The sequence below is a fragment of the Canis lupus genome, chromosome 34, assembly GCF_011100685.1.
Source record: "Canis lupus familiaris isolate Mischka breed German Shepherd chromosome 34, alternate assembly UU_Cfam_GSD_1.0, whole genome shotgun sequence".
In the NCBI taxonomy this organism is placed as follows: Eukaryota; Metazoa; Chordata; class Mammalia; order Carnivora; family Canidae; genus Canis; species Canis lupus.
This window is the reverse complement of record NC_049255.1, coordinates 10,981,456-11,120,904: the sequence shown is the minus strand read 5'-3', so window position 1 is coordinate 11,120,904 and position 139,449 is coordinate 10,981,456. Positions and strand designations below refer to the sequence as shown.

General features: G+C 55.5%; 2 protein-coding genes and 5 long non-coding RNA genes across 24 annotated transcripts; 2 read left to right on the top strand and 5 right to left on the bottom strand.

The window, feature by feature from the left end:
• Positions 1 to 10,856: 10,856 nt before the first annotated feature.
• Positions 10,857 to 15,825, bottom strand: LOC111093868. The gene is made up of 4 exons (XR_005383527.1): positions 15,601 to 15,825; positions 14,336 to 14,678; positions 11,758 to 12,994; positions 10,857 to 11,641 (listed from the first exon to the last, which is right to left on the bottom strand). It is a non-coding gene; the product is annotated as an uncharacterized LOC111093868 (long non-coding RNA).
• Positions 15,826 to 37,659: 21,834 nt separating this feature from the next.
• LOC119867476 lies at positions 37,660 to 44,301 on the bottom strand. The gene is made up of 3 exons (XR_005383715.1): positions 44,083 to 44,301; positions 43,795 to 43,861; positions 37,660 to 39,765 (listed from the first exon to the last, which is right to left on the bottom strand). It is a non-coding gene; the product is annotated as an uncharacterized LOC119867476 (long non-coding RNA).
• A 3,746-nt stretch (positions 44,302 to 48,047) lies between these two features.
• IRX4 (iroquois homeobox 4) lies at positions 48,048 to 52,834 on the bottom strand. Of its 2 annotated transcripts, none has more exons than XM_038583258.1 (5): positions 52,744 to 52,834; positions 51,955 to 52,206; positions 51,191 to 51,321; positions 49,935 to 50,263; positions 48,048 to 49,476 (listed from the first exon to the last, which is right to left on the bottom strand). In XM_038583258.1, exons 1-5 carry the CDS (start codon positions 52,786 to 52,788, stop codon positions 48,653 to 48,655), a joined length of 1,581 nt encoding a protein of 526 aa, XP_038439186.1. In that variant the 5' UTR covers positions 52,789 to 52,834; the 3' UTR covers positions 48,048 to 48,652. The 2 variants fall into 2 exon arrangements, with proteins under 2 accessions (XP_038439186.1, XP_038439187.1); XM_038583259.1 differs by having other exon boundaries at positions 51,191 to 51,303.
• Positions 52,835 to 52,861: 27 nt separating this feature from the next.
• LOC111093855 lies at positions 52,862 to 56,949 on the bottom strand. 4 transcript variants are annotated; one of them, XR_005383523.1, is made up of 4 exons: positions 56,887 to 56,949; positions 55,518 to 55,797; positions 54,469 to 54,711; positions 52,862 to 52,894 (listed from the first exon to the last, which is right to left on the bottom strand). It is a non-coding gene; the product is annotated as an uncharacterized LOC111093855 (long non-coding RNA). The 4 variants fall into 4 exon arrangements; XR_005383526.1 differs by lacking the exons at positions 52,862 to 52,894; positions 56,887 to 56,949 and adding an exon at positions 56,280 to 56,387 and having other exon boundaries at positions 54,560 to 54,711; XR_005383525.1 differs by lacking the exons at positions 52,862 to 52,894; positions 56,887 to 56,949 and adding an exon at positions 56,266 to 56,384 and having other exon boundaries at positions 54,560 to 54,711.
• A 486-nt stretch (positions 56,950 to 57,435) lies between these two features.
• On the top strand, positions 57,436 to 64,355 carry LOC100682563. 3 transcript variants are annotated; one of them, XR_005383712.1, is made up of 5 exons: positions 57,436 to 57,765; positions 58,317 to 58,434; positions 58,792 to 58,984; positions 59,969 to 61,567; positions 62,491 to 62,505. It is a non-coding gene; the product is annotated as an uncharacterized LOC100682563 (long non-coding RNA). The 3 variants fall into 3 exon arrangements; XR_005383714.1 differs by having other exon boundaries at positions 57,441 to 57,765; positions 59,969 to 60,941; positions 61,431 to 64,354; XR_005383713.1 differs by having other exon boundaries at positions 57,451 to 57,765; positions 59,969 to 60,424; positions 60,798 to 64,355.
• A 12,981-nt stretch (positions 64,356 to 77,336) lies between these two features.
• On the bottom strand, positions 77,337 to 89,476 carry LOC111093879. Of its 12 annotated transcripts, XR_005383706.1 has the most exons (7): positions 89,254 to 89,476; positions 81,939 to 82,745; positions 80,987 to 81,119; positions 80,311 to 80,405; positions 78,942 to 79,066; positions 78,180 to 78,525; positions 77,359 to 77,897 (listed from the first exon to the last, which is right to left on the bottom strand). XR_005383706.1 is itself a non-coding variant. In XM_038583351.1 (5 exons), the coding sequence occupies exons 2-5, from the start codon at positions 82,014 to 82,016 to the stop codon at positions 77,673 to 77,675; spliced, it is 711 nt and encodes a 236-aa protein (XP_038439279.1). In that variant the 5' UTR covers positions 82,017 to 82,745; positions 89,254 to 89,476; the 3' UTR covers positions 77,337 to 77,672. The 12 variants fall into 12 exon arrangements, 2 of the variants coding, with proteins under 2 accessions (XP_038439279.1, XP_038439278.1); XR_005383703.1 differs by having other exon boundaries at positions 80,987 to 82,745; XR_005383708.1 differs by lacking the exon at positions 80,987 to 81,119.
• Positions 89,477 to 89,509: 33 nt separating this feature from the next.
• On the top strand, positions 89,510 to 94,185 carry LOC111093880. The gene is made up of 4 exons (XR_005383522.1): positions 89,510 to 91,927; positions 92,672 to 92,849; positions 93,098 to 93,243; positions 94,056 to 94,185. It is a non-coding gene; the product is annotated as an uncharacterized LOC111093880 (long non-coding RNA).
• Positions 94,186 to 139,449: the final 45,264 nt, after the last annotated feature.

The following is a 139,449-nucleotide window of genomic DNA, read 5'->3' as shown; positions in this document are numbered from 1 at the left end:
TCTGCCCCAGGAAGGGGAGGGATGTTTGTGAGATCCGTCCTGGGGGCGGGGGGGGGGGGGGTCCTAGCTCCACTTGGTGGACAGGACGCCTGAAGGCCACTGTCCCACAGGAGGCCTCTTGTGAGTGTCCTTGAGCTGGGACACCTGGTCAGGAGGCCGTGTAGCTGGACCTCTGGTATCCCGAGCCAGCGAGCTCGTGGGCAAGTCTGCAGACCCGTTCTCCACACAGACCCGGCGGTGCTGCAGCTCCCTGCCCAGCGCAGGGCTGTGTGGCCACGAGGGGGTGGGCCTGCAGGTGGGCACGGCCCCCTGCCCCGGGGTGATTGGCCAGGAGCCCCCGAGTGAGGGTGGATGCTCCTGCTGGGTGGGCCTGGCCGGCAGGGTGTCTGCACCCAGGGGGAGCTCCGGGCGTGACTGCCGACCGCCCCAGCTGTGGGCCACCCCTCTGCACTGAGCGGCCGCGCGGGTCCTCAGAGCCCAGGGTCAGCATCACGGTACTGATTTATTAGACACGGGGAGATTTTAAATTCCGTTTTCATGCAATTACTTATAATTTAAATGATGGTGTGTGACCCACTTACCTTCCAGTTGGCCTGCTCTCCAAGCACACCGAGTCGTATAAAATATGGATTAGGAGCCTTTTAACAACTTAATCTGTATGTAGATGATCTGCTTTGGGGACTGGACTGTCCTGTTGCACGAGGCAGGAGGGGTGGACGCCAGCTGTCCAGCATGGAAAGGCGCCGCGGCCGGCCAACTGCGAGTTCCAGAACCGTCTCCCACACAGTGAACTCTTCCTGTTTCATAATATTTGCGTTTTTTCCTGTTGGACGTTTCTCTTTGGGGATTTCTGGCACCCCTAATCTAGGAGCTCCAGCAGAGAGAGCCAGTGTTCACCCTCGCAGGGACATCACACAGACACGCAAGGGCAGCAAGCCCACGGCCTCGTGTGTCGTCCTCGCTGGCCTTGTGCACATGGACCTGACCACTGGCCCAGGAGCGGCAGGGTGTTCCCCTGTCCAGGAACCCTCAGGGCATACCTGGCTCGAGGCTCTGGGGGCTGAACATCCACAGCCTGCTAGATGTCCACCCCCCATCTGACAAGGCGGGGGTCCCGAGCCGGGCCTTAGGGAGACACAACCCCATTAGAGCGCCACCCTCGCGGTGGGGCAGAGCTGGACTCCAGCCTGGCTTGCTAGTGGCTGGTGGTGAAAGTGGCCCCGTTCCTCATCCGTAGCGTGCAGGCGACAAAGACCTTCCACTGGGGGAGCTGTGGGCATGCGGGTGCGTCTGGGGCTCAGGGCCCAGTGCCTGGCGGCGTGCCAGCGGAGGGGCAGCACGTGGTTCCCCTGTGCACCACGTCTGCAGGCAGCGCGGCCCGCCTGGAGCTGGATGTGGCGGCCACTGAGGTGAGCTGATCTGACGGGGCAGCGGGAACCATCCCAACTCTGGGACTATGGCATCAGGGTGGGAAGTACTGACCTCTGTGTCGCCAGCGATTTGATGGGAACACTCAGGGGACGCGTGGGATCAAGGAGAGGTTTGGGACGTGAGTGACATCAGGAGCAGAGCCACCCTGGGAAGCCACGGGGGGCCGGGGGCGGGGGGCCGGGCAAGCAGTGGCCCTGCCTGAGTTCTGGGGGGCAGCCTCTGCCCTGGATGGCTGCACTCGTGGGGTGTGTGAGAATCAGACGGTCCCCAGTGTGGGCGCCATTGCCATCTTGTTGGACTGTGATGCCGTGTGTCCCTCTGGTTTGACGGGCGGTCAGCGAGAAGCCGTGGTCCAGGAGCGGCTGGGGCACTACTGGGATCGGTGTGGGGGGAGTGCTGGGAGCTCCCCTCAGGACGGCTGTGGCCTGAGGCCCAGTGCAGGTTCTTTCGCTTCTGGACATCACCCCGCGTGGCGCAGCCCGGCAGGTGCAGGTGTGCCACCGCACGGCCCGGAGCATGGCCTCCTGCCTTTGCTGGAAGCCCCTCTTCTGGACCCTTCCAAACCCACCGGCCCCTGATCCTGGCTGCTAGGAAGGCCCCCCACATACCTCCAGCGTGCTCTTGCACCCAGGCCCCCTCCCTCCTGAACACCCTGGCAGCCCTGCCCCTTCCGGGCCTTCCTGGTGCTTTGGTGACCATGTGCTGCCAGCCAGCGGGGACGCAGGTCAGGCCTGAGGATAAAGTAGTCTGACTGGGAGCGATGACTAATGGGACCATGTGTGACTTTGGCCCCAGATAGCATCGTAGCCTCTGGGTGTGCAGAGGGGCAGGGGCATGGAGGCCTTCCAAGGGGTGGCCAGTGGGAAGGGAAGCCGGGGGTGGGCTCTGGGCCAGCGCCCATTCTAACCATGCTCCATTGTCTACAGGTTGGGCCAGACCGGCCCCAGGGACGGATGTGCTGGGGTCACCCCCCAGGCGGTATCCGGGTGCACCCAGCCCTGGTCTCTGGCCCTGGGCTCAGCCTGACCAGCCGTCCATCGTGTGGACATGCGTTGGTGAACAGTGTTCTCCGACTGCTGGGCCTTGACATCACCGGACGTCCACTCACACACTTGTCCACTGGCGTCTGGCTCCCCTTTGCATGGCGCCCCTTCGTGATGCCTTCCGAGCTGGTTTCACCACCTGCTGCTGGTTCCTGTTGGGTTTACCTGGTCTCTGTGCCGCGACTCCCCTTTGCCTGCCTGCCTGGCATAAATCATGTAGTTTAGGGATAATTTTATTCTCCTCTGCCATTGTTTTGAGTCTTTTTCGTGGCTACGCAGGGAGCTCTGGCTCCCGCATCCTGCTGGGACTGTGGGATAGGACTTGCCCGCGGATCGTGGCGTCCGGGAACGTGGGGGGAAGCGCAAGGACGCTGGTGCCTCTGCTCTGGGGATTCCTAGGGGACCCTCCTGTGGGTAGACATGAGCTTTTACCTGCCGCCTGGACGGCGCTGGGCATTGTCATTCTCTGTGGCCTTCTCTAATCTGGCTGGGAACATGGAAGACCTTGTTTCTGGAGTCAGAGGATGAGCTTTCAGCATCTGCGGTCCCTGTGGTTCAGAGGATGTAGTGTGTGCAGAGACACTGGTTCCCGCTGGAAGTGTGTCACCCGGCGGGGTCAGGAGGCTGGCGAGAGGCAGAGGTGTGTGGAAGAAGGAGATGTGGCGCCCTGAGGCTCGTCCCGTGTCCCCACCCCCGCATGGCTCAGGCTCGGCTTCACTCCCCCGAAGCCCTAGACCCACCCCCCCACCCTGGGATCTCTGCTCCCCCCACCCCCACTGAGCTGATTGAACAGGCCTGGAGGCAGGTTTTCCATTTGAGGGGAAGGGGAGGTGTGGGAGGTGTCCCGTGGGCTTTGGGATCAGGGTGGACCCCACCGACTGCACCTCCTAGCTTCTGCTGTCGCCCATCCCAGGCCCACCCAGAAAGGGGGGACAAGATTTTAGCTCCCGGGTCAGGAGATAGACGGACAGCAGGGCCCTTCTTTCCTCACTGGACCAAGCGGATGCTGAGAGCATCTCTGAAATCTCCTGGGCAAATTCCTGTCTCACCGTGGGATCTTCCAGCCCAGCATCTTGGTTTATAGCTGGTTTTCCTGATCCATCTGTGTTCCCTGTTAAATAAAGCTCCAATCATGATGTCCTTATCATTTGTCAGAAACCTTTGTAAAAACGGTCCCTGGGTACTTTCATTTCGGTGGGCACCTGTGTCCGAGGTCAAGTCCTGCTTCCGAGTGTCGGCATCACCCCTCTGGCGCCCTCCCAGTATTAAATGTGGCAGGACGCACTCTCTCATCCAGGTCCTGGTCCTTGACGCCCCAGGACCACAGACTGTGACCTTCGCTTGGAAGGGCAGTCCTGCAGAACTCAAGGGAAGTTCTTCATATGGAGAATGTTTGTGCTTGGGGCTGAACCCCGCGGCTCTGCTGTGGGGCTGTGGGCGAGGGAAGGGGCCCCTGCCCTGGCCAGACGCGTGCCGCTCCCTGACCTCAGGTGTGGTCCTCACGTTCACAGAATGTACATCATGGCCACAGCGTTTAAGCAGAAGATCTGAGGAGGTTGTAGCTTTTAATGTTGCTTGAGTTCCAGAAAAAGCAAAAGAAAGAAACGCTCTCCATCATAGCCACTGACCTTTTAAAAACCCAAATGGTGTCCTCTCTTGTTTTTATTATCTGTGTTTTTCTCAGGTTCCCATGCAAGCGTGACTTTTATAAAGATCTTGCATCAACAGTGAAACCACCCAGTTAAATATCTTAATTTCACGAAGGAGGACACTGCGTCTTGAGGAATCTTTGCTGTGTCCTGAGTTAGAGTCAGATTTCAGACACCCGTCAGGCCCCGCGTCCCTGAGCCATCGAGTGAAGGCCTCGCACCCTGGCCAGTCTCAGCCACGTCCCTCCTACAGGTGAGTGGCGGCAGCCACACCCCACCGCCCACCCGCCCCACACTGTGCAACCCCCGGGAGCTGAGCAAGGCCTGGCTTGCCCAAGTGTGCAGGGCTCACGCATGAATAGCCAGGCTGTAAATATGGTAAATATTTTATTTAGAGGAGTACTCACTGGCTTGAGCGCTGATTTAAATTTCTTTCTCTGTGTCATTCTGTCTCTGTCCTTCTCTGTCTCTGGCACCACGCAGCCACATGCACACACAGGGATGTGCACATACACACCACACAGCCACATGTACATGCATGTGTGCATACAGAAGCCATGTGCACACACAGCCACACGTTCACACAGCCACGTGCACACGCAGCCACATGCACACACACACATGTACACACATAGCCACACGTACACGCAGGTGCACACACACCACACAGGCACACACATGCATATGCGCTCATGAGGTGGCCGCCTTTGAAGCCACTGCCTGGTACGTTTGCACTTTCTTACTGTGGCTTAGAGAGTGATGCAGGGTTTTGAAATTCAGCCTGCTGTAGCATTCAGACTGGGAGAAAATAAAATCACTTGAGATCAGAAGAAAAAGATGTGTTTGAGAGATGACTTTACATTAGTTTAAATTGGCATTAAAATCCTAAGTAAACGGAAAAAAGCAAAACCTGCTGTCAATTCTTAATGCCTTTCACTTGGTTCACTTAGTTCTTGGGTTCTGCTCCTCCCTCAACACCCTGGGCCAGGTGTGGGGTCCTAGTGGGGAAACCTGTGTGAGGAGGGCACAGGACCCCATGCAGAGGGGTGGGGTGTGAGTGTGAGCACAAGAATAAACACCAATGTGGGCTTCAGCATGAGTGTGAATGTGAGTGTGGGTGCGAGCATGAATGTAAACATGAGCAGATGACTGAATGCGAGCATGTGTGTATTAGCAGAAATGTGACCATATGATAGTGTGAGCACAAGTGTGAGTGTGAGCATGAGTGTGAGCACAAACATGAGTGTATGACTGAGTGTGAGCACATGGGTGAGTGTGAGCACAAACGGATATATGACTGAGCATGAGTGTGACTGTGGCTGAGTATGAGTGTGAGCACAAGTGTGAGTGTGAATGTGAGCATGAATGACTATATGACTGTGAGTGCGAGTATAAGCATGAGCACAAACAAGTAAACATGAATGTGAGCATGAATGTGTATGTAAGTATGAGCACGAGTACAAAGGTAAGTGTATGAGTGTGAGCATGAGTGTGAGTATATAACTGAGCACAAAGGTGACTATATGACTGTCAGCATCGGCCTGCTTTGGGGGCTGGATGACACCCCATTGCATGCACGCCCCAGTGTCTTCACCTGTTCCCCTGTTCGCTGACACCTGGGCTGCATCAGCCCTGTCTGCTGTGACCGTGTTTCCACACATGGGAGCAGAAAGCTGTCCTCGAGAGCCTGCTGTCCGTGCTCTCAGGTGCACACCAGAAGTAGAATTGGGTACCTCTGCGTCTCGCCATTCTATTTGTTATGTAATATCCCACTCCCTTGAGTGTGGGGACATCCAGCAGTGAGTGCGGATCCCTTCAGGGGCCCATCCTGCAGCTCACGCTGGGAGACACAGGTGACCCTCCCAACCCCTCACCCAGCCCCTGGTCAGGAGGGGCTCAGCTGGGACCCCACGGAGGGGCAGAAAGGTCCGTAAGCTCTGTGTCTCCTGTGGCCCATTCCTTCCCTCCACCCCTGTCCCTCCGCTGGCCCTCATCTGGTCTCCCCTCCTGTCCCTGCAGCCCACCCTAGATGGAGCAGCCAGCGAAGCCTCTCAAGCCCGGACACGGCGACTAGGAGGGGACCCATTCTCCTGGAGGGACCTGGCCTGGGCTCTCCAGAGGGTCCCCCCCCCCATGGTCCCTCACCTGCTCCTGTGGGCAGTTGCTGGCAGAGGAAGTGTCTCAGCCCCAGGCCCTGCTGTCTGAGGCCCTTGTCCTCTCTGAGGCCTGCTTCTGCACATGCTCACTTCCTACCTCTTCCCAACGAAGTAAGCCCCTCGTGGGTGTGGGTGTGCACAGCGGGGGCTGACCAGGAGGATGTTCCAGGCAAGGTGGGCCCACCACCTTCTGGGGATCAGAGGCCTGGGGGAGGGTCAGCTCTCTGGCCCAAGAAGCTTGGACTGGCACCAGGCTGGAGAGATGGGAAAGGCAGGCAGTTCTCCCCAAGAGGGCCTGGGAAGCAGTGCGAGGTGGGGCCCCACTGGGTCCAGGCACCCTTCCCAGGCCTCAGGGGTGCCCAGAGGCAGGGGCCGCGATGCCCGGTGTCAGGCAGGAGTGGTTTCCATGGGTGGAGGAGGTGAAAGCAGCGAACATGAAGGTGTTCCTGTGTCCTGTCTTGAGGCATCACTTTCAAATGCTGCCAACTGTTCAGAGAATAAGTTCCCCTTAAGGTTCCTGGATGCAGGAGGGAGAACATGTGTCCCTCTTTACCTGCATGAAAGGACAATTTAAGGGTGAAGTGGAGTTTTATTCGAGAAACATGGGCATTGCAGGGATTTCTCTCTTGAGCTCATGAGTTCTAAAGGGAGATGGCCGTTCTTCTGGTTGCCTGGAGTTTCCATACATAGGCCGAGGTGGTGGGAACACACAGCACACTCTACAGCATGCAGTTGAAGCACTAGATTTCAACATGGGACACCCCCCCCCCACTCCCACCCCAGGAGGAGAGTCATCTGAGTCCAGTGGCTCTGAACAGCTGTGACTTACTGGTCAGAAAACAAAACCTGAAAGCTGAGCCTGTGACCACTCCTACTCCCGGGGCAGCGTGCACCTTTTCTGATCAGGAGCCATCCCACAGGTGTGCCAACAACAGCACGTAGGCAGAGAAGCGAGGAGCCTGTTCAGGAGATTCTGTGAGAAGTGAGGGCGATTCTCTCCCATCTTCTCGTTGGGTCTGAATTAGCCTAAATTTCCAACTAAATTCAACAGTTGGGGATGGGAAACCAAAACACAGAAAGCTAAAGAATTAAGTTGGCCAGCACTCAGATGTGCTTGTGAAGTGACTGACTGCTCATGGGGTAGGCACTGCATTTGTTTGGTGGCCAAGGCCTTGAAACTCAAGGAACAGGCCATCTGTAGGCACATAGCCAGGCCCTGCAGAGCAGGGGGATGACTCATCTGGGGACCTTGCACTGTCAGTTGCCAGAGCAGCAGACATCCATGGCTTAGAAGTCCCTCTTCTGACTACAGTCTGGTAGATCCACCCCATGGATGGACAGTTGATGGTTGATGATAGATAGGTGGATGGATGGATGGATGGATGGATGGATGGATGGATGGATGGATGGATGGATGGGTAGATGATGGATGGATAATGTGGATAGATGGATGGATAGATAAATAGATGATAGATGATGGATGGAGGATGATAGATGGATGCATAGATGGATGCATGGATGGATGGATGGGTGGATAGAAGGATGAATAGATGGGTAGATGATGGATGGATAACATGGATGGATGGATGGATGATGGATGGATGGATAGATGGAGGGATGGAGGGATGGATGGATGGATAAATGGATGGATGGATAGTTGGCTGGCTGGCTGGCTGGCTGGATAGATGGATTGATAGAGGAAATGAGAGGTCTGTTTCAAAAGACACTTTAGAAAGACAGAGAGAAATAAATCAGGTTAGGATTTTGGTAGACAGCCAATTTAAATAATGCAGACTTGGAGGTTCTCAGCCTGTTCCGAGGCTCAGAGTTTTCCATGTGCCCTGGGCTGCGGTTGGGTCTGCACATGGCTGGCTGCGGAGACGAGTGTTCGTCAGAGCACCTTTGTGTGAAGCCAGCCTTGTAACTGGGGAGAGGGGTTCTCCTCTGGCCCCTCTCAGGAGGAAGTGCTGCCCTGACTGGACCAGTCGGTCTGAGCCTCGCCTGTCCCTCACTCCCCTGGTGCTGGCGCATGAGGCAGCCAAGGGTGAAGGGCACCTGGAGGACTGGGCTTTCTCGGTGACTGGGAGTCTGATGAGGCCTCAGCGTGGGTGCCACAGCCTCAGAGGGAAGCTAGGGGTTCCTGGGGTGGCTTCTCCTTCTGTGAGGCTGGGCAGTGCGGCCACTGGGAGGGTCATCACAAGAAATGGGGCACGTGCGGGGTCAGCACAGAGCGTTCGGTGAGGGTCACGTCCCACCACACACAGCTCGTGCAGGAGCTGGGAGCTCGGGGTGGGGGTGTCATTAACAGGCTCCTCCAGGGGAGGTGAGCTCGGAAGGAAGGGCAGTCATTCACCTTGCTGCGTGTGTTTTTGCACATGACACACGGTACTTGTAATTTTGTGACATGAAACATTCCTCGAGGAATTACTTCCAGGGCCTCTTCACCACGATCGCTTCCCCTAAGGGGCCTCAGGGGTGGACGCGGCCTCTGTCCAGTCCCACGAGACAGTGCCAGGGGCTACCCAGGGCAGCAGGAGTGCGGCGGAATCACGCAGGCATTTTAATGCTACACTCCCTCTCCTCCCACTTCTGTTGCCAGATGTCCTGTGACTTACTGTCACCTGTTGGTCTTCTGCCAGCATGCACCTCACTGCCATTCTCTGCACCTGGAGCAGGGCATCGTACCTGCCCCTGGGGTGGGTGGGAGACTGAACAAGTGATTCCCCGTGACCTGGGGTGTGCCTCTATGGTGGCACTAAGCCCTGTCGCACTTCATCGGGGGAGGAGGGAAAGCCCTGAGCAGGATACATGAGAGACCGTGAAGCTCCTCAAATGCTACCCTGTCCCCGGCCCCTGCGGCAGAGAATCAGATGTTGGTGCTCGTCGGAGATGCCCGGCAAGGCCCTTCGTAAGGATTCTCCCTGGAGCCACACGGGCTGTTGTCAACGTGATGGAAACATATCAGGCCCCATGTTCACCCCGTGTGGGCGACGAGGACTTAGAACACCTCCTCTAAGGAGCGACCCCATAGACGACAGGGCGCATCCGTGGCAGCGGTCCTCTGAGCATGGTGCCCATGCTCCTGGGACTGTCGCAGTAATTCTTACGTGTTCCCTGAGTTCCCTGTGGCTGCCATAACACATAACACGGCCACAGCCCGGGTGCCGTGGGGCCGCGGGAGTTCATTCTGTCCCAGGTCCTGAGGCTAGGGCTCATAGGTAGAGGGGTCAGCAGGTGGTCCTTCTGGAGCCCCTGAGGGAGGCTGTGCCCCGGCCTCTTGCGGCGTCCCGTGTTGGCCCCTGATAATCCTTGGTGTGCCTGGTGTATGGGGCCTCGTCTTCCCACACACATTGTTGTGTGTCTGCACATTGGGGACCCCTTCTCCTTGCGGGACGTGGTCACTGTATTTGGGGTCCATCTTAGCCTGATCGCATCTACAAACACCTTATTTCCAAACGAGGTCCCAGGATTCCAGGGGGGGCACTGTCGCCCAGCTTGGGCATCATTTGCTTTCTCATAGTGCCGGCGTCCACCCTGACAGAGAAGTCACGGCCGTCAACCTGCTGACAATTGGGAGGATGCCAAGCTCCCTGGCGCGCATAGCCCCTGTGCCACCCAGAGGCACTGGGTGACGCGCAACCACGCTGACCGTGGGCCTGCTGGGACGGGAGCACATGGGGGCCCCATGCCGGGGTGTCGTCCTGAGCACGAGCCAGGCCCGGAGCTGGGCTCAGCGCTCCTCTCACGCAGCACCGCCTCCCGGGGAGAAACGCTGAATGTTGGTGCCGATGGGTCAGGAAACCAGAGGAAGTTGGATGAGCCCTTCGAGGAGCGTGGTGGACGGGGCTCTTGTCAAAACCCTGCGCTTCCAAACAAATAGCAGAACTTGAAAAGCCCTGACAGCGGTGGCGGTTTCCCTGCGCTCAGACTCCGTGGAGGACGCCGAAGGGCATGTGGAAGATGTGATTCGCTCATGTTGTAAAACAGAACATATAGACGCCTGGAAGGTCTGTTTAGCTGAATAAACCGATAATTTGCTAACGACCAATGCAGGTGGTTACAAGATTACGCATGGATGAAGGACACACTTAAAGTTCAAGCTAGACCAGGGGATTCTAACACAATACAGAAGTACTAATGGGGTTTCAGATTTCTATTTTATGATGAAGCTTTAGGAAACTCTAACTTGTTGAGTTTGGGTATGATATCAAAGAATAACCCACATTATCTGAAAATACCGTGAGCGTGCACCTTTCTTCTCCAACCGCGTATCTGCGTGGGGCTCGGTTTTCTTGGTGTACCTCACCCAACGCTGCACTTGTGCACAGACCACACGAGCCCTGGGCTGTCGGCTACTGAGCCAGACATTATAGAGATGCGAGAAATGTAAAACAGTGCCACTCCTTTCACTCTTTTTCTTGAAAAATAATTCCAATAAAACGTATGCTACTTACGTAAACATGTAATGGATTTGTTTTTATTTTTGAATGAATTAATAAACATTTTTATGTGACCTGTCTTAACTTCCCATACAGCGACCAGCCATGGACAGAAGCCACAAAGGGAAGTGTGTTGGCATCTGGGATCGAGGTGTGGGGGCTGCGCCTGTGAGGGCCGCCTTCCTCCCCCCGAGTCTCCACTTTGTCCACATCTGGATGAGGGAGCACCTGGGTGTGGGGAGCAGCACGTGGCCACCGCGCAGAAGACCAGGTGCTCCCCAGGGTGGCCGGGCACTCTCCGAGCGTGGGGGCCACCGCACCACACAGCCTCCTCGCAGAAGGGGAGTGCTGGCCGCTGGGCTCTGGGCAGCAGTCAGATTTCACCACGTCCAGTAGGAAGCACCTTTCTCCTACGCCAACTTGCCTAACAGCGGACACAAGAGGCACAGTAACCAAAGGGGCCCCTCGCCACGTGTTCGCCAGGGGCCGGGGCTGCTGTGCCCACGCCACAGGATTCTCTGATGTGCTCCTAAGTTTGCACACACACACCCCCCGTTGCACTTATCTGGCCAACAATGAGCAATGCATTAATTTATTTGGCATAAATGTCATTAAAATAAAGGTTATATGATTTATTTCCCCAAAAGCACTTTGACCTTGACCTCATGGGTCTGGTACAAAGGTCGGGGTCACTCCACCCAGGTCAGAACGCTCTACTTGCTGTGGTGATGTCTGCCTTGCAGGACGACCGTGATGCAGATTTAACGCAGGAAGAGCAGCTGAAGCTCTAGCGGAGGACCAAGCCGGGTGGGGACGTCAGGGTCACCTCCCTGGGCGTCCTGGCTCGGGGCGCTGCTGGCGGGTTCCTTCCTCACACAGAGAATCCTCTTCCCCACAGGTGTACGAGCACGGAGCTGTGTTCTCTGCAGTAAAGGAAGGGAAGACTCCTTTGGGCGGGCGTCAGCTTTCACTTCCCACGGGGACACCCTATGAAAAACCACCCCCATTGGTGGCCGGGGCGTTGAAGCCTCTGACTTACTGGAGTTGGGCTGGGCTGGGTCTGTGGGTCTTGGGTGCACCGGCTGGCTGTGGGCCCCTGTAGGTGGGTTTCTGAGGGTGACCCAGCACCTGGCCCTGTGCCCCGGCTTCCTGCCCCCAGGCTAGTCTGCCTACATCCATCTCTGGTCCTTTCCTGTGGACAGTGCTCCTCCTGTACCAGCAGGTGAGCCGCCGACTGACAGCAGGAGGCCATGAACACTGTTCCAGGGTGGGGCCCATCCTGAATTTCCAGAGGCAGAGGAGCAAGCTGAGGGCTGGATCACCCCAGTGCGGGGCCTCCGTGGGGATGGGTGTGCGGAGCCCAGGCCTGTCCACTGGAAGTAGCTGGCACCTGCAGGAGGTGGTGCTCAGGCAGAACAGACGGGGGACAGGGACAGATGGGGGACAAAGCCGCTTCTCCAGGGGGAAAACCCCACCCTGGGCTCTGAGGAGCTGGCTGGTGAGCTGATGGGAGCCTGGCCCCCCGACCTTGAGCCAACGGCGCTTCCTGGGCACAGCGGACAGGCCAGGACGGGGGTCCACTGCCCATGGGGCCCAAAGCAAAGTCCCCTCTGTGTGCTGCAGATGGCCTACCTCTTACCCGTCCCCAGTCCCGACCCCTCTCCAGTGTGGCCTGTGTTCAGGGGGCCAACGGGGAGGCCGGGTGGTCACGCAGAGCAGCAGGGACCGTGGCCTCTCCCTGCGCCTTCGCCAGCTTGGGAGTCGCGTGCCTTTGGTGACAGCCCCTTGTCCCTGACACCCTCCCAGCCCACCTGCTCTTCTTCCGCCAGAGCTTTTACTTTGGAGGCAGTGAACTTTCCGGCCACGGTCCTGGGCCCCGGCCTCCACCTGGAGAAAAGCTCCTCACTCTCCGGGGGGCTGGCGGCTGGCAGGGGCTGCTGGTTTCAATCACTCTGGGCCTCTCCCCCAGGTGGCAGGCGGCGGGCAGTGGGTGGCAGGCAGCGGCGGGAGGCGCTTTATTACCCTCAGGGATATTGCTGACGCTCCTGCTAATTGAGTTTTATCTTCCCCGTGGGTAGGCCTCTTCCCTTTGCATACACATCTGCATACTCAGAGTGAGTTACGGCGCCTGTGCTAATCAGTGCGGCTTGTTTTGTGGCTGGAATGGCCATCGTGTGCCCTAGAGGCAGCCCTGGCTGCGAGGGGAGTGGTTTCCAGAAGTTTGCTGGCGTCAGGACTTTGCCACTCGGTGTGGACACTCTGATAGGGAAAGTTTCCTGCAGGAAGAGACGCAGTTGAGGCATGAGCCGTGCTGGTCGGTGACCTCACGTGACACCCAAGAAAACCTACTTCCCATTCCAGCTGGAAGGTGCAGCTAAGTGCCTCCCCTGCTGCCGCCCTGGCTGTGGCCTCAGTGCCCGGTGCGTTCTCCATTCCCCCAAATGCGGGAGGAAAGGCAGGGGCTGGACCACTGTCAGAAACCCTGCTGTGTTGATGGTCCAGATTCACGGGAGGGGGGGCACCTCTGGACAGTCAAAAGGCCCCGGCCCCTGCCTGCTCAGCCTGCCTCTGGAGGGTGCCCTCTGTCCCCTGTGCAGCACTCAGTGGGGGAGGCAACCTGAGGGTGCAGGCAGGTTGGCCCAGGCGTGCAGCTCACTCGATGAGCCCGCAGCCCCTCCTGGTTTCTGGGTTCCACTTCTGCTCCCAAAGGAGCCCTCCCTGCAGGCCTTCTCCCAAACAGCGGGGAAGGGGATGTGGGGGCAGCTCGAAGGGAGCCTGAGCACTCTGCTCTGACCCAAGCCCACCACTCCTGCCCCTACCCCACCACACGGCCACACAGCCACACTGGTCGCCATGGTTCCTGCTGCACATGCAGAGCATGGCTTTCCTTTCCCCCTGCGGATGGTAAGTGGTTGTCTCCATCCGTGTCGTGAGTGTTAGGAGTTGTCACTACGAGGGCCATCTGGCTGTGGGTCCCTGTCCTGACGGCACGGGGTCTCAGACACCGACCTGTCCTCCAGCCATCAGAGGGTGGGAACGAAGGGCATCCTGACTGCGGGGCGACGGGCCTCCGAGCCGGACGGATACCCACTCACAGCGGGAGCCTCGCAATCACACGCTCACAAAAGGTCACATTTGCAATAAGTAAAAGGGAAATGTAGGTAATTGGTTCTGGAGCCCGTTAATACCTCTGCCGGCATGAGAGGCGATCTGATGGACTTGAAACGTTTTTGTTCAGGTAATTAAAAATGAGATTTCATTATGTCATTAAAAATGAGGGCCAGCGAGCTGTTTCCTCGGCTACTGGAACGTTATCGCAAGAGGGAGGTCGATCCAGCAGGTACCGCGCACATGCAGGGTCCCCCGGGCCCTGGGTTGGGGTGCGGGAAGGCCTGCAGGGTGTGGGGATTCGGGGCCACCGTGAGGTCTGGGGGCAGCGGCGGAGACTGCAGGGTAATGGGCAGGAGATGGGGAGGGCCCCGGGCACTGTGCGCGGGGGCCGGGGTGCGGGAGACGCTGCTGCTGCCCGATGGGCCTGGGATGATGTCACAGGCGCCTCATCCTTTCGGCAGGTCCTCAGAGAGGCCAGACAAAAACCGCGACCTGCGAATTCTCACCGTTTGTGCGCTCCAAGGTGAAATGTCACGTCTGAAACAAAATACGGACGTGTTTATGTGTCATCTCTTTCTCAGTCCCAACTGTGAACTCTGCTGGCACTTTCTTCAAACCCTGACACGGCTTCTCAGACACGCAGAATGTCACCGCGTGGGAATCACTGTTCAGAGTTCGGATGGCTTTCCTGTTTCTGTGATCGCGGTGAAATCCGCCCGACGCGGGGTGGCTACCGCGGGAGGCCGTGCGTGGGTGGTGCGGGCCATGCGTCCTGGGCTGGTGCTCCGATCGCCTGCGCCCCCTGCGAGCCGTGGTGGGTGGGACCTGCAAACTCAGCCCTCAGCAATCCTGTGAAGAAGGATCGTGAGATAACATGTCTTTATTTTTTTAAGGCACATTCTCTGGGTAAACATGATGCTTCATGAGACCCTTCTTTTAGTCTGTAAATAGAACAAACAGTTTCCACCCAGATTTTAGGGTTAAAAAAATATATATACTGAAGTAGATGTTTTGTGGCTGGAAGATAAACCTTTATCAACGAAATCCCAATTTTATGTAAAAAATAAAACTATGTGATGGAGAAATTGTGGTTTATTTCCTGGTTTATTTAGTGCCTTTCATCATTTGGATTCCCAGCATTCAATCTTATTTTTAGCTAAAAGAAATTCACGATTTAAAGTCTTCTGCTTTTCTTTGCAGATTTTCTTCACTCCGTGAGTGAACTTGGCTGAGGAAGATGATTTTCCCTAAACGTTTTCTTATGGTTAGAAACCCGGCACCCAGGGCTGTGGTTTCCCAGTGACCCCCGGCCTGCAGGGGCAAGTGCAACTGCCCTGGGCCTGGACTCCGGCCTTGGCACCATGGTCCTAACTGGTCCTGGGTAAGGGTGGTCCGTGCACCCCTGAGCCCCCACGTGTGGGCATGCCTCTCCTACCCACACGGGCCGATTCCTCTGAGGATCCGCTGCTTCTCCCCTGCCCACCCTGGCGCTAGTGTCTTAGTCTTTCCTGCTTCCCTTGGGGCAGCAGGTGGCAGCTGATGTCCAGGGCAGTGGCTGCCGTGGCAGTGCCTGTCCCCTTTGCCCCCGTGGGACCCCCTGCGCTCCCGGGGAGGGGTGCCCTGTCCCTCTTCACTCCCCTGCTGTCCTCCACCAGGGCCCCTGTGCACACATCCTGCTGCCACGGGCATGACACAGGAGCCACAGCAGACGCCTGGCAGTCGTCCCGTGGGACTCAGCTCAGGCCTCAGAACCCGAAGTAACAGTTCTCACCTGGATCAGCTGAGCCAGCCTCCATCACCCTGGGTAACCGTCATGGGCAGGAAGGGGGAAATGGAACTCTTCATCTATACTCACAAGTCACACCAAATCCAAGGTAATTCAGGGGTTAGCGGGTGCCCCTTGCCCAGGCTGTAGTCATACTGGGGGAGTGGGCATGCTCCTTCTGGAGCCAGGACAGCCACCTGCAAGCAGCCCCCCTGAGGTGACACCTCTGGTAGCAAGGCCCCCTCCCAACAAAGCCTGGTGACTGCTGCTCCCTGCTCTGCGGGCCTCACAATGCAACAGTCACCCCGTGTGTACTGCACGGGCCGTGATCCCCGTGACACCCGCTTGCCACCCCACACTTGGGTGTGGCCAGCAGGCATGGCCCATCCACACACCCTCCTGGGTGCTCAGACCCCTGGAGGAAAGGGCTGTCCTTTCAAATCCTCCCCCAGGACCCAGGCAGCAGGCGGCCACCCCTACCTGCCTCTGTTTGCACCTGGCCTGCCTTCCATGGGGCCCTCAGGTTGCCCAGGGCCAGGAGGCTGAGGGGAGGGCAGGTGGTGCCAGGCCTGGACATCCACCCCCTGCCCAGTGTCCTCCTCCAGCCCCTGGAAGCTGGGCTCTGGCTGGGGCTCTGGCTGGGACCGACTGGGTGCCAATGCCTGCTTCTGACCCCCCGGCGTGTGCTGACCCGGCCGGAGGTTTGCTGGCACCGCACGTGAATGGTGAGCATGCCTTCCAGTGCCCACGTTTCTGCAGGGCGATCTGACGTGCTCAGGGCTTGGACACAGTCTTAAGAGTCTCTGCAACAAATGCATTTCAGCCATTTTAATAAGGAAAATGCTGCTTTTAGCCTCATCTTGAATTCTGCAGTGCAAAAAAGGAAAGATATGTCCGTGAATGGCCATATCTACTTGGCAGATTCTGCCCACGTGGTGGCTTTAGAAACTTGATTTAAGATCGGCCACCACTGGAAGTCTCAGTTTAAAGGAGAACCAAACTAGTAGAGCATAATATAAAAAATAACTCTGTTTCCTTAAAAATATTTTATTGATCATTTCAAAATGCGAAATAGTCTTTGTACTAATAAGACAGAAATTTTAATGTATGAGGATCAAGTGAATTTACTACTCACATGAGAATAATACAGGGTATGAATCACAGCACGCCCCCTCCCCCTCAACACGGTGCCGTCTGCAGAGGCCTGACGGGACTCAGGGCTGATGCTTCCCCGCAACACAGCCAAGCTTCCATATCAGCTCAATTGTCACAAAATTTAAAGAAAATCTGTATCATTTCTTTTCTTTTTTTAAAACCAGGGATATTATTTTTATATTACTATGAATAAAAAAAAAATGTGTTAAAGACAGTCTTCGGGATTCACGTCCCTGTCACTTTTACCAGGAACACCAGGAACGCTTTGAGGACAGGCCACATGAAATAAGGGAGGCTTCTCGTGCCTGGAGACAGAGCTTCTGCAGGGAGGGGAGGCCTGACGCGGGGGCCAGGGGCCTGGCAGTTCCGCAGGAGCACGAGGCTCCTGTTGTAGGGGGACTGTCGGCGTCCTGCTCGACGTGGGTCAAACCAAATTTGTTTGGATGTGACCTGGGTTGCCTTTTACCTGCGTGTGCCTGCTGGCGCTGTTCCCAGCAGAGCAGGTGAAATGGAAGACACAGGCCCTGGACCGGCAAGCAAACCCCCGACACCGGTGGAAGCGTGGATAGGCCATCCCGGCGTCGCCGGAGGGTTTCAGGTCTCCCTCACGTGGGCCCTTCCTCTCCCGTTCGGAAGGAGGGTTTGGGGCAGTGACTTAAATTATCTCTCCGACAGGAAAGATCTGATCATCTGCGGCCAGTGAAGCGTGGAGACCCCCGCTCGAAGAGGCCCAGTCCGTGAGGGGCGCCCACGTCGGGGCAGCTGCTGGCTTCCGAGGGCACCCGCCAGCGAGCAGGGAGGCCGGCCGTCGGTCCCGTGTGTGCCACTGGCACAGTAACAAGCCTTTTTTCAGGTGGTGACTTATTTGTAAAGGCTCGGGTGTTCTCCAGTGTCTAATTAGTACAGACGCTCATTCTTCCTGTTTTCGAATGAAATAGATTTTGAGGAAGATTTTAGCTCACCTGGGTCTGGGTCTGCGAACCCTGTGGCCCATGAAGTCATTTGTTATTTTATTGTGACCGTGCACACGATGCAAGGGTGAGAGAAAGGTCAGCAATAACTCTGCTGTTGCATTTTAGCCTGGAAAAAATGTAATATTGATCGATAAGAAAATGGGAGAGCACAACTATGAGCGCCTTACGTGATCTTCTCCGACCTTTACCCGCCATGTTGATTCTGTTCTTAAATGTTATGTCTCCTGTTCAAAAGGTTTGTCCTGTTTAGTCTCCTATTTAATTAATACATGATCTTCTTCACTCTCTCTAATGTTGCAACAAGACATTTCCTTGATTTCCTTGTTGAACCATTGTCCTTACTCCATATTCTCTCTGCCACTCTGACCAGTTCACGCGGCAATCGGTTTGTTTGGAGCCGCCACAGAAGCCCATCAACGGGCATTTAATACCTCTGTCTTCCCGCAGGTCTTTGGAACAAAGCGCTGTTTCAGATGACAAAGCCCTGCGTGGGTGAGCACTCTGCTAGGAGGCTGCCCCGGTGTGTGCATGTGTGTGTGCGCATGTGCATATATGTCTGCCTGGGTCTTGCATACATGTGTGGACGTGTGTCTGTGTGCACGTGTCCATGTGCATGTGTCTCCATGTGCATACAGGCATCTATATGTGTCTCTCTGTACATGTGTGCACGCATGTCTGTGTGCATGTGCATATGTCTGCATGTGTGTGTGTATGTGCACATATCTGTGTGTGCATATATCTGGGTGCATGTGTGCATATGTTTGTGTGTGTCTGTGTGTACATGTGTGCATGTGTTTGTGTGCACGTGTTCATGTACATGTGCATGTATCTGTATGTGTGCACATGTCTGAGTGCATGTGTTTGCATGTGCACGTGTATGCGCATGTGTGTGCATGCTGTGTCTGTGCATGTTTGCATGCATGTGTGTATACATGTGTGCATGTGTGTGTGCACGTGTTCATGTACATGTGCATGTATCTGTATGTGTGCACATGTCTGAGTGCATGTGTTTGCATGCGCACGTGTATGCGCATGTGTGTGCATGCTGTGTCTGTGCATGTTTGCATGCGTGTATACATGTGTGCATGTGTGTGTGTGCACATGTGTCTGCATATGCGTGTGTGTGCGCCAGGATGTGACCCCCCTCCAGGGCACATGAGCCGGGAGTGTCTTCCCTGGTGGGGGGGCCAGAGTGCAGGGCGGGTCCAGGAAGACAGAGGTGTGCCGGCGGGGGCTGTGCAGAGAGGCGCCGGGGGCAGGAAGGTGGGCTCAGCCCAGGGTTCAAGGGCTTGTCCACATGGCCAACAAGTTGGTCGCACCTGACCTGGGTTGGATACTGTCCCTCCAAATTCCTGCCCACCTGGAACCAGCAGATGTGACCTTGTTTGGGAGCAATGTCTTTGCAGATACGATGGTGTTGAGAGGTCACGTGACTTGAATCCATATGACCGGTGTCCTCAGGAGAAGGAAGTACAGACTTGGAGGTGGAGCTGGAATGAGGTGTCCACAGCCACCACGGCAGGCAGAGGCCTGGGTTGAGTCACCAGGAGCCTGCAGCAGGAACTTCCCCAACCGCGTCTCCATCGTGGACATTGGCCTCTGCCCCATGAGACCACATGCTGCAGTCTGTGCAAAGTGAGGTCAGGCCCCAGGGGCAGAGGGCTTCCCTGGGTTGCCTCCCACGCACAGTGCCATCAGCTCCCTGGGGTCACAGGTCACACACAGGAGCTGGAGTTGGGCTGTCCCCAGGGTTACCAGGCGGGACGTGTGCCCCAGGCCTGGCAGGGTGGCTGCAGGAGACCAGTCCACATTGGCATTTCCCATGGGCAGGCGAGGCAGGGGACAGAGTTGGGGGTCCAGCACAGGGGTCACAGAGGAGCCACGGGGTCCCCGAGAGTGCTCCCTGCTCCCCATGTGGGACAGTCCTGCCCCGTGGAGGCTGGGCACCTGTACCGGGTCGCTGGCCATTCCCGGGGAGGCTGCCGCTTGTACTGGTGCTTCTGTGAGATTCAAGACCTGTGCCCTGGTGCGGGTTAACCACGCGGGGGCTGTGCTGGGGTGGGAGGGGGGCTGGCGAGGCCGAGGACCCTGGGGCCCTGCCACTCCCCACCGTCTCTGCGCTCCTTCAGGGGCTCCTCCGTGTCCTGTCCCTTCTCAGGGGACAGCAGGGGAGGAAGGATGAAGATAAGGCCTCTCGGGGCGAGGTTATCTAGCTGACCTCTGGAGAGGCTGAAAGGGGAGTGTTGTCACCCAGAGGGCACACAGGGGTCGCTGGGCGGGGAACAGGCACCGGCTGCCAGCCCGGTCAGAGGCAGGCCCGTGAAAGCAGCCCAACGGCCTGACCCTCTGTCAGCGCCGTCAGCGCCACCGTGGCTCCCAGACGCCCAGACACGCCTGCCGGCACGCATGAGTGCACGCGCGAGTCCCCTCGGAGGGGCCCAGGCCTGGGGGGGCGGGGGAGGCCTGCGGGGGGCCTGGCGGGCCTGCGGGGAGCAGGTAATAAGCTATTTATTGAGACGTGGCCGTTAGAATAATGACCGCGCTAGGAACCGTCTGGGAGCCTTCTCCTTAGTTTGGTTAAATCCCTGGTCCCGTTTTCTCCAGGCCACACCCGGACTATCAGGTGGGGACAGGCAGCTTCTTTGTTTTCGAGAAAATAGGCATTTCACTCTGTGGGTTCTGCATTCATTTGTGAATAAACAGCCTCCTGCATATGAAAGACTGTAGAATAATCTCCATTTATTCAGACCCAACACAGCCTCGCCCAGTCCTGGAAGCATCATGTGATGGTTCATTCCATGGGGAGAGGAGACTCAGAAAATAGGCTTCCCCCCCAAATAATCATTGTTTTGCAGTTCCCTGGGATTTTTTTAAAAAGATTTTATTTATTTATTCATGAGACACACACACACACAGAGAGAGAGAGAGAGAGAGAGAGGCAGAGACACAGGCAGAGGGAGAAGCAGGCTCCATGCAGGGAGCCCGACGTGGGTCTCCAGGACCACGCCCTGGGCCAAAGGCAGGTGCTAAACCTCTGAGCCACCCAGGGATCCCAAGTTCCCCGGGATTGATTTGAGAGTGGCGAGGACGCCGTGGTAGGGTGCTAAGCAGAGCTTTCCAAAGCGAGCCCAGGGCACAGGTTAATGTCCTCACTTAACAGAGCGCAGGGGGCTGCAGGTGGGATGGGGAGGGCCCCCCACCCTGCCCAGAACTCAAGACACTTTCGAAGCTCTCTGGAAGGTGCAGTATTCGATATACACCCACATGTGGGTGGCAGGACTGATTCTTGAATTCCCTTCACAGGAAAGATGACTTGGTGTTGCTCTTTGGAATTACAACTGATTTTTATATCATCATAAAGATACCTTGACCCTGTTTCTTAATAAGGTATGTGTTATTAATCATATGTTACACACGTGTTGCCAAAGCGAAAATAATTTTTCAGGGCAGAAGAGGTGTGTGTTACAATGTTTTAAAGAGAAGCTTTCTAGTTTATAAATTCTGTTCTATCAATAAAAAGTGATCAAAAGAATAAGCCCCCCTCCCTGATACCCTAATATGCAAGTGAGAGGGGAAAAGGTATTTTTAACCAACATAAATCTTTTTTTTTTTGATATTTTATTTATTCGAGAGAGAAGGAGAGAGCAAGCAAGGGAGAGAACAAGCAGGGGGAGCGGCAGAGGCAGAGGGAGAAGCAGGCTCCCTATGGGGAACCCAATGCGGGACTCGATCTCAGGACCCCAGGATCATGATCTGAGCCGAAGGCAGACCCTTCACCGGTGGAGTCACCCAGGTGCCCATAACGAAGATAAATCCTTAATTTATATTCTGTAAACTCTGCTCAAAAAAAATAACTGGACATTTTGTGTGCCTAGGAGTGGTTGGGTCAGCCGGGCTGTCCGAGGATGTGGAAGCCTTTGTGTGAACGCTTCATCCCAGGAATGTGAGAAATCTAGAACACGGGAGCTGCAGGTGCGGTAGGTGTGAGGGACCGGGGTGTGCGGAGGGGTGTGTGAATGAGTAACAAAGGCACCACGGGCTGGTGCTCTGGGTGCTGAGTCCCGCAGGCTGCGTGGGATCCTGGGCACCCTGTGACCGTTCTCGGGGGGCCACACGGGACAATTCAGTGCACATTCTCAGCACACAAAGGAGACATTAGGGAAGCTGTGTGGAAACGTTAGCTGTTTGGGAGTGGCCTCTGGGTTTCCTGTGGACCTGCTTGTCGCCCGCCTTCTGTCCCAGAGGGGCTCCCGGGCTTCACTTGCAGACACCGCGCGAGTCCCTGGGGACTCAAGCACATGAAACCATGTGGGGAGACGTGGTGAATTCACCTCCCAGCTGTGGGCGCATGTGCATAGACCTCGGAGTCCCATGCTGGGTCACACGCTGGTCCCCATGAGGACCCCAAAGGCTTTGGGCTTGGCAACAGACACTCCTTCCCCCACCGAGACTGCGGTGGCCAAGCACACTCTGGAAATGCGAGCAGTGTGTGATCAGGGCAGTGGCTTCCCTCGTGTTGCCCGTTTGCTCCACGCCAGCACCGGGAGAGCCGTGGCAGGGGCGGGGCGGGGGGGGGTTGCTAACTCAGGTGAGACGATTGCACAGAGACGGCTTCCTTGGCAGAACCCCGGACAGGCTCTGGCTTTTTCATAGTTACCCAAAATCTGAATCAATTGGGCACTTTCCACTTTTCATACACAGAAAATCCCTCCTTTCCAACCAAGCCTTTTGCAGTGGCGTCTGTCCTAGTGCCTGCCACCCCACCTGCCCCAGAACCTGCCACACCACCCGCCCTAGCACCTGCCCAGCACCTGCCACCGCACCTGCCACCACACCTGCCCCAGCGCCTGCCCCAGAACCTGCCACACCACTCGCTCCAGCACAGCAGGAAGCTGATTCAGGACATACGGAGCCTCTTCCATCAGGGATCCCCATGCTCTGAAATCAAGGCCCTGAGGGCTCCTGTCCCCGAAAACGGGGCCCAGTGATGGGTGCATGTGTGGTGTTCAGGCTGTCCTCCAAACGTAGTGGTCAGGAATTGCTCTGTCTTCCAGCACCGGTTGCTGTTTTTTTTAAAGATGTTATTTATTTATTCATGAGAGACACGAATTCACACACACACACACACACACACACACACACAGAGAGAGAGAGGCAGAGACACAGGCAGAGGGAGAAGCAGGCTCCATGCAGGGAGCCCGACGCGGGACTCAGTCCTGGGTCTCCAGGATCAGGCCCTGGGCTGAAGGCAGCACTAAACTTCTGAGGCACCCGGGCTGCCCCCAACGCCAGTTGTGACACAAAGTGAGTCTTCAAGAAGAGGTCCAGTCAGACCCTCCACGTTCCCAGGGTTTCTGTGTTCCCACTTGGGCCCAGGTGGGTACCCATCTGGCCTCCATGACCCACACCTGCTCTTCAGCTCGCCAGCATTCTCACGAAGGCCCTGTTCTGTGTAATTTGGTCAGAGGTGTGATGTGCTGTGTGACTCAGGGTCCTGGCTTCGGGGCACCCTGGGCGGGGGCGCTGGGTGGGGGCCATTCCCAGTGTGGATGTCACCATGCTGTCCACGGACAGAGGGCGGGCCCCTGGCTCAGCCACACCTGGGCCAGAGCTGCCACAGGAGGAGAGCCCAGGATTTGGGTCTCTGCCTCCCTCCTCTCCCCCAAACCTATCCTCCACGTGGTAGCAAGTGAATGAGACACAGCCACGCTCCAGCAGAGTGGCCACGCTGGCTACGTGGCACAGGCCCACAGCCAGGTAAGCAGAACACGGCTCCTGTATCCACAGGTATGCTCGGGGCGTGTCCTCCCCATGTCTCATGCTGGAAGTCCTCACTCTGTGCTCAGCTGGGGAGAGACAAGTGTTTGCCGGGGACAGAGATGAGCTGAAGGCCATGAGCCCTGGTCCAGATCCCCCCGATGTGACCCCTCAGTGCCCTCCTGGGTGCGGGCTTCCTAGTCTGTGTGGTGCTGCAGGGTGTTCCTGTGACCTGTGAAGCACATTCACTTTATTATTTCCATGTGCCTGGCCTTTTCCTACCAAGGACCCTGGATGGCCACACGACAGCTGAACGCCTGTGACAACTGTTTACAAAGAGAGTGGAGTGGGGAGGACCATCCTCAAGACAAGGTAATCACGTGTTTACAAAGACTCACCACGTGGTTCCTTAGAGAGCTGCCCCCTACCGTGCAGTCACACACATGCACACATGCGTGAGCACATGCATCACACATACATGTATAGATATATGCACACATGTGAGCACACATGTGAACACATGAGCACATAGGTACACATACACACGCAAGCATGTATAGGCACACATACACATCTATGCAAGGCCCACATACACAGATACTTACACACATGAGCACACAGGCACATATACGTGTATACACATAGATACACGTGTGAGCAGACACACATGAGCACACAGGCACACATATGAGTACATGCAGGTACACATACACACGTGCAAGCACATGCAGGCACACATGCATGTGCACAGCCCACTTGCTCATACGTGAACATACATACATACACATGTTTGCACATGTGCGAGCAAACACTCATACATGGGAGCATGCACACACGTGTGAGCACATACGCACACAACATCCACATTTTCAGTGGCCTGGGTTTTCAACGTCTCGGTTCTCCTGGAACTTTCCGGAGCTACACGGAAGGTATGACATGACATTCTCTGGAAGCTCTGGGTTGCCCAGGGACGCTCTGTCCGTCTGGACCTGCGTTTCCCTCCTTGCTCGCCCTCGGCCCCCGAAGCGCCGGCAGTGACAGCTGGAAGGCCGGAAAGTGTCGGCGAGCTGCCCTTTCCTCACCTCTGCCTGTCACGTCGGACCCTCTGCCGCCGTGGTATTTGGAAGCGCTCCCTGCTCTAGGACGTGAGCCAGCGGCTGCCAGATGACACCCGTCAGCCGGCCGGAGCGGCGCTTGACCTCACAGGCATGTGCTGGGGAGAATCCACAAGTGGGGGGCGGCACTCAGCGGCCATCTGGCACATTCCAGAGGCTCTGGTGACCTGGGGATGACAGGCGCCCCCTTGCCCCTTCTGAAGGCCGTCCCTCCCTCCAAGAGCAGGAGAAACAGGCCCAGCGGCCTGGAATATTCATTCATCAACCAGACCGCGGGATCTTGGAAAAGCCGAACACTTCTCCGTGTGCTTCTCCACCTGGGGGCAGGAATGTGGGGCGGGCGGCCTGTCCCTGTCGGGGCCTGCCTGCGGCCTCTCTCCTCTGCACCTGGCTCAGGTGCCTCTGCCTGGGAACTTAACCCTTCGTGTCCTGACCACGGCCCCGAGGTGGGTCCCAGGGTGCGGGCACAGGGTGGATGTGGGGGCGCAGGCGACAGCTGGGATGTGGCTGGCAGGTGAGGCGGGGAGTGTGGCCGGCTGCCCGCGGGCCTTGTCAGGGCCATCTAGGACTCACACTGCCTCCGTCCTGCGTTTCGTAGCTTTCTAGGCAACAAACATACTTCTTAACAATATTATATTAATATTATATTAATATAATAATATACTATATTAATATTGTATTAACAAAACAATAAAAATTCTGAAAAAGAATTAAAAATAATTACAAGATTGCTTTATTATGGGAAGAATGAGACTATGGGTTTCATCAGGTGACTTTACTGTATTTCTGATTTCTTATTTTTTTTCTAATTAATAGACTTTTTTTAGGAGCAGTTTTAGGTCCATGGGAAACTTGATGGGAAGCACAGACGTCCCATGTCTGCCCCCCAGGCTCTCCTTTTGCTGGCTTGGCGCGCTGGTGGGGAGCACCTGTCACACTGGTGAGCCAGCACTGAGACACCATGGTTCAGTCTATACAGCTCATCTCGGTGCTATAGCTTTCACGAGTGCGGACATGTGTTACACAGAAGCGCTCTGCTGCCCACACATCCTCTGTGCCCCACCTGTCCATCTGTCCCCACTGCCACCCCCAGAAACCGCTGATCCTTTTACTGCCTCCATGGCTTTGTCCTGGACACACATGACGTGTGACCTTCTAGTGGCTTCTTCCACTTAGCAACATGTTCCGAGGTGTCCTCCACATCCTGTACTTTCATCTCCCTGCTCCATGGGCTTCTCGGGTTTCTACCCCAGGCCTGCCCATGGGCCTCTATGCTTCCCTGCACAGCGTGTACCCATGGCAAGGCCCCCATTTCCTCCTTTGCCTCGTGGTGCAGGGTGGTCTCTTCCGCTGGTTTAGCTGCCGCTTTCCTCTGGCCATGAAACCTGTTACCCTCCCCTCCACTCAGAGCTCTGGTGGCTCATGGTGTATGGACGCTGGCACACTTACAGTGACCAGGAATGAGCTGTCTCTGGGACTTGGGCTTGGCCACCCTCAGCAATGATGGTGAGCCCCAGTGCTTCACACATGTGCACACACACACACACACAGACATGGTGCACGAGCATACATGTCTAAACACATGCATGCACAGACATGTGCACACACATGTACAGGCACACACACAGAGATGTGTGCACATGTACGGCCATGAGCATGTGCATACACTTGTACACAGATGTATACACACGTGCACACGAGTGTACACATGTGCACGTATACACGGACACATGTGCACATGCACACATATACTCATGCATGCATGCACATATTGATGCTGTCACATGGCATCTAGGCAACTTCAGACATAAGGAATGGCCAAGCCACTGGGAAGCCTAGACCAGGTGAGTGTGGAAGGAGGGCTGTGGGAGGACAGCAGAGGGGGATGTGTTCATTTGTGTCCTATTCCTGTCCCACCCTCACATGGTGCACATGAGGACACGGGAGCCCGTTCTCCTCCTGGGGTCCCTGCAGCCTGGTCCCTGTGGGGCTGGAGGAATGTGCCGTGCAGTCAGGATGCAGCACATGTAGTAGGCCTGGCGGCTGGCCTATTACTTCGTGTCCCGTTCCCCCCTTCTTCCCCCATCTGCATGGGAAGTTCAGTACAGGCCCTCTGGCTCCTTCCAGAATGATCTGCCCCCCACCTCACAGGTAAGTGGGAACCCCAGCCCTAGTGCCCTATGCAGGCAGGTGCACTGACCATGGGTGACTCTTCTTTTTTGCTCGTGGTAGAAGGCAGGTGGCCAGTGCCCCTGGCAGGACATTGGTACCCACATGGCTGTGGCTGTCTGGGGCTGCTTGTCTCATGGGCACCCCCATGTTTGTCTGCCCCCCACGGCCACCTCGAGCCTGAATTCATGCCTGGCAGAAAGTGGGATGTGACTGCAGATGGCTTTATCTTATGGGTTCCAACATCCTCAAAGCCCCTGGTGCAAAACCCCATGGACCTGGGCTCAACAAAAGCAGCTTCTGCCCTCAAGAAGCCAGAGCCCCGCAGGACTGGGGAGCCAGCCTGCAGTGACTGCCTGAGGCCGCTGCAGGCACGCATTCCAGAGTTATGGAGAAGCTACCTCAGGGCCGGGGATTGTGTGGGGCAGGGGCTCCACAAACCAGATGGTATTGGAAGGGCCTCATCTTCCAGCCTCTCTAGCTTCATTGGGGCCAGTGGGGAGTTACTCATGTTCTCAGGCCTGACCCTCATCACCCTGCAGCCCTGTAGCCTGCCAGGCAAACGCACAGGAGACAGATGGCTGAGCCAGTTTGTGGGGGCCATGGGGGCCTGCGGTGGGGCCCGTGAGGAGGCCTGGGGTGGGCCTGCAGCCAGAGCACAGCCAGAAGCCCGACTCGGTGGCGCTGTCGTAGCAAACACCCCCGAATCTCCAAGAGCTGTGTCTCCCCATCTTTCCACGCCGGCTGTGGGCTAGCTGGCTCTGCTCTGAATCTGTCTTCATCCTGGCCCGAGGGGGCAGCCGCCCCAGTGGCACAAGCCTTCCTCGTGTGGCCGGCGGGACGGGGGTCAGGGTGGACGCTTGCAGTTGCCCTCACACCTCCTGGCTTAAGTGGCTCACGGGGCACCTGCCCACATCCCATTGGCTAAGGCAGGTCCCATGGTGGTGCCCTGAGCCCGGAAGGCAGGGACTCACATTCTCCCACGGGTGTCGTGGCGAGTCAGGGAAGTGGGCTCCTTCCCTAACGGGGAAAGTCTCAGTGGGCCCGGGTGTCCTGAATGTGCTCGTGATGCTCCCACTGCGCAGTGCGAGGGCTCAGGGCAGAACCTTGTAGACCGGGCCGGCCCTGCAGCGTCGGGCCTGGTAGTAAGGCTGTGGGGATTGGCGGCCGCGTGAGGGCACCTTTGTGGGGTGTCTCCATGGCCGAAGAGCCCACTTATGTCACACAACCTCTTCCATAAAGAATGTGACTTAAATGTGGAATAGACACCATGCTTGTTCATTAGACGGATATCAAATCTTTTTTTAAACAGGTACTTGGATGTGAATAACTTCTGTAAGTTTAAATGGGCTGATTAAAACAGCAATTGGTGGGCATTGAGTGTCAATCAAAAACCTTAAGTTGAATTATTAGCTGTAATTGGAGTCCCGAACCCAGCTGGTGGGGGCTGCCGGGGCGGAGGCGGTCAGCACAGCCCTGGGCGTGAGGTCCCTTGGGGCATTGGGTCCGGGTCTCCTGCAGGGGTCTGGTGGGCGGGCGGCCTCTCGAACCCCCTGGGCCTCCTGCCGGCCTGCTCGCAGAGCCAGGACCTTCTACCCGGGGGACTGTCCAGAGGTCCGGCCTTGCCCCCACGGGTCTGCCCGAAGCCACCATGCTGGATGCACTTGTGTGCACGGAGACGTGAGGGGCTTGTCCCCTGCAGGAGCCCTGCAGCTGCACAGCTGGAACACCACCGGGCATTTCCTCTGCTCAGCGGGTCCTTGTGACAGCGGGCGGCACTGCAGCCACCCCTAGATCGGCTGAGGGCTGGACCCCGGGCAGCCCAAGCTCCGAATTTGTTCGCCAGCACCCAGAGACCCTCGCCGGTGGGCCCGTGGTGACTTTCCTCCTGCAGACACTCCACCCCATCTCCCCTCGGGAGTCGGTCCCGGGCTGCGGCCTGGATAGCGGGCAGACGGCACACCCCTCCTGCAGAGATCCTGCTGGGGTCTGTGGGCCGACCCCACCCCAGGTCCTGCTGGTCCCTCGGGGCCCCGCAGAGCTTGCAGCCGAGCTGAAGATTGGGGCTGGACACACATGCACGGTTCGGCCCTGCAATGCCTCGACCGTGCCCCATGTCCCGTGGGAGGCCGCCGACTGTGGCCCTGCAGACAGTTGGGGAGTCATTCATGTCAGCGATCCTGTGTCACCACAGCTCCGTGGTGCTGTGACTTCTCCACTGTCCATAACCTTTCCAGTCCCTGACTTAACAGGTTAGAGCTGAGGCTTGTTCGCAGGACTTGCGAGGGGACCCTAGGGGTAACCTGGGAGGTGACCCGGGAGGTGACTGCCCTCCCCCAGTGGCTCCCACCTCTCCCATTCCCACAGTCTTCCTGCCCATTTCCCCTGCCTCAGGTCCTTCTGTCCTGGCAGTGGGGACCTTCAGGGAGAGGATACCACCTACAACATGGGTGCCCTGAGGAGACGAAGGTGTCAGGAACAGTCTGGAACTGTCAGGATGTGCACATCCTCTGTGCCTGGAGGCATCCTCAGAAGGGGCCATGGGCAGCTGGGGGGTCCCCGGCTTACATGCCGTGGGAGAGGCAGCGTGACAACCAAGGAGGTTGAGGCCAGAGGCTCCAGCAGCCGCGTGTCGGGGACCCAGGTCTGCAGGGTGTCTCTGGGGTGAGGAAGAGCCACTGCCTCTCCTCCGGGGGCTGTGCCAGGTCCCTGATACAGGTGGCCCCATGCATGGTGCCCCCGGACCCCAGGGCGGGAGGCCATGTGCCGCAGGCACCCTTGTCACAGAGCCCATAAATCACCGCCACGGGAGCCCTGCCACCCCGGGACTCACAGCCACCATGTCACTAAATGGCACTGACTATTATTGCAGAGCAAATAAATGGCTATTTCACTTTGCAGATTACCTGTAATTGTGCTTGCACTGTGTCAACTTCAGGTTTAATTGGTGTGTAGGCTGCGAGGCATGAATTACGGCACGTGTAATTTATTTATGCAATAAAATTTACCGTTAACCAAGAGAGGAAAAATAAAGAGAAAAATAATATGTTTCACACTGTAATTACATAATAAAGTTTAAATTAGGAATATCGCGGGGACCACAGACTTGCCCCAGACCAAGGAAAATGGGGAAGCTGAGCCCTCACTTTACTTCCAGCCCGGATGTGTAGAGGGCAGGGCTGTGAGGCCCAGCGCAGGTGCCACAGGGGTCGGTCCTGGGAGCCGAGGATGCTTCTCAGCCCAGGGGGCGGATGGGGGTGGACAGCAAGGACCCCTTTTGATGAACATTATTTCCTTATGTGAAAACGAGTCTTTGTGAAGACGGCTTCTGGGGTAGCGAGGTTTTCCAGTTGGAGACGGGCTGAGGAGACAGCTGCACAGCTGTGCCTTCGCATTTGTTTTGAAGGTCCCCAGCAGAGGTGCACAAGAGCTCCCCACTCTAAGATGGTAAACAGTAGAGCTCTGGCTTCCACGTGACATTTCCGGCAAAAAGAAGCTCCCTGTGCTCACTCATGGTCCATATGATTCCTGAAAGGACCAGCACCCAGGGTGCTCCTGCGACTCAGGCATAGGAAGGACAGCAGGTCCATGGGCATTGGGGTACAGCCCCGCCAGGCCCCTTATTAGTGAGGAAGGAAGGGGCGCATTCCCAGGCAGGACAGTGAGCTGTGGAACTCAGAAGGGACACTTCGAGGTGAGCCATCCAGGGCTTGATGGCCAGGGAGGTGGCTGCGGGCCACTGCAGGGACAGGGTGGAAAGGCCTCTGCAGATGAGGTCCCTTGGGGGACTGCTCAGAGTAGCCCAGGGCACCAGGGATGGCCAGACGACAAGGAGGTTGTTGACTCGGTGGGCTCGCTGGCTCACAGCCCAGGCCAGGTTCTCCCAGCTGGCTGGACACCTTCGTCCTCGGGCTTGTGGCTGCCACCGTGGGGGTACTTGGGACAGCCTCGCCCAGGGCCCTGAGGAGGGGAAGGGAGTAGATCCCTGGGAGGAGAGCCCGTGGGGACAGGTCCTGTGGCCCTAGGAAGTCTCTGAGAGTTTTCTTGGAGCTGCCCGGCCCTGACAGGGTATTGTCCTGGGAAGACGGCTGTGAAGCTACCTGGACCTGCTGAGACCTGCTCCTCTCTCCTCCAGGTGACCCTGGTCTTCCTGGGCAGAACCTAGTTTCCCTGAGGAGACCTGACCAACCATCTTGGCCTTCCCAGAGATGCATCTGTCCCAGGGAAATAGCAGCAAAAATAAACTGCACCAAAGTAGAAAGCTTTTGTGCAACAGAGGAAATCATCAACAAAACGACAAAGCAACGTAGTCAACGGGAAAGGATACTTGCAAATCATATATATGATACAGGGTTAATATCCAGAATATAAAAAGAACTTATATACTACTACTACTACTACTACTACTACTAATGTAATTAAAATATTGGCAGAGGACCTGAAGAGACATGGCTCCACAGACGACATCCCCATGGCCAACAGACACATGAAAAGATGTTCCACATCCCTCGGCATCGGGAAAATGCAGACCAGAACCTCAGTGAGATCCCACCTCACATCTGCCAGGAGGGCTGAGATCAAAAAGACAATAACAGGCGTTGATGAAGATGCAGAGAAAGGGGCGCCCTTGTGCACTGGGGGTGGGAGTGCAGGCTGCTGCCGCCATGGTGCCTCAAGAAGTTAAAACTAGAGCTGCCCTAGGTCATGCCCTTGCTATGCCCAGGACCCAGGAATCATACGACTAGGTATTTATGCTTGAGAATATAAAAACACCAACTTGAAAAGATACACACACTCTGATGGCTACAGAAGCATTGTTAATAGCAGTCAAGGGGCAGCCCTGGTGGCTCAGTGGTTTAGCGCCTGCCTTAAGCCCAGGGCGTGATCCTGGAGACCCGGGATTGAGTCCCACATCGGGCTTCCTGTATGGAGCCTGCTTCTCCCCCTGCCTGTGTCTCTGCCTCTCTCTCTCTCTCTCTCTCTCTCTCTGTTTCTCATGAATAAATAAATAAAATCTTAAAAAAAAAGTCAAGTTATGGAGGGAGCCCTGATGCCCATCAGAGGTGATGAATAAAGACGTGGTCTATACACGACGGAATGTTACGCAGCCATCAGAAAGGATGAAATCTCACCGTGTGCAACGACGTGGATGGAGCTAGATAGAGGCTGTGATGCTGGGTGAGGTAAGTCAGAGGACAGATACCATGTGCTCTCACTCATACGTGGCATCTAAAAAACACATGATATACGCACAAATATCAGACACAGACCCAAAAATACAGAGAACCAACGGGCGGTTGCCGGGGCGAGGGCCGGGAGGTTCGGGCTTGCAGCCGCAGATGAGCAAGTCTCGGGAAGGAAGGCCTGCAGGGGAGCACCATCAGGGATGCTGAGACCGGGCGCCTGTGGGTGTGGGGAGCACCGCACAACAGCCAGACGTGGCAAGTCGGAACCTCGCACACCTGAAACGAACGTAGTCTCCACGCACAGTAGACTGTATTTCAATTAAGAAAAATAAATTACTTTAGTTACAACATTTTAGCTCTAAATAAGCAATATAAACTTATTTATGTCTACCTCAATGCACCTACATTAGATTAATTAAAAAACAAAACAAAGCAAGGATGCATCCGTCCTGCATGGGTGTGTGTCCATCCCACCAGGGTCCCCTGGCCTTCAGCTCCTTGTCCCGTCCGGCCACACATTCCAACAGGCAGGGCTCACAGCATTCAGGGTCTCTCAGCCTGAAATCCTAGCCAAGCACAGACGTCCCCACAGAGTTTGCAGGCAGGTGCGTGGGAGCCAGCCACACCTGGTCTTCTGCTGGCGCGGGAGGGAAAGTGCGTGGGTTGGGGGAATTTCTGTAGATTTTGTTGAGAGGGAGACAGAATTAGCTGCTGCTCTGGGGTGGCATCCGTCTCTGCTTCCCGGGTTACAGTTAGGGCCGGTGGGCAGAAGCCGGCACTGCCCCACTGGACCTGTCAGGGACCCCATGCCGCCCAGGGCCCCGGGCTCACTCAGCACTCCTGCCGCTGCACGTGACCACTCTGGTTTTACCCCGGGCTGCTGCCCCATCCCGTGGGGGAGGGGCCAGTGTGGTCACCTGGCCATGGAATCAAGGGTGAGGCCAGACAGCATCGGCCTCTGCTTTCAGGGGCTGGGCACCACCAGCCGCACTTGCCACACCAGCCGTCCATTGTCTGCGTCCAAAGCATCACAAGCCTATAGCCACAGCCACCCTATTCCTAATACGGCCCTGCTGTTCCTCGTGCCCGACCCTTCTGTGGGTACCTGGTCATCAGGAGTGCTCGATGACGGCCCTGAAGCTGGTCCAGGGTCCCAGGCAGGGACAGGGTCTGGCTGTCCACAGCCAGCAGCTGGTCCCATGTCGGCATCCTGTTCTTGCACCCCGAGCACCGACAGCCGAAGACTGGTTCCCAGGCTCCAGGCCCCAGGGAAGGGAGAGGGACACCAGGGGAACAGCCAGTGGCCGTGTGGTCTCCACAGAGGAGTGGCCCTGTGGAGCTCGGAGGTCTGGTGGCCCTTTAGCCCAGAGCTTCATCCACACAGGGCAGGCTGGGGACGTGGGCTGAGTCCAGGAGGAGCGCGTCCCCTTGGGGAGGCAGCTCTGTGCAGCCAGGAAGCATTCCTAAGCAGAATGGACACCTGAGGGCAGCCAGCCAGCAGCCTGACATAAGTGTCCCAGGGGCCCGGAGGGAGGTGACACAGCAGCTGCCTCCATGCGCAGTGACACCTGACCAAGCCCCTTAGGGATAGACTCTTGTCCCCTTTCCTCCTGGCGGCCAATCCCAAGATGCATCTCACAGGGCTTCCGGGTCACCGGGCATCGGAAGCCAGTTTGCTGTGGGCGTGGCCAAGTGGCCCAGCGGTCCCTGCCCTGGCTCTGTGCCCTACTTGTCTTGGGACCTCTGCTCGAGGAAACGGGTGCCTGGGGGTCAGGCTTGGCTCTCGGGCTGCCTGGCCCAGGACCACACAGATGTGAGCACGAACGGACCCTGGATGGGCCCTGTCCAGTTGCCTGTCACGTGGACTCTGGTTACATATGGGGTTAGGCCAGCAGGCAGCTGGTGGGTGTGCTGTCCCTGTTCTCACACCCATCCCGCGTGTCCATGGCAAAGCACGGGTTCCCCGCTATGCAGGCTCTGATTGCTGGGCCTGCAGCCCTGAGGTGTGTCTATTTGATTTCATCCAGAAGAGGGATGGAAGTTGGGGGTCAGCCCAAGGCTCTTCCAGGAAGCGGTAGGTGCTAGACCGTAGGCTGGTCCTTCTGCACGAGGGCAGGACCCTCCCTCCAGCTGAGGGTCGAGGGGGTCTCCTGCCTGTGCTGCCTGCATGCCAGGGGATGGAGGCAACCACCTGCATCAGGGGGTCCCTCTCCTGACCTCCAGGAGCATCCTTCTCCTGACCTCCAGGGGTTCCCTCTCCTGACCCCCAGGGGGTCCCTCTCCTGGCTCTAGGACTCTTGCATGGGTTCTGCCCCTCCCTTCCTCCTCCTCACATTCCCACCACAGGCTCACTGATCAGTTGGGCTCTCCCCCCGACCCTTCCACCCCCTCGGTCTCTCTCCCACCCCTACCTGTGGGTGCAGGTGGTTGCATGCAGACAAGCCTGCCTGGGTGGAGGAAGTGGCCCAGACCCAGGACCCTTGCTCGTGGGGTCCACCTCTGTCCAGAACACCTGAGCACTCAGGTGTGATTGCTCCACGCAGTTATTGAGGGGCTGTGGGCACCGACCCCGGGGAGGCACCCAGACAAGGACTCCTAAGGACAGCAGGGAGCAGGGTGACCCCCCAGGACAGGGGCTGAGATGGGGCACAGCTGTTGTCAGAGTGTCCCTGGGTGAGCCTGAGGGGCAGGTGGACAGAGGCTGCCATGCCGTGACAAACCAGGCTGGGGGAGCTGTGCTGCTGCTGGTGGGGCCCTGGAGAGGGTGCTGGTGGCTCCATGGGCTCCGCAGTGGGTCCTTGGAAGCAGCTGGAGGCTCTGCCTAAGTGGCTTGGTACCTGCTGGAAGGTGTTATCAGGTGGCCAGGTGTTGGCCTGACGGAGTCCGCTCCCCAGCAGCCCCTGCCGGCCGGGCCCCAGCACCCAGGAGCAGCCTGCACTCCTGAGGAGGGAGACCCGCGGTGCTCTGCTGACCTCAGCCGGGAGTGGGGGGGTGAGGCCGGGATCGTGACGGCCCCTGCCTGAAATGCCTCACCATCTTTTTTTTTTTTTTTAATTTCAGTGTATTTTAATTAGACAGGCAGCAATACCAAATTTACCTATATTAAAGCAATTCTTTTCTTTTTTTTTAAAAAAACTGAATTCTACTTTATTGATAGTGACCATTTAGTCTTTATTCTGCTGTTCGGTCTAGCAGCCAGTTGACACTGTGGGCGAATACTGCTTCCTCTAGCCTATGACACGCCCATCTTACTTACAAATTTAAATTCCCCAACTTTCTTTTATCTTTACCAGACTCCGGAAAGATCTCCAAAGGGCGTCTAGAGGGCTGTGCCCCTGGCAAAGCATCCATTGGCAGCTGCTTTTTCCTAGAGTCAGTTTTCTTGAAAAGACTTGTCACCGTCACTCGAGCAGTAATTGCTAAGACGTGCATACAGAGAACAACTGGGAAAAATTCATCGGGATTGTGTATGCGCCGAGGGAGGGCATCACCTATGATTTTTATTTTTTCGTCAACTCCTCTGCGGTTTCCCACTGTAGAAGTGTCTACAGCAACTCTCAGAGCAGTCTGCGTGGACGGAGGGACTGCAGTTGCCCCAAGGACATGGGGCTCAGCGTGCTTCACTGTTGGACATTTGTCACAACCCGAGCTGTGCAGGTGCTTCCCCCACAGCTAGAAATTGAGAGAAACGCAGCCAAACAGCGGGGCGGGAGGGGAGGGCGATTTATGCTCTATTTCTCTCCGACACAAAAGAGTAATGGGGAGGTCATGTGGGCAAGGTCAAAGGACAATTTGACTTTTGCAGGATGACCTGGGGCCATCTGTCCTGTGCAGAGCTGATGAGCTGTCAGCGCAGGGTGAAGTGAGGAAGGGGGGCTGCCTTACTGATGAGACCCCACTGCCCCCTGGACGGGGCACCATGCACTGCTCCCGTGCTCTGTCCTGAGGCCTGGGGGCGCACAGCCCAGGAGGGGGTCCCCCAATGGCCCTGCAATGGGTCTGCCCTGGGGACTGACCTCAGCAGAAACCATGCAAAGCCAGGAGCGCCCACTCTTCGCTTAATTAGAAGCTATTCCTGCCGGGGTGCGGGGGGGGGGGGGAGGGCTTCCCTTCCAGTCACTTCCATGTAGAACCCTTTGTCTCCCTCCCTCTGAGATGGTGTGGATCTCTGAGCGCCGGCCTCTGCTTCACTCTGGACGACACAGGGAGGTGGTGCCCGGATGGGAGCTGGGGGGCCGCTGGCCCTGACCCAGGAGCTGCCCAGCCACCCCATCTCCTGTCCATGGTCAGGGCCACCTCCTGCCGCCATGACTGGATGCACCATGCCCAGCGCGTCATGACCCCTTCCCAGCATATCCGCGAGATGCAGAGGCTTGCCTGCCCCTCTGGGCTTGGTCTCACTAACTGAGAAGCCAGGAGCCGTGGGAGCCCACTGGGACCCTCATCGAGGACCCGTGCTCTGTGTGTGCGCCCTTTGGACACTTTACAGGACAGGCTTCCTCTTCAGAAAGACGGCTCTGGCCATAAGCACAGACTCGTGATCTGTTTGCAGGCTTGCAGGTGTCTCACGGCAAGTGTCCAGGAATCGTCTGGATCATTCTGTGCCTGAGCTAATTTAGAAAGAAAGCGGCCCCCACCTTTACAGTCTCCTGGAGGGACGCTGACCCAGGTGTGCAGAGGGATGTGGCCTTGGCACATGGCACCTGGGAACGGACGGTCATTGTGGCATCTGAGCCTCACAACAAAGGCAGCTCGCGGCGGGTGAGCACGTGCCTCCAGCCTTCCCATACCGTCATCTGCCTGTTGTTTCATTTACAAGGATATCGACAAAATGGGAGTCAGGTGGGTCCGGTGGACTTGGGTGATGCCACCCATGTGAGCCCCCACGTGTGCAGATCGGCTCGAGCAGAACTGGAAAGACGAGGTCATCAGGACACAGGGCTACACCCTGCCTGAGTCCGGCAATGCGAAGAGCCACAGACGGCGGTGAATGCAGGGCTGTGGAAGGGTCACCTTCACAAAGACAGCAGGTGCTGTGGGTCTTTCTGTGCTGGAGCAGCCCCAGGGATCCCACGGTCATGGTGCCATGGACGAGGCCGGGGCAGCGGCTTCATGAGGCTGCAGAACCCAGTCTTGCAGCCGACGTCAAGGCCCGAACTCCTAACCCAACCATCAAAGCTAAAACAAAAAGCCCATCAATGTCTCGTAAAATGCCAGGTCTTTGCTGGCCCGAACTTAGGGCGTATTGCTTTATGCGGGAGCTTCAGAGACACGTGTGCCAACCTTGTGACCAGTGGGAGCATTTGCCAAGTTCCAGGGACTGCGCTGGGGGAAGCCTGGCACAATCGTTGCCGGGGGAGGACACACCTCTCCACAGAACACCTAAGAGGAAATGTCTGTGCGCCCAGGTTGCAGCCAGTGGTTTGAACCAGGCTGTCGGCCTTGGCGCGGCTGGTGTTTGGGGTGCCTGGCTTTTTCCACACGCATCCCCGTCAGCGTCCTCAGGCTGCTGGAGCAAAACCCAGGGACCCCCAGCAGTGGACACTTATTTTCTCATGTCCTGGAGGCGGGGAGTCGGAGATCCAGGTGTGGGCAGGCAGGTTTCTCCTGAAAACCTCCCTTCTTGGCCTATGGACACCACCTCCTCCCTGCACGCCTGCGTCCTGACAGTGGACAGATGGGATTGGTGCCCACGCTAGTGACCTCATTTTAAGTTGATTAGCTCTTTAAAGACCCTCTTCCAAAAAAAATCCCCTCTCCCCCAGGTGGACCACGACTTTTCTTTAGCCACAGGAAGGAGAGTCTGAAAAGCCCAGAGAACGTTCCAGATCCCAGGCATTCCTGTCTCTGAAGTGGAGCGGTGACCACTTCCCTTCTATTAGGACTACCCGTCAGCTCAGTGCAGTGGCCCGCGTGTCCAGGGGTGTCACCCGCAGGCACGATGGTGGCCGAGGGCCTTCCGAGCACACAGTAGGGCTTCAGTAGAGTGTGGCTCTGTCCGGGTGAAGCCATATGTGCGGCAGCCTCCACTGGGCTCCCAGATCATGAGCCACAAATCAGCAAGAAAGGATGGGCTGACCTTTTCCCACTAAAGAAACCACATCTGGGACCAGCTGGTGAGTGCATGATGATTCACTGATTCCGACAGGGTCTAGCTGTCCCACCAGGTCACCATGCCCGACTCCCAAGGTTTTGAGCCCAGACTCCTGGCACCTGCTTCCCCTGCTTCCCATCCTGATCGTGGGCCCCTGTGGCCCTCCTGAGCTACCATGCAGAAGTCACCAAGAGGCCCAGGTGTGTGTCCTAGGGTGTATGGCCGTGCTGGCCAGTGGCCCCGGATGGTCGGTCCTCTGGGGCAGGTTAGGAAGGAGGCGGGCAGTACACAGCTCTGGTGGCGTGGCCGCATCCACACAGGCAGTCTCGGGCCTCTGAACTGGCGCAGGTCAAATCTCCATCAGACTTGCAGGTGGTTTCACATTGTTTTTATTCATTTCCAGGCTTTTTGGTGTTGTTCCCTTCATTATACAAATCAAGTGAGATTCGAGTCGGCCGTCTGCTGGGGTCCCAGGAACACCAGGATCACGGGCTGTGTTTGTGAGCGGGTCCACACCAGCTCTCGTGCCGGAGGTAGGCCCTGGCGGGTGGCCCTGCAGGCCCAGAGCACCTTTCCCCAGGGGCCTGGGCCACGCTCTGGCTCTGCCAGCACCGCCCCGGCCACTGCTGTGCCCATGGGAAGTGGGAAGGGAGGCTGTCTCAGGGCGGGGGAAGGGATGTTCTCTGGGCTCTGGTGGGAAACAGGCCTGACCAGGTGGGCACATAAATCCACCCCCTGCCACAGTCCTATCTCCCTAAGCTTTGGCGTCCTTCCTTCAGATCCCATTTAATGTAGGCAACCGCGATGTCCGCATTTCCATCAGCTCCGTGAACACTGCCAGCCGCTCTCACCGCCCGAACCAATGCCACAAAGGCAGAGCCAGCGTCGGGGCAGCTGTCCCCCCTGGGCAGCCTGGCCTGCGGCCCTTAGGGTCACCGCCCTACAAATCCCCCATGTCTCTGTCCATAAACAGTGTGCAATCCTGCAGGTCTTCTTGTGTGCGGGGGTCTGTCCCCTTGGGTCACAGTTTGTACTTGACCCCTGGGCCCCGGAGATTTTAGGTGGGTTTCCAGTTCCAAAGCAATGAGAGGCCGCGGGGGCACAGGTGCTGCAGACAAGGAGCCGGTGGACAGGGGTTGGGAGTGAGAGGTGCCCAGAAGAGCCGGGGGTCAGTGGCCTCCCCTTCCCGGACTCTGCCCCGCCTTCTTCCAAGGCTGCCCCTTTGCCAGCCCAGACCCCGCAGGGCCAGGGCTCCAGGGGCATTGCTGGGCACCCTGAGGCAGCCCAGGCCGAGAGACTGGTTTCCAGGCACTGTGACCCTTGGGCTGCTGGGGAGAAGGGCTTCCTTCAGGCAGCATGGCTGTCTGTCCTGCAGAGGCCCGGGGAGGGATTCGTAGCCCTGGGGTTCTCCGTCCCAGGCCCTGGCTCTGCAAGTTTTCTGCCCTGGTTCGTGGGGGCCGCTTGGTCATCAAAGCATCAAGGTAACCCCAAGTGATAGCTGCGGCTGTGCGCTGCAGACCGTTCACACCTCCGGATCTCACCTGATCAGCAAACTCCATCTAGATTTCTATCCTGAGGTTCCATCCCTGGAACCACATCTGCACATGAGTCTTGCTCAGTGGAGACGGTGCTGTGATGATTATTAGGAGGATGCAGGTTGTGGGGAAGGTGGGGTGAGCGTCTTCTGGAAGGAAACTCCCTGGGGCGTCAGCCTGCGGTTGCTGAGAGAGAAGGAGAGCCCCGAGTGCCACATGCTCGCCCGCCACTGCGGTCTTGGCTCATCTGGGCGACCCACAGCCTCCTGGTTCTCTCCCTCTCCCTCCCGGACATCGAGGAGTCCTAGTTTCTGATTCCTCGACCTCTCATGAGCCGCTCTGGACGGCACACCCACCAGGGGCCCTGCGCAGGGCAGAGGGCAGGTGGCGGTGAAGGAGCCTGGCCACACCAGCCCAGGCCCGGGCCCGTGTCTGGCAAGGACATACTGTCCTAAGCGCTCCAACAACCCAGATGGGACTGCACCCCAGAGTCCTGCCCCATGTGCTGGGGGAGGCAGTGGTCACTCAGCGGCGCAGGGGGGCTCAGTGGGCCCACGAGGGCCCCACACGCTTCAGGGCCGCTGTCTCCTCTTATTTTCTGGAGGGAGTGAGAAGCCAGGCAAACGTGTAAAATGAAAGCAAACCTGTGATGAAAATCCTGAAGGTGATTTTCAAGGAACCACCCAGGACAGGCCCATGGCACCGCTTGTCCTGTGTCTAGTGCATCCCTTGTATTTAAATGGCATGTTGCTTTAATTTATTTTCACTTATTTATTTTTAAAAAGATTTATTTATTTTAGATAGAGAGAGCAGGGGAGCAGGGGAGGGGCAGGAGGAAGAGCAGGGGGAGGAGCAGGGGGAGGGGCAGGGGAGGAGCAGGGTGTGGAGGAGCAAGGAGAGGGATGTGGAGGAAGAGGAGCAAGGGGAGGGGCAGGGAAGGAGAAGGAGCAGGGGGAGGAGCAGAGGGAGGGGCAGGGGGAGGAGGAGCAGGGGAGAAGCAGGGAAGGAGGAGGAGCAGGGCAGGAGCAGGGGGAAGAGGAGCAGGGGAGAAGAAAGGAAGAAGGAGGAGAAAGGGGAGGAGCAGAGGGAGGAGGAGCAGGGGGAGGAGGAGCAGGGGGAGGAGCAGAGGGAGGAGGAGCAAGGGGGAAGAGCAGAGGGGGGCAGGGGCAGGGCAGGGGGAGGAAGAGCAGAGGGAGAGGGAGAATCGCTCTCAGACACCCCCCCACCCCCGCCCCGGCCACACCACGGCGCAGGTAGGTGAGGAGTCTGAAGGGCTAATAATCTGCCTGCAGTCAGCTGCTCCGCAGGCAGGGGTGGGGGAAGCTGCCCTTAGGAAATCGAGGTAAGTGTGCAAGGGACCAGGCTCCGGGGAAGTAGCGGTCCTGGGGTCGCAGGGATGCCCGAGCAGTGTCACTGGCCACTTCACCCCAGGGCTGTGGGTCCCCTTGTAGGGGGACGTGCCCTGCTCCCATGCGGCTCACACCTGAGGCCCTGCCTGCATGGTGGCCTGCATCGGCCCAGTCCCAGCACCTGTGTCCTGCCATGGGGCTGCTGTGTCCTCCTGCAGCGGAACATTCTAGGCCAGTGTGTTTCTGAAAACATGGAGCAGGTGGAAAAGGAGCGTGAGCCACGAATGTGTCCTTGTGTGCCTCACCCCTGCAGCGCCCCGTTAGAAGCCAGATCTGCGTCGGTTCCCGAGCCTGCAGGCTCCTGGGTCCCACCTGGCCTCAGCAGTGTCCCTGGGCTCCACCACCCTCACCACTTCTCTCCGGGCGCTTCCAGCAGCCCGGCCTCCAGCATGCAGCTGGCTCCACAGACAGAGGCGAGCTCCCCTGAGAGCAGGAGGGAAGGACGGGACAGCCTGGTAGCCACCCCTTCCCGCCAGGGCCGTTGCCTTCCTGAGTCCCCTTGCCTGGGGCCCAGAGCATGGCACCTGCAGCTCCCATCCTCCCCCGGGGACTGCTGCACATGCAGGACAGTCTTGTCCCCCGCTGACCTGGCGCACAGGGTCCTTGCTGCGGCCCCCACCTCTGTGCCTGGAACACCGCGGCAGCCAAGAGTGGGCTCACGCAGCCCTCCACGCACAGGACTGCTTTTCACTACACGAGTGCCAGGTGGGGAGGGCCAGGGGTGACCCTAGACCACAGGCCCCACATCCCTTCAGGGCCACATGTTCACAAGGATGGGGCCTGCACAGGCAGGATTCATCTTATCCTTCTGGACCAAAGAGTGTCCAGTAGGTACCTGCAGGCCAGCAGAAGCAGAGGGGAGCCCACCGCCACCCGCAGTGGACTCTGAGGACCCGGAGAGGTGCCCATGACAAGGTGTGTGCACCTGCCACAGAAGGGTCTGATGGGACGCCTGAGGTGCCGTGAGCCCCCGTCACAGGAGTGGCATGCCCACCTACTTGCCTGACATAAATTATGCTCTTGCCCCAGGCGAGTGCTGTGGCAAAGCTGGAGTTTGTGTTCAGGCTGATTACTCGAACTTGGACTAATGTTCCATGAAAAGAGAGTCTCTATCATTAAATTCATTAATTAAGGTCCCATTTGCAGACTGATTATGAGTCTGAGTCACTGTGTGATGGGACAGGCCCCTGCTGGTGGGGCCCCTGTGAACATGTGGTCAGTCTCTGAGGGCCCGGGTGGCCCAGCACCTGTTAGAACCCAGGCTGGTGTGTCGGGGCAGAGGTCCTGGGACCAGTGGGGCTGGGGGTGTCCCTTCCACCCTGGACCCCACGCCTAGTGTGCCGCTGTGTGGGCGCAGGGAGGCTGGTCTGGGCAGGTCCACCCTTGGCTGTGCCCCGGGGCCCATAGCTCCTGAGGGACAGGCTGCAGCTGCCTTACCCCTGTCCCCTGACTCAGAGCCCTGCTCTGCAACCTCCCCCTCCCCTCTGCTCCCTGGCTTTGTCCCCTCACCCCTCCTGGGGCAGGTGGACTTGCTGGGTCCCCTCCTAGACAAGTGCCTGCAGCACCAGCTCCTCAGCCAAGGGCACTTTCCCTCTCCCCCCACCCCTGCTGGCTTGCACTTCTCCCCACCCTGCCCCTGCACTGGGGGGGCCATGGCTGCCACGGGCTGTGCATAAGCCAGGCCCCATGCTAGGTCCTTCAGCCTCAGGCAAGCCCAGAAGCTCGGAGCCTGCAGGCCCCTCGGGGCAGGTGCGCCGTGAGGTGCGGGGGGTCCACACCACTTAGGGGGTGGCGGAGAGGCTGCGGCTGTGCTCTGTTGCTGGGTGGGCAGCCTAGTGGAGTCTACCCTGTGCCACCCACTGTTTCTGCTCCCGTTTTCCTCTTCCCAGAAATGTTAGCTTCTCTCTGAGTCTTCCTGACACAAGATTCCTCCCTGCGACACCCAGATGGGTCACTAGCAGACGTCACAGCGTCACGTGAAAACCACTTTTCCCCCTGGCCTGGGCTGTATTCCTGCAGCCTGTATTCTATGGGGTTATTGGAGACTCTCCTCCCATTGCCGGTCACCCCATGTCAGGTGAACCTGACAAATTTGGGTGAGCAACCCAGCCTGCACCTACTGACATCCAGCCACGGTGTCCCAGCCCTGTCCTGGGGACCATGGGATGTCCTGCCCCCAGGGGCTGCAGCAGGTGACCCGAAGCTACCCCTGCCTGTTATCCCACCTGGGCTTCCCAAGCACTAATGGGGCTGCCCCCCCCCCCCCCCGTCTCTCCCTCCCTCTCCCCTCCCTCTCCCCTGCTCTCTCCTCCTCTGCCCTCCCCTCCCCTCCCCTCCCCTCCCCTCCCCTCCCTTTCTCTGGCTAAAAGGAGCACTACCCCTTCTGGTGCCCTGGCCTCTGGACCGGCCCCTCCCTCCCCGGTGAATGTCCTCCCTCCTCCTACTCCGTCTGTCAAGATCTTAGGTGCTCTCAAAGACCGGAGCCCAGGACAGCTGGCGGTACCCCTGCCCACCAGGCCAGGGGGGCATCATTTCAGCAGAACGCGGCAAAGGTGGACACTGGATGCCTAACCTGCCGGAGCAAGCCCAGCAAGCTTCTGCAAGCCCTGGCCCAGCGGGAATGGGGTTCGCACAAATAGTGTGCACACGAGTCCATCAGCTCCGTTCACCGGCTTCATATGAAGAACATATGGATTATGCATTTAGAATAACACGGTGCCTTGAGAAGCAGAGGTGTGGCATACTCGGCCCGTGCACCCCCCGGCGACCACCCCCCCCCCCCAAGTACTACTGCCATCACTGTTACCTCCTGTGAGATTGATAGAGTCCCAGGACCACAGGGCAGCTCTGCTCAGTCTAGGCTACATCGTCACCTGCAGGGAGGGGGACATCAGGTGATCCTGCAGAAACTCAGCTCCTTTTCCAGGAGCCCCATCCCTGGAAAGACCACGCCACTGTGACAAAACTGAATTACCAGGGGATGCTGGGAATGTAGCATCAGCCACCCCACTGGGGTCAGGGGTCCCGCAAAGCCTGAAAAGCCCCTCATCCTGGTCTAATTCCCGCTTCGGGCCTTCAGTACCTTCTTACTTACATTTTGGGTTCAGTTCAGGACATCAAGGCTTTTTTACTGGGGGGAGCTTTTGGCTTCTGAATTCCACCCTTGGTGTTTAGACATTTTTAGAAGTGACTGCAAGCTCTGGTGGTGCTGGGGGGTGGGCGCTGGGTCTTCCCTGGTCCCTGGCTTGCGAGGGGAGCTGTGCCATTCCCATCTACTGTGGGCTTGGGGATGCCTGAGGACCTTCGAGGTGCCCACCCTCCCTCCCTGACAGCACAATGGGGGCACCACCCACTCAGGGCTCAGCCAGGTGCACGTGTGCCTGGTCCCGACACTTCAGATAAAGTCTTCACTCCAGAGCCAGAGTCCTCCAGGGAAAAAGCAATTTTTCCACAATCATTTCTTCATAAAGCTGATGGAAGGCAGTTCTCCCTCCCTTTCCCCCTTCCCCCTGCCTTCTCTTACTCCATTGGCCCCACTGTTCCGGCTCCTTCCAACAGGACCTGAGACAGGGCCAGCGGAAAGGGTCATGGCGTTACTTCCCTGGGCTTCCCTGCCTTCCCAGGGTGTGACCCTGGCTGAGGGGCTTTCCGGTTTCTCCCACATTGTGGCACCGCTGGAACAGGTGCTCTGGCCAGCGTCACTGTGAGGGAGGACATGACAGCTGACCCAGACGAAGCGCTTTCATGGAGCTGCCCTAGGAAGACTGCATCTCCCCGGCACCCTGGCACACAGTGCGGAGGGGTGGGTACTCCTGCCCTCAGTGTACCAGCTCAAAGGAGGCAGTTCACAGCAGCTCCTCTGCTGCCTACTGTACCTCCCCTCTCCCCACCCTGGCCTGGGCCATCCCTTCACTGGAGGCCTGCCCACGGTGAGCCTGCAGCCTGGGCACCCACACTCCACTAGAGGAGCTGTGTCTGGGCACCAGACTCCAGGAACACCATGTAGCCAGTGACGAGTCTGCAGGAGGGGCCAGCCTCAGTTTCCATTAATCTGCTGTTATCTGTTTTGGGAACCAGGAGACCCCAAGAGTCCTCCCACCAGAAAGGACTGGAGCATTAAAGATCTTGCTTCTCGCTCTTCTCTTGTTCTAGGTGTGTGTGTGGGGGGGGGGGGGCAGAGAGAGAGAGAGAGAGAGGAGGGAGGAGGGAGAGGCAGAACAGGAGGCCGGCTGTCTGCAGCCCGGCAGGCAGGCCTGCCCAGGGAAAGCCGGGTGGCATAAATCGCATGCATAATCTCAGGAGACCACCACTTTAAATCTTAATTGGTTGCCTTTTAAATATCATTTAAGGGCTGGCTTCTCTGCCTCTCTCTCTAGTTAAGAAGGTGTCGTGTCAAACTCTATTACCTTGTTGGATGTCTCTCCCTTAAGTTTAAAAAAAAAAGGGGAAGGAAGGGAAGAAAAAACAAAGAAATGGAGGCATCAGCGGCGGATGGAGGGTCGATAAAGCTTTTAGATTTGGAGACGTTTACCGGGAGCCCATTTCCCGCGGCTAAGAGTTGTTAATGGAGCTTAAGGAATTATCTCAGACTGGGCCGGCCGGGAGCGCCGTATATTTCCCGCGCCTGTTCCCCTGTCGGGTCTGGATATGCTGCTGTCAGACTCGCTTAATGAAAAGTAACGCGCCGCTGATTACAGTTTTATTTGGGCTCTATGTAAAGAGCGCCGTTAATTTAGCATCCCTTCCTCGGTGTGTTTGAATTGGCCACGCCTGAATGGCTGAGAGCGCGGTCCCCAGCGCTCCTCTGCGCCTCCAGCTCCTTCCCTGACAGCCTCCCAGGGAGGGAGATGGGGCCCCTGCCCCCGACTGCGACCTTTCCCCGAAGCATCAACTCTTGAAATCCAGGTCTGGTCCCAACTTACTCCTTGCAGGTGCCCGGTGGCCAGCCTCCCTGAGGGGACACAGGCCTGAGGGTGGGTAAGGGTGCCCACTGCAAACCTTCCAGAGTTTATTCCTCCCCCAAAGGGAAGGAGGAGGTCGAGGTTACAGCCTTGCTGTGTGGCTGAATCCTATCTCCCCCCACCCCCCGCCCATCCACCTGATGTCTTTATTTTGCACAATTTTGCAGATTAACCGAATAAATCTCTCCTGGTCAGTGCACCAAGATCTGAGGGCTTGGGCAGGGCAGGTCTGCGGGCACAGGCCTTGCCCAGAGCGTGAGGTCCCCAGGGCAGCGGGCTTGGGCAGCAGCCAGAGGCCTCGGGGGCCTGAGCTGACCTGGGGAGCAGGGGTCCAGACCCAGAGGCCGCCCGCAGCCGGGGGCCCAGGCGCGGCCCCACCCCGCCGCGATGCCTGCCTCCGCGAAGCCTGACTTTTGCAGGAAACGCCTGGCTTTGTCTGGGGCTGGGCTGGGGGCGCCGAGCGGCCGCCCTCGGGCCGCATTAAAATTCCTGGCGCCCCGGCCGCGGCCGCGACGCGTCTCCCGCGAGACTCCACTTTCGCTATTACTGTCAAGTACCCTTGACTCTTTATTTTTGCCCTTTTATCTATTACAACTAATTCGAGTTCTTTTGCCCTTTTCAGTGTAAGACGTGGGCTTTCTGCAAAGCCTCCCCCTGCCAGCGAGCTCTCGGAGCGCGGAGCCTTTAGAAATTGAGGGGTTTACTGTCAAAATGAAAATTTCACTTCAAATTATCTTGGCTGATGCTCGCTCGCCAGGCCGGGGGCTCCCGCCGCAGCCTTTTGACAGGCACATCAGCGGCGAGCCTCCGAATCTCGATAATATCATCCAAGAGAGCGAAAGTCAATACGGTGACAGCGCGCGGGCGGATACAATCCAATTACCGCGCGGTCCGGCCGGGCCCGGGGCTGGGCGCCTGGGGCGGGGCCTCCCGGGGCCCGGACTGCCTGCCCGGGTCGCTCCAGGGCTGGGGTCCGCGGTCCCGCCCGCAGGGTCGGGGCCCAGCACTCAGGGGTGCCCGGCGCACACCCGGGAGCTGCCTCCGGCTGCGCTGCGCTTCCCTCTGCCGGTGCCACCTCGTCCCAACGACCACCCTCCCCCGCATCAGGCCCGTTGACAGCGCCCCCGGCCTGCCCGGAGCCTCGCCCCGGGGCCAAACCCCACAGGGCTCCAGTCCAGGCCCCGCCTCGCGCGTCCCTCGAAGGCCGCCCGCCCGTCCGCGAGACGACCCGCGCTCCAGCCGCGCTGCCCCCGCCGCTGCCCCCTTGCAGGTCCTTGGCGTAGGCGGCCCGTCCTCCCTCGGGACACCCGGGGCTGTAAGGCGGCCCAGTGGGGCCTCAGGACGAGCGCTTGCAGGCGGGGGACGAGTCCGAGTGGGCCCCGTGCTTGGGGCCAGGCGCCCGCGGGAGTCCTCAGAAGCCTGGGAACTGCGACCTTCCTGCACCTCGGAGATGCCGGCCGTCCGCGGGCTCCGCTCCGAGGGGTGGGGCTGGGGGGCCGGGGGTTAGCAGCAAGCGCAGGGGTTTGGAGCGCGCTGGAACTGGGCGAGGCGGGGCAAGCCGCCGGCCACCCTCCCTCCCCGGCCCCCACCCCAGGCCTAGACTCCCAGCCCCGCCCCATCCCTGCGACAGCCTAAGCGCTTCCCGCCCACCCCCCCCCCCCCTTCCAGGCGCGGCCTAGGGCTCTGGGCGGACGCTCGGGTCGCGCGCGGCTGCGGGTCCTTGGAGGGAGGTCGCCGAAGAAGGGCCTCAGGGCACGGATGGCCTCCCTCCTCGCTCTCCCCTCAACACAGTGCCTGGGAATTCAGAAAGTTTAAAAGTTATTCTAATCTAGCAAGAGGAACTCCCATTTTCTCAAAATTTGGAGTTTGGTATAATGGGGGAGAGTTTAACAGTCCCCAGCCTCTCATCCAATTCCACTCGAGTTCAACAACCTGGAATATACTGTAACTCTTCTTTTGAAAAACAACTTTATAGAGCATCTGGGGCTCTGCACCAACTTCCGCGGGACTCTGGGCCAAGGACCCTGCTCCCGCTCACTCCCTTGGGGATTAGCACCTTTCCTCCCGAAGAGACCTCCAATCCCGGGCTGGAAACGTGTTCATGTTGCAATGCAAACACCATCACTCGGTTTATTGGTTTTGTTATATTAGCCTCTGAAGCAGGCAATTATTGGTGTGAACATACATTTTTAAAAAAAAACATAATTTTATCGAGTTAAGAGTGTGCAATAGTGTGAACGAGGTGGAGTGCTGTTGGCAAATGTGCGGAAGATGAGATCAGGTCCCCAGGCTGAGGAGTCTTCCGGGAGGAACGCTGGCATGCCTCGAACCCGAAAGGAGACAGCAAAACAAAGCCTCAGAACGGAAATGTCTTCTCCATGTAAACTTTCAGACGTAAACTTTATGCTTAGGGTGGCTCCCTTCTGCCTGTGAGCAGCCCTATCCCGATGGGTCTCGGAGTTTGGAAATGGCCTGAACTAGTGCATGTCCAGGTGGGGTCGGTGGACCTGGCAAGACAGCTCAGGCGGCTGGCGTGTAGCCTGGAGAGGCCGAGTTCAGCTCCTCCCTCTACAGTGGGTTGGCTGCCTGAACTTTGCCACGCTCTCGTCCTGCTTTGGAAACTTGGTAGAAAAAGAGTCTGTGACCCACAGGCCTGCAGCCCCAGCATGGGCTCCTCCTCCTCTGCTCAGGGGCAGGGGCCAGTTAGGCGCAGAAGGGCTTGCCTCCGGCCTTCGGGAGGGCCAGCAGCTCCTTGGCTGCACCTGAGGCCGGTGCATCATGGGGTGCAGCAGGAGGGAAAGTGCGCGCCAAGGGTGTCGTCAACACGTTGGCGCCTGCCCCCAGCGAGCGTCCCAGCGGCCCTGGGTCCAGGAGGGCGCCCTTGGCGGTGGCCCAGGCCTGGTTCAAAGTGCTGTGCCTGAGAATGGGGTCGTGAAAGACCCCATCCACCCAGTTTCTGAGACTGGTTACCGGGGAGTCCTGGTGCCTGTCCAGGGCACCAGTAGGGGCTGGGGCCGCAGGCGAGGATGAAGCAGGAGCCAAGGAAGTGGCCGCAGGGGCCGCAGCGCCTTGACGCTTGAGCATGCAGGATGGAAACTCAGTCTGGCTCAGGGCAGTGGCGGCCGCGGTAGCAGTGTGTGCCAGGGACCAGATGCGCGGCTTGGCCTCCAGGCCCGCCGGGGCCCCAGCCTGTGCAAAGCCCAGCTTGGCCTCACAAGCCTGTGAGCCGCCCCCTGCACCGGGCTGCTGCTCTGGCCCAGCCGCTGTGGTCCGGAGGCAGCTCCTGGCTCTCTCCATGTCCTGGTCCAGGGCGGTCCCGCCACCGGCGGCCAGGGGCATCCGCAGGGTGCCCGAGGCCTCCTTCCCTGGGGCGCTCGGACCGTCGGGCGCCGCAGGGATGCGCTCCAGACCGCCTTCCAGGGGCTGGAAGGGCGGCTTCAGCTCGCACTCATGGGGCTCCCCCTCCAGCGGGTCGAAGTCCTCCAAGTCGGTGAGCTCTAGATCCTTCTCCTCTTTGCCCAGGGACTCTGCACAGGATAGAGGGAGGGGCCAGTGCAGGAAGAGAGGAATGTGTGTAGCAGAACCCCACTGGTCCTTCCTAGCTCTGTGCCCCTGGTTATGGGGCAGACCCTGGAGCTAGGAAAAGCACCACAGCCCTTCCTTGTACCTCCCACCTGCTCCAGATGCTCTCTATCCCCCCGGAGGGTACACGGGAGACTCAGGGAGTCCCTCCTCAGATTCAGGGTGGGCGTGTCTCAGGTTGTAGATGCCCCTTTTGGGCTTCTTGAAGCCTGCTCCCAGTTCCAACTGCAGGCCCCCTGGGCTCAGGGCCTCTCAGGGCCACCTCATTCATTTGCTGCCCAAACCCTCACAGTTTGCTTTAACTACCCCAGATTCAGTGTCTTTAGAGGTCTTAGCACCCCAAAGAAGGCACAGGGAGTCCCGACCTCCGTGCCCAGCCCTGGCATCACCAACTCCCACCCACCTTCGTTCTTGGTGCTCTTGAGGGGCTCCTCCCTGGTTTCCTCCTCCACCCCTTCTTCCTCCTCGCCCTCTGCATAGGGTCGCTTCTCGTCTGCACATTTGTTCCTTGGCGGCCATGTCATCTTATTTTCTTTCTTGAGGCGCCGGCGCGCGTTGGCGAACCAGGTGGACACCTGCGTGAGGGTCATCTTGGTGATGATGGCCAGCATGATCTTCTCGCCCTTGGTGGGGTAGGGGTTCTTGCGGTGCTCCTGCAACCAGGCCTTGAGCGTGCTGGTGGTCTCGCGCGTGGCATTCTTCCGCCGCGTCCCGCTGTCCATGGTCCCGTACCTGGGGACAGGCTGGGCAATGGGTCGCCGGCCGAGGCCCTTGTGGTGCCGGAGGCCAGAGCAAGGCCCGTGCAGGCTTTCAGGCCTCATCATGGGGTAAGACCTGGGCGGGACCGAGGCCCCGCCCTTCGCCACTGCCCATGCACTGCTTTCTGGGGCCCCAGAAAGTGAAGATGCTTATGTTTGATTAAACTTAAAGGGAGCCTGGCTCTTTCCCAGCCAGAGTGGTCAGGAGTGGAGTGGGGGCTCAAAACCTGGCCAGGTCTCTGTCATTGTCACTACCTAGACATCTACTTCTTTGGGTTCCTTTATGAGGTGTCTCTCCTACCCTTCTGATCCCCAGACCAGGAAAGCACATCGTAGAAGTGTGAGACCAACTGTATAACACCCATGGGCAGAAGCGGTCATTAGTGCCCACAGAAGAAAATGCCCAGATAGCCTATGGTGAACTTTCTGCAGTTAGTTCCTAATTGTTCCCTCCTCTCCCCAAGGTGGGCCATGCTGTCTTTGAGTGGGTCCCACTGGACTCCCCCTTCCAGTTCTCACCACAGGGGGAAGGTGGATGGGGCTCCCACACACCCACATGGGCTGCGCATCTTGGGTTGGGGCAGGTGTCCGAAGCCTGGGCAATAAGACCTGTCTGCTCAGGGAAACCACATCACAGCAAGGGCTTTGGGAGTCCAGACAGTGGGCTGGGGGTGGGGGTGGTGGGGACGCACCTTAACCCCTGTGGAGCATGGCTTGCCTAGGGAGTGGGGCTGGACTAAACCAAGGTCATCGGGAGCTGGACCAGAAAAATGCCCCTCCTTCTACCTCCCAACTTTTTCTAGGGGGTGTGGAGCTGGTGGGGCTGGTGTGTGTGGGTGATTCTGACGGCTGATGGAGCCCTGCGGCCCATGCAGGGCATGCGAGGACTTCTGTCCCTCACCTGTCGTAGGGATACTGGCCCAGCGCCGGCTCGTAGGGGTAGTAGGCAGCGGCCGCGGCAGGCGCCAGGCCCGCATGCGCAGATCCAGGCCCATCCTTGGAGTCGAAGCCGTTCTGTAGGATCCCAGGAGCCTGGGGTCGAAGCTTCCTGGAGGCGACCCAGCTCGACCCCGCCCCCTCCCCCACATCCCTCTGCTCCTGAACGCTGGGCACAGACCCTGGGCAGCCTCACCAGCCACCCCGACCGTTCCCGACTCTCTCTAGGGCCCAGGGAGCGTTGGGGTAGGGGAATGGGGAGGAGGGGTGAGAATGAGATTAGAGGAATAAAGGGGCAGAGAAGAGGGTAGGGGGCTGGGACGGCAGCACAGGAGAGGAGGGTGAGCGGATGGCTGGGAGAGGGAGAGGTGGAGCAAAAGGGAGGTCCGAAAGGGGTTGAGTGGTGGGGGTTGGGAGGAGAGGGAGAGAGAGACCCAGAGGAGTGAGGATAGGGGTTGTGGAGATGGGGAGCAGGGGCTGCCCTGGGCCATGGTGCTGTGGTCAGGCTTGGGGGGTTCCCCGCCCGGGGGCCTGGCGGGGTTCTGAGCAGCCAGGCGAGGAGGTGTACAGGTGAAGCAGCAGCGAAGGGTGCTTTTCCCACCCCTACAACCTGGGGTCCAGGGCACCGGCGCCCCTGACTCCAGAGTTCAGGGAGTGGGCTTGGCAAATCCGGGGCAGGGGCGTGGCGTGGCGTGGCGGGAAGGTCTCAGATCCTCCCCCTCCCCTTACCAGCGAGTAGAAGGCGGACGCCTCGGAGCCGTAGGTCACGTAGTTGCCGTAGCCCTGCGAGCCCCCGTAGGGGCCCCCATACACGCCCAGCGCCGCGGCAGAGTTGAGCTCGTGGCGCGCGGTGGCCAGCAGCCGGCTCTCGTAGACCGGGCAGTAGACGGGCGCCTGGGCCGACGCGGCGGGCCCCGACTCGGCCAGCGTGCGGCCACCCGACTCGCAGCACGTGCTCAGGGAGTTGGTGGTCATCAGGAACTGGAGGGGAGACGGGCCGCGAGGAAGGGCGGGCGCGCGCGCGCGAGGCTGGGGCTCTAGGCCTCCACCCGCCCTGCTCCCGGCCCAGGAGGGCGCCCCGTTGCCCGCGGCGCGCGCGCTCCTTCCCGCCGGGAGTCGGCTCTGCGGGGCTGCTTCCTCCAGCCTCTTGGGCCCCGCCCGTCCAGGCCCCGAGTGCACCCCCCCGGGGGTCCGTCCCTGTGTGGGGGGTTCCCAGGCCGCGCACGCCCTCCTGTGTCACGTCTGTCTTGAGTCCCTGGGCTCCTCTGGGGCGAAGCCACGGACCCGGGGTGGGGTGCGGGTGCGGGTGCGGGTGGGAGTGGGGATCAAGCAAAGCGGGAGAAATGGGGCCCCCGCACGTCAGACCTGTCTCAGCGCCCCTGCGCTCCGCCGGGCTGGGTGCGAGGGAGGAGCGCGCGGCACAGGCCCGGCTCCGGGGCAGCGACGCCGCGGGGCCGCACCGCCCGCCCGCCCGCCCGCGTGTCCCGCCGCGCCCCCGCACCGCGCAAGGCCCCTTACCTGGGGTGCGGAGGAATACGGGTATCCAAACTGCGGGTAGGACATGGCGCGCGCGGCCCGGGGCCGGCGGGCGGGGCCGGCGAGGTCCTGCGCCGCGGGGGGCGGCGCGGCGCGGCGCGGCCACTGCTCCGGGGCCGCCGGCTCCTAGGCGCTGGGAGGGCGAAGCAGAAGAGCCGGTTACTTCATCCACACGCCCCGCAAACTTTTCTAACCCGGTAGGGAAGTGAGCGGCGGCGGCCGCAGCGAGCCTGTTGGCTTCACATTCCCGAGCCTCGAGGGGGCTCTGGGACCAACCGGCCTCGCAGCGGCGACACAAATACATATTTTGCAAAAAAGGAAAAAAAAAAACCGAGTTGCGCGAACCCGTCAAGTCAGATGTGCGTGGCTTTAAGCGGCGGAGGCGCTGACGTCAGCCCACGCCGCGCACCGGGCCGGGCCGCAGACGCGCGGGTCACTGGCGGCCGCGCGGGGCGGGGGCGGGGACGGGGACGGGCCGGGGACGGGGACGGGGACCGCCGGGGCGCCGCGCGGGGCGCAGGGGCAGCGGGCTCTAACCAACGAATTCCATCCGTGGACTCACTACCGCCCCGACGAAGGCTGCTTCTCCTTAGTCACCGAGAACGGGAAGCACTTTTAATTAGAAATTAATTAATGAGCACCTGCTCCTTCCCGCCCCACTGTAATCATTAGTCTCAATTACAAATGAGACATGTGAAGGGACACACGAGCGAGTCTCCGCTGAAGATGTAATCAACAGTTAAAATTAGCCCCGCGCTGGTGCTGGCGCAGGCGGCCACCGCCCGGCCACCGCCCGGCCTCCGCGCGCCGCCCCGGGTGCAGGGAGGCAGCTCCGCGGCCGGCGCGCCGCTCGCACTATTGTTCGGCTCCGGGGCCGCGCCGCCGCCCGCCAGTTCGAGCCCAACTCCGGGGCGGAGCTCCAGGACCCAAAGCGGCTGCAAGTGTCCGCGTCCGGGGGTCAGGAGGCCCTCGGGTGTGTGGGTCCCGAGGCCCTTCCCGGAGCCATCCACGCCGGGGCTCGGTGGCCCAAGTGCGGCGGGGCTTGGCGACTCTCCGCCACCGCGTCCCCGGGGAACGCCCCCTCCTCCGTCCCACCTCCGGACGCGGCGAGCGACCCTCCCTTTCCTCTTCCACCCCCTAGCGCGGGCCGCCCTCCCTCGGCCTCCCCTGCCCCTCGCGGCTAAACCCGGGACTGCCAGACGTCCCCGCGCGCTCGGAAGAGCAGGTTTCCCGCCTCCGCTCCGGGGCCCCTCCCGCTACGCTGGCTGCTCCGGGCGACCCTCAGGGTTAGGTGCCGGGGAGGGAGCGCCGGGACGCCCTTCCCCGCCCGTGTCGCGTAGCTCAGCGCCCGGGGCGCACGGAGCAGTCTGGGGAGCCGGCCGAGTGCCCACCCCGGGACTTCCCCATTCAGTCCGGGTCCTGGGACCTTGCCCGAATCCCCAACGGAGGCGAGCGCGCAGGCGGCGGAGGGGCGCCTGGGCACCCCGAACTCGCTCCCCGCCTTTTGTGCCGCCGCCCTGCGGGGACCCGGGCTCGCCCCTGCCGCGCGCTCGCCCCGCTCGGCCTCCCGCGCCGCCGGGAGGGGAACTGTGCGCGGCGGCGCTGTGCAGACTTGCTCGGAAAGATTCCTGGGTTCAGACCTGTGAATCGCCCCAGGGTCACCCTCTAATTAATGATGACGTTCTCGCCCTCTCCCCAGCTGCAAACCTGCCTCCCAGAAACGAAATCTGCCCGCTCTGACAGCTCGGTTGAAGGTGATTGATGACTATCTGGAGACCACAGTACGCATCATAAGATATCTGCTGCGTAATTGCTTTAATTTACAGATGAAAATACGAGCTCTCCGATCGCGTTGAACCACAGCCGGCCACGTCCGAGCTGCTTGCGAAGGAAAATCATCGGAAATAATGAATAGCCGCTCCATGCAAATTATTCAGACAGTTTAAGCGTCTGTAGCCGGGAGAGATATATAAAGAACACGAGTCAAATGACATTAATAATTGTTTCTGAATTCTGTATTGATCTCGTGGCAGCCGTGTTTATTTCTTTCTCACCTGAATTGCTAATATCACCTCCTGTAAATAATAAGAAACTAGCCACCGGGGCTTCTGGGCAGAAATGAATCTCTCCATCTCTCTCCTTCTTCCTCCTCTGCTCCGCCCCTCCCCCACCCCCTCCTCCCAACTCCTTCCAGCTTTCCCGCTTCTGCTGAGGCTTTTCTGAACATCCTCCTACTTTCCATTATTTATTGTTTACAAACAGCTCGCTCTCTCCCGGTAATGAGGCCCGGGCGAGGGAGGGGCAGGAGCCCAGGGTGGCCCAGGGCCCAGGGAGCAGTAATCAGGATAGAAGGTGCATTCTGCATCTTTTCCTCGCCCACTTCCCAGGGCCCAACCTCCGGCGACTGTGAGCACCCGGGCCGCGGGGGACGACAGCCAGCGCCCAGGTCCCAGGGCCCGAGGCTCTAGTTCGCAGAGCAGCGCGCCCAGGCCGGTTCCTTACCCGGGCCACAGCTGGAGGGGAACGGCGCCCCCTGAACACACACATCATCGTTTATCTTCTGAGCAGAGGTGCCCACCTTTGGGCACAGCCCGGCCGCGGGGGCCCCTAGGGGAGGGGTGGCAGGGGCTTCTTTTGACCATCACTGCCAGGTTTTCCTTTTCAGCCTGAGTGCCTCAATAGACGCTCTCAGTCCCCACCTGCCTAGCCTGGTTCTCCCGGGGAACCTTTCCTTCTAATCCAGAAATGAAGCTCACCGGAGACTTCCCAAGGCCATTGCACACTGATCCTCCGCTTCGTGCCGCCCCAGGCCTGCGACAGGGTGGCCTGTATGGCTACCCTGCTTGGGGAGGCTCTGCTGCCGGAGGAGCCTAGCGACCTTGCCACCGATCACCCAGGCCCTGCTATCTAATCCCGGATTCGGGGTTAGTCAGGCCTGTCTCCAATCTGGAGCACACCCGGGAAATCTCGCTGACAGCCTGCACCCTGGCTGAGGCAGGCCTCCTGGAACCGGGATACTTTCGGGTTATCTTGGCCCTGTAGAAGACACCAGAATAATATTCGAGTGCCCTTTCCTGAAAGGCTGAGCCTTGAGCTGAGCACCGGGTTTCTCTCCAAGAGAGGATACAGCAGGAGTGTCAGCATCTCCGGTATCACCAGCTGAACGCGCCTGCATACACGGGCGTACTGACCTCACGTCCCTTGAGGGACCCTCGGTTCTAAATACACCCAGGAGAGGCTTCCCACGGACAGGGCAGCAGCTCAGCTTCCGTTAAGTGCCCCCACTGGCCTGTTGAGTACTAAAGGAGCCCAGGGCGAGGGGGCTGAGGATGGTTAGCGCCGAATGTGAGAGGCCTGTGGGTCGCCCTTTTTGCCCAAAGGTGCTGTAGGCCGAGGAGAGGCCTCTGGGAGACAGGCCGCGCCCTGACATTCTTCCCCCGCCCCCCGAGACCGGCTGGGGCCAGGCGCCCCCGGTCGGTTCCCCCAGTCGACCCCCGGGGCCACCTGGTTCTCCGCACCGAGAGCCGCCAGGGGCTCTCTCCAGCCCAGCCAAGTTGACCCCAGGCAGAGGGCGGAGGCTAGAGCGCGCAGGCCAGGCTAGGGCCTCGCCGCCGCCGCCGCCGCCGAGGCATGGGGTCCAGCCCTCGGGGCGCCTGTGCCCGCCCACCGCTCGCGGACACCCGGGGCGGGGTGTGGGGCCGAAAGGCGCTCTGGATATCCGCGGCGCGCCGCTCGCCAGCCAGCCCCGAGGTCGGCAGGTCACTCCTTCGGGGCCGGTGCTCCGGGTCTCGGCGAAGTCAGGCGGGCGAGCTGCAGGCCAGCGCGTTGAATCCTGCTCCCGAAACGCCTCCATCCCAGGTCGGCTCGCTCCAGCTCTCCCGCTGCGCCCCCGCCGCTCGCCCGCAGGGCGCTGCCGGAGCGGGAAAGGCGCGCAGCCGGGGCGTCCGGGATCAGGCCCCGCTGCCCCGCGTCGGCCCCCGCGCCCCGCGCCGCCCCCACACCCCGTCTCCGCAACTTGCGGCGAACGCCCCGGCCTCGGGAGACCCCAGCGGCTGGCAGCAAACTTTGTGCCCTCCGGCGCGGAGCGATCCTGGCAAAGTTTGTGCGGCCGAGCCCACTCCCTACCTGCGCTGGGGACGCGCCCGCCCGCGCCGCTGGGGCGCCGGGGCCGCGGGGAGCAGCGCGCAGCCCGGGACGCACCGGGGAGTCGCCGCAGTCGCCGCCGCCCGCGCCCCTCGGCGGCCGCGCCGAGCCTCCGCCTCCCCGGAAGGGGGGAGGGGTCTCGGAGCCCCGGGGCGGGGGCGGGCGCGGGGACCTCGCCTACCTGCGGTGGCGCCCGGCCACTACCGGCCGCCCGCGAGGGCTCTGCGCGGCCGCTCGGCGCGCGCGCTCCGGCGGGGAGCCGGCGACAACTAATGGAGACATTTCCAGGCGGAGCACCTGGCGAGCGGAGCGCGCCGGCGTCCCCAGGCGCCGCGGTCGTCAGCCGAGCCCGCACCGGCGTGACGTGGGCGAGCGAGCGCTCTGCTCCCACCCGGCCGCCCATTAACGCTTTCCCCCGCGGGCGCCGCGCGCTTGCCAACTTTCCCTCCGCCTGGCCCGCGCGCGGGGTGCGTGGGGCGCCTGAGCCGCGCCGAGGGGCGCCCTGGGCGGCGGCGGGGGCGGGGGCGGGGGCACCCTGCGCGGGGGAGGCAGCCCAGCCGCAGCAAGGCCGCGGGAAGGCACGCAGCCCTCATCTGGCCGAACCCTGGCGGCTTGGGCCAGAGGAAGCCGCCGGCCCCAGGTCTCCTGAGCCCCCCTGGCCGTGGTGTCCCCCGCTCCGGACAGCTGGCTGAGGGCGGCTGGGCAGGAGGCTAGGCCGCCAGGCTCCCGCCCTCGGCTCTCTGGCCCGCACTGCGCCCCCCCCCATCCGTATGGCCCCTTCACCCTAAGGGAGGCTGCTTCACTGGCTACCGTCCGCGGCCCCTGCCCGCTCCAGCTGCTTGGGCAGCAGCGGTTGACTTGGTGAGGGTGCTAGGGCTTGGGTGGCTGGAGGTGGGTGTTCCCAGGTAACAGAAAGTGCTTGGGGGAACAGCAGGCCTGTGACCTTCCCCCGGTGGGGGCCTGACCTGGGAGCTTTCTCAGGGCAGTCCAGAGCGCTCCTGGGCTGGGCCTCTGGCCTGGGGACACACCTCCCCCTGAATAGCCTGTGGCTTCTGCAACCTGAGTCCAGGATGGAAGTCATCCTGGGTAGGCAGGTCCCAGGTCCCTCAGGGGGGCACTTCTGGCCCTGACCCCCTCCCCCATCCGTTCAGAACCATGAAGTTCTCTTCACAATCTGTGGCCTTGTAGTGACATTGAAGATGTGTTGATTGGATAATGTCTAAAAAAGTTATTACCATCCACCCCCCCCACCGCCTTCTTTTTCTTGAAAGCTCTCTGTAGCAGCGGGAAGGCCTGCACATGTCCTTGCTGCCCCAGCAGCGCAGGGGTGGGGGTTCAGGGGTAGAGGGGTGAGGGGGTAGGGGGTTGGTGTTTGTCTCCAGTCCTCTGGCACACTTCCGTGTCCTCTGCAGAGCAGAAAGAGGAGAGCCAGCAGTCCCCGGCTTCCTGGCCCTGAGCTGAGTCCAGAGCTTCTGCTGGTCTCTGGGAAGGACACAGCTCTGGTCCTGGGGTTGCTCTGAAAACATGAAGGTGGGCTTCCTGTGGCTATGGGCCTACAGGCTCCATTCAGATGTGCAACATCCGTGTGCCCTTCCATGTACCTGGGTTGAATGGAGGGGGATGTGGGAGGGGTGCCCTCTGTGTAGGGAGGTCGGGAAACATTCTCAGGGCAGCCAGAAGGAAGTGGAAGAAGGACCCAATGGGCCGTGTGGGGAGGGGGCTGCCCTCTGTCCCTGCCCTGCCCTCAGTGTCTTCCTCCCTCTCCCGGCCACAGGAAGGTCTTGGCAGGGCCCTGGGGCAAGCATGCCAATCCCTCCCTGCTGGGCTCACCTGGGACTCAGATTCTTTTCATAGCTGCAGATAAGCAAGGCATGTTTGTGTCTACAGCCTCGATTTGGAGATAGACTGGTTCTGCATTCACCAGGGCCTTTTAACAACAGCAGCGGCAGCGCACGGGTGAGAAGCATCAAGGCCCAAGAGGAGCGGAGGGCGACTGGCTGCCCAAGAGGCGCTGCGTCCTCCGGGGGCCCAGAGCCCGGACGGCAGCATGCGTGCCCTGGAGACAGCACTACCCTGGAAGGTAGGGGATCCACCGCCCTTCCCTGGGACGCAGCTTCTCCTTTCACTGCACTCCCTGAGAGCCTGTCATCAGTGTCGCATCATTTGGCCACTGCCAGGCCTGACCTTGCCCAGGTCCTTGGCCAACCGACCAGAAGCCTCGGTGGCCATCCTCTGCTCCTCGGCCCCTGGCTCCACTGCCACCCTCAGGGAGCCTCCTGGGTAGGTGCTCTGAGGAAACGAGGGAAATGCCCCAGGGAGCATCCCTCTTTGGCATCAGGGTGAGTGATCAATCCAGAAAGCCAGTCTGCAGCTGTGGCCACCTCTGAGGGACCACACGGCTCCAGGGGCTGGCTGAGGGCGAGCCCTGGCGCGCACTCTGCACAGTGACGAGGCTGCCAGCTGTGCCCACCACTGCGCCCCACCTTTGGTCAGGGCTTGCTTCCCTTACAGATCCATTGTCTCTCAATCCGTCTTTTGTTTTTGCTGCTGGCAGAGCTGCCCTATGCAATCTGAAACAGAAGTCTCCGTGCCCCCAGGGCTTGGCCCTGCTGCTGCATCCCCCCCTTGCCTGGACGTTGCAGCAACATGCAGAGGCATCTGGTGGTGGAGAAGGCTGTGCTGGCCCAATTGCTGCCTGCTGCCTGCCATCGGTGGGGGATCCACAGCCTGTCCCACCTTCCTGGGGACCCAGGAGGGCCCAGAGGCTCCTGCTGAGGTCCGGGGGCCCCTGGGAGCAAGGCCCCAGAAGGACCTCTTGGTACCACTGGGCACCGTGTCCCACAGATGCCCTTGTCTTTGGAAAGGCCTGGCCTTCTGGCCCTCCTTGGCCTGACTTTCGCAGCAAAGCAGTGTCTGGGGCCCAGGTCTAAGAGTGTTGAGGGGAGAGCCAGCCGTATCTCTCATCTTTGAATGAGACCTGTTTCTCACCTGGGGCTGCAGGAAGAGGGGGTAGGGGTCCAACAAAAATATCTAAAGCAGAAAATCAGAGTGACTTCTTTTTCAGAGCCGAGGGGATGCCTGGGTTCAGGACAGCAATGTGACCCTGGCCATCGATCAGAGGTACAAGTGGTTGCAGCTCAGAGTGATCTCGTGTGGACTGACGGCCGTGCCTCCTGTGTCACGTTTTCCTCTCCTGCTCACCCCACCCCTCATGAGCTTGGAAGGAGGCCAGGGGTGCAGGAGTTGGGAAGGGTTTTTTTCTCCTTGTGTCAGAAATGCCATGTCCTGTTTGTAATGCTGAAACATACCCGCACACTGCAGGGAGGTTTCTTCTCTTAAAAGTGAGAGGCTGTTCATTCAAACAGTGTCTGTAGTCTGTATGGTTAAACTTGAGACATTTGCCCACTGCAGGCTGGAATCACCAACGCCGGGCTAGGGAATGCATCCAAACCCGAGGATGGAACTTCACATCGTAGAGCCAGTAGTGGTGGACGTCATGGCCTGGAGTTTGCACATGAAGGTCCCAACAGAGGGGCAGGAAGGAGGGTCTAGAGAATGGAAAAAGGAGGGTTGAGGGCTCCAGGGGCAGGAGCTCATCCTTGGGTCAGGGATTTCAGAAACACTTAACAACAGGTGGGGGGCCCCCCAACGGAGCCTCACGGGGCATCCTGCCAGAGCTCGCAGCAGGAAAGGAGTGGGGTATGCTTCTGGACTGCCTCGTTCACGTGCACTGCTCCCTAGAAGTCACACACAAACGCTACGGTCACATGTGGACGTTGACGAGAGCCATTAGCAGAGAAGAGAGGCAGAGGTGTGGGTGCAGGTGCAGCGGGGTTGGCGGCTGTCCTGGTCCTTCATGAGCCGAGTGCACTGTGACCCCCCTGCCCTCCCAGGTGCTGCTCTCGGCCTGAGCTGCCCTCCGAGATTTGGCATGATGACCTCTCCACCCCGGGTCGGAGGTGTGTGTGGGCTGTGACCGCAGTGCCCTCACATAGAACTCACGAACACAGGGACCCTGTGCCCACGTTGGCTGGTCTGTAAGTGAGGCGCCGAATTGCTGTACCTTTCGCTGCCTTGCGAACGCTGCTGTGTCCCCTTGAAGGGGATTCGGGAGTGCATGCTGCCACCCTGAGCAGTGTCCTCCCGACCCTGGGGGCCTTACAGATGGTGCCGTAAACCTCCGTGCAGCTGGCGGCGCTCCAGCGGTGACCGGTGTAAAGCACAGGCTTTTAATTATTGTGGCGGTAAATCATACAGGAATGTCCTCCAGGACTTAGCTGATTTTTATATAAAAAAAACCATTTCAGAGTATTTTTGAAATTCAATTAATTGAAGGCCCCAGATAAAAGGAACACATTCTTAATGGCTATAAAATAACCCTCAGGGAGGAGAGGGGACCACAGAACTCGACTTCAAAGTGTGACAGAAATACTTACTGTTTTACTTTAAAAGTATCCAGATCAATGACTCAGTCAAAATTACTTCTACATTTAGCAACCTTTTCATTTTCTGCTTAAATATGGCAGAAAGAGACGCTCTTATTGCCCGTGACACAAAAGCTCCTGTAAGGAACTGTGATCCCTGATGCTCAGCGGGACACGGCACCTTCTCCTCCGCGGGGCTGACCGCCAACATGCAGGGCTCGGAGACCCAAGTGGAGGAGGTGTGTCCATGTTCCTGGGCTGCATCACAAAGTGCCACAAAGTGGGTGTCTCTCTGGGGTCTGGCGGGAAGACGCCCAAGACCAAGCCCTTGGCGGGACTGGTGCCCCGGAGGCATGAGGCAGGCCCTACTCCAGCCTCGCTCTGGCCTTGGGTGGCTGCTGGCCACCTGGGGTCTGGACCCATCATGCTCGCCTGGCGCTCTCCCTGTGTGTGTATTGGTCCCCCCTCTAAGAGGCACACGGTTGTCTGGGGTTAGGGCTCACTCTCTCTCCAGCACATCCTTACCCAGTTACTCCTGTGATGACCCTGTTTCCAAACGAGGGCACACTCTGGGGTATTGGGGTTGAAGCTGCAATGTGTGCATTCAACCCACAGCACAGGAGCCTGGGCTGCTGCATGTTCACCTGGGTTTATTTCTTCATATTGACCCCCACCCACCCCCCACTGCCTCATCAGCACTGTCAGGTCCACAGAAGGGGGAACCCCTGCCCCCAGACCAAGAGCACCTCCCGTGTGTCCATCAGGAAGGATCACATGGCACCCTCATCCCTAACTGCATGAGGCCTCTCGGTCACCCCGGCCCCGGGGCAGCTGAGGGGAGTACATGAGAGCCAGTCCTCTCCTGTCTCCCTCCTGTGTTTTATCACCATCGGGCACATTGTATCATTACTTCATTTCTTTGTCCTTATTCCCTCCCCTCCTGCACTAGAATGAATGCTTCAGGCAGGTTGTTTTGTACGTAGTAGGTGCACAGTAAACACACAGTAGGGGCTTGGTGAATGTGGAGTTGATGAGGACGTGTGCACGGCGTTCTTCATAGAAGAACAGCAGAGTACGGAGACGCCGTTAGGGAGGGTTCTTGCACCTGGAAGGCCACAACTGTTCGTGTAGGGGCCCTGATGGAGCATCTCCCATGTCCCAGCCCCCTGCGGCAGGTTTCGGGGTGTGCCAGCACACGGAGGGAAGAAACCCATCAGCCCTGCTGGAGCATACTGTCCTCAGAGAGGGGACAGCATGAGTGAAGGCATCACTGAAGGAGCAAACTATAGGCGCCACTGAATACCCGCCTTGGGTATCTGCACCACCACGTTTCCGTGGACTCACCATGCTATACTGTTTTCCAGCCCTAACTTCTGGGGGCCAATGACCTGCTCTCACTGTGTGGTCCTTCCGTCTGGCTGGCTGCACTTTTGCCGGCCTCCAGAACATTGGGCCCTTTTGCGGACCTCCCTGGGTGGTGGCTGATGAACTGGCTGAGCAGCGGCAGCCCCGTGGTGACCACATTCTCTGAACTTTGGCTCTCCCAAGGTTTTACCAAAGGCTCGTACAGTCATAGGAGGCGTGGTGGACTCTTCCCAGCGTGATTGCTCTGATGTTTCTGGTTCACAGCCTGCTCCATTTTGCCTCTGGTCAAGGGTTGCAATGAGTCCTTCCTCACAGCCAGCACGGGGCCGGGGCGGGGGGGGTGTCTTTATGCTGCACACAAGCTCCTTTGCCTGCTGCCAGGGAGGCACTGGACCTTGTGACTGTCTCTGGCTGGCACATCCACCTGCTGTGGCAGAGGGCAGCACCCGAGATGACAGGGGCTCAGCCGGGCTCCATGGATGAGACAGCCTGCTGCCCGAGGCGGACCCACTGTGAGAGTGAGAATCGGCCATGGTTCAAGCCACTGGATGTTGGGATTGTTTGTTATAGCAGCACAACCTGTCCTATCTGACTCCTACAGTTATTCATGACATTATAATTATTTATGATCGTGTGATTATGCTGTACATTATATGATTCCAAATTATGACTGTATGTCACTATGTAATTATACATTACGATATAATTTTTTAAAAGAATTTATTTATTCATGAGAGACAGAGAGAGAGAGAGAGAGGCAGAGACACAGAGAGGAGAAGCAGGCTCCATGCAGGAAGCCTGATGTGGGACTTGATCCTGGGACTCCAGGGTCATGCCCTGGGCCAAAGGCAGGTGCCAAACTGCTGAGCCACCCAGGGATCCCCACGATATAATTTTCAACACAGAGAAAGCAACTAGAAAGAAATACTGTCTTAAAGGGAAAATACAGTATATGGGCAAAATACACAGTGCCACTAAAGGCTGAAGTGGAAGGTGATGTGTCCGTTATTGCTGCGTGGGCAGGAGAAAATAATGTTTTCAAGAATGTTTCTTAACTTCCACATGAATACTTCCTATTTGTGAACGTTTCTAGCAGCCACTGGCCCTACTTCTCTGCCCTGTAGGCTCTCTGTAGGACTGCCTAGGTGTCGGCATGCTGTAGCCACTGGCTGTTTGGACAAGGGTGTCTGGGGGACTTGCCAGCTACTGCACTGACCACCGGTTACATGGATCACCAGGACTGTGGTGGAGGGAGCACTGATGTGACAGGTCTGTAGAATGTACAGAAAAATAAATGATGCAATTGCGTGTTGAAGTTTTAAGGTAGCAGTCCAAAACCAGAGAACCAGAGATGTTCTAGTGTGGCCCTAAAAAATCAAAACCTGTTTCTTGTAGTTTAGGGAGATAAGAATATTTAATATTATAATATTAATAGTAAATAATAATGTTCAGTAATATGTATTATTATTTTATCTATTTTTAATAATCAGTGCCAAATAATGATATTTAATATTATCAATTGTACTTTTGACTAAATGGAAGTAAATTGTTTTGACACAGTCATTTACGTCTCTGTGTATGATTTATGGCTGTGTTCCCATCACTCCTTTATCTTTCAGTTTCAATCTTCCCATCCAGGCCCCTTTTGAAGTTTGTTTATCATATGGTGTGAGGTAGGGATCAGCATTTTTTCTTTTTCCTCTGCAGAGGTAGACACTTTGTCCATTGTTATTCATTAAATAATATGCATCACTCATCAAAATATGTATGGTGTATTTTGTCTAATTTTAAGAATTAATTAAAATATTTAAATAATAATTACTATTTGTACTTATTTAATGATTAAAATATTAACTTTATGGGATAGATTTGAAACAGAGTCTTACATTCTTTGATGATAGCTCCTCAATAATGAAAGCCTATCCTTATAAAACAACGGGCTCTGCCCTGTAAATGTGTTACTCCTGTCACATGTCCGTGGCATTGGGAATGTTCGCATTACCCACAATGCATTAGCAGATGGCTGCCTGGCATCCCTGCTGACGTCGGAGGCAGAAGCTGACTCCAGTGGGGCAGCAGGGGCAGGTCTGCCATTGTCGCCTCACCCTCCCAGTGACAGGCCACCGCTACCACACTGCCAGCCTCCCTTCAGCTACGCATGGACCATGAACAAAGCTTCTGCCACTGGGCTGTGGGAGGATGGTGCACGTGGCTTCCATATGATTGATTTAAGAGGAAACTGTTTGCCCTCTGATTCTACTTCTGTCCCCCCAACCTTTGCTGGGAAGGGGTAAGAATTTGTCACTCGGGTTTCAGAAGCCGTGTCTTGAGCTTGGCACTGCTGCCTGCCTAGACCACCATAGTCTTTGATATCTGGTAGGAGAGAGGACTCGTGTGTGTTCAAGCTGCCTTCCACTTGCTCATTAGTTGATGGCAGCTTGGCCTGCACCAGGGAATGGCAGGTGCTTGGTCTTGGGCACAGCAGATGGAGCTGATGGGTGAAGGGATGAGCCAGGTCCTTGGTGGGCTTTGCAGTTGCCTAAGGGTGGGGGCCTGGACAGGGAGGGAGCAGAGACAGTACAGGGGTCTGGCCATGCCCTGGGGAACACAAGTAAGTCGGGGCCCGGGCAGGAGGACGGTTTTCTGGGAGACGAGTTGTGGTTTGGGGGCGCATCTCCCACTATCACTCACACTGCCTGTGTGTGTGTGTGTGTGTGTGTGTGTGTGTGTGTGTGTTTAAGATTTTATTTATTTATTCACAAAAAACACACAGAGAGAAGCAGAGACATAGGCAGAGGAAGAAACAGGCTCCCTGCGGGGAGCCCAATCTGGGACTCAATCCCAGGACCCTGGGATCATGACCCAGCTAAAGGCAGACATTCAACTGCCAAGCCACCCAGGTGTCCCTGCCTGCAGTTTTCTGTACATTAGACTTCTTGGAGGATTGGTGGTGGGAATCTAGGAGCAGAACAAAACATTAGTAAAAGTGACCGAACATAGTACATCGTTAGGTCTTCTAAGCACATTTCTTCATCTTTTCTAAGGTTAAATGGTTATAACATCAGACCTTCTGGAAATGATGTCTCCTTCTCTATGCACTTCCTTCCTGGCCTTTCCCCAAACCCTGGTGGTCTTCGCATCCCGCAGACTTCCATGGCGGCTGTCATCTAGCCCACCCAGTACACACTGCTGGCATGGGCGTGTGCGTGAGCGGTGGGTTTCCTGGGCACATAGTGTGCACACCCAGAACCATGGCAGGTGGGCTAGGCCTTGTTCGAAGTTTGGGGTTCTTGCCTCAAGGATGCACACCTGCTCCTCCAGAGACGCAGCCTCACAGCCTGGCATCCTGACAACCTGCTGTCTTCCCTCGGAGGGAAGGTGTCTGCAGGCCTGTGGGGGCCAGCTGCTTCCTCATGAGATGCCAGAAGCTCCCAACTGCCCAAACCCAAACACTATCCCAGGGTTTGTGTGATCTTTCTATTCCAACTCCCCAAAAGACTTAGGCACCATATTTGAGAACCCTTTGTCTGAGGACTTGTTATATTTCATGGTATGTGAAAGGGGCTCCTGTGTGTGACATTATTCCTTGAGCCTGGGTAACATGAATGGATAGCTCAGCTCCGCAGTCCAAGGAAAGCTCAGCATTACACTCACCTTTCTTCTCGGGATGACTGTCAAGGCTGGTACTGCGTCCAGGGGACCCCCATCTGAGCCAACTGGCACAGCTCAGATCCTCCTCAGGGCCTTCCTGCTACCCGGGGCAAGAGGCTGTCTGATATCTTTGCTGTGGGATGTGCTGGTACAGGAGAACACTAGACATGAAGTCACCAGAGGCTGTGCTCTCCAGACTACCTAGTATGCTGTGACAGGTTCAGATTCTCTGGGGTCCTGGCCCCCCTGGGGCAGCAGGCTCGAAGCCTGGGGTGTGGGGTGTCCATCTCCCCCGACTCCCCCACTGACCCCCATGACTGTGCTGGCTGTTGGTGGTCTTGTGATGGGGGTGGGAGGGGTGGTCGTCTAGGCAGAATGGAAGCCCCTCAAACACCAGGAGCCTCTGACTGTCCATGCCGGCCACCAGTTGGAAGAGATGGGATCTCATTTTGAGTCTTCTCACCTTCACAGTTTAGGTGAGCGTCTCCCACAACATTGAGGGAAGGTTGCTGATTTTCTCCTTAATTCTTAGTGGGGTTTTCGGGACCTGGGGAATAGGCTGAGTGCCCTGAAAGATCGTGAGTGCTGAGAAATTTTCTGCAGACTAAAAGTTCCCAAACACATTGAGCTGGTGGTTTGAAAATGTGCTTTTTGCCCACATTTCTCTTTGCAGCCACCACAAGACAGAAGAGCACATGGGGGCGTGGGATGTCCGCCTCCGTCTGTAGCCAAACATTCCATGGAGAACAGCAGGCACTCACGGGAGGCAGTGTTTTCATAGGAAACCCAGAAACAGCAAGCCTGTGTTTTTTCAGTGTTTTCCTGTGAATCCCAGAAGCTGGTTTGCGTGTGCAGGTTCTGGGCAGCTGTGCAGGCCGCCGGTCCTCCCGGCGCGGGCGCAGCAATCAACGCGCCTCTTCCTGGCCTCGCGCCTCTGAAGCACTTTCCTGTGTTTGCCTGTGATCCACTTTTCTAGGTCTGGTGTTGCTATGGTGTCGCCTCTCCCAACCCGGGATTGCCGTCTTCTGGGGCCGTGGTGGCACGGGCGACCTGGCAGGTGGTGTGTGCTGGGCCGCTGGGCACGGCAGTCCACAGACTCACCTGCGCTCTTCCGGCTCCGGTGCCTCCCGTGACGGACGGAGCCTCAGCAGCGTCAGAGGCAGGGAGGCTCGGCGGGCAGGCGTGGCTGCGGAGGTGCAGCCACGACCCTGCCCTCTGAGCCGTGGAGTCTGACTCCCAGGGGGGTGACGTAGGAGCCCAGCCACTCCAGACCCGCTGCTGCATGCGGGGGCTCCTTCCAGGGACCGGCCGCTGAGGGGCAGGGGCTCTCCAGCAGCTGCCGGGAGAGAGGACGGGCTGTCCCGGGGCGTGGTGGGCGAGGCCGGATGGCAGCGGGACTCTTGTCTTGGTTCATCTTTCGGGTCAGCTCTACCCTTTATCCTCTGTCTGATTTTTTTTTTTTTTTTTTTTTTTTTGTCGTTGGAGAGGAAACGGGGCTTTTGTCCTGAGGAGTTTGCGGGGTTCCTGCTTTGCTGAAGGCGCCTCCGCCGAGCTGGTTCACCCGCACCTTCGTCCCCGTGTGTCACATGCCCTGGCAGCTGCATCTGGGGCCCGAGCAGTGGGACTGCTGGAAGGGTGTGCGTGTCCGCGAGGCCATTGCGTCTTCTCCACTGTGCTGCTGATCGCCGCTGCTCAGGCGAGCTCGGGGAGCCATGGTTTGAGCTCTGTCATCGTCGCTCATCTGGGAGCTGGGACACTTCTCAGGGCCACGTGCCCTGGCACTGTCAGTTACGTGGCAAGAGAGGCCGAGGGCACGTGAGTGGATTCTCAGAACCCTCCAGAGGGGGCACTAAGGGCTGTGGTTTTGAGACTCCACATTCCCCCTGGGATTTGACATGGTTCCTGTGTTTTGAGCCATTATCATCCTTCCTGGGGCTTAAATAAGACCCACTGGGAGCTGCTGGGAGCTGCTGGGAGCCTCCTCCCCCCGTCCCTCTGACATGGCCCTGCCAACCTGGGTAGCTCGGTACTTTCCTGGTGCGATAAGGTGTTCCAGGCTCGTCTGCACATTTCCATTCCCTGTCCAGCTTTCCCGCAAACCTGGCTGCTTCTAGAGGCTGGTGGTATTTATAGGCCACGGCCCCCGACACTGTGTCACCCCATGTTTAAGAAGGACACGGGAGGTGTCCACGGGGCACAGCCAGTCCCCTTGATGTCTGTCTGTCCTCGCAGGGACGTGCGGCCCACCGCGGGCTGCCTGGCTTCTCCACGAGGGGCCGCAGCCCAGCTGGACGGTCTACTCCTGACCATGACCAAGGGCGCGCTTTTGCTTGCCTTACACATTTCATATTTTCCACATTTTATTTATTCTAGAAATGACGTTTTGCCTCATAAAAAGAAACGTTACTTTATATCAAGGGGTAACATTTTGTGCTCAGAACTCCCAAGGAAGGTGCAATTTTCATGAAAACGGCAGCACACAATGCTGCAGAGCTCAGCTCAGGAGCATGGTGAACAAGCATTGCGCTTCGTTTCCCTGGGTCCGTCGGCTGTTTTGCTGTGGTCGAGGCAGGTGGCCTGGGCGGTCAGCGGGCTCCTGTGCCCTGCGAAGTGACACGAAGGGGACGGTCTTGAGGAACATGGGTATTAGAGTGGCCTCACCTGCCTCCTGCGATGCCTCGGTCCTCCTGCCTCGGTCCCTGGGCAGCCAGCTTCCCCAGGACGTCTCTGACCAGGAGCTCGTTCCCAGCAAGCAACCCCCGGGGGTCCAGCTGTCGTGGCGGAAGGAGGCTGTTGGCAAAGAGGCTGCCGGGAGAGGCAGCGAGCAGGGCTCCCCTTCACTCATCATTTCTGGAAGACCCCTCTCCCATCACATTACGATCCTACCTCCCAGTGACACGTCACCAGAAACAGCCGTTGGAGTGAGAGGGAGCGCGGTTGGTGCAGGCCACCCCAACCGTGCAGTCCACGTGCGCCAGGAGCGCGTCCCTGCGCGGCCCGGGCTGGCACAAACCCGCTGCAAAGTCGGGGCTGAAAGAGTCCTTTGTTGGTCTGGCTTTTCTTGCTTTTGCTTATTTCTTGTGTCTCTGTTCTGATTTTCTAGTGAGGTTTCCTGGAACAATAGCTTTCTCTTATAAACTCAATTGATTTTATGGTACTCAGAAATGTTTTTCATAAGCACCTCACTGGAAAAATATTCTTCAGTAGTGTCTGCCAGCAAGTTGACATGAAAACAGAGTTGAACTCACTCAACCACTTTCCCATGGTTCAGTCCATTGGCCCATTTCTGAGAATTCAAGGAGGTCTGGCCGAGGACCAGAATCACATTGTGGGAAAGTCCCCTGATCACGGCCCGCTGTCACTGGCCCTGCATCCAGTCACATCTCCGCTCGGGGCCGGGTGTGAGACAGACCACAGTCCTGCTGGCCAAGAGGCCACGGCCATGGTCCACACCACCACCACCACCACCTGGGCCTAGATGCACAGCATCCCGGGGGGCCTGTGACACTCACGTAGGACCCAGCCTCAGTCCTAAAGGGAAGCAGGCTCTCAGCAGGTGTGTCTGAGAGAAGAATGGAGACACTCACCCCACAGGTTCCCTCTCCCTGCCAGTCCCCCCTGGTGACTGTGTCTGTGGCTCCAGGGACCCATCCTGAGCCGGTCACCAGCTCAGCCTCCCGGTCCTGTGATGACCCAAACGTGGCATTAGTTAACAATTGCCCGAACAAATTGTCCCAAGACTTAGTGGCTTAAAATGAGCCCTGGTCATTATCTCAGCCTTCCAGTGGGCTGTGGGTCTGGGTGAAGCTTGCGTGCAGCCCAGGCTTCGGGGTCTCCTGTGGGGCTGCAAGCCAGCAGCCAGCGCTGTGGTGTCATTGGAAGGAGCCAGGGGGGAGAGATCTGCTCCCGAGGTCACTTCCATGGCTGGGGTCAGAATTTAGTCCCTTGAGGAATTCTGGACGACAGGGCTCGGTTCCTGTTGTGAAAATAGACTGTGAGCAAGACAGTGCCATGCAGCCTAACCTCACAGGTGACAAACTATCACGTTGGCTGCATTCTGTGAGTCACCGGCTCTGGCCCACCCTCAGGCACAGGGCGTGCAGTCAGGGGAAGGACCGCGGGCAGCCCCGGGCACGTGCACGTGAGCAGTGCTGGCCACTACGACATGCAAGAAGTCAGCTCAGCATTCTGCAAAGATTTCTTTGTGATAAAAAGAAATGGAAAGAAATGACCTCTGTTTCCACCAGACATGCAGTATCTGGAAGTGACCTCTGGAAAGAGGACCCACAGGTGGATCCGTGGGGAGGCGGGGAAGTGGGACACAGGCTGGGCGCCACCTGCCTGTGGACTTCCTGTCGTTGGTGGTGACGAGTCCACCTGGAGTGAAGCCAGTTCCAGTCTAGGCTTTCTGTTGCTTGGCACCAAGAGTCCTAAGTGCCGTCTCCCACGACCATGCTCCCAAGCTTTCTTCCTCAGCGTAGATTTTGGTGGCTCAATGTATCCCCTTAGCCGGCGAAGCCTCCAGCCTTACACGGAGGAGAGCCTCTGGCATCCTTGGGCAGGGCTTGATCATCGCCACTAAACCAAGGGAGTCAAGAATGGGTTAAAATAATTATGACAATTAGATAATTAGGTTTAGTTCCTAGATTCAATTTTGTTTCTAGATGTTGTTGATTGCCTTCTGATAGCTGGTTATGTAGGCTGGTGGAAAGCACAGGGCGGGTTAGGTAGACAGTGCACGGTTGTGCACAAGGGTTGGGGAGGCCGGTTACCGTCAGCCCCAACCAGAACTGTGTGGTGCTAGACCTTATGACACCGGTGAGCTGCACCTCGAGGAGAGCTGAGGGCACTCGAGGGTGAGCCCGGGGCAGACGGAGCATGTGCATGCTTCCATTAGCAGAGACATGCAAGTGCCCGCTGGCTCAGTGTGCATCACTGGCTGGGAAGCCGAGGCTCTGGAGTGGGGCTTGGGTAGAAGTGCATTACCGTGCCAGCGTGGTCCTCTGACTGGATCTGGCCAGTAGGAGGCAAGTTCAGTAAAACTTTTTTTTTTTTTTTTATAATAAATTTATTTTTTATTGGTGTTCAATTTACCAACATACAGAATAACACCCAGTGCTCATCCTGTCAAGTGCCCCCCTAAGTGCCTGTCACCCATTCACCCCCACCCCCCGCCCTCCTCCCCTTCCACCACCCCTAGTTCGTTTCCCAGAGTTAGGAGTCTTCATGTTCTGTCTCCCCTTCTGATATTTCCTTTTTTTTTTTTTTTTTAATTTATTTTTTTATTGGTGTTCAATTTACTATCATACAGAATAACACCCAGTGCCCGTCAACCATTCAGTAAAACTTAAAGCCCTTTGCTCACTTTCTGGTTACAGTTCTGGAAGCCCCGCCTTTGCCCATCCACGTTTCTTTTCTCCAAAAATGATAAACGAGCTTCAGTGGCAAAGCTAGAAACCAGCCTGTGAGGTCAGTCATCTAGTTTAATGGAAATACTTTTCCTGGGTAGCCCGGGTGGCTCAGTGGTTTAGAGCCGCCTTCAGCCCAGGGTGTGATCCTGGAGACTCGGAATCGAATCCCACGTCAGGCTCCCTGCATGGAGCCTGCTTCTCCTTCTGCCTGTGTCTCTGGCTCTCTCTCTCTCTCTCTCTCCGTGTGTTCTCATGAATAAATAAATAAAATCTAAAAAAAGAAAAGAAATACTTTTCCCAAGTTGTGTTCCCGACTGTAACGCTGATGCAACAGTCACTGACGGCTTCCAAGCCCCTGCCGTCATTTGGTGCTCAGGCATTTGTTGGGACACTTCTGTGCCCTGCCCATGGACTCCTGGCCACCGTGGAGGCTGGAAATGGTTGGGACAAGCAACCTCGGGCTGGTGCGGCCCACTAGCCCTTGTCCTGGGCAGTCCTTCCTGCCCTGCTCAGGGACCACCTAACTACCGGATGGTGGCATTTAGCTCATGGGAGTCAGCTTGTCATTTGCACATTGTTGCACACGGGACTGTGGAATCCTCCTGCACCCCCACCTGGAGAAGATTTTTGACAGATGAGGCAGGAGTCGGTTTGCACACACTCTGTTCCTCTGGCCCTGCCTTGTGAACAGTATGAGCTCATGCAAGAGGTGCCCTGCTAGCGACAGGCTTGAAGATGGCCTCAGACTGGCATCCTTCCTTGTCCTTGGCTCTTCCCAGGCCCACTCTGGCTCCAGGGCCCATGGCCCTCAGAGCCAACCTTTGTCCTATATTCCACCTTTTTTGGGTGAGGGCTCAGGGAAGGTGTCATCCAGGCACAGAAGCGACTCTTGGAGGATATTCACCCATTGTGCAGATGAGATGATGGATACAGGAAGTCAAACTGAAGGGAATCCCTAGGTGGTGAGAAAGTAGAGTGTCAGGACCCCACAGTTCAGCATCAAAGCCACATTCTGCAGCTTCCCTTGCTGTTGGGTCCAGGTGTATAGACAAGATATATGCCCAGTACCACACAGAAGAGATGACCAACCTATCTGGGCAGGGCTCTGCCAACATCGATTATCATCTGCAAGCTCCCCTCTTGCATGTGGCCCATGTGGGCACCATGGGGACGGAGATTCGGTCTGTTTTGTGCACAACACTGTCCAGAATATAGTGGGGGAGGAACACATTATTTCTAAGTGAATTAATGAAATGGAGTAAACTGCTGCAATTTGTTGAGGTTCTCCTATAAACAGGGGCCGGGCTTTGTGCTTCATGTGTGTCTGTGACCCAGTAAGCCCCGACTCCCCTTCGTGAGTGACCTGTGGGGGTGGCCAGTGCTGAAGGCCTACTCTGTGGCTGCACACAGGCTGTCCTCAGGGGAGGGCTGCAGGCTCTCTCCCCATGGGCCTGGCTAGTGCCAGTGCGGTGTAGACCTCAGGGTGATTCACAGCCCAGACCCGATGGGCCGGCACCCCAAGGCAGGGCCCATTTCTGAGGCCCAGATGCACACGTGGGAAGATTGCACAAAGCAGCAGATGCTTTTGTAAATAAAGTTTTGTTGGAGTACGGCCATGCACACTCCTTTACGTACCATCTACCTCTGCCTTCGAGCTGCAGGGTGGAGATGAGTAGTTGCAACACGGAACACATGGCCCATGAAGTCTAAAATACCTTCTGTCTGACAAATTGTCTATTTTGCATGTACTTTGGAGTCCCAGAGGGAAAAGGGGCAGCAAAGAGAAGAAATATTCAAAGATATTGCTTAGAATTTTCCCCAGATTTGATAAGAGAGTCAACCATACGGTTCCAAAAGGGTCAGTGAGCCTCAAGCAGGAAAAAATGAAGAAAACCAGCAAATGGGCAGATCACAAAGTACGAGTCCCTCCAAACAGAAAGAACAGCAACGTGAGCGACTGCTGATGTTTCATCAGGAACCATGGAAATTAGGAAAAAATAATGGGTTTTCTACTAGAATATTCCATAGTCACAGAGAATATTGCAGGAAAAAATAATGGGTTTTCTACTAGAATATTCCATAGTCACAGAGAATATTGCACACCCATGAAGGTTAAATAAAAAGACTTTGTAGATAAACAAAAGCTAAATGAATTCTTGCCACCAGGTCCTCCTACGAGGGAGGCTGAGTGATCTGGGAGGGAACGGAACATTCATACCTTTCTCCCAATTTCCTTAGGAATCTGTTGAATAAATAAAAATAATTTTAAAATGTATTCTGAGTTCTGGAACATAAACAGATATAAAATATGTGATGTATACGCATAGACCTCAAAGGGAAGGACCAACCACGTGGTGCATGCAGTGCCACGACATCCGTTCCAGCAGACTGCGGTGTGCAGCAGGTCCTGGGTGCACGGCAGCGGGTCAGAGGTGCACAGTGGTGGGTCGAGGGTACATGGCGGTGGGTCCTATGTGCATGGCGGCAGGTTAGGGTGCACGGTGGTGGGTCAGGGGTGCACAGCAGTGGGTCCTGAGTGCATGGCAGTGGGTCAGGGGTGCATGGTGGTGGGTCCTGGGTGCACGGCGGTGGGTCAGGGGTGCACAGCGTCTGGGCCAGGGCAGCCACTAGGGACACAAAGCTGGAGAAGTAGCACATATCTGATGAAGTGCCTCAAAGTCACGAGGTGCAAGGAGAGTGGTAGGGAGTAGAGAGGAGCACAATGTTTTCCCATGTGTGGGAACACGTTGGAACCTGCTGGAAGCAGCTGCAGCCGTCCCTGATGGGGGTCTGTAGCATTAGACAGCTGTATTTTAGAGGCGAAACTCCATCATGTCTTCTCTCAGAGTTTAGATGGAGGAAAGGACAATAAATGTGAAGAAAGTAACAGAAGAGGAAGAAATCAGCAAAATACAAGCCAGACGTCCCAGAGAACACATGGCCCGAGGTCAGCTTTGGCATGTCCCAGACGCTGATCCAGAAAATGCCAGGAGGCACAGAGGGGCTGGTCCTGTGGGTCCTGCCAACGTGGGAAGAGGAGGGGGCAGGTGCCACGTCCAGCTTCCTGCGTGCACGCGCACACACACACACACGCCCCCTGTGGGTTCTCTTTCCTTCCTGCCTGACCCCCTGCCTCATTCTTCTACCCCGACTCCTGTGTTCACACACGAATGTATCTGCTTGCACACTTACACGCTCAAATGTCAGCACGCGCCCAAATAGTGGCCCGAGGGCTGCGGCTGGGGCTCCACAGAACACAGGTGCGGCCGTGAACTTTGCTGATTCTCATTCCACACACACAGCTCCCATTGCACAGGACGGAGGGCTGCACACACCCCAGTAATAGACGGTGAGCAAACCCCATAGTGCTCCCTCGACCCTGCAAAGAAGCAGAGGCTGGCTTGGCACGGCTTGGCACGGATCAGTTTTCCCTAATGGAGCTGCAGCCCAGTGATGTAAGAAAGTCCCGGAACAGTGCATGTATGTGGGGCTTCCCTCTCCTGCTGGGGGCACCGGCCACTGTGTGCGTGTTCCCCGTGGCCCAGCTGAAATCCAGCCCACCTCTCTCTGGGAGCCAAGCTCTCCTGGACAGCCTGCTAGCTACTGTGGGCCAGTGCTTTGTCCACCAGTGAGGCACGGACATGCGCACACACCTGGGATCTCTTGACCGTGGACGGTTCTGAGTGTGGCTTTGTGTGAAGCTGCTTGAGTCATTCAGTGGGTATTACGGGCACACTTCCTCCGGGCCATGCTCCACAGATGATGAGAGCCTTGGCTTCTCCTTCATCAAATGCGGGTAATAACCAGGCCCCTGGATGTGAGAGCCCGTTCCCCTCTGCTGGCTCCTCTACGGCCTGCCGTTGGGCCAGGGGCTGCGTGGGCAGCCAGCAGGTGGAGCCCGCACAGCCGTTGGCACACACCGTCCCCCGTCCCCCGTCCCGGGGAGCCGTCCTCCTCCCGCTGTGAGCACCTCTCCAGGTTTGAAGTCAGGCAGTGAGTGTGCCGTCTGTGGGATGTAGTAGATGTGGTGGCGCTGCTCACAGTGTACCACATGGGACCTCTAGACCGTCTCTTCCCCCCGGAAGTGGGTGAAGGATGGGGGGATGCTGGAAGCCTCTTGCAATGTCTGGCCTGGTCTGGGCGCAGGCCGGGTGCAGGCAGCACATCCCCCAACCAGTCTGCTCCCAGGGTTGGCCCCAGGGCCTTGCAGCTCCTAGAGGCTCAGCACCGAGCCCTCTCCCTGACTCAGCTGCCTTGCCCCATGGTGCCTCCAAGGTCCCTGTCGGGGACAGAGGCTGGGGAGGCAGGGGTGATGAGCCAGGCCGGACGTGGCACCCTGGGGTCTCCTCCCCAGGACAGTGCGGTCAGCCCCGGGTAACCTGTGGGCTCCGGGAGGAGGGCACTGGCCGGACGTGGCATGGCCTGGATGCCTGCCCCTGCCCTGAGGTTGCCCTGTCGAGTGCCATCTCGGGAGATCACGAAGCAGGAGCTGGGGGGTTCCGTGTGGCCGTGGTGGGGGTCCAGTCCCGACTTTGCCCCCCTGGGACGGACACTCCTTGCCACATCTCAGTTTCCATGTCCCATGCAATGGGTCCAAGGGCACCGTCTAGATAAGCTGTCTTCTGCAGGAAGGTGGGAAAAGCTAGAGTGAGCGAGCAGGGAAGCCGTGGGCAGGTCTGTCCTTCAGTCCCCCTGACTCAAGCTCTGCTGCCTCGGGGGTGAAGGGGGAGGCACCTTCCTCTTTGCTTCCCACCCACAGAGCCCCTTCCACCATCTCAGAGGACAAGCGCCTTCGGGGGGGTGGCGGGGTCCAGGTGACTCTCCACATTTGGAGCCCCGTCCAGTGAGGGGGCCCAGGGGGCAGAGGCCCCCCCTTTGTTTGGATGGGCAAAGAGGGACAAGGGCGCCCCTGACCGCTCAGAGCACAGCCCCACTGGCCGCAGGCGCTTGGGGGTCTGCTAGCTCCTGAGAGGAGGTCTTGCCTCTGTCTGCTCTGTTTTCTTATTCTTTTTTTTTTTTTTTTTTTTTTATCTCATCTTTCAGACGACCCATTTGAGTAGAGCCTGGAGACGTGTTATTAAATTGTTAGTTTCCTTCAAGAAAAAGGATTTACAGTAAACAGGAGATCTGTGATTCTAAAAGTGCATTTAGTTTAATCCCAAGTGTTTCAATTATCCAACAGAATATTAAATCCTGGCGGGCGCGGTGCAGGCCGTGCTCCCCGTGCCGGGGGTTACGGTGGGGACAGATTAGTCAGCCCCGTGCCCCGGCTTCCACACCGCAGACGTGCTGGGCTCATTTCCCCGCCGTGCGCGTTCCGGGGATGCTTTAAAGCAGAGATTTCTCCACGGTTACTCCGAACATAAAGATGATATATGCACAGCATAAACTGTTTTCATTAAGTATGAGCTTATTTTATAAAAAAGAAAATCAGACAAATTAGGTTTTCTTTTCTTCCATCTCTTTCCCAAGGAAGATTATTTACAGTAGATTTTTTATCCCTCCCCCTTCTATTCCTCCAAAGGCAATGAAAACCAATTCTGAGAGCAGAGCAGAAAATCAGTTTTTAATCAAGGAAAACAACGTGTGGGACGTAGCGATGTGCTGCTCACCTCAGAGATTCCAGCAGCTGCGGGCTGCGCACCACCCACCGCACGCAGGCCTGGCACCCGGTCCGCCGCCGCCGGGCTCTGCGGGGCTCTGTGGCCAGGAGGGCTGGGTGCGGTGGGGCAGCCAGCAGCCCCTCGCAGTTGCGGGAGGGGTCTTCTGTCCACGTCAGGGCTTCCCTTACACAGAAGTGGGAGGCTCATGTCACCTGCCTGCGATGGGGACACCGTGGCCAACACGGTGCCTTAACAGGCACGCTGCCGGGGGGACATGGCTCTTCTCTGTGCTTGTGTCCAGACCGGGATGGGGGTCAGCAGTGGCTCAGCTGGGAACTCCGAGACCCCCAAGGGGCCAGTATCTCAGAAGCCAGCCACAGCAGCACGGGTCTGGATTGCCGACACCCTGAGCTGTCCGGGGCCCAAGCAGCCGTGCAGAGCGGGGAACACGTGGCTTGTGGTGTTTGGTCACACAGCTTCAGAAGGGAACAGCGTCCCAGCGAGTCAGCCCTTCCTGAAACTTTGGCCACTTCTGGTCCCTGGTCGGGTCGGGGTGTCAGGGGAGTGACCTCCACAGCTGAGTGGGTAGTACCCCACCTGACACCCAGACACTTGGAGCTCAGCCCCCTGCTCAGCCCAGAGGGTGAGGAGACTTGGGGTGGCGTGTGGGGTCCCTGATGCCAGTGTGGCCTCAGCTGGGCCCTGCTCCGCCCTGGGAATTCCAGGACTCCCTTCCTGCTGGGAATATTGGGAGTGGCCTCCCACCCCCGCTGACACCTGCCCTGGCGTCCCAGGGGACCCTACCCATCATGTGAGCTCACCCAGCACTGCAGGTGCTCACTGGCCACTCTCGGGAGAGTTTGCTGGGTGTGGGGACCGCTGCTGGAGGCAGATTCTGGGTGGGCCTCCAGCACTCCCCTTTGCAGTGCGTCTCCTGAGGGAGGCAGCTCATCCTGCATGCCCCTGATGGCCCAGAGGTTCAGGGCACCGAGGGGTCCCACATGCCAGGGCTGCTCCATAGGGACTGGACTGGAGTGTGTGAGTGAGAGCAAAGGCCTTGTGGGCATGGGTTGGACAACAGGACCATGCGGCTGGAACTGGAGCTGTCGATGCAAGTCCTGCTCTGTGGCTGGTGCGTCCTGGAGCAGAGCAGGGAGCTGGAGGTGACTGAGGGTTCAGAGGGGAAGAAATTGGAAGGTGGGGGTGGAGACATTCAGCATCCATGAGGAGGGTGGCTGGTTGGGGTGTCCAAGGGAGCCCAGCCCAAGTGGGCAGTGTCACCTTTCCCAGAGAGGGAAGTCTGCTCTCAGCCTCCTACACATGTAGCCATCACAGGCTGCACCCTGAAGGGAGCCCCACACCCCCAGGCCCTGAGTCCTGGATCCTTCCAGAAGTCTGTCCACTTCCCGAGCTCAGTTGTGAGCTGTCACCACGCTGACTGTATGCGGCTCCCTCGTGCTGAATGAAGCTCCTGGGCCCCAAGGGTGTGGGTGGTTGGGATGTCTCCACCATTGGCCCGCCGTCCAGGAAGGGCTGTGGTCATGCAGGAGTGAGAGGGGGGAGGAGCCCAAGGGAGCACTTACTCTGTGCACAACGTGGGCCTGTCCCTTGTCTGGGGACAGCCTCTTCGAGGATGGGCCACTGCCCACTTGACGCTAGATGTCCTAGGGCTGAGGAAGACTAGACAGAGCTCCCTGTCCTGCACCACCTGGAGGGAAGGAGCTCCCTGTCCTGCACCACCCGGAGAGAAGGAGCTCCCTGTCCTGCACCACCCGGAGAGAAGGAGCTCCCTGTCCTGCACCACCTGGAGGGAAGGCAGTCCCTGTCCTGCACCACCCAGAGGGAGGGGGGTCACTGTTGCCTGGGGGCCTAGCTGTGAAGCTGTGAGCTGCTGTCTGCAGTCCTGACACGTCTGGGGTCTATGGCAAACTTGGCCACACACAGTGAGGACAGGTAACACATTCTGGTTCAGATGTCTCCCGAAGGTGGTAGTGACAGCATGGCCAGCTCCCCACCATGCAGGATGCTGAGGGGCCTGCACGCCCACCTATGAGGGGCTGGGGCTGACATGGCTCTCTGACCGCAGCACAGTTTGCATTCTGTGCGCTTCATGTCTGGATGGAAAGGAAGAGCCGGAGGCTCCTCGGTGGCTGGACAGGGTATGCTCCACAGCGATCTGGCTCCACACTCAGTGGACAGACGGGCCCATGGCCAGAGAGGAGCCACTCCGCTGAACTCTAGATTTTAACCAGCCTAACTGCCTCACCAACATTCTCTTGTATTTTTCTGAAATAAATGCAAATATTTTCATTTCATCCTCGAGGAACCTTAGCTGACTTTGAGAAAAAGGTGTCCTTTTCCTGAGAAGGGGAGGCTGACAGGAGCGAGAAGTAACGGACTCCCGGGAGGCCACACAGGACCGACACGGTGACCTCTGGGCCGCCAGGGAACAGATCCTGCCCTGTGTCCCCTGCAGGTTCTCCTTGGGTGCATGCTCTGGGTCACTCCTCTGCAATGGGCCCGTCACTGCTCTGAGGAGGGAAGGATGTCCTTCCACGTGTGTATGCACACCCACGGCCAGACAAGGGTGACTGGCAGCCTGGGACAGAGCCTCCTCACCTGTGTGTCTCCCTGCAGTGTTACCGCACTGGCCAGCCCTCCTATGACCTGTTCCCCAATGGAGGCCATGCGCCCGGGCTCCCTCATCCCTGCAGGATCAGCCCTGGAGCAAGTCAGAAAACTCCAGCCCTGCAGCCCTCAGTCCCCACATGTGCAGAGAGGGGCAGGTGGGTGGCTTCGTGCCCCGTGAGGGGTGGGAACACAAGACATTCAGAGGGCCTTGCACACATGTCAGGGCCATGCCTTACACTCCCGACCCTTTCTCACTGGGGTCCTGGGCTGGCGGGAGCACATCCATCTCTATTATCCTGCGTCCACCTCTCCCTCTGTTACCTGCTCTCTCTGAGGGAAGAGATGGTGCTGGCTGGGCTGGCTCAACAACACGACAGCTCTCATAAAATAGTGTCTTTTGATAAGTTATAATGCTCCTTGTAGAAAGTTTGGAAAACACAGAAAAGATGAAAGAGGCAGCTAAAAACGACTGTAGTCAGGGCACTCAGAGATGAGGTTAACAAGGTGTCTGTTACGACGCATTAGCGCCGGCTGCCACCATCCCCAGCTGCCACCATCCCCTCCGGCAGGCGGTGCCCCGAGCGCACTACCTGGCCCTTCCCACCCTGCTGCAGGATCAGCAGCCTTTCCCCGCGAGCGGCCACCCAAAGGGACACCCTCCTGCCCGCGACGGCCGCCACCGTCTCACTCATCCAGCTCCACATCACAGCCAAGCAGCCCTGCAACACCAAGTGCCTGGGCGGGTCGTGCGCTCCCAAAACCTCATCCACAAAAACAGGTGGTGGCCTGTTACCCACCACATGTTTGAAAAGTCTCTAAATAAAATCCCTGAGATCTCATGTGTTCAATTAAAAAAACACTATTTTAAAGGACTTTTTCTATTGTTCCCACATCTTATCTGAGCATGTGTTTCGGGAAAATATCAGAGCGCCCCTTGCTTCCCCCAGGACCTGTTCCCAGTGAGGGAGACGCGACCTTTCTAAAGATCTCCGTGCACCTGGGGCTTGGGGTCGGCAGCGTTAATGGTCCTCCAGCCAGATCTTCATCTCCAGAAGGTGAACTCTTTTAAAACTCATTACTTTTCATGAGAAAAATAATGAACCATAGAAACATTAGCCTGGCGGGCATCTCTGTTTGGGGAAAGGGCATCAAACAGGACTACTTAGGGAGACCGGCTCAGCGAGGGCTGCCCCCCAGGACGCCCAGGGCAGGGGGCTCAGGGGAGGGGGCGTCACATGGGGAGCAAGGCCCTGGGCTGGGGTTCCCCTAACGGCGGTGCCTGGTGGTGGATGGTCTGTCCTTGTTCTCTTGGAGGGGCTGAGCCCCCAGCTGAGGCCGCCAGCCCCGGCTTCACCTCTGGGGCTGCAGACACAGGAGCAAACCTGTAACTAACAGGGTCCGAGGCAAGGAGGGAGCCTCAGGCAGCATGTGGGGTCCCTGGGCCCTGGCAGTACAGGGATGAGCATGAGGGAAAGGGTGCATTAGCCTTCTGTGGCCATAAGAAATGTCACAGACTGGGGGCTTGTGACAACAGGAATCGGTACTCATGTTCCTGGAGCCACACATGTTCTGGGGGACAGTCCTTCCTGCCTCTTCTACTGCTGGAGGCTCCAGGGCCTCTGGGCTAGTGGCCCTGTCCTCCGGTCTCTGCCTACACCTTCACATGGCTTCTCGCCAGTGCTTGTCTGCACGTCTCCTCTGTGTCTCTTGTACAGACACGTGTCATTATTTAGGGCTCACCCAGGTGGTCCTGAGCAGCTCTTGCCTCAAGTCCCTAACTAGCTTACATATGCAAGCTCTGTTTTCCCAGGTAAGGCCTGGGGATGAAGACATGGATGCGTCCTTTGGGGGCTACTATTGGGCCCACTGTGAGCATCACCCTTGTGCCCGAGAGCTCGGGCCAGCCAGGGGAGCTGTCACGTCCGCAGAGATGGGAATGTTGGGCTCACCAGAGTCACAGCCAGAGGATATTTCGGTGCATTGTTGCTTCTGCGAGCCATCCAGAAAGTGCCCTCAGATACTCCCATCTCCTGGGTCCAGGTGGAGGCCGCTGTAGCTACACTGTAGCCCAGTCTCCTGCTGTTCTGAATGTGAGTTGAATTGGGCAGCCCTGGCCTGTTGGGATGGAGCCTGGGAACTGCTGAGAAGAGGTTTGTGGATTGATATTCAGGAAAAGTCCCTGAGTGAGACGATCTGAGGAGGAGAGACTAGTGAGGCCTAGCTTTTAGCTCCTGGCCCAGCTCCTCGCTGTGGACATAGTCTTTGCTGAAGGCATAGATTCATTTTTGGAATACACCCAGGGAAAGGTAGGTGGCCTCTAAGCAAGAATAGAAAGAGGGGTCGGCAAAGCTGTATCCTCTAAGAATTGAGCTTGGTTGCTAATAACAGACACTGGGAATGACAGCAGCTTGAATACAGTAGAACAGAACTTTCCCTCTTCTCAAAGGGGCTGGAGGAGAGCAGCCTGTGCAGTCACGGAAGCTTCAACCTCCTCAGGGACCAGGGCTCCTTCTAACCCTCTGCTCTACCTCATTGACTGCCATCCTAAGTTTGCTTCATAGTCTTACTGTGGCGGCTGATGCTTCAACCATCACATCTGCATTCCAGGTGAGAGGCAGGGAAAGAGAGAGAAAGGTAGAAAGGGCCTTTGCTGAAAGCCTAACTTAGCAATGTCCTCTTCCATCTGCTTGTCCACTTTCTTTGATGATGGTGCTGATCCTAGATGACGACTAGGCCACGAGGAAATTTTCATTCATCTGCAATAAAATGATACAATTAAGAAAGAAAGTATTTCTTTGGACTAATTTTTATTTTTATTTATTTATTTATTTTTTTAAAAGTTTTTATTTATTTATGATAGTCACAGAGAGAGAGAGGCAGAGACACAGGCAGAGGGAGAAGCAGGCTCCATGCACTGGGAGCCCGATGTGGGATTCAATCCCGGGTCTCCAGGATCGCGCCCTGGGCCAAAGGCAGGCGCCAAGCCGCTGCGCCACCCAGGGATCCCTGAACTAATTTTTTAAAAGATTCATTTATTTGAGAGACACAGAAAGAAAAAGAGTGAAGGTGTGAGTGGAGGGAGGGGCAGAGGGAGAGAGAGAGAGAGAATCCTCAAGAGAGAGAATCCTCTGGGATCCTGAGATTGTGACCTGAGCTGGAATCAAGGGTCAGCCATCTAACCCACTGAGCCACCCAGGCATCCCTTTCCTTGAAAAAATTAAATGAGTATTTAATTTTTGTTCTTCTGACTTTTTTGGCATTAAAGTGTTACTTTCAAAATGGTGGAGGAAGTAGATTGTAATGATGTATTTTGCTCATGTCCTTTCATTTAAAAAAAAAGATTTTGGGATCCCTGGGTGGCGCAGCAGGTTTGGCGCCTGCCTTTGGCCCAGGGCGCGATCCTGGAGACCCGGGATCGAGTCCCACGTTGGGCTCCCGGTGCATGGAGCCTGCTTCTCCCTCTGCCTGTGTCTCTGCCTCTCTCTCTCTCTCTCTCTCTCTCTGTGTAACTATCATAAATAAATAAATAAAAATAAAAAAAAAGATTTTACCTATTTATTTGGCAGAGTACGAGAGAGCACAAGCAGGGGGAACAGCAGAGAGAGATGGAGAAGCAGCTTCCTCACTGAGCAGGGAGCCTGACAGGGGGCTCAATCCTCTGAACCCCAGGATCATGACCTGAGCTGAAGGCAGATGCTTCATGGACTGAGCCACCCAGACGTTCTCTCCCTGACTTCCTAACACACTTACCCACTAGTTTGGGATAAATCATTTTTATTTACTGCTAAGTCAAGTTATGTCCTGTGATTATTTTTCCTTTGCCATGTGACTTTGCATTTTTCCTGGAGTTAATATTTGCATGATTGTTTTCATGACATGATCTTCTATGAAGCTAGTACTACATTTTCCACACATTCTCATCCTCTGTCAAATACCTAGTAATAATGTTTCCAGATGTCCAAACACATCAAGTAGTGTAACAGCCCCCCAACCTCAACGCCAGCCCCATGTCAGGTAACTACTGGTCTGCTTCTATAATTTTCTTCTTGTAGTTATTTTTTCCCTTTTCTAGAACTTTTACATAAATGAAATAATTCAGTATATGCTCTTATAGGCCTGGCATTTTCAGCATACTGTTTTAGTTTTTTTTTTTAGCATGTTTTTGAGGTTTGTCTACATGTGGCACGAAACAGTGGTTTGTTCCTTATTATTACCAGTAGGATTCCATGATGCCTATGCTACATTTTGTGTACAGATTCACTGGAAGATGGATATATGGTTTGTTTCCAATTTTTGTCTATTACGACTGAGGGGGCCCTGGAGTCTCTATTGATGTGTTTTCACACTATCCTCATGGGTTCAAAAATTTTGTATGTATATCACGATAAGAAACCTCAAAATTCATAAAGAAAAGATGAATCTTACAGGAGGGCCTTCAGAGCCTCTTTGATTGTCTGCTAGCATTCTTAAGTATTTATTTTATGGGAGTTCAGTGGGTTGCTGTATCTGTACCCATTACTCCACTTAGGTGACAAGCCAGCACAGGTGGCAATGCATGGTGTCTAGAAAATGAAGCAACAATCAGCTGGAACATATGGTTATTTATTTTTTTTTTTTTAAAGAGAAAAGACCAAAGTTGTATCCAAAGAAAGACCTTTCCCTGAGAAGAGCAGACAAAAGCAGCCAGGAAAGTCCCCACCTAGGGGCACTTGGGATCCACATGGTCTTCCATTAGCGCACCTGGATCTGTAACTCAAGGTGATAAAATCGTGTTACTTCTGTCCGAATGGGCTCTGGCTGGGCTGTGGCCCTCTGGAGGACCTGCCGCTGCTACTCGGGGATGCTCTTCCCTTCCTGGAAGCAGTTAGCAGAATCTCAGCAGACCCACGGCAATTACTGTGGGCTCGTTTCCAGCCACTGCACTTCCAGGTTTCCTCTCTGGAGCCGCTGGGAGTTCAGTAGGTGGCACGGAGGTGGCTTGACCATCCAGGCATCAGAACGCTCCTCCTTCCACTCGGGGGAACAGGGGCTCCCTGTCTACTGCCTATGCCGGGTTTGCTCCCTCGGGGTGTGGGTCCCAGGCCGGCTGCCAGGGCCTCTGAGACATGCTCACCTCCCCTTCCTCGGGGGCCTCCTGCCTCCTGTGTGCAGAGGCCAGTGAGTGACGCCTTTCCCTCTGGCCCATGTGGAGATGCAGCATGAATTAGGTCTTCTTTGTAAAGAACTTAAGTGAGTTTGAAGGTTTTTTTTTCTGCCTGGGAATTTAGGGCAAGGGCTTCTGGTTCATTTCCACCCCCTGGAGCATTACTTTCTGCGTGTTTGCTGATATGAAGGTGTTTCCCAGCGTGACTGAGGGAAGCCACCTGAGCTGAGTGTGTGTGGAAATAGAAGAGCTGTACCACTTTGATTTGCTCCTACCTCTTCTTGACTCATCCTAATTACTAGATGGCTTTACCTTGCTCTAAAAATCAAGAGAGGAGTCTGTGTGGCGCCTGCTCCATGGCACCGAGCTCTGTGCCAGCTGTCCTGATGCCTGTCACACAGGATCCCACAGGGCAGGACTGACCCCCTGCCCATGGCCTTGCTCGGGGCCTGGCACATGGTAGGCATGCCATAGATATTTCTGACTGATTGGATAAATTCATGAATAAGAAGCGTAAGGGCAGGCACTGGCTGATGTTAATGTGACCATGTTCTGACATTTTTGCCATTGTTCTTTTAGTGAGAATGTTAGAGATTTGACTGGGATTTTTTGAGTGATTTTGGACATGGAGAAGGGCCATCCTGGCTTTGCTTTGTAACCTGGCTGTCTCTTTCTCCTAAGTCAGAATGTGCCCTGACAAGCTGTGGGTAACTGAGACTGTGCACAACCCCAGCCTGGTTCTGCCTCTGGACCTCTGGAGAGCAGATGGCCTGGAGCACGCCAGCCTGTGGTGCCATCAAATAGCCCATGATGTTGAGAAAGCTTGGAATGAAGGCAGAGATTTAGATCATGAAATACAGATTATTGCAGCCAAGAGTCTCAACTAAGCCCTCCAAAAGTGTCCGTAGGTGTCATGTGACCAGGCAGATGGGATATCCGAATAACTCAACAGAGTGTAGGTCTTGGCAGGACACACGCTGGCTCGGAGTGCACCCTATCCAGGGCCCAGCTCCCCGAAGCCTTCCTTGAGCTCAGCCTGTTCTTGGGCCACCAGCCCACTTGCAGCAGGAGTCCTGCTGAGCTGGTGACTGAGGTCCTGTCCACCCGGTCCTCGGTCAGGCTGCCCTCCTCCCAGACACCCACATACTACCTTTAGCAACTGTCGGCCCCCAGGCGTCCCTGCCTGCCCAGGGGTCTGGAGTGAGGTCCCCAGCTCTCCCTGTTGTCACCCTTTTGTCACTTGGGTAACACCCTGTTCTTAAGAGGTGTCGGGGGCACTGTCCTTTGCACCCAGGGGCACCGAAGACCGCGTCAGGAAGGGCTGGTGGAGGACGGGCCACTGCAGCCTCTGTCTCACTGAGGACAAGACGTTCAGGGTCCAGTCATGGGGCCCCTGCCGTCCTGGCACAGCCGGGCCATGTGGGGCATCCAGCTTGTGGAGGAAGCCGACAGTGGCCGTGGGGCTTTGGGAGATGTCCCCTCCCTTATGCACATACTAGAGATGGCCAAGCCACATGTTTGGGGGTCTTTGGCATTAAAGTCTTGCTAAAGCACCAAGGGTAAGACGCACAGGTCTGCACTGGTTTCTAGCACGAGCGTGGCTGTAGACTCTGGGCCCAAAAAGTTCTTAACGTCCTTCTTATCTTTGCAAACAAGGTGTTAAGTCTGTGGAGAAGCAAAACAGTCTTAGTGAAGTCACTGCTGGAGCCTGCGTGGAGCAGGTCGGCCTGCACGTCTTCTCCATCCTTACCACCAAGTTATTTCCACAAGGAATGCATATGTGGTGATATGTCCCTTAAACTTGATGATTTACTTAGTGTCTTAGTCTCTCCCCTTCCCTCCCAAGACATCCTGAGGGAGGGTCCTGTCCCTGAAGACTGACGGTTGCTCTTCCAAAATCCCCATTTCCTCCTGCGTCCCCATGGAGAGCTGTTGCCTGTGCAGGGGAGGTGGAGGTCCAGGCGGAAGGAGGCCATGTCTCCACCCCATCTCCACTCAGCCTGAATCTGTCCATGCTTCAAAGCAAAGGCATCAGATGGGGGCTGGACGGCATGGCGCACCCAGACCTTTGTGGAAGCAGGAACGAGTGTGGGGCAGACCGACACCGAACCCCAGGTCTCAGGCCGAGTCAACAGCATGCACGTGCGGCCCCTTGCTTTCTGAGTCTCTCCACCTACCCTCTGCTTTTCTTGGCCACTCAGTGTGGCCTCCACCCCCGAAGCGTCTGACGCTGTGCTGTGGGTGTGGACATGGGCACCGTCAGTGGAGACCAGGCTTGTTGAGGCTCCGCAGGCTTGAGGGTTTATGGTGTAATTTGTGGAATCAGAGAAACAAGTTTTCTGCTTTTGAGGTCCTTTGAGCATCAAGGGAAGGGCTGAGCGTCGGGCATGTGGTCCCTGGCTCCCAAAGCCTGGGCCTGATAAGCTTCTGGAAACAACGGTGCGCCTGAACCATGGTGAGGAACCAGCCAGCCACCACCCTTTGATTCGGGTTTTAATGGCATTAATTTCCCTCAACATAAACTCATTTAATATAAAAAGATTGTAATTCCCAGCATTCGAGTATCTTTTTTTTTTTTTTTTCCCGTCCACCTAGAGGGATGTTTGGGGAGGAGCTCGGGGGAGAGATGGTCTCTTCCAAGCAGGCTGCACTGGTTTTTTTCCTGCTGAGGTTGATGCATAATTGAAGAGCCAGCACTGTGGCATCGGGTTCTGGAGCTGGGGAACTGTCCCAGGGCCCGGTTACTGCTGAGACCTGTCCAACGAATAATGTCCCTGTGTGGGATTTACAGGCCTCTGTGGTTGGGAGTGCTGGATACTTAGACCAAGAAGGAGAGAAAGGGTCCTCCTCGCAACCTGGAAACAATCCCTTAAGTTCTTATCCGCCCGTGACGGTGCCCCACGTTGGTGGATGTGTGCCCCACGAGATGAGCAGGGCCATCCCTGCTTCTCTGCTTGCTGTCCTCCATGAGGGAAGACTGGGGAGCACTGTGCCGTGGGGTGCACGATGACCAGGCTGCTTCGGGAGGAGCTTCTTGTGCTGACCAGCTCTTGAGTACCAGTGGCCTCCGTGGCCTCCCACGTGGCCTGGTTGGGAGCATGGACCCTGCGCTTCAAGAGGCCTTGCTGGCGCCATGCAATTAGGTGGCAAGGGCTCACTGAGCCCCTTCCAGAAGCCTCGAAGGGCAGCATTCAGGGGTTGCAGGGGAATGGGTTATACCACAAGGGGGGGGTGGAAACTTCCAGAAGGTTCAGCCCTCATTCCATCACCCTTAAGTGTCACCACCTTTTGGGAAAAGCGAGAGCTTCCCAGGTTTAGCCTGTCCTGGGATTCCTGCAGGGCTCCCGGTTGGACAAACATCCCACAGAGAAACCAGGGGCCCTGTCCACAGAATGCCGCTAGCCCGGGGGGCTCCTCCCCTGTCATTCCCGAAACCTTGGTCTTGGACCTGGGGGTGGTTCTCAAATCCCGGAGCCCACACTCAGCACACAGAGGCCCACAAAGCCAGGGATCTTTATGGGAGCACTGCTTATGTCTGTCTCCCCACGGGATCGTCGAGCCCTTCCCAGGGGCTGGTGCTTGGGGTTCGTCCCCGTCTGCCCGCTGCTCAGACACTCACCTGCTCAGATGCTTGCCGAGTGTCCTTTCAGAGATGGGCCTCCGCTTCCCGCTCAAAGCCAACCGAAGGGCAGGAACTCGGGGGCTCTCTCCCCACTGTCCCCAGCCAGCCAACAAGCCCCCAGCCACACCCCTGCGGCCCCAGTCCCCCGGGGGTCACCTCCTGCCCTGTGTCCCGTTCCCTGCGTCCGCTCTGTGTGCCCCGGGCCTGGCTGTAGTTGGCGTGACCGCTGAAGCCTGTGACGCCAACATGCCACTCCCACCTGAGGACGCCCAGGTGTCACATCGGCCTGCAGAGAATTCCCTGTCTCCCAGTGCCTGGGACTGGGCCTCGCAGCCATCGGGTGCTGCTGCCACATGGCTTTGTCTATGCGCCTGGGCGTCTCCGCCGGGTCCTCATAGGCTGCGTCTCCTTGCCGCGGGATCTGAGCTTCTCCCACTGCCCACCACATGCGTGGCGCCACCTTCACTGCCGGGCTGGCCGCCCTGTCCCTCATCCATACCTGCATTCCACTCTCCCCTTGCCCGGGGGGTGCTTGCTTCTGGTTTGTGGTTGGTGTCTCCATCCCTCCTGCCTGGCCTCAATGCCCCGTGGCCCGGAAGGTCGTCCCCTCCATCCCGAGCACTGGGTGCAGGTGCGGGGTGTTTCGGGATGGCGCCAAGGGTCCTAGACCACTGTCAGACCCGCCAAGGGGCTTGTGCCACCCTGGGGTTCTGCTGTAGATACGGGAGCTGAGGTCTCCATGGCAACACCGGGTCTCCTGATGGTTTGCCGGGAGCCTCGTGCCCACCTGTCCTGTCTAGAGGCCTCGAGGTGGACACAGGGGACTAGCTGTGGGGACAGCAGAAGGGACGCCTGCCTGTTGGATTCCCATCCCTGCCGTGCACCTGCCCTGCGGGGAGGACGGGGGCCGCTCGCCCCACCGACCCCCCACCCACAGACTGACCTCTTGGCCTGCAGCCCAGGGAGGCCAGGAGGCCCCAGTGTCAGCAGTCGGAAGGGACAGCAGCGTTTCCGTGCTGTGACAGATCAATGGCAAGGAGAGAAAGCAGGAAAATTTCTTTTAAATGCCTCAAATCTCCTGGGTTATGTTGTACAGTGAAATGAATACACGAGCCTCACAGAAAATATATCTTTCAATTTCTCAGAACTGTTGTTTACGGAGAATACAGCTCTAATCAACTGGGATTTTAGAACTTCGGCCGTTTAAAGGAATGAAGGCTGAAGGTATTTTTTTGAATTTTTAAGTCCTACGAGTCCAAGTCAGAGAAATTTGAAATCTGCAATATTATTTTCCGAGTGATTGTATGTTTGTGGGTTCCACATTTATGGCCTAAGCCACATGGGGAATATCTTTGCTTTATCCCCGAATGTCTGTGCCATTCAATAAATACATCTCTCTCTCATCCGGCATGCTTTTCCGACATATTAAGTGGTAATTTACTGAGCAGAATGCCGTCTTTCAGAATTTACATCAGCTGATGTTTGAAGAGGCGCCTCTCAGCGTGTCTGAGTTGCAGGCGTTGCCTCGAGGACGCGCATGTCTCACAGCGTGGCAGCCCGGACGCGCCGCAGGTCCGTGTCCTTGCCGCGTGGACCGTGGCAGGTGTTGCAGGTGCCAAACATGAACTTTCTGCTGTTGAGGTGGGTTCCGGAGCCGCGGCTGCGGGGACAGGAAGGGGGATGTTGATCACGTGGACGCTGAGCTCGGCCAAGAACGTCCCGGTGCTCACGTGCCCACCTGTTGAGGTGCTGCAGACCCTCTGTTACGGGACTTAGCAGGGGCTGCCGTGGCGGGCGGGCTTCCAGACCCCTCGCTCCTCGCTCCTCAGTCCCGGACGCTGAGATTGCTGGGCCAGGGAGGGTGAGGACACGGACGCCGGGTGGACGTCAGAACTCGGTGTTTAAGGATGGCGAGCCCACTGCCCACTGGGCGGCACCGCCACAGGCACAAGGAATCCTGACCCCAGTTGGGAAGCGACTTTTTCTGGAGGAGCGGGCGCAGCCCCGAGTCAGGGAGCGGCTGCCAGCCTACCTCCTGCTGCCGCACATATTCTGACCAGAAAAAGGACACTTGCTTTCAAGGTAAATGATAATAAAAGTAGGCTCTGGAGATGCCAAGTTCTGTGACGATTCATGGTTCTGAGGAGCAGCGAGCAAGCGAAAGCCTCCGTCTTTGCTCGGGGTGGCGGCCCCCCGATCCTGGGTGTGGCTCACATCCTGCTCGCCCACCCCGTCCTCAGCGAGGGGACCAGACACGCAGAACTACAGAGGATGGGCCTGCTTGCAAGGGGATGAAGGATGACAGCCGAAGCCGCCGGCCCCCAGCAGCTGCGCCGTGCAGCGAAGCACATGCTGTCGGTGACTCTGTTCGGGGCCCCTGCTCCCGGGGCTCCTGGCTCTGCCCTCTGGGGCATCCCTCCTGCTCCATGTGCAACGGCAAATGTTTCCAGAACAGAAGGCTTCTCTGTGTGCTTTACAGGCCTGTGAAAGGCTGGCGGGTGTCAGAGACTGTTTGTACCATCTCGGCCACCTGCTCCTTAAACCCTGTGGGCTTCCCGTGTATCGGACTACGGGACTATGATCTATTGTGTTTGCACAGGACAGGCCCCCTAGGACCCCCTAGGACCACTCCCAGGCTGTGGACAAGGCTCAGGGATCCTCAGCAGCCCTTCCCTCAGGCTGGAAGGGCCCGGGGTGGGGGGCAGAGTCGTAGGAGGCCCTGCGGTCTTCACACGCATGTCTGGAAATGTTCCTAGGGCCTCAGCAAAGGGCCCGACAGCATGCCCCGCAGACTTTCACCCCCAGGCCTGTCCCTAACGGCCGGCACTGTGGGCTGACACTTCTCAGGGGTCAGTGCTCATAGGGTTCTGTGCAGCCAGGGGACACACAAGGGGGATGGTTTGAGTCGTGAGCCCAGAAGGTGCCGGCTTAGACTGCCTCTGAGTTCAGCTCGAGAATGGAGCATTGTTATTCGTTTATTTGTGGCATCGTCCTCTCTCCCTCTGGTCTCATCACGTGTCCAGGAACCTGGCTGCTGCCGTCAGCTCTGTGCCAGGAGGAGCCCTGACCACGAGCGGCAGCCGGAAAGGACACGTCCTGCTCCTCGTGCTGCCACAGGAGCACCGCAGCGAGTGTTTCCGCCTCTGACACACGGGGCGGCCTCTCCCCCGAAGGTGTGCTGTCCCTTCTCAAAGTGCGGCGTCTGGAAGGACTGTTTGCATGGCGTTCCATAGCAGGAGCAGGATGGGGCCCAGGGGTGGGGTCCCCACAGCATGCACTCACACCCGGGGCTGGAAGGGCCCAGAGCCCGTTGGCAGACGTCCACATGGCCCGATGGTGGGAGCTTGGCACCAGCCCCTGGGTCTAACTGGCCTGGAGAACAAATGGTGGGCCTGATAGGCTCGTGGTGTGGAAAGCTGAGGCCTCACGGCCTCGTGAAGGCTGAGCCATGTGTGCACAGATCCTCGTGCACAGACTCACAGAGAGGCTGGTCTCCTGGAGTCTGTGACACTGCCCTGGGGTGGGGGTGCGGCCTGGGGTGTGCCTCTGGGCTTGGGCGGTCTTGCACTGGCACATGGTTGAAGCAGGACCTCAAGGGGACCTGGGAGGATCTGAACCCCAACGGAGGCCACCCCGCCAGGCCATCTCCCGAAACGCTCCCCTGCGCCCCTGGCAGCCCTTTCCCCGTGTACCCCAGGGGCAGGCTGTCTGCAAGGAGCCTCCTGCAGGAGGTGACAGCTGTGACCTGTCAGCCGGCAGAGGCGCCCGCTCCCCTCTGTCTGGTTGGCTGATACGTTCGGTCCACAAGCCACCGTTTAATTAATTATTTTTTCACATTTACTTTATCAACATGTTTATGAAAGTTAAAAATATGAGACATTGAGAGAGTTTTATGATTTCATCCTAAATGCATGTAGGTCTGCTTCCTGGGGTCCCTCCCTGCTCCTGCCTGCACCTGCTTTATGACACGTTCTCGCATCTGGCTGGTCTCTGACGCACATCTGGGTGGGCAGAGACGCGAGGACATGTCCTCCCCACGAGTCCGAGGCTCCCTCACCTAGAGCTCTGTGCTGTGACAGCTTCTTTTATATAGAGGTCCGTATTATGAACATTTACAAGTGTAGGTAAAACATCCAAAACTCAGCTAACCCCCTCTCACTTTTGACAAATGTAGATCCCCAGGAAATGGGGAGACACAAACCCCTGAGAGGTTGGAGGGCTCCCCGGCCGGCGAGTCCCTGGGACCCCAGACACAGCCTCTCTGTTTGCCATCAGCACTTTTTTTCTGTTGACTGGACAAAAAGCCTCATCCAGAGCATGACATGTGGTGGTTCCTGGTGCAGGTGCCCGGAGGGGGCTTCTATGAGGCTGGTCCGTGTCCCCGCCGGCCGCAGGCACAAGCCCCAGTCACTGCCGCATGAGCTCGCTGCCTGGTGTCTCCATTCTGCCACCGAGGGGCTCCCAGGGCATTGCCAGACCTTGGCTTTGGGTGAGTAAAATGCTATGAGCATTTGTGGCCGGGACTCCCTGGGATGCCTGCGTCCACTCCACACGAGTAGCTGGGAGCAGGTTGGCTGGGGGAGATGGTGAGCACGCCTAATTTTAAGAGGCTTCTAGACGGTACGGCCCGATGTGGTGGCACCGTCTCTCATTTCTACAACAATTTGTAAGATTGCCCAGTGGACTCATTTGCATTTTCCTGATGACTGATGATGCCGAACACGTTTTACTGAGCGCATCTCCTGTCACCGTTGGATCAGGCTGTCTTCCCGCTCTGCGGTCCTGGGATTCTCCACGCGCCCTGCAAACCCTTGTGGGGCCCGTGCTTCTGGGGTACTTTCCCTCTGTCCTTCTGTGGCTACGTGTCCCTGTTCTTCAGCTGCATCTAGGTGACCTCAAGCTTTGCGTCTCAATCACGTCCGATGTGGCGCGCTTGCTTTGCTGCTGTCGTGGGACGTGTCCCAAGGAGCGCAGGCCTGGCCGCCTCACAGACCGTGCTGTACCTCACTGCCTGTTTGCGTGGCCTTCCTGCTCTGCTCCTGCGTTTTCCTGTCTCTCTTACGTGAATACACGTCCCCCTTTTTCCCCTTCTCTTCCTGGTTTTGGGTTAATGCCAGACTTCGCTGGGAGTTGGCTGAAGCTGGCCAGCGTCCTCGGAGCTGTGGCTCTGGTCTGGCGCCCTCATCGCGCTGCCCACTGAGCTGGGTTCCGTCCAGGGCCGCGGTTTCCCTGCAGGCCACTATCGTTCACCTGACGGCTTCCTTGCTTACAGCTCTCCTCACCCCTTCGTCCTACTTCCAGTTTCATCTTTCCTGCCGAGGCAGCTCCTTTGCCAGGTGTGCCCGTGAGCCTCCCAGAGCCCGGCTGTCACCCGTCCTGTCTGGGGCTCACTGGCCCCCACGCAGACGGTCAGGTCTTCTCAGCAGGTGAGAGTTTTACTGGTTTAAGATCACTTCTTAGTTTCATTTCCTATTAAGCATTGTAAACGAGGCAGGTGGCTTCTGTTCAGACCCTACAGTCAGTCACATGGGGCCAAGTTTAGGATTCTGTGGGGGCAGTGGCTGCTGTTCCCACTGAGCCCCAGGGTGCGCCGGGACCCTCGGTACTTCTGGCGGTGGGGTGGGGGTGCTCTCCGCACCTCCGAGGGGTCAGCCCCTGACCCCTCCACCCGGGGAATGGGTGTGCAGGTCACTCGGGTCGCTCCATTCCTGAGCCCCCAGGACCTGAGGGCCAGGCCTGTTCCCCAGCTCCAAGCCACCCCATGCATGTTGCTCATCATAGCTCAGGGGCTGTACCTTCCCCTGGTCATTGCTGTGAGTCTTGCCCTTTGTGTCCCTTCTCTGGAATGTGTCCCTTCCCTCCTTGCCGGGCGAGGGCCCACGGTGGGAAATCCATCCTCCTAGACCCAGGGCTGGAACAAACAGCAGGGAGCAGGCGGCTACAGGGACGGCTCCGGCAGCTTGGAGGTGAACTGGTTGCTGGTTCAGTGTGCAGCCTGTGAGGGTGCAAACAGGCCCCTGGGCTCGCAGCCCTCACGGCTCTGGAGAAACCACATCCTGGGTTCCTCAGGCGCATGACGCCAACTGCTGGGGACCAAGGGGCTGCCGTGTGCGCTGGAGAAACGGGAGAGCTTCTCACTCACAGCAAAAGCTCCGCGTCTGTATTTTGTTTCCAAGGCACAAAGCTCACGTGATGCTGCGTCGGCCTGGTCTGTAGGCCGTGTGCACGCTGGGCAAGAAGGAGACCTGCTTCTCCACGGCGGTATGGGCTGTCATCCTGTGGTCTGTCCTGTGGTCATGAATCTATGGCCCCTGCACTGACCTGTCCCCACGGCTGGCAGGTAGAGCCCGGTTGACCATGCCTCTGAGGTGAAGGAAGCAGATGGAGCCTCAGTTTTGTTGTTAATTTAGTGAAGCATGTGGCATGCTTTCCTCCCTGGAGCTTCTGGCCATTCACGCTTAGTTCCAGACAGTGGGGTGGAGCGGCCTGTGTCTGCCTGGAGCCCATGTCCTGGTTATTGGCTCAAACACTCATCCAGGTACTGTGTAGACAGGACTAAACTCCACAGTTAAGTTGCTGAATAAAGGAGAGTATCCTGAGTCATTGGGGTGAGCCTGGCCTAATCACATGAAGTGCCTTCAGCATAGAGCCAGGGCTCCAGGGAAGCAGAAGTCCTGCCTGGGAAGGGCAGCGTGCATGGGTGCTCTTCCCGATGGCCCGCCCAGTGACGTCACACTTGCCTAGCCAGACCCTGATCTTCTAAGCCTCTGCCTTGCCCTGGGCCCAGCCAACTGTGACTCCACGTGTCTCAGGGTTGAGCCCTGAGCAGCATGGATGGGAAGTAGAGCTGATGCAGCCAGGGTCTCGCAAGAAGAGAGAGGCCCCTTCTGCTGTCAGGGGCTCAGACCCCATACTGCGGGCGCTGTGTCCCTCTTTCTATGTGGGTTTGATGATGCAGAGGCAGCTGGTAATGTGAGGGGGATGTCTGGGCCAGGGCGCTTCTCCAGGCACGGGGACAGTCTTCCTCACTGGGCCTCCTCATGATCCCCTTAGTTGGGGGAGGACCGGCCAGCGTCCACTGAGCTCGGCCGGCATGAGAGGTCATGATGAACAGAACAGCCTCCCCCCACGGCAGGCGTGGAGCTGAGGGGTGTCACTGAAGGGGTTGTGGGGGACGCGAGGGATGGGCAGGCCCTGGGACATCACTGCAGGGACACAGGGGATGGGCGGGCTCTGGGACATCACTGCAGGGACGCGGGGGACAGGTGGGCCCTGGGACATCACTGCAGGGACGAAGGGGATGGGTGGGCCCTGGGACATCACTGCAGGGATGCGAGGGACAGATGGGCCCTGGGACAACATTGCAGGGACGCAGGGGATGGGTGGGCCCCGGGACATCACTGCAGGGATGCGAGGGACAGATGGGCCCTGGGACATCACTGCAGGGACACAGGGGATGGGTGGGCCCTGGGACATCACTGCAGGGACGCGGGGGGATGGGCGGGCCCTGGGACAGCACCTCAGGGGTACAGAGGATGGGTGGACCCTAGGATAGCACCACAGGGACACGGGGGACGGGTGGGCCCTGGGACAGCACCGCAGAGATGCAGGGGATGGGTGGGCCCTGGGACACCAGTGGTGTTTGCACTTGTACAACATGAATCCCTCGGGGACGAGTGAACAGTCACCTACCTGGTGTACTATCAACAACGTGAGGCTGAAGGCGTGAGGACAGAGATCCACAGCTAATGACTGGTGGATTCTTTGAAAAGCCAGGCTCAGAGCACGATGTGTGCACCTTTGTCAGGCAAATCCTGCCACAATCGTGTGTGACGTCCCCGATTCGTACGGTTCTCTTTCAAGTCGGGGAAGAGCCCCGTCTCGGCCCGAAGGCTGAGGCGGGACCGGCTCTCTGCGGCCAGCGCCAGGGCGGCTGATGGAACGCTGGCAGGCCCTGGGCCTTTTGTTCGTGCTCAGCCAAACAAGCCCGCTGTGGCGTCAGATCGCGGCGTTTCTGGGGATTTTCCAGGGCTGTCTCTGGAGGCTGCCTTTGCACGCCCTGCCTCCGTGCGCCACGGCACCTGGGTGCTGCCCCAGGCGGGGGCTGTGATCACAGGTCTGGGCGCTCCTGCCTCCCGTCTGTCATCGCCGGTTCCAGCTGCTCTGTGCTTCCCAGCGCCCTGCCTGTACCCTCGTGGGGCGGGGGGGGGGGGGGGCTCCGCTTCAAACAGCCGCACCCTGTCCCCAACCTGTCCCCACCTGCCCCCTCCCCTCGCACCCCTCCCCTCGGCGGGCGGCTGTGACCGAGCGCCAGACACCCTGAGTCCAGGGGGCTCCGGTTCAGCACGTGTCCAAACGAGAAACAAACAAGGGAAGTCCCAATCTGCCCACTTCCCTTCCCAGGGGGCTGACATCCAGGTCCCCACTGTCACCTTGGGATTGGACTGGATGCTGGGCGCTCACTGGGATCCTAGAAAAAAGACATTCCTGCATGCGGTTCCTTAGAGGGGCCTCTCTGCGCTCACACAACGCGGGAGGCCTTCCGTGTGCAGGTGCGAGGAGCGCTCTGCCGAGGACGAGCTCCCTCCCGGCCGCAGGGGCCACAAATCCAGGTGTCCAGAGGTCACTTCTTCTTTTTGTATAATACAGTTCTAACTTTTCTCAGAAATTCCAGGTGTCAAGTGTCCTGACTTAGGAGAACTCACTTCCTGCCGTGACGGTATTTTTTTGGGTACCAGGTCTGACCTGTCATCACCTTAGAACCTGCAAACCCCAAACCTCTCTCTAATCAGGACCCCGAATGTTTCTCAGGTGGCCTCATCTCCTTTCTGCTGCCCCAAGGGAAAAGCTATTGTCCTGCTTTGAATGGGAAACTCCAAGTTTTGTGAAACGTTTCATGTGGTTAAGTTTTGTGGAAGAGCTCCCCGCGTGTGGTCCCTTCCCAAGGGTCGGTACTGATCCTGGACCAGCTCCCCTGGGGGCTGTGCTACAAGTGGAACTGGCCTTCTGAACGCCCAATCATCCCCTCCATAAATCAGAGGTCTGTTCGTGTAACAGCCGCAGCACACTATTAGATTTAATTACGCTACCACAGGTCACTTTATGATGATTAATCACCTATTATAAAAAAAACCAACCCAGAACATGATTATTTATAAGATGCTTAGAAGAATATGGGACCCAGTGGCTCATTGTAGGATCTGGAATTATTGTTTTAAAGGTATTTCTTTATTTCTCACTCTCAGCTTCTGACTCCAGGTGTTGGGCTCCGAGACGCGTCACCTCATACTAACAAAGAACCTTCACCACACCTTCGGAAATGTTGCAAGGACCCTGCAGCAATCAGGCTTGTCGGGCATAATTCTCTAACAAGAGGATGTTACCTTTCTACTTGGTGCAAAAAGAATTGAGCGCATGTCCCTGGAGTCAGCCCAGGGCGGGTTTCCCTCAGCGACATGTGTAGTTAGGAGACATTCACAGGTGAGTCTTGGTCGGCCCATGGAATACGAGGTTGGAGCTCCCCCAGCACCTGCCTGGGCCTGGGCACATGATGATGCTGAGTGAACGTGGGGTAGCGGATGCATGGATGCCCTCCTCGGACAAGCCGGACAGCCTGACTGGTCAGCCCTGACCAAGTGCTTTCAGTCTAAGAGATTAGGTCAGGTTGTCTGCACCCTGCGTGCTTCCCTCTCTGATTTCACCGTGTCCTCACGTTCCCTGGTGTTTCCAGCTCCAGGTAAAGAGAAGGGGTAGAGGAGGAAAGCCTGAGTGTCTGAGGGCCAGGACTAGCCGCTGGCCCCACTGCTCCTGGAAGGTGACCTTGGGCAGCACCCTGCATCGCTGGGTCCCTGCTCCAGATTGGAGCCTCCTCCCACCCTCAGGGTCTGATGGTCCCACAAGGCCTCGTTTGTGTAGCTCCTGATCTCAGGCCTAGTGTGGCTGAGCGCCCAACCACGTGTGGCTCTTTCTGCGGGGGTGCCTTGGCTTGTCCCGGGTCAGGGACTCCTCCGTGGTCCCTGATGAAGAGCATGGCTTGGTGCCCTCACAGCTGTGTTAGTCCCTTCCAGGCGGGGTCCTACCAGGTATCCTCGTGGAGCCAGGACTGAATGGTGTCCCAAGGTTCTCAAGAGTGACCTGTGGAGGCACAACGTCCTCGGGGCTCGCATCAGACAAACTGGATGAGAGCCTCAGTGTGTCACCTTCCAGCTGTTGACCAGAAGCCTCGGTGACCCTGTCCGTGGAGTGGGCCTGACAAAACCCACAGGACGTCCTGTGTGTGGCCTCAGTTCCTGCAGCGGCCAGGGCTGCCCCCACTGACGGCGTCCCCTGCCAACGTGCCCCGGCACGTGCGAGGAACAAAAGGAAAGACTCCCAATGTCGGTCCCTGGACTCGGGGCCCTTGGGCAGCTTCCCTGTCCTGCTCGCTGAGGCATCTCTAGTGGAGGAAACACAGTTTTAGCAGGGCTCTTGGCAGAGTTAGCAATTCCCCAGGAAACGGGGGTGATGACCTTGAGTGACCTTCCTTGGGTTGAGATAATGTGAGTCTGGAATGTTTGGGGAGAACCTGGCCAAGTTTTCACAATGGCGGCCCCTGGAGCGCTCCCTGTCGAGACCAGTGACCCCGCTTCTCTGCTGGACCCTCGCGGGGCGGGGCGGGGGCCTACAAAAGTAGGTTCTCTAGGCCTTTTCAAGCACGGAATCTAAAACCATGGATGAAAGGTACTAAGCGTGGTCGTGATTGTTCGCATCCACGATGACACGTGGTGTCTTCACACATGAAGAGTCCTAATGGTGGAGGGCAGTAGGTCATGGGGGATTTGGACGTGGTGCCCTGCGGGTCATGTGGTTCCTGTCCACACCCATCGTGACCTCCCATCCTGTGGCCAACAAGCTCTGGGAACTGGCGAGCCCGTTCGTCCTCAGGCTCAGGGGCGTGAAGATAAGACAGCTCAGCCCTGAGTTCACAGAGAGCCAGGACGACCTGGGCCGAGGGAGGGCGGACGGGGTCCAGCCCTGGGGGTTCCGGGGGTGTCACTAGCCTGCCAGCCCGGGGGACTGGGAGCAGGTGGACCGAGAGTTTGGGGCTGGGAATGGCCTTCACAAGGGCTGTGTTCTTTCAGGAAAAGCGATAGTGACACTTGGGGAAAGAAGCCAGTGTGGGTGAAGAGGGACAGAGCCCGGGCGGCTGCACAGCCCATGCCTCCCCCTGGGGCTGCCTGCTGGCCCCTGCGTCAGGATGTCATTGCCAGCTCCTTCCTGGATTCTGCTCAGGTGCCCAGCCCAGGCTCGCCATGTGCTGTCCCAATGCCCTGCTCCGTGCCCTACGCTCACCCAGGCACCCGGCGGCTGTAGGATGCTTTGTGTGGTAGCAATTATGATGCGTTAAAGGAAACAGACGTTTGTCCCTCTGCTTATGTCCAGAAGCCAGTGGGACTTGAGAGAGGACGGAGCATTTCTGGGTGCTGCCCCTGCCGTCCCGTCCTGTGGCCCCAGTTTGGTCCCGTGTGGTGTTGGTGTAAACTGGTTCAGCAGCACTTGCTCACTGCTTTCCTTCAGATGCATTGAACTCTGCATCTGCAGCGTTGCTGCTGTCCGTGCACTCCCAGGCCCTTGGCAAAGGGAGCTCCCGAACATCCTGCAGGCTTCCTGCTGCCGTATGCAGCCCCCACGCCGTCATCCCTGGGACCCTGTGTCCCTAGCTCCTTCGGCACCCTCAGTCTTGGCTGCATTCTACAGGAGGGATCTTTCCTGGGAACTTCAAAGGTAACACGAAGGTGCTGGCCTTCTGATTCTGCTGCTGTGGTCGCCACTGCTCCTCTTGTTACTGTCGCTGTGGACTGAGGTCCTTTTGAAGGCCAGGGTTCACACGTGGACGGCGGCCAGCCTCTCACCTTCTGGATGGCCTGACAGGCCAGGACAGGCAGAGTGACTGGTGGGGGGGGGGGGACGAGATAGTGGGGCCTTGTGGTCTAGGCGGGCAGTCTGTGCAGATCCGAGGCCACCTTGCGAGGCTGCATCTACTATGGTGATGGCCAGCAGCCTCGCCAAGCCCTGGGTTCCCTGAAGAGAGGCTCTCCCGCGGACTCCTGTCCTCACTCCCTCAAAGGAAGAAACACACATCTGCAACCATAGTTAGCTGATTAAAAGGAGTGTTTTCCAGGATCCCTCTTCCACGGTAATGCATCTCAGAACTTCCAGGGCCGACCACCTGTGGCTCAGCAGCCAGCTGCTGTCTGTGATGGGGCAGGCAAGGCGCATGGGTGGGAGCCCCCTGAGCAGCCTGCCACCTGCCCGCATGCACCGATCTGGTCCTGCCTCAAGTGGTGACGACACGTGCTGAGTGGACCCTGCATGCAGGGCAGCCCAGAAATCAAAGGCTTCCTGCAGATAGTTTTCCAGTGCTTGCACTAACGTAGCCCTTCTGACGTCCGACAGGCATCATTCAGCTGTCATGTGTGCACCGCACCCTCAGTGCGGGGGCCTGGGCTTCAGGAAGGGGAGCTGCTGCCTCTCCATCCTCTGCTTGTGTGTGGGGGATGAACATAACGGAACTCCCCCTCATTTTCTGTAAGGCGGGGGAAATTGAGAGAGAAATCCGAGTGTGCTGTATCAGGACACTCATAGGCAAGTATTTCATTTATGAACATGTGATGAGAGCCCACTTGGGAAATCATTTCTTACCAAGACAGATGTAGTTGTTAAGAAATGTTGCACTCTAAATTAGAAATAGTTTCTGTACATTTTATATACTCTTTACATTTTACTTGGTATGGACCCACCTTTCGTGCTTAGGTTATTGAAGTGAGGCCAGTCCATCTGTGGCTCTAGGGCTGGACCAAACTCCTGCTGCCCTTTGGGTGAACCTCACAGTCATCCTGGACGGTGAGTGGGCTCCTCCCCTGACCATCTTCCCCGTCCATCTCTTTCCTCACTATCTGTCCACCATCCACTCAACTGTGAGACCCACACAATTCCTGTCTTCTGTAGATGTTCTTCTGACTTTTTAGATCTGTGCTGGCCTCCCTCTGGGGTCTGAACTCACAGCACCATGTCTGCAACTCATATTTTCTGTATCAACTGGATTAGGCCTCACCATGGTCTCCCACCCATGTCTTCCCTACAACCCGACATGCTCACACATAAGAGATCCTCATTGTTTACATACTCAATGGAACTGATATGCACCAGGCTTACACCCCCCGAAGGGCGTAGCATGAACACTGAGTCTCTGGACACCCATGTGCCCATCTCCTGTCTCGGCTGTCCTGCTCTGGGCACGTGTCTTCCTGGTGGTCTGCTCAGAAACACGTTCCCCACATTTTTTTTCCTTCTTGTTGGTGATGTTGCTGTTTAGAATGTCCCCTGTAAGTGTTCAGAAGAGCTTTCTGGTGTCCTTGAGCACAATGGACTGGGAGTGCCCCTCAGGGAAGACACGTGTGCAAGGATCACCTCGTTGGGCCTGAGGTTCGAGCTATTGGCTGTGACGTCCACATCTGTGAATCTACATTATGTATTAACAGGTGTCGTTGCACAGAGACACTCACAAGACAAAATTGTGTGTTGGCAGACGCTCTCAGAGTATGCCCGTGGCCTCCCAGGGTCAGGAGCCACTGGCTCACTGATCTTTGTGAGGTCATGGGACCCAGCACTGCAAGTCACCAGAGTCAGCGAGCCTGAAACTAGTCTCCACTGTGGGGAGTGTCACGGCCCACGTGCAGGTGTACACACCTATCTCACGCTGCTCCTGCATGTTCACTATGTCCACCTTATGGGGCAGGAGGAAATTCCTGTTGGTGACAACCTGGATTCAGGGACAGAGCAGGGGCCAAGAGGAGCCCATGGGTCCCCTGATCTCCCCACCATGTCCCTGCGCAGGCCCAGGTAGTGAGTAGAGCGGGGAGGGGTGCCTCCAGCACCGTATAATGGAGCGCAGTGGAGATGGCAGGTGGGGCGCAGGAACCCAGCCGCTTTGGCAGCGAGTGTCGGAGGAGCCACCAGGTGTCTGTGTCCATAGCCACGTGTGCTGGAGGCACCGGGACAGATGGAGCTAGATGGCCAGGGCCTTCAGGCTAAGGTTCCCTCTGGCGGAGGACGATGCCACGAGCTTGGCAGCCGTGTTCACATCGTCTTTTAAGACAACTGTTGATGGTGAGATGATAATGGGGTGGCTGATGTGGGCAGCCCCCCATTGGTGGGCGCCTTGGGCAGCTGGCCATCCCCATGTCCAGACCCAAGACAGACTGGCCTGTGGTAGCAGCTGGAGATGGCAAGGTGGCACAGGTTCTGAGATGTTTCTGCATGGGAAGGCAGATGGTGGCATCACCGTGTTTGGGGAAGTGAGACTTGAGTGTGGACACTTTGTTCGGAGCATCTGGAAGGTCATGAGAAGGGGTAGCACGACCCTGAAGGAGGTCCTGGCAGAGGATGAGTTCACAACCACCCGCAGGGGCCCTGACCAGTGGTTCTCAGTGAGCAAGACCCTCCCTCTCTTGTGGGACAGACACCCCCCGGGATCTCAGGGAACACAGGATCAGGGTCACGGGGATCCTAGAACCTGCTCACAGTTTAGGGGCAAAGCGTGTAATCTGGGCCTATCGAGGACACTGGTTTCCTGTTCTATTCCTATTGGTTAGGTTTGTGACTTGATTTCCCTCATGCACCCAAGCCTAGGAAGGTTCAATTTCTCTTGACGTATCCGAAAGCTGCAGACACTGCGGCCCTGCAGTCTGATCTCAGCTCAGCCGCTGACATGGGCCACGTGAAGCTCAAGTGCCTCAGCTGTTTGCCCCCTCCCACTGTGATCCTCCTGGCTGCTCGGGCCCCTTCCCCAGCGTCCTCTCCAGCCTTGCCCCACTGCGCACACTGCGCGTGTCTGCCTCAATGCCTGAAGATGGCACACGCCGTGGGGATAGAGACGGGCGCTGCTATAGCAGACGTATGTGCTGGCTCAGGACTCCGTCAAACGGTGGCCCAGAGCTCTCTCCCATGGCTGGCCTGGGAGCCGCCCTCCTGGCGTCTGTGGCCGTCCATCCCGTGGGCCCTTGGCTGGACCTGCCCAGGATGAGGATGGGGGCAAGGACCCACGCAGGAGCGTTTTGGGCCAGCTCGGCAGGCGTCCACACCTTGCCTGCCCTCCTTCCCTTGGCGCCTGGCTGCAGTTCTCGGAGCTGAGGCATCTGCCCATCCAGTCCCCCTCGTGCACCCAGTCCACGCGCTGCACAGGCGTGTGCAGGTAGGCTGGGGGTTTGGGCCGTCCACGTCCAGGGAGGCGAGCTGCAGGCTCCCTGCATCCCCACCTCTGTGCCCCCTGGTCCCCACCTGCCATTCTGAGCTGTCCCTCCAACAAGGGCCGCTGCCCCCTCACCCACACGCTCCGTGGTGTCAGCCAGGCCCGCTCAGACGCACCCCCTTAGCGCCCCCCACCCCGCAGCAGTGCTGTCCCGCATTCCTCCCCAGTCTTTGGGGCAATAACCATCACTTAGGCGGCCCCGTCCTTCTGGATGCCTGTCACCTGTGGTCCATGTCACACCAACGTGCAGGCAGGGTGATTTCCCAAGCGTGGCACACGGTCACCCCGGAAATAGAAGTAGGGAAGTTTGTTTCACCACCAAGTTCCCTGCAAGGCTCCTCCCTCCCAAAGACACAGAACCTCGTCCGTGGTGTTTTCGGAGCCTAACTCGTCATCCTGCCAGGTCACTAATTGGTAACACAGGGAAACCAACGCTACATTTTGGCAATTTGCTCAAACATGCAGTGGAATTAGAATCATTTCTCTGCTGGCTACGAGCGACTTCATAGCCTCCTCAATCAATGCAGACCCAGAGTGGCTCTCAGCCTGCCACGCGATTGTGCTCCGGGCGACCGCCTCAGCCTCGGCAGGACTGCAGGACTGTTTCTTTCCCCTTCTTTCCTTTTTCCTTTTTCTTTCTTTCTTTCTTTCTTTCTTTCTTTCTTTCTTTCTTTCTTTCTTTCTTTCTTTCTTTCTTCTTTCTTTCCTTCCTTCCTTCCTTCCTTTCTTCTTTCTTTCTTCTTCCTTTCTTCTTTCTTTCTTCTTCTTTCTTTCTTTCTTTCTTTCTTTCTTTCTTTCTTTCTTCCTTTCTTCTTTTTCTTTCTTTCTTCTTTTTCTTTCTTTCTTCTTTTTCTTTCTTTTTTCCTTCCAAAATGAAGCATATTTCATTTTTAGGAATCTTGCCTTGTAAACTTGGGAAGTATTTTTGTTCTTGACAAATACATTTGTGTAACTGGTGTAGAGTTAGAGGTTGTTTTTTCCAGTATTTTCCAAGTGGTGTTGTTTTGTACTTTTGTTTCTAGGGTTGAGTTCTTAAGACTGTGGATTCTTAACGGACATGCAAGACAACTGGTACAATATGATGCTGCCCCAGATCAGCCCTGCCTTGTAGAAATAGAATGTTGGCCACATCAGGGAATTTTAAATTTTCTGGTACTCACAGTGAAAAAAGAAATGACACAGAGAGGACCTTGATTATAGTATGTATTTTATTTGACCTGAAACATCCAAAATATTATTGTTTCAACATGCACTTAATATAAAAAGTGTTGGGAGGTATTTCAGGTCCCCTCTGGTACTAATTCCTTGACATGCAGTGTCTATTTTACATCGACACAGTTCATGTGTCCAGGGGCCACACGGAGCCAGGGGCCACAGAACTGGGTGTTATGGCCGCAGCTTATGGACCGGATGGTGCTGTCGTCCTGGTCACTGTGGCCCTCGAGTGAAGGACAGTTTTCACATTTTTAGCTGTTTGAAAAACGAAACACAGAAGAAGATGCAACAGGGATCCTAAGGCACGATGCGTAGATTCATTATAGTTACTGTTTAAAGACTAACATGCATATTTAATTTTTTCTCAGTTTTAATTTTAATAGCACAAAAGGTCCGATACAACCCACATAAGCAAAAACTCTATGGGCATTTGAGAACTGCAGGTCTGGTCTGATTCCAGGTAAGTTGACAATTAAAACAACACTGCCTGATGCTGTCATCTGATACCACGGCGCCTGGTACCACACCGCCTAGGGCCACCTGACCTGAGGCCGTATCACTTGCGGCCCTCCACGCCCTCCCCCCCTGCCCCGCCCCGGGGCCCTTCTTGTCCACAACATCTCTTGTTTGCAGAGGTCAAGTTAGTTTACTTCATTTTCACTTAAAATTGTTGCAGAGAATATTCTCTGTTCAGTCATGTATCATGGCTGTCCTCGCCCTCTTTAATAGGCTTCAGTTCAGCCTGAGAAATCCGCCAAGATAAAGTGGGCTGATGGTTCTCTTTAAAGAGATTTCCCACAACTCAGAAAGGAGGCATTGTCTATGTCTTCATTTTACAAGATTACTAGTTGTTATCACTTGTGTCTTCGCTGATCTAATTTGGAACCTATTATTAATTTTCTCTTAAAATAATCCTGGCAGGACATGAGAATGTGTGCCCAGCACTTGCAGCAGGAGGGCAGACCGGGCTGCTGTTGGCAGACCTGGGCAGGTTTCGATCTGAAGAGATCTCCTCCCAGTTAGTAGGGACTTCCCTGGAAAATCACAGCCCGGCTGAGTGTCCCAACCCTGGTGTCCTTGAGATCGCTGCTCTGAGCCCCTCGCCGAGGTTTTCTCAGGATTGCTGTGGCACCAGCATCTCGTGTGCCTCCCTTCCTCAGTTCACTAGACCTCCCGGAGCCCCTAATTTCCCTTCACCCCATTTGGGGACCGGAGCCCTGAACACTGTGTCCAGCACCTTAGTGTCCCTAAGATTCCCTGTTCAGACGGTGGAGGGCTCCAGGGAGCCTTCGAACATTCTTGAAAGCCCACCTTGTTTGGATGGTGGGTGCCCTTCATAGGCACTTGCCCATCTCCACATGTTAAAAAATGAAAATTTGAACCCCTAGCTAGCAGGGGCATTTTGTTTCAGCACGATCCTCTCTGGTTGGGTGCAGGCAGCTCAAAAACGGGTGAGGAATCCTGGAGCTAAGAGGAGGCAGGTGAGTCTGTGGCAGGTGAAACTGTGCTCAGTCAGTTACGTGTGCCTGGGCCGTGTCGGAGAGCGCCTTGGCGGCCTCCATGCATGGAGCTGCTGGGGGTCAGGGGTGGGCTGGGGTCCTGTCCAGGTCCTTTCTCCCGGCTGATGTTCCCAGTCCCCAGAGCAGGGAGTGCCCAGGGGACAGGGCAGCCATCTGCTTCAATAGCAATTACGATTTCCTTTGAGCCACCGGGAGCCACCTTGACTGGAATTCGTGCACCACCACACACAGCCAGTGACTACCTGGCGAGGAGCACAGGCCTGACTGCTTGACTCACGTGGGCTGTACTCCATGGTGCTACTAATGCTCCAGACTAGAGCTGGTTCTCAAAGGGAGCCCAACCTATGGAGTCAGTATCGATATACCATCTGGAAACTTGCTGGAGATGCACCTTCTCAGGCCCCAACCGGACCTACTGAACCGCTTCTGTAGGGTGGGGCCTACAATCTATGTTTAGCCAGCCCTGCTGGGCTCCAGAGCCTCCTCAGGATCAGGGTGGATCTCCTCTGCAGCTGGGTCCCCTCCTTGCTCAGCCTCATCCCCCACCCCATTCTGCTTCTCTCACACCCTTCCCTGGAGCATCTCCCCTGGAGATCATTTGTGCAAGCATCCTTGCCCCAGGCTCTGCTTCCAGAAACCATTGAGATTGATTCTTCCCACTGCATCAGGCAATCTCCAAATCAGAGAAGTTGCTAAAACCCTCCACCCCCAATCTTTTACCTTTAAAAATTCAATAAAGTCAAAGGAAAAAAAAATCACAGAAGGAAATAAATCCATTCATTGGGAGATTTTTTTTCAAATCATGTGAATATCAATTTTATACTTAAAATGAGATCACACAAGGGGATTTGGACGTTGTGCAGAGTTAGCTGTCCCACAGGGCAGCCCTGGGCCACACATGGCTGCTGAGCAAGGGAAGTACTGCTGCTTCGAATTGAAATGTGCCCAACAGTGAGCTCTGTGATATCAGACTCAGTGCAAACAAATAATATGAGGCACATCATTAATAATTGTTTAGCATCGATTACATGTTGAAATGATAGTATCTTGGATTTATTGGGTTAAATAAAACATGTTACTAAAATCATTTTCACCTGTTTCTTTTTGTTTCCTGTAATGTGGTGGTGGAAAATTCACTAATGCACATGTGACTTGTGGGCTAGCGCCGGTCTGAAGGACCGAAAACAGTGAAGGACTCACAAGGATGAAGGAGAGAGCAGGCTTGACAACCAAAGCCGATGAGGCACCAGTGGCCCTGGCGGTGCTGGGCATGGGGCTCCCTATGTGAGAAGGAAGTTTCTGGAACAGTGTTTCCCACTCCAGCTCCTCCAAGCATTCTTCTCACTGGGCTCTGGCTGGATGTGGTGCCATGAGCACTGATGTCATTGGCAAGCCAGGGTGATTTTAACCCCACACGAAGCACATCTGGAAGATGCAGCTTGGGGACCATCCACTCCGTCTGGACCGTGGCAGATCTTCGCAGGAGGAAATTCCACGCTGTCCCGCGGGTACGGCATTGGAATGCTCAGCAGCCCCACTGGCAGGAAACTCCTCTTCATATTTGCAGTTTAAACAGTTTCCTCCCTATCTTTCCAAAAACCAGAGGAAGAGCAGTGGCCGCCATACTCTTTGGGTCAATCAAACGTAAAGCTTGTTTCATGCCTTATGTTTCTGTTCCATGAGCTAGATGACCCTGGTTCCTTGAATAAAGACAATTGTGATTTTTTTCCTATAAAAATCAGAACGAAGGCAATCTGGGAATTGTCCATTTGATGAAGGATTCAGGTAAATCATGAGATTTGGCTATCAGAGGGAACCTGAAGCCAATTGTGCTATCTACGAGATGGAAAGCTCAAGGGGGGCAGCAGTTTGAAGAGTTGTCTGTGTTGTTGCTTATGAAGTCCTTGTATTTGCCTCAAAAGACTGTGTGAGTATGATTAAAATCGGAGGGAGAGTTCAGGTGACTGAGAGGTGATTCAGGATCCTCCAAAATATGGTGGAGTCCTTGGGGTCCCCGTGCCAGGCTTCTCTGCCCACCTCACTAGACTGTGCCCATGGGTGGGGCACTGTCTTGGTCTCACTGCTGGGGGATGCTGTGGTTGTGTCAGCAGCGAGCGAGCCCTTTGTGGGGCTGGAAATGAACAGCGCGTGGCTGCTTCTTGGACCCAGTTGAGACGCACCCAGCCTGACGCAAGACCAGCCATGGAATTGTAGGGCCCAGTGAAAATCGAGAACTTGGGATTCCTTCTTCAAAGTTGATTAAGCATTGGGGTGCCCGGGTGGCTCTGTCAGTGAAGCGTGTGCCTTGGGCTCAGGTCATGATCTCAGGGTCCTGGGAACGAGTCCCCACATCGGGGTCCTTGATCAGTGGGACATCTGCTTCTCCCTCTCCCTCTGCCCCTCCTCCCTGCTCACGTTCTCTCTTTATCTCAAATAAATAAATAGAATCTTTAGAAAAAAACTTGGTTACGCATTTCAAGACGGCCATGGCAAAGAATTAAACCAGGAGCGAGGCATTTCTACGCATGGCTCTTGTGTGATGCTGGGGCCACACGTCCTTGGTGCTGGCCGTGGCACCTCCTCTCCTTGGCCGAGCACCACCCTGACCTGGGGGAAAGTGTAGTGACCCTGGGGTCATTGGGAAGCGGGGCTGACTGAAGTGTATGGGCTAGGAGTGCTTGGAGACTGCACAAAACTTTCCTCTAGGCTTTCTGACCAAAGAGAAAGGAAATGATCCTCACTCTCGGAGAGGATAAGGTATCCCCGGGGAGCAAATCTCTCTGTTGTTGAGCTGTCTCCTCCTCTCTCCATTTCTCTTGCCTTGATGACTCTGGTCCAGCCCAGGTAGCAGCATTATGTAGGGGCACGAAGCTCAGGAGCCTTAGAACAATGCTGCCATTGAAGCTACAAAATATTAAGATGATTATATTTGAGCCCTGACCCCTCCATGCCATCCAAAGTCCACGCATGACTTTTGAATCTCTCAAAACATAACTACAAATGACCTACTGTGGCCTGGGAGCCTTACGATAACACGAGCAGTTAATCCACACATATTTGGCGTGCAATATGTATTATACGCTGTGTTCTCACAACAGTCAGCAAGAGAAAAAACATCACTAAGAAAATCACAAGGAAGAGAGAAGACCTTTCCAGTCCAGTCCTGGAGTGGAGGTGGCCTGGGGCAGGTCAGCTGTATGCTCTGCATCTGGTGCCCAACAGCTGTCTTGAACACCTCCCCCCTCAGAATCATGTGTCTTCAGGTGCAGCAGTGGCCCTCTGTTTGCACTGAGTGTTGTCCACGTTCCATGTAAACGGCTCAGGAATTGAGCTAACCGACCCGAGTCTCCGTCCAGACAGGCTGCTGTTTTTAAAGGAGGCCAGGTGCTTGGGGCTTCAAAGAGCTGCGGACTGGTTTTATGCATACAGATATAATCAATATCTTCCTGGGCCGTCTTGGCTCTGCCTCTGTGGCCGAGGAAGGGGCCCCGCACCCTAGCGCCTGCGCCTGCCCAAGGACAGGCCTCATCTGATCTCACGGCAGGCTCCCCGAGGTTCGGCTCTGCCCATTGTGCGTGGGTGACGGCTCTGCCTGCGTCTGTGTTTCTTCAGAGCAGGGCTCTTCCCTCCTGGCATCTTCTGGCACCTGGAAGCACCCAGGAGCCATGATCTGATGCAGCGTAGTCTGTACCCAGGTGCTGATGACTCACCAGCCTCCCCGCAAACCAATTCATTAAGTCTGCTTCGTTTGGGACGAGCTGAGAGGAAGGGTGTATTTAAAGGTGGCTTGGCAGGAGCCGTGTGATTTTACAACAAGGAGGGAGGGAGGTGTGATTTCGTTGTGACTTGAACACCTGTCCTCGGCAGCCAAGGAAGGCGGCCCACGTTAGCATCCGGCGAAGCGGGTGTGCGAGGCCCAGATCGTGTCATTTTCAAAATTACGTTTGTAATTAACTTCACGATATCTCCCGGGAATTCTGGAAGGACAGCCAGAGAAAACCTTGTCCTGTCCTATCAGATACCACAAGGCATCTCATGAAGTGTCCTGAGGACAAAAAAAATTTCCCTGGAGGAAGATTGGAGTTCTCCGGAGCTCTCCTGGTGATCCCGTCGTCTCTGAAGTTCACACCGGCTCCGGCTCTGCTTCTCCAAGGTTGGGTGGAGCCCTCCTCTTGAAACACCCTCCTCACCAAATTTTAAGTCCATGAGACTTTTTAAGGGAAAGCTAATCTAAAACATTTTGTGAGAACCATCTGAAGGTCAAAAAATCTTGCCAGTTCCCTGCTTATAACTTTTTTTTTCATTGAGTCTTCCTTTTTAGAATTACGTCTGTGCGTTTTAATAAAGCAGCCACAAAAATGAGAAGCTGGGAGAGGACACGGAGCCCCCCTCACATGCCCTCGACCGTGGTGAGAATTAACCCCCTTGGGTCTAAGGGTTGCATCATTGGGTATAATCGTGGAACAGATGGTGTGAGGACAACGGAGACAATGTCACGGCCGCGGAAACCTACGGCAGAGAGTTGGAGCCGACCGATGAGACCTGACACGTCAGGGCAGCAGCAACGGAGGGAAGCACCATAATGGCCTCGCCAGGAATTGCCCTGGGAGCCTGCGCTAGCCTCGCTGTGAACTGTTAGCTGCCCCGGGCCACGCTGCGCGCACGAGCGTGCGTGGGATGCAGGGCCTGCCCTCCAGCAGCCTTGGGCCAGTGGTGCTCTGGTCAGAGGACAGAATCCAACCACAGTCCCCAAGGGCACAGCATTCAGGACCTGCCCCTGGGGACTCGCTCCCTAGCCCTGGTTTCCATGGAGTCTCCTGGGAAGAAGGGTGACGTGGGCACTCAAGGAACGGAAGGGCAGGCCAGTGGGCTCCGCGAACCCTGAGACCAGAGAAGCCCAGGAATGGCCTGGGAACACTGGTTATCTTGAAGAAATCACTTCAGGTGCTTCCGCCTTCATCCGCCGTCTCCCTCAGCTTCACATTGGAGGACGGAGGGGAGGCTGGGAGGACCCTGCTGGGCATTCCCAAGTGGTGGCCATGTGTATTGACACTTGGGTCAGGCCAGCTGCGAACTGTGTTTCCCAGAAGGAGGCCCAGCACCTGTCCCCTCAAGGGCTGGACTAGGACACGGTGCTGGGTGTCCTGGTGGTCACGGGGCGTCTCTCCCTGCAGGGAGCATGGCTAGGCTGCTGATCCCCGTCTCCTGGCTCCTCTGTGTCCGAGACATGCCTGGCAGTTTGGGGGTGGAGAGAGGATGCTGCTTGCAGCCCTCGCCCATGAAGGAAGCCCTCCTCTACTCTCATGTGCCAACTCAGGCCACGTGCTACTGCTGGTGAGGCCATGTGAGGCTGGGTCCCCGGATGACTGCATGGAGCAGCTCTGCCCTGTGATTCGGGGGAGTAAGAGTTTGTGCTGTCCTAGTCCTGAAGCTGCATCTTTTGGGTCCTTAGTGGGCCCCTCCCAAGGCACAGCAAACATGAGCGTGATAAGGAAGTGTCTTCTCAAAATACTCCAACACATAGGACTGAGGGAATATGCTGACTAGGTTCGTTGGGATCGCACACGGTAATACAACACAACAGCAGAGGATTAAGCTCTAAGGAAAGGTCTTTATCTGAACGAGGTCTTTGCTTCTGTAACTTCTCCTTTCCCAGCGTTTTGGACATGAGCTAATCCAAGCCTTGTTTTCCCTCCTGCCCGGGATGTGACCACAGGTGTCCATGGGTTCGGGTGGCTGACAGCAGGCGTGCCCAGGGAGTGTGCTCCTCCAATTAACTGGCTTCCACCACGAACCTTTTTTAGGAACCCAAAAGAGAGAAAAGGAAGAATATCCATTTGTCATTCAATCAATAAATGTCTTCCTCTACCTTTGGAAATACAGAAGAGCGCAAATTCCGTGTCTGAAAGGAATCCAAGAAGTTCTAAAACAAGCCACGCAGCTGAGACACAACCAAGGAAATGGAAAGAATCCCGGGTTTCATTCCTGAGCCCACTGGGCTCCCCATGCTGAGATCCATGGCTGTGCCCGTGGTGGCTGACCGGAGATGATGCACAGTGCCCGCCCATAGGCGGGGGCCGGTTCTGTTTCCAGTGAGCAGGGAGGCAGGTGCCCTGGTGATGGTGCACAGAGAGGTGGCTGTGGTCTAGATCCTGCACCTCTCAGCTCCCATCACCGTGGTGGCCATGTGCAAACACAGACTTGCAAGGGGAGAGCTCCCTGTGTGAAGATAGGCCTGGGGGCTGGGGGCCGCAGTGGAGCTGGAAGGTTCCCTGGAGTGGGTCTCCTCTGTTTTCTGACTTCCACTTTCTTGTCTACAAAGTAGAGGTGTTGCTCTGCAGGCCCGTCGGGGGTCATGGGGTCAAGCCCCACACACCTGATAGGTAAGCTGCACGTCCTAGGGGCTGTGAGCAGTGCATTTCCAGACACATCCTGGCCATGGCTGTGCTGGAGCTCCACCATTCAGATGTTTCCAGCTCCTTAAGTCTGCAAAGATCCATCCCTTCCTCCAGCAATCCCTACCCTACCTCCAGGGAGCTGGTGTGGGACCTGTGCTCCCCTGATACCACCTGCTCACCTGTCTGTGTCCTGGCTTGGTGAATGGTGGGTGCAGCATCTTCCTCTGAGCAGCCCCATGCGTGAATGGAGAAATGCGAGAGAGAGACTGAATGATGGGCTAAGGACTCTTCCTCTGGAAGTGCTGATGCATCACGGGGCCATGCTTCCTTGCTGACTTGAGCTCCTCCCTGTCAAGAGCAGTGAGATGGGAGCAAGTTGTGAAACTCGGCCTACCTCATCTGAACCCAAGTATCCAGATAGTGATTGGAGCAGGATGAAGCTTGGTCAGAGGGGTGTGTGAACGGGCTGTTTGTTCAGCTTGGAAACATGGAGTTTCTACATCTATACCAGCTTCTGAAGCCTTCTTGCTCCAGTAAACCATCTTTCTAAGGTAACCAATATTCCCAGGCACTCACTGCCTTGGGGGGTTCTTAAAACAGTACGTCAATGTGTGGTGGTCCTCGGGGACATACACAGCTTGGGGGCTCCTCTGAAGGCCAGGTGGCAAATGTCGAGACACTGAGATTGTTTATCTTAAATCTAGCACAGGATCCTCTTTTCCTGTTAATATTGTATTGACAAGTAAAACAAAGTCCTGCTTTTAAAGAGTTTTGCTGGAGACTAAGATCAAGCACCCCCATCTTGGGAGTTTGATTTGATGACATGTCTCAGGCTACATGTAGTGGGATCACAGTGTTTTCATTGAATGGAAAGATGGGGGACCATGGACATTAATTCAGTGCACTAGTTCAGAGCTTCCCCTGGAACAAATGTTAATCCATGACCAGAGTCCACCTCCAGGAGTCACAGGTGAGTGTAGATTGGCAGTGGATGAAAAAACCAGCTCTGTGAGGTTCCCGTGATCCAGAAGCTTAAAAGAAAGCAAGACCGTTGGTTCTCCCAGGGTCTCTGGAGAAAGTCCCCATGGAGGAAAGAATTGCTGTGGGGAGAGGGACCTCGGGCTTCCTGAGAGCCTGCCCACAGCACCAAACATACTTCCTGTTGAGCCAGTGGCATGGAGATACTGAGGCCACTGGGTAGCTCCATGGGGAGAACATCCTCACAAGAGCAGCTGGGGCCCCTAAAGTCACCAGCATCCATGTCTACTGGGACTCTGTTGTATCTTTGAACTGACCAGATGAGGCACCACTTTTGACTGGGTAGGCCTCAGGTGCTACCTTGCCCAGTTACAGGAGAGGCAGTCCTCTGTCTGGGGCTGTGGACACTCATGAGAAGCTATTTCAGTCCAGAGGCTAGAGGACTCCCTGCTGGTATCATCACTGAGCAAGAATGCCAAATCCCACATTCCTCAAGCTCCCATGCAGCCAGCCTGTCCACCTGTCAAGTGCACCTGCCTGAGACCCTGTAGTAGCAGCAAGGGTGAAGCCTGCCTCCTCACCCATGGGGCAGGCCCTGCTGTGCCTGGTGCCCAACTCTGCAGTGGTCTTCAGATCAAGGGGCTCTCCAATCCCACTGTTTCCAATCACAGGGGCTTTGGGATGACAGCCCCCGAGCCAGAGTCCTCTGAGAGCAGAGGACAAGCTTCCTCAGCCTTTCCAACAGTCCTGAAGGCCAGTCAAAACCCTAATAAAGCCCATTCTTCCCAAAATATTCCCTGAAAACAAACCTTGACCAGAGACCAGATAAGACAAATGGTAGATAAAACAGAAAAATAACTTAATTTACAGAAGCCCAGGAGGGCTGTGCCTCATCATAATGAGGCTGGAAGCAATGGGGAGGGTCAGTGTTATTGATTGGGTCTCTAAAATGTTGGTGTTTTAGTCATTATCAATTATTTGCATTAATTTTTATTTTTTAAAAGATCACACTACAATATTGTCTACTAAATTATTGAGTCTTGTTAATATCTCCTAGACTTTTGTGCCCAGGCCAGCACCTCATCATCCTCATCCTAATCAGTGTGCTGGCTGTGGGAACCATGATGTGCTAGAAGAAAACCCCAATCAGAAGTATGCAGGGCCTAGAAAACTAGAAACTTTACTGAGACACATAAATATTATTTGAATAAATTGAGAGCAACATCGTTTTTCAGCTTTTCTTCTTTCCTAACATAGGAGTTCAAGGTTCAAATATCTCCTTGTGCATAAATGACTGTATGCTGTGCTTTTTCATATATAATATGCTCATCACAATCAATTAAAACCATTGCAAACTATTGCTGCATTTCTGTCATGATTTCTTTTTTGATCCATTGGCTACTTAGGACTCTACTTCTTAATTTCCAAACATATGTGAATGTTCTAGTTGTCTTACTATCATTGTTTTCCAAGCTAATTGTATTGTGATGAGACACAATTGTGATGAGACAACATTCTCTGAGTGATTTTAGTCCTTTCAAATTTGTTGTGACCTAAATTATAACACAATCTATGAAGAATCATTGCACGCCAATCCATGCACTTGTAGGAAATATATATTCTACAGGGTCAGATGGATTATTCTCCTCATGCCAATCAGGTCAGGTGGTTTCTCACATTGTTCTGATTTTCTGTATCCATATACCTTTTGGCATCACTGAGTATATTGTGTTAAAATCTCTCATGAAAATTGTGGATTTGATTATTTATGCTTTTTAATTTTTTTCAACTTTTACTTTATATACTTGAAGCTGTGGTATAAGTGCATATTACTGTGGAATGCTATATTGTTTTAGTGCATTGTCAATTTTATCATTATAGGGGATGTAGCAGGACCACACGTTAAGCTGTAAAACAAGTCTTAATACATTTAAAAAGATTGAAATCCTACAAAGTATCTTCTCCAACCACAATGCAATAAAATGAAAAATCAATAAGTGAGGGAAATCTAGAAAACTCAGAAATATGTGGAAATTAAGCAACACACTCTTAAGCAACCGATGAGTCAATAAAGAAATCATGAGGGAGTTTAGAAAATACTTCATGATGAATGGAAGTGGAAATGATGTACTAAGACTTGGGGTCACAGGAAAGCAATGCTCAGAAAGATGCTCCTGGCTGCGAACGTCTATGTGAGAGAAGATCCCACATCAACAACCTCGCTTCCACCCAAAGGAATGAGAAAAAGAGGAGCAAATCTAACCTGGAGGGAGTAAAAGGAGGAAATAATAAAGATTAACTCAGAGATAAATGTGCCGTGGAGTCGAAAGCAGCAGAGAAAAATCAATGAAAGTAGGAGTTTTTAAAAGGATAAACATATTGACAAACTTTTACTTGGACCAACAAAGAAAAAAAATATAGAGACAACTATAATTACTAAAATCAGGAATGAAAGTAAGGAGATTACTGACTTTATGGAAATAAGAACAATCATAAGAGAACACTATGAGCAATTTTATGCTGATAAAGTAGTAACCTAAATGAAACGGACAAATTCCTAGCAACACACAAAGTACCAAAAGTGATTTAGAAAGAAAGGGTAAATCTTAATAGATATCTACAAATGAAGAAATTGAATCAATAATAAAAAACCTCCCAATGAATAAAATCCCTGGACCACAAGGCATCACTGTTGAATTCCATCAAACATTTAAAGAAGAAATTAACACCAATCATCTTCAATTTTTTTCCAAAAATGTGAGAAAAGGGGACAGTACCTGACTCATTTCATGAAGCCACAATTACTGTGATACCAAAGCAGACAAACACATCACATGAAAAGAAAACTAAAGGTTTGTATCCTCAATGAATATAGACGTAAAATCCTCCACAAAATGCTGGCATCCCAAACCCAGTAGCAGCATTTTAAGAGGATTAAGCACCATGACTAAATGGGATTTATCCCATTAATATGAGGGTGTGTCAATATACAAAAATCAAACAATGTAATACATCATATTAGTAGAACGAAGGGGAAAACATAATTTCAATTGATGCAGAAAAAGCATTTGACAAAATCTAACACGACTTCATGATAAAAACATGCAATAAACTAGAAAAGGAAATTTTTTCAAGTGGATAGAGTACCTATGAAAACCCAAAGCTAACATCTCACTCAATAGTGAAGCCTGTAATCTTAACTCCTAAGGTCAAAAACAAGACAACATTGCCTTTTCTCATTGCTTCTCTTCAATGTCATATTGGGAGCTCCAAACAGGGCAATTAGGCAAGGAAAACACATAGGTAAGAAGGAGCAAAACTATCTCCACTTGTAGATTACAGAGTCTTAGAGAAACTCTGAAAGAGTCCACAGAAAAAATATTAGACCTAATAAGTGAGTCAGCCAAGGTGCAGGATACAATACCAACACACACAAATCAGCTGTATTTCTATTCATAAGCAATGTACAATCCAAAAATGAAATCATAAATAAAGTACTATTTACAATAGTATCAACAAAGAACAAAATACTTAGGAATAAATTTAACTAAGGAGATGCAAGACTTGTATACCAAAAACCACAATACATTATTGAAAGACATATTTTTAAAAAGTAAATACATGGAAAAGCATCTCATTCCCATGAATTGGAAGACTTAATATTGTAAAGATGATATTCTCAAAAGCAATTGAGTCAATCCCTATCAAAATCCCAAAGGCCTTTTGTTTTTTCATAAATGAAAATCCTGATCCTAAAATGCATATGTAATTGCAAGGAACACTGAAAACCAAAACAATCCTGAAAAAGAAGAACAGAGGGATGTGAGAGATGTAAAAAATTGGGCAGGAAGAAATAAAACTATCTTTGTTTGCAGATGACACAATCATCTGTATAGAAAATCTGAGAGAATTAACAACACCAAACTCCTGGCTGTAACAACTGATCACAGCAAGGCTGCAGACACAGGTTAATCTACAAAAGTCAATTGCTTTCATACATACCTGCGATGAACAAGGGGAATCTGAGATTAAACATATATCATTAACATTATCATCCCCACAAGTGATAGATGTAAGTCTAACGAACACGTACAAGACACATGAGGAGAACCACAAAACTCCCATGAATGGAAGTGAAAGTCTAAGTAAATGGAGGGGTATCCCATGTTCATGGATAGGGAAGGTCGGCATTGTTACCTGGTTTGCTCAACTTGATTTATAGATGCAATGTAACACAAATTAAAATCCCAGAACATTGTCTTGTATATAATGAGCTGATTCTAAAGTTTATATAGAGAGGCAAAAACCCACACTAGCTAACACAATATTGAAAGAGAAGAACAAAGTTGGAGAATCCACACCATTCAACTTCAAGACTTATTGTAAAGCTACAGTAATGAAGACAGTGTGTTATTGGTGAAAAAGGACAAATATAGCAACAGAACAGAGTGGACAGTCCAGAAACAGACCCTCATAAATACAGTCAACTGATCATTGACAAAGGAGCAAAGACAATACAATAGTTTTTTTCAACAAGCGGTGCTATGTGTATGCTATGGAATTGGGTAAATTTACCATGATATGTATCCATCATTGTAATATTATTATTATTGTATTAGGTTGAACATAGACTAGCCATACAATCCACCAATTCCACTCCTTGTATGTGTGTGTGTGTGTGTGTGTGTGTGTGAGCATTATTCACAATAGACAAAAGGTGGAAACGACCCAAATGTTCATCAGCAGATGAATGGATAAGCAAGATATAATATATGATACATATACACAATGGAATATTATTCAATCATAAAAAGGAATAAAGTACTGACACCTGCTCTAACACAGATGAACTTTGAAAACATTCTAAGTGAAAGGAGCCAGATACAAAGGCACATATTGTATGGCTCCACTTATAGAAATGTCCTAAAAAGGCAACCCCTTTGAGGTAAAAATGCAGATAAGCGGTTGTGAGGGTCTGGAGACAGAGAAGTGAGGTGTGAGTGATTAATGGATACAGGGTTCCTCTTTGGGGTAATAAAATGTTCTGTAATGAGACAGTGGTGATGGTGGCAGTACATTGTAAATGTACTAAGTCACTGAATTATACACTTCAAAGTGATTAACATGGTAAATTTAATGTTATATGAATTTTATAAGAGACTGATTTAACAATCCCCACATGTACAAAAATATTAACTGGAATGTTATTTTACACGGTGAACAACTAGAAACAACTTGAATACCCCATAACAACATATGGTTAAAACATTGTGAAACTAGACATGGCCAACAAGCACATGAGAAAATGCTCCGCATCACTTGCCATCAGGGAAATACAAATCAACACCCCAGTGAGATACCACCTCACACCAGTGAGAAAGGGGAAAATTAACAAGGCAGGAAACCACAAATGTTGGAGAGGATGTGGAGAAAAGGGGAACCCTCTTGCTCTGTTGGTGGGAATGTGAACTGGTGCAGCCACTCTGGAAAACTGTGTGGAGGTTCCTCAAAGAGTTAAAAATAGACCTGCCCTACGACCCAGCAATTGCACTGCTGGGGATTTACCTCAAAGATGCAGATGCAATGAAACGCTGGGACACCTGCACCCCGATGTTTCTAGCAGCAATGTCCACAATAGCCAAACTGTGGAAGGAGCCTCGGTGTCCATCGAAAGATGAATGGATAAAGAAGATGTGGTCTATGTATACAATGGAATATTCCTCAGCCATTAGAAACGACAAATACCCACCATTTGCTTCGACGTGGATGGACCTGGAGGGTATTTTGCTGAGTGAAATAAGTGAATCGGAGAAGGACAAACATTATATGGTCTCATTCATTTGGGGAATATAAATAATAGTGAAAGGGAATAAAGGGGAAAGGAGAAAAAATAAGTGGGGAATATCAGAAATGGAGACAGAACATGGAAGACTCCTAACTCTGGGAAACGAACTAGGGATGGTGGAAGGGTAGGAGGGCAGGGGGTGGGGGTGACTGGGTGGCGGGCACTGAGGTGGGCACTTGACGGGATGAGCACTGGGTGTTATTCTATATGTTGGCAAATTGAACACCAATAAAAAATAAATTTATTATTAAAAAAACATTGTGAAACTATACTCCGTGTGAGTATTATATAGACATTTTAAAGATTATGATGAATATGTAGCAAAATGTAGTAATCATGCTCAGAAAAAAAGAGAGTACAAAGTTGCATATATACTATAATAGCAACTTTTAAAACAGCATATACATAAGCAAAGACTGAAAAGGAAAAGATGAAATTAGTTCTGTGTGGTTATAGGTGATTTAAAATTTTTATTTCAATTTCTTTATTTTATGGTAGAAAGGTGTTGTTTCCATTTACTTGTGCCATCAGAAAACTTGAGTATGAGATAAAAAACCAAACAATACTAATAGATAAAGTGTTATATCAAAACATTTGGCAATACACATATTGAATTGTTGCCATATGCTGAATAAGTCTTTGATTTCCTTGGGATTCATAGTTATAGCAGATTTTAAAATCTTTCATTCTATTGACTATTTTAATAAGGAAGGAAACGTATTTATTTTGATTTATCCTAAAATTTCTAAGCTTACTACTATTAATATAATAAGATGTTTTGTTTATTCATAGGTATATTTATCATCACCAATATATTAGACAATGTTGGGAAGAGGAAAATGCAAAATGTAAATATTTCCTTCAAGAACTTCAGTTTAATAAAGGAGATAGCATGTAGAGAGAACCAGGTCTTTTAAAATAGGTGTTTCATTTGAATTTCAACACTAATGTAGAGAACATTTGTTCCAGATAAGTACATTAAAGAAAATGAAATTATATTCATGGATTTTTTTTTCTAGTTCAGGATAATCAGGCTTTGTCCTTAGCCAAAACTCTGTCAATGCTTGTTTTAATAAGGTGCCACCCAATAACTTTACTGTGAAGCTGCCTTGTTCAGTTGAATATGTTAGTTTTGTGGCATTTTTGAAATCTGCTTTATTTTTTATTTTTATTTTTTTTAAGATTTTTTTTTATTTATTCATGAAAGACACAGAGAGAGGCAGAGAGACAGAGGGAGAAGCAGGCTTTTCGAGGGGAGACCCTTGTGGGACTCTATTCTAAGACCCCGGGATCATGTCCTGAGCCGAAGGTGGCTGCTCAACTGCTGAGCCACCCAGGGATCCCTGAAGTCTGCTTTAAACAGTTATTTAATATGATCATTGCTGAAATTAGGGATATCGGACATTAAACTCAATTGCAAGCAAACCCCTGGAAGTGGATCCCTGTGAAAGCAGATGCGATTCCACATGGAGGGACATGTGGTGCAAACTCACTCCCATCGCCACCCAGATGTGTGACAACTCAGCCCTGTGTCTCTTTCCTCTAATCTTGCGAATCCAAACCCGTCTTTTCCTGTCCCTGATTGTGGCTGTAGTTGTTGCAAAAGGGGCTGTAAACACAAGCTCAGACTCTCCTGACAGCATTTACCCCAGAAGGGACCAGGGATGTCCTGCAGTGGTACCCCAGGGATGTGTGCTGATCCACGGGATCCCCATGTTCATTACCAGCACCTGGGTAGTGTTTGGTCACGGTGCAGGCTCTGTGCAGACAGGAATGTGAGTGGGAAAGTATCTAAAGGGGACAAACAAACCAAAACAAATTTCAGAGAAACAAAAATAATTTTTCCCCTAAATTTATTTATTTATTTAGTTGAGAGAGGTGGGGGGTGGGGGTGGGACACAGAGAAAGAGAATCATCAGCAAGCTCTCTGCTATGTGCAGAGCCTGACATGGGGCTCGATCCCACTACCCTGAGATCATGACCTGAGCCGAAACCAAGAACCGCCTGCTTCACCGACTGAACCACCCAGGCACCCCAAAACTAAAATCTTTGTTGCATTTAAATTGTTAGGTCCCTTAGAGATTTCAAATCCATTTTTAGTTCATTAAGTACAACATGTATATAACTTGTTATGTTTCTTAGTGTGATTTCGGCAGCTTAAACAAAACTGTATTCTAGTAAAGGTTAAAAATTAATGAGCACCGTTTCAATTTAAAATGTGACACATCATAAGGTGTTGAGCTTCAGCTTTTCACCAGTATTTCACAATATTATAAAAAATTAATATGGAAAAACTTAGTATGATATATTGTAGAAATAAAGGAAATTAAGGTTTTTTGTAATTAATGTTTCTAATATGATGAAGCAGAAGTAGAAATCTCTTGGACGCCTGGGTGGCTCAACGGGTTGAGCTTCAGGGTCTTGATTTTGTCTCAGGTCATGATCTCAGGTCCTGGGATTGAGCCCTGCATCCGACTCCCTGCTTACAGGGAGTCTGCTTCAACCTCTGCTTCTGCTGCTCCTGTAGATCGTGCTCGCTCTCTTGCTCTCCTCTCTCTCTCTCTCTCAAATAAATAAATAAAGTCTTTAAAAAATTTTTGCCCAAACAATAAACATACATATATGATTGCTTTCGTAAACATTCAGTATTTGCTTTAAGCAGTAGTTAGCAACAGTGCAACAGATGAGAAGTAACAAGTTGATGCGGGTGGGAGGATATATTTATTAGTCTTCCTATATCATCTTGTTTGAGGGGAAAAAAACTGCAGGGAACTAAATTTTCATATATTCAACCTACAGATAATAATGACTGATAAGCAAAATCCAAATTGCCCGTTGTTATGACTTTGGCCTAGTCAACATCTTGTCAGTGGGGGGGACAGCTGAGGTGATAAAGGTGTTGGGATGAGGGATTATGTTTTTGTGTTTATTGCTGTATAAAAATAAGGAGGGACTGAAAAGAAAAACGATCGGTGGTAGGGTCCTTGGCTCCTTGGGGCCTGGATGGGGCTCGAGCTGCACCCCACCCTGACAGCTGCCCTACGGCCTCGGCCAGAGCCCCACACATGACCACCAGGTCCTCTGGTTACCTCTCACGTGGCTAACTGCCCTCCAAGACTGGAACTCATCACATGGCTTTCTGTGAAAATGTCACCATGATGAACACATGGTAATTATCAGAGTGAGCTCCTAGTGTGCTGTGATCACCTTGATGAGAGGAGCCAGCATCCAGCCACTGTCACAAATGGGATGCCACGTGTATGCACTAATGTCAACCAAACTGCTCATCCAGGCCAGCCGCCCCTAATTCTGTCTTTCTCCTTAGTCTCCCAGATGTACAGTCGACTTGGTGTGGACTGTGTCTTGAGCCATGTTTGGGGTTCTGATGTGCAATGGCCATGGGTCCTCATTGCTAATGAGGTGGTGATGCAGCTGGACTTGCCACCAGGCACACCCTCAACCACCGTGGGGCGGCAGAAATCGGAGGACTGGTGATTTATCTTCTGTCTTCCATGTGGCAGACCTGCCGCTCCATGTGGACTTGCCCCATCAATGCCATTAGTTTTCCTCCATGTTCTGAGTTTTCCTCTGGGGCCACTAACTAGGTATACGGTGGGCAGTGGGCACATTTGCAGTGTCCTTCCCCCGTCCTTGGGTGACTCTAGTGTCCTCCCCTGAAAGTACAGCATCTGGCTCTCAGCTGCTCCTGCCCTGCTGGCGGCTGGTCACCTGCCACGGTCAGATGCTGGACTCTTCCTTTTGCACCAAATTCTTCACTACTTTTCCTGTAGCCGTCATTAGAGAAAAGTCCTTTAAAGAGGCGTGTTTTATGGAAAAAAACCCTAGCCAATTTGTACGACTAGAATGGTCAATGTTTTAATAAAATGACGAATGTTTTAATAAGAATGAATGTTTTAATAAAATAATAGTTTTATTGGAATTGTCAAAAACCCAGCTGTGCACATCAAATAAAACAGGGTGGAAAGATGAATTTATTGCAAAGCTTTGTCCCTTAAGCCTGGAGTCTCAGGGCTATGGGACCGATGAGATCTGAGTTGCTCACAGACTAAGGGGTTTTTATGGGGTAAATGTGGGAAGTTATTTGGCTTTTCCAGCTGATTGGTTGCTTAGTGGTGTTGTCTCCTATTTGGATCGGGGCAGCTGAGTCAGGGGAGCAAGGGATCCCAGGATGGCCCATGGGCGTTTCTGCTGATTTCGAGAGCAGCTACAAATTCCTGTAAAATTAGGTTGCTTCCTTTATGAACCTGCATTGACTGTCTCCATCTCATCCCTGACATAAGGGACTCGAATTTAGTCTTGTTTTTACAAAACACGTACATTGATTTAAACTATTCTAACACAGCATTGTTGTGATGGATTGAAGTGTATCCCCTGCCCTGAAAGAAAAGATAAGTTGCTCCCTCTGTGGAGGGTTTATAGCAAGGACAACACTCACATAGCGTGTATGCCGCACACTGTCAGCAAATCTTTGTTGGTTTGGGTACAACACAAGTCACTGCAGCGACTTACAGGTAACACACCCGTAGGCTACTATTAGCTCATTTTTATGACGTACACTGTCACAAGACATTTACATTCTATGTGGAGATTTGGGTCATTGGACACGGATTCATCCTCCAGCCCCTCTCTACTCTCCAGAGGTCAGCGCTGGGAACTGAAGGTTCTAGTTCTTTAGTCACATGGCTGGTTCTCCTGGGGGCCATCTTGGGATGGTGTCCCCCAAAGCCGCCCATTAACACAACAAAACATATAATCAAAAGTATATATTCTGACTGCAGTGTAATTTACCTAGAACTCTGTAACAAAAAGATGTCCAGAATATCTCCAAATACTTGGAAATTAGATAACAAAACCCCCAGATAATCCATGGGTCAGATAAAAATTCAAAGGAGAGATTGGAAGGTGCATCTAAAGCAGTGCTTACAGGAAATTTTATAGCACTAAATTCCTGTATTATTAGAAAAGAAAAAAAGTCTGAAATCAATGATGTCAGAGTCCACTTAAGAAAAACAGGAGCAGATAAAATCCAAAGTGAGAGAAGAGAAACACAAGCGCATCTTGAAGAAATTCCAGATCTTTACAATAGTCTCATGTTGACTATTTCACTGTCTAATTTTACATCTGCCACTTGTAGCTTGATTGTGGCAGCTCATGCCAGACATGGTGCCTATAAGGGGGTGGGCCTCCCCAGGATGGGGCGCTGGTCTTCCAGCCGGCCCGCCGGCCTCTGGCGCTCCTAGCCATGGAACGCCGCTGGCCTGCGTGGGCAGCACTGTATCCTCTGACAGAAGGAGGGAACCAAGTCACCTGGGGGTGGAAGTCCCGGCACCTCCCTCGTTCCGGAGCGCAGAACTCAGGCTCCGGGCAGCCGCAGGAGGTGGTCCCTCCACACACTGCCAGACACCAGCTTCCCAGGAATCCAGCAGAGACATCTGGGGAACCCAGCGGCAGGGCGTGCTTTTTTTTTTTTTTTTTTTTTTTAATTGCAAAAGCAGATAACTTCGCGTCCACTTGAAATACGTGGCCAAGGATCAGGGTGTGGGGACACATCCAGGAGTTGTTCGAACAAATCGGAGTGTTGATTAATGACTGCATGACTTTGTAAAAGCCCGTTTTGAAACCCACTGTAATGTCTGGAACCCAAGTCAACTTTTTGGGTCTCCACCGGAGGAAATTTAAACAATGTCCTTTCTGCAGAGCTTCAAGGTCTTGGACAAGCAAGTAATTTCCTAACATTAAAGAAATGTTTTATGTGTTTTGAACATCGGTTCTCACCGTTTAAGTAATGACAGGAAACTATTTTATTGCTGTAGTGCTACGGTGCGCAGGAGCCCGAAGGAACACTCAGCACGCATTACATTATGTTAATTGTCTGCATTATCTTTGATACTGGAGCCTGCTCAGCCTCACCAAATGGGTTAATGACGGCCGTGTAAATAAATGGGAAGCGTTTAAGGCGGTATTAATTGAAATGCATTCAAGCAATTACAAATCCCTGCGTCAGGCGAGGGCCTCCAGTGCCCACTCTTCCTGAAATGGCTTGTGCAGCGGCTGCAGGATGTCTGAGCCCTTTCCTCACGCGTCTCTAACAAACTGCCACAGAAGCAGCCGTGCCGGCGCTCAGGCCGTGCACCTGCCCCCGGCACCAGGCGCCAGGTGCCAGGACACAGCTGGGTGGGGAGGTGAGTGTTCAGCCTCACATGGAGGGGTCATTGCTTGAGGGATCCACACGACAGGTCAGCAGGTTCACTGCTCAGCCATTTCCATGAGTGTGGCATTCACGATTTCTAAAGGTGCCACCTAAGACCACTTCCCCGCTTCCCTGGGCCGGCCCCCACTCTGCCCCCTTTACGCCCTCAGGGAGTAGCACCTGGGGCGGGGGGGCGGGGGATGGCGTGGGAAGAGAAGGCTCATCAGAGCCTGGATGAGACTTTGCGATTGCAGAGCATGCTGCATTAGCCACACTATGCGTTGTGCCCTGGCAGGGAGCACAGTGTGTGGTCATCCCTGGGTTCACGGACGAGTGGCTGAGCTGAGATGAGGAGCCTTGTCCCTGGAGCCCAGGTGGATGGCCTGTGGTTCCCTCAAGTATGGTCCACCCCACAACACCCCGCAGCACAAGTAGCTGAGAGGGGCCGGGGTGGTGGACACATTCAGAAGTGGACGTTTCCCTGAGGCCTCTGGCTTTCTTTCCCTCTGAGTAAACTGTCCTGGGCTGGGAGGGCTGGGCAGCGTGCATCCCCGTCACCAGGCACGCAGTCCACTCTCTCAGAAGCCGTGCACGGGCTGCAGGTCCCTTGGGTAATCTTGTCCTGCTTTCCGGGCCCGACCTTCAGCCTGGATGCAAGGAAGGAAGCGCTGGCCACACCGCGTCTGGAGCAGCAGTCGGCAAGCGCCCCACACCTGCCCTGCTAGCCTTTGGCCCGACAATCTGTCTTCTGGAGGTGCAGCCAGCCCCGCCGCCCAGCCTCCTGGAGGGGCCATCTGTGCAGGTCATCGTGTGGGGGAATGACGCAGCATGGGCCTCGTCTGTGCCACCGGAGTGCCGGCCGCAGAAGGACGGACGCGGGCCAGAGCCTCAGCACGTTTGGGGCGGGAATGCACCTTGGAGGAAACAAAGGGAAGGTTGTTTGATTTTCAGGGGGAGGAATTCCACGGGGAAAGTAGAGGGACTTATGTAGCCGACAGTATCAGTTCTAAAAAGCCAATTTCCGGATTAATAACAAAGGCGCTGTTCTAGCTCGCCAGCTCCTTTAGGACGCGTGCTTGTGACCCACAGAACATATTGTGCCCTGCGGCTCCCGGCTGCGCCGTGACTCGACAGTCCTCCCCGCTTTAATGTGTGATGTCTATTAAAACGAGCCGCGGCTTGTCCGGGGCCCCCGTGGAGACGAGAGGCACACCTCAGTGGACTGGCCGCTGGTTAAATATTAAAGCTTGTATCTTTAATATTTGTGTGTCTCTATGCTGCATTATGATGGAGGGAGATTCGCAAAAGGATAGATTCTTATGTGAAGCCTCCAGGATCCAAGCAATTTTGACTTATTTTTTCCCACTTAGGTGAAGTTTTACACCAAGGGGCCATCTGGACACAAAACAAGACGTGTAAATCACACACACACACTGTACACACCTGTGTCTATACACATGCGTATATTTATACACACAAAGATATTTATTCACATGGTCACAAGTACCAGGTATGCTTTTGAATATTTAACCGTTTGTATTTCATCAGCTACTTTTCAGAAAAGTGGGAAAGAGCAGGTGGGCTTAATTTAAAACAGAGGCTCAGCAATTAAATAAGAAGTTAAATCTCTTCCACGGGAAGTAATCAAACTCCAGGCAAGATAACAACCGATAACCAACAGGGTCAGTAAAAGTGAAAGGCCGAACTCGCGCACCCTTGTCCACCTGCCCTGCTGGGTGAATGGGAGGGAAAGTGCTCTGTTTGAAGCCTTCAAAGTCAGATGCACCAGGCAAATGGGATTTAAGAAATGAGCTGGGTGCTTCGAAGGATGAGGAGTGTGGAGCTCGCCTGGGGGAGCGGGCTGTTGCACTCTAACCATAGATTAGCATTTCCCAACTGCTAAAATTTGTCCTGGTGTTGAGTAGATAAAAAAAAAGTCCCTACTTTTTTTTCTTTTTTAAGATTTTATTTATTTATTCATGAGAGATCAGAGAGAGAGAGAGAGTCAGAGACACAGGCAGAGGGAGAAGCGGGCTCCATGCAGGGAGCCCAATGTGGGACTTGATCCCAGGTCTCCAGGATCACGCCCCAGGCCAAAGGCGGCGCTAAACCAGTGAGCCACCTGGGATGCCCCAGAGTTCTTACTTTTTAAAAGGACAAAACATGTTCAGATATTCTTTGCAATCACTGTTCTTGTTACACTGGACAAGGCAGGTATGTATTTGGGTCCATATCTCCTCACCTTTTCTGTTAGGTGTGGTGCACAGGTTAATAAATAGCATTTCTTCGGAAACTCATATATTGTGAAATGAACCTAATTTGTTTACTGGAAATGCCAGATTCTGGATTTCACAGTGACCAGAAGCAAATCTTTTGAAATGCTGTGCTCGGGAAGAGTTATTGTTCCCAGGCTCCTACCTCTGCAGGACGGATGCTCCAGGGGTGTGTGTCACCTGGGCAGAGCCGCCTCGCTGGCACCTGGCACAGCCTTGGAACCGGCTCTCAGTGGGTGTCCGAGGGCTGCCAGGGCACAAGAAGAGAGCATGAGGCTATGCAGCTGCCAGGGTCACTCCTCCGTGCATGTTGCCCAGGTGAAGTGTTTGCATCAATTTTCTCTCCAAGAACGAGAAGCCTGGATCCTCCTTTGTCCTGTGTCCTGCATTGTGAGATCCACAGACGGCTGTTCTGCAGTCCTGGTCAGCGGTCCTGGATGTTGGTGGCTGGAGGTTGCTGAGAAGGTCCTGGGCAGTGGCTGGAGGTGAAGGTCAGAGGTCACTGTCAAGTCACGGTGTTCATGGAGGAAGGTTGTGAAGATGCCTTCAGAGAAAGCCAACAAAGTGCTCCGTGGCCGGATCTCAGGTGATCTGTGGTGTGCAAACATCTCCCTGCATTTCCAGGGAGGACGTGGTGAAGCCAGGGGGTCTGGTGGGAACTGCGTACAATGCAGAGGCATGAACGAGTGAGCCCGCAAGGAAGAGCAGAGGGCAGCTCGAGGGTCGGTGAGTTAAATCCAGAAAAGATGTAGATTTGAAATTTTGTTGTATTTCTTCTGCGGTTTCTGTGATGAAGCTCAGGGGGGACAGACCCGGGGGTGCCTTCTGTGGCTGCCTTCTGCGTGGGAGGCAGGATTACAGGAAATCAGGAGAGGATGGAGGGCGAGATGAGGAGGGGGACGGCACCTCTGCTCGAGAGGGGCACTGGCAGGAGCTCCAGGGATCCGGAGAGCGGTCGGGACCCTGCGTGTAAATCCTTAACGCGTGAGCCTCCATCCTGTGCTTTCGCCCTAAATACCAAACCTGGCCTCTGTTTCCAGTCCTCCTAAGTGACCTGCTGCCCGAAAACACACCCCGCACTTGGGGTCCTCACGTGAGACCCTGCAGTGTTGCCGTGGCCACCGTGCCAGGAGCCGTGCGTCCTGAGTACCACGTCCCTGTCTCTCAGGGGCGTGGGGCGTTTCCTCGAGGGACAGAATCAGAGCAGCAGTGAGGAGCACATCCTCTGGGGTCTGTATTTTCCTCTGTAAATCCTGGACCTGTTCCCTTTTAACCCCAGGGAGGGACTTTGTGGGTGACCCTGATGTTTCTCACTTCCCACTGCTGCTTCTTGGCTCCTGGTCTCGCACAACCAACGGACGCGTGGGTTTTACTGAAGCTTTTCCGAACAAACTCACCTTGGTGCTGAGGCAAGTATGGGAAGCTTCCACCTCAGTACGGGCTTCGGAACCAGAGGCCAGTGCCCGGACGGCGGCTGCCCAGTGGGCTCTCGTCTCCGCCTCCTGGGCCGTGCTCACGCGCTCACGCGCGGCGTGCGGGCCAATTTCACAGCTGGCGTGCTTCCCGCTGACCTGAGACAGCGGAGAGAACGACAGCACGTGCGCAGAGCACGCGGCTTCAGTAGGACTTTGACAACAGGCTGGCGTGGGTCTGCAGATGGAACCCGCTGGGCTGGAAAGCAGACACGTTCCGTAAGATTGGGAGCCTAAAAAGGTCCGTGTGGAAGAGAGAAATAAAATCGAGCAGATAAATAGCACAGCAGGCATTTCTCCAAAACAGCATTTTCAGATTATATGATTCACTCAGGCAATTCTTTTGCTCATTGAAGATGGTGTTGGGGTGGCTTCTGGGCTTCGGTGCCGACAGCGGCACAGCGGGCGCCTCCCACCCTTGAGTCCCCATCTGCCGTGACACGGGGTGTGGGGGGCAGTCCACTAGTCCCAGCTGACTCTGGGGGCATTTTTCAGGAGAAAGCAGGATGCTAACTCAGTAATGGCAGATGGCTGGGGTCCCAGAGGACCCGCGAGCCTGGGGGGAGATCCTGGGTGAGGTCCACCGGCCGCCCCAGGGCACGTGGGGACACTCTCCAGGCACCAGCCTCCCCGGGCCACCACATCCTGCTGCCGCCACACTGCTGCGAGGCGTTGTGCATGGCGGTCAGCCACCAGTCATGCAGCCACCACGCCCATGGGAAGGGAGGATGGGCTCCTAGCAGACCCATCACTTACCTGATTTCCAATGTGCTCCCTGCGGGGTGGAGGGAGTCTGCTTCAGACCTCACCTGCAGGGCTGCTTCAGAGGCCCGGGACAGTGGGGGTGCAAGTCACGGCCCTCTCGTGGTATGACAGCTGTGGCCAGGCAGTGTGAGCATCTGTGACCCCTGTGCCTCATGAACCCTTGTCCTGGAGCCAGTGTGTGTGTGGGGGGGGGATTGGCCGGCTTCTTCATGTAGAAGGGACAGCAGGATGAGAAGTAAAACTTGATGGGATTACTTTTGAGGACAAAACACAAGATTTAGAAAAAATAAAATCTTAAAGAGGATTTGGAGAAGACAGTTGGGACTTGGGGCAGGAGGGGTGTGAAGTGGCCCTGGGAAGGAGGACGAACACAAACGACCAGCTGGACGGGCAGGTGTGTTGGGTGGTTTTTGGTGGGAGGGGCGAGGGTGGAGACAGCCCCTCCGCCCGCTGGGCTGTGCTGAGCCTCCCCGCCGCTGGGAACGCCCAAGAAAGCCACGGGTTCTGTGGTCACATCTCGGGGTTCCTTGCTTCCCCGAGTGATTGACCCAAGGCTCTCTTTCCCCTGACGAGCAGCGTGGTCTCTGGCATCATGAATGGAGCTACCTGGTGCCTGGAGGCGCTTGGATGGCAGGAGTGGTGTGTCCACGGGGTGCAGCGAGGGCAGAGAGCAGGCCGGTGCGGCTGTGTGGGGGAAAGTGCTGGCCAGGGGAGGCCCCGCACAGCTGCACGTGCCAGCCATCCCCACAGGGGTTTCAAACAACATCATCACTCGATGCACAGTTCTGTGGGTCGAGGGTGAGATGGGGCTCGGCTGGACTCACTCAGGAGCCACAGGCAGCTGCCCACTGACTATGGGCTGGTCCCCAGGTGCTGCGGCTGGGATGCCTCGTGTCGGCTCAAGGTGTGTGTCATCCTCCAGGGGGCCCTCCTGGGCTTGCTCACAGGGCAGGGGAGCATGCTTGGCTTCATTCTCATGGTCAAAGCTGGTCACAGGGCACCTGGAATGAAAGAGTGGGATGAGCCCCACGTTCCAGTGGGAGGAGCTGGGAAGCAGCATGGCCGGGCATGTGGACACGGGCAGGAGGGAAGCATCGCTGGCTATTTTGCAATTGTTCGAACACACCTTCCACTGCAACACAGCCTTTCCTTCCAAGGAGGACCAGACACTGTTAAATGGGTGAGAGGCTGGATATGAAGCTGCGTCACGGAGGGTGGCTGGTGGGGAGTGGGGCGCGGGGGCCTCGGCTTCAGGTCAGACCACCACTCACTCCCTGGTGCTCCAGAGCCTCCCAGCATCTCTGCCCTGGGGACACCGGGGATACCGGGGACACTGGGGACACCAAACCCCAGTCAGCGGCAGACCAGGGAAGGACGCGGCGCCCACAGTCCTACAGGCGCAGGAGCCTCAGGAAACTGTCCCCTCTGAGGCCTTACAGATCGACCAGGGATGAAGCATAACAGATGCGTGCGTGAGGGAGAATGCGTGTGTGGTACACCCCCCCCCCCCCCCCGCCATCTGCGGCTGTCACTGGATGCACGCAGCAAACCCGCACAGGTGTGGAGCCACTGCACGTCCAGGGCCAGGAGCACGTGTCCCTCTGGGTGCCTGGCCCCCTCCCCAGCCCCCCGCACCTGCCCGGCCTCCACACCCACTTCCTCGCTGCGGCTGGATGCGGAATCTCTGTGAGGGATGTTACTGACTTACCCTTCTTCACGTTTCTTTAATCCAACCTTAGTCCAAGGTGTTTGTTATTGTCGTAAAAATATTTAAGGCAATACTGCAAGAAAAAAGTCAATTTTCAGCTTTTTACTCCCAAAATAGTAATAACATGTTGGATTTTATGGCAAGATAAACATCCCCCAAAACAGGGATTACCATGATGAACTAAGACGGCTTCCCAAATCCCAGACCCCCCTCCTCACAGAGGACAGACAGGCGAACCAAGATCCATCCCAGGGGTACCTGCCTTGGGGAGGAGGGATGGAGGCCAGGATGCAGGACAGACACCCCCCACCTCCAGGGTCCTGGCCTCTGCCAGAGTCAGTGTGCGTGAGTGTGTGCACCTGTGCAAGTGTGTGAGTGTACATCTTGCAAGTGTGTGCATGTGTGTGTGTACCTGTGTGTGTGCACACCTGTGCAAGCGTGTGGACTGCATACCTCCATACGGACGTGTGTGTGTGTGTGTGTGTGTGTGTGTGTGTGTGTGCTCGGGCCACTAGGGCACGCAGGGGAGGCAAGGCTCCGGGAGGAAGGAAGGACTCCCAGGCTGGGCGGCTGGGGCTGCAGTGGAGAAATGTGGGCAGATGACAGGACAAGTGTGCCTTGTGGACTGCGCTGAGTGTGGGGCACACAGCACAGGACGGCGTGGCTCCCACGCAGTGGAGACCAGTGTGGACCAGGAGCTATGTCATCACTGCCATGAGGTCCTCCGCTGGAACAGGTGCCGGCTGGGAGGAAGTGGGGGAGACACGGCCGGGGGCAGTGTGTGGACTTTGAAATGATTGCGCCTTTGGGTCGACCTGAGTCGGCCCACGGGGCCTCTTCACACCTGTGTAGCTGCTGGGAAGCAGCCCCACAGAGGGGTAGGAGCCGCGGGCGGTGGGAGGGAGGGGTGACAGTCTGTACCCCGGGCTCTTTGCAGCCTTTGGGAGCCTGAGCAGCAGCTGAGTGGGGGTCTGGTCTCAGGGACACCCTGGTGGCCCTGGGGGTCATGACCAGGAGAAGGCAGTGCCCCATGGGGTCAGGCGTGGAGGAGGTGTCCTCTGGATCCTGAGGGGCCAGGCAGGGGGACCTGGGTCCAGGGTTGGGGGCCTCTGTTCTTACCCGCGGAGCCCAGGCATGCTGGTTAGACTATCTCCATCGAGGCCTCAGAGGGAGGACCTGAAGTCCCCATGGCGTCTCCGCGCAAGCCGGCCACTCCAGACGCCAATGCACAGTCAGCCTGTCCCCTGAACATGCTTTTGGTCGAAGCACGACTTTGAGGGGCACCTGGCCGCACCCCCCCACGTGCCCATGTTCCCTGGAGGACGCCGCTCCAGTATCCTTCCTCCCAGCGCCTGTCCCAGCCCATTCCCCTCGGTCCACACCCAGGAACCAAGTGCAGTCACTGGGGTGCTGAGGGCAGCTGGGTGCCACACTGGGCGGCACCCCCTCCCTCTCCTTCCCGCACACCCTGGGCACCACAGCCGTTCTGCACACAGCCCTGGCGCTCCACAGCTCTGCTTCCTCCTCTGTTTAACCAGCCTCTTCCCAACGTTGCATTTCAATGTCACTGTTAAATGACACTGTTAAATGTCACTGTTAAAGAGAAAATTCTGGTGAATAGAACAAACATACTTGTCTTGAACCATTATTTAAAATAAATGACACACTCTCATGGATTTGCAGAGCCCAGTGTAGATAGAAGGCTGATTTCCTCACTTATTTGGCAGAGACCAAAGCTGGAGATGATCCCTGGGCGTCTAGGCATCCTGTCCCATGAGGGTGGGGGCTGAGTGTGGAGTCGTCCACGTAGCTCACGGACACGGACACTCACAGACCTGCCAGCAAGGCTGGATTCCTTGTTCTTTCTAGAAGTGCATCACCAAACACACGGAGGCTGTGGGGAGCTGGAGCAGAGCAGAAGAGGGCGAGAGCGGAGCACAGCGCTGTGGCTCCTGCCCAGGAGGATCTCAGGCTCCACCCAGCCCCGGAAGCCCGATTCTACCCCAGGCCGCAGTTCCTGCCACCCTGAGCCCAGCAGGTTCACATCGAGGGCCCGGGCCCCTGGGAGCCCCCTGCTTTTCCCCACTCAGGAGGCAGACTCTGCAGCTGCGTGAGGTGCTGCACGCCATCCTAAACCCGCCAGCTAAAGGAAGGCCGTTCCAAAGAGCTCAAAATCATCTAGGAGGTGGATTTTTCTTCAAAGTTAATGACAAACCAGAAGGAAATCAGCTAGGATTTGGGTAACTTACAAAGGCAAAGAAAAAAAAAATCAGTACAAAGAAAGACGAAATTATCTTGAAATTGCCCACGTGCATCAAGTCACTTATTGCACCCAGTTCCCTGAGACGCCCACGGCGTGGTCCAGGTTCACCCACGCTGCTGCCTGCGGCAAGACATCCTTCTTCTCCGACGTGGAACAGGGTTCCCCCATATACACGCCACATTTTCCAGGTCCACGCATCTGACAGTGGACTAGTCTGCTTCCGCATCTTAGCTGCTGGGAATCCTATTGCGGTGAACTCAGGGGTGCAGGTGACTCTTCGAGATCCTGATGCAAAGTAGTCACAGAGGGACAAACACTACGTGATGCCACTGACACGGGGTTTCTAAACCAGTCCAACCCGCAGAAACGGTGACTGGGATGGTGGCTGCCAGGGTGGGTGGGGAGTAATGGGAGTGCTGTCCATGGGGGATGACGGTCCGGTCATGCCCCGTCTAGAGACCTGCCACACAATGCTGTGCCTGTGATTAGCGTCACTGCACGTGCACGTAGAAGAGTTTGTCAGGACGGTAGATCTCTGGTAAGGTTTCTCACTCCATAACACATGCACACGCCCATCGCGGGCAGGTTCACAACCAGCTGAATCCACCCCAAGCTCTCCTCCTGGCAGGAGGACCTGAGCGCGTCCACCCTGAAAGCCTGGTGTCCTGAAGGCAGGAGGCGCTTGCAGCTGGTCTGAGGGATGCTGCCCAGAGGCGCCGCAGTGGACGCAGGGGCAGCAGACAGGCTGGATTTGGCCCTGGCACCTGCCTTTTGTCCTGGGCAGGACTCGTTTCCCCAGAACTTTAGGGACTATTGCAGACTCTGCTGCTAAAGCCTGGGGTATCCGGGGTGCAGAAGACCCTTCCAGGGCAGAGGATCACTCTCCAAGGAACCAAGAGGTAGGAGCGCCTCAGTGTTCCCGGGGCCGTGGGGTGGGCGGCCAGGAGGGCCGTGCGGGGGACGCGTGCAGTCCAGGCTTCAAGGGAGGCCCGCGGGGATTCGGCGGGGGGAGGGGAGACACTCAGACGGCAGCTTTTCCAGACACCGGAGAGAAGCACGATGGGATGTCTAAAATTGGAGCGTGGCGGTAATTTTGGAATTCTTTCCAGATGCGCCCAGCCATCCAGTGACAGCTTCCAGCGAGGACAGCTCCTCTCCTGGAGCCGGTGCCCTGGGAAGTCTCAGGGCTGGGACACGGCCGGGAGGCACAGCCCCACTTGGCCCCTTCGCTTCCGGACAGCTGTCACTGCTGGGTCGCGAGGAAGGTCAAGTGATCTCTTGGCCAGGCTGTTGGGTGAGGACTCCAGCGTGTCGTGTGAACTCACTCCTGTGTGCATGGGACTGTCCTCGGGACTCTGCGTCCCCGTGACTGGCCCTGCGGGACTGCTTCTGGGTGCTCATTCCAGGTGAGGGAGCCTCCCTGGTGTCTCCTGGCTGCGTGATCAGTGCAGACATTTCACAGATGCCACCGGACCCCTGGCTCTCCTTTGGGCCCTGTCACTGCCGGTTCAGCTGGCCTGGGCACATGAATGCAGATGCCTTCCAGGGAGGAGAAAGAGGAAAAAGGGGGATCTTCTCTGCCTGGATGAAAAGATCCCTTGGGGAATGTCACACTAAATACGCATTGTAGACCCACAGAGAGGCAAAGTACAGACTAAACCCTCTACATTCCTTTACCATTTAAAAGGGTATTTTCACGTCTCGATGCCTCCTGACTGTCAGCTAGCACCAGACAGAATTAGGGGACCCCAGGAAGAAATCCTCCAAGGGCAGGCCGTCAGGGGGCCTTAAACTCTTGCGTCCCTGCGTCCTCGGGAGTTGACAGCCTGCGGTGACCTGGAATCACACGACTGCCCTACAAACCGCTCCAAGAACTAATTCCACGTTAACACACATCTAATTTATTATTTATGTAACAAATTATCTTCCTCCACAGCAAGCAGTGAATTTGCCAAATAGGCCACCACTGTGTCTTCTGGTTTTCTCTTTTTTGGCAGGCGGAGGAGGTTGGTAGTGGGGCACCCAGGGGCTGAAGACCTGGGTCTTGGGCACTTGGGCACCCTGGTCACTCTCAGTCCTAAGGGCCTGTCTCCTCTACATGCTATCTGCTCTGTGGACCTGCTTCCACGGCAGATCCTGCCCTCTGCTCTGCCTTGTGCCTGGTGGAGGCAGCCTTCAGCATCCCCGGAGACCTCCACACCATGCCCGGGTCAGGGGAGGTGCCAGCTGCCCTCCAAGCATCAGGAAAACAATGAAAACCCAAGGCCGATGGGCCTCACGAGCACTTCAAGAGAGCTTCTTGGTGCAGAACACTTTATTATTTGGGAAAAGACATGGGTTTTTTTTTTTAAAGGTTTTTTTTTAAAGATTTTATTTATTTATTCATTAGAGAGAGAGAGAGAGAGAGAGGCAGAGACACAGGCAGAGGGAGAAGCAGGCTCCATGCAGGGAGCCCGACGTGGGACTCGATCCTGGGTCTCCAGGATCCCGCCCTGGGCCAAAGGCAGGTACTTAACCCCTGAGCCACCCGGGCTGCCCAGACATGGTTTTAAATCTGTGTTACTGAGCGGCAAAGAATGATGGCAGAAGGATGCAAGGCTGCCGCTGGGTGGCCTGGGTGGGTGGGAAGGTAAGTGCTGTGTACCCCTCGCTGAGGGTGTTTTTGGCAGCCTTAGGGCAGAGGAAAGGAAAGTACTTACCCCACATTGGATGTGCACGGGGCTCCCTCAAGCATGGCTCCCAAGAAGGACGCACTTGCCAGGCGCCTTGTCTGTGGTCGAGTAACTGTCCTCCTTATTCCCACAGAAGCTAATTTATGTAATAGTGACCTCAACCTAGCCGAATGGCTTGGCCACTGGTGCACCTGCTTGCTCCAGCCATCTTTGGAAGGATAGAAGAGTCATCTTTGGTTTGGTCTGTGACTCAGGCCGTTGTTATAGGAAAAAATGAAAGCCAATAGACCTTCCATTGTGTGAATGTTCTGAAATCTTAAATCACCTTTGTAAACCTCTTCCAGCTTTACAGGCATAGGGTCTGTATGAATATATTAATACCTGGATGGTTCCCCTCTTTTGTTGAATGATTGATTTATGGCTTTCTGTGGATAGGACATTTCAAGAAAATTAGGAATGATTTATATTTCTAAGTTAAAATGGCAACAGAAAATGATATTTTCACTCCTTGAGGCCATCCTGGTATTATTTAATGACATTCAGCTCCAGGGAATTCGACATTATCTCCAGTCCCTAAGATAAATTCCCAACATTGGATCCAGTGACTTGGGTGGTGGATCTGGTGCAGGGGAGGTGGTGGTTTGGACAGGCAGCCTCATCCAGTTTGATGGACTGCTGGCAAGTACCTGCTCTGAGTGGCTTCTTGGCCAGGTGCTGGGATGCAGAGATCCTCATGCTTCTAGAAAAGTCTACCTGAAGGAAGATGGCAGCAGGGTCTTTGGGAAGAAGCTGCACTGAGCATGTGCACATCTCAGTGAGGCTGGGTGCTCATACCCACCGGCTGCCGTGTGGTCATTCTGCACTCTTGGATATGATTTGTGATTATCTTCTCCCATTCAGTAGGTGGTCTTTTCATCAGTGGTCATTCTGTACTCTGATTATTCAATCTGCAGGTTCCTCAGACCCCACTACTGTTGCCACTCGGGCCGCTGATTGGGGTCTGCTTTAGCACCTCTGAGGGAGGAGGGGTTGGGAATGATGGGTTCTGGGACAAGATTCTGGTGACAACTACATCATCCATCTGTGGTCGTTGACTTTATGTGTCACTTGGTTGGGCCATGGTGCTCAGCTTTGGGTCAAACATCATTCTGGGGACAAAATAGAGAGCCCAGAAACAAATCGGCATACATATGGTCATTTCATTTACCACTAAGGAACCAAGAATATACAGTGAGGGAAGGACTGTCTCTTTCATGAATCCTGCTGGAGAAACCAGACAGCCACATGCAGAAGACTGAAACTGGGCAACTATCTTACACTAGGCACAAAATTAACTCAAAATGGATTAAAGACTTGAGTGTAAGACCTGAATCCATGTAAGTCCTAGAAGAAAACACAGGACAGGAAGCTCCTGGATGTAGGTCTGGATGCTGGTTTTTAAAAATCTGACATAAAAACCAAAGTAATATAAGCAAAAAGAAACTATTGGGATGACAAAGCTTCTACATGGGGAAGGAAACCATCAATGAAATGAAAAGATGACCTACTGAATGGGAGAAGATAACCATAAATCATATCTGAGAGGAGGCTAACATCTGAAATATGTAAAGAACTGATACAACTAAATAGCAAGAAAATCCAACTGAACAATGGGCAGAAGACAGGAACAGACAAGTCTCCAAAGAAGATGTCCAGATGGCCAATAGACAGACGCATGAGAAGATGCTCCATATCACTTATCGTCAGGAGACACAGAGAGAGAGGCAGAGACACAGGCAGAAGGAGAAGCAGACTTCCTGCGGGGAGCCTGATGTGGGACTCGATCCCAGGACCCTGGGATCACAACCTGGGCTGAAGGCAGATGCTCCACCACTGAGCCCCCAGGGGCCCCTATAAAGAGATTTGTGATGAGGAATTAGCTACACAAGGAAGGAGATGGATGGTCCTATGCTCTGCCTTCTGTGGCTGGAGACCCAGGGAGTGGCTGGTGCAGTTCTGGTCTGAGTCGAAGGGCAGGAAACATCGTCCCAGCACACAGGCACAAGAGATGGTGAATTCCTCCCTCCACATTTGCTCCTGAGGCCCC

Excerpts from the sequence above, each read along its gene's own strand:
- IRX4 (XM_038583258.1), bottom strand. The coding sequence starts at position 52,788 with ATGTCCTACCCGCAGTTTGGATACCCGTATTCCTCCGCACCCCAG. Across the intron at positions 50,264-51,190 it reads GGCCAGTATCCCTACGACAG|GTACGGGACCATGGACAGCG; the intron begins GTGAGGGACAGA and ends GCCTGTCCCCAG. Across the intron at positions 49,477-49,934 it reads CAAGAGCACCAAGAACGAAG|AGTCCCTGGGCAAAGAGGAG; the intron begins GTGGGTGGGAGT and ends TATCCTGTGCAG.
- LOC111093879 (XM_038583350.1), bottom strand. The coding sequence starts at position 82,016 with ATGGGAGTATCTGAGGGCACTTTCTGGATGGCTCGCAGAAGCAACAAT. Across the intron at positions 79,067-81,938 it reads ATCCTCTGGCTGTGACTCTG|GTGGTGCAGGACAGGGAGCT; the intron begins GTGAGCCCAACA and ends CCTTCCCTCCAG. Across the intron at positions 77,898-78,179 it reads GTGAGCACCTGCAGTGCTGG|GGACCAGAAGTGGCCAAAGT; the intron begins GTGAGCTCACAT and ends CGACCCGACCAG.